Source organism: Rattus norvegicus, chromosome Y (genome assembly GCF_021556685.1).
Source record: "Rattus norvegicus strain SHRSP/BbbUtx chromosome Y, alternate assembly SHRSP_T2T, whole genome shotgun sequence".
Lineage (NCBI taxonomy): Eukaryota > Metazoa > Chordata > Mammalia > Rodentia > Muridae > Rattus > Rattus norvegicus.
Genome location: NC_141555.1, coordinates 32,693,912 through 32,838,090, shown reverse-complemented (window position 1 = coordinate 32,838,090; position 144,179 = coordinate 32,693,912). Strand labels below are relative to the sequence as shown.

Below are 144,179 nucleotides of genomic sequence, written 5' to 3'. Positions count from 1 at the left end.
CCTGATACCCTTCAACAGAGGAAAGGATACAGAAAATATGGTACATCTACACAATGAAATATTACTCCGCTATGAAAAACAATTTCTTTATGAAATTCGAATCAAATGGTTGGAATTAGAAAATATCATCCTGAGTGAGGTAACCTAATCACAAAAAAACACACATGGTATGCACTGATTGATAAGTGGCTATTAGCCCAAATACTTGAATTACCCTAGATGCCTAGACAAATGAAACAGAAGACGGATGATCAAAATGTGAATGCTTCACTTCTTCTTTAAAAGTGGAACAAGAATACACTTTTCAGGAAATAGAGAGGCAAAGATTAAAACAGAGACTGAAGGAACACCCATTTAGAATCTGCCCCACATGTGGCCATACATATTCAGCCATCCAATTAGACAAGATGGATGAAGCAAAGAAGTGCAGGCTGACAGGAGCCGGATGTAGATCTCTCCTGAGAGATACAGCCAGAATACATCAAATACAGATGTGCATGCCAGCAGCAAATCACTGAACTGAGAATAGGACCCCCGTTGAAGGAACTAGAGAAAGAACTGGAAGAGCTTGAAGGGGCTCGAGACCCCATATGTACAACAATGCCAAGCAACCAGAGCTTCCAGGGACTAATCCACTACCTAAAGACCCTGGACTCTGACCTCATAGGTAAAAATGAATATCCTAGTAAGAGCACCAGTGGAAGGGGAAGCCCCGGGTCCTGCTCAGACTAAACCCCCAGTGAACATGATTGTTGGTGGGAGGGCAGAAATGGGGGGAGGATTGGGACCGGAACACCCTTATTTAGGGGAGGGGGGAGGGGGATAAAAAATGAGAGAAAAAAAGAGTAGAATGACTTTTTCCTAAAGTACTTATGTTAATTTGTGATATTCAAAAATGAATTTTGCTTTCTTTTTCCAAATGCCAATACCAATGTACAAAATCCATAGGTAGTGAGAAAGATAATTGTTGCGGTTCTTCAATAATCGTTTCGTTTGGTTATTGGAATTTTAACCATGTGTTTCAAAATTAATCTAAGTATTGTCATTTCGATCAGTAGATGTAGAAGAAACAATGATATAAACCACATCTGCAAGCTATAGAAACTTTTCCAAGCAATTCCAATTGACACTCTTACACAAATACTTTTTATAATAAATGTAGTAAACAAAATACTCCTATACAAATAGTAATATCTTTGGAGTTAAGTTCACATTAAATTCAAACTTTCTCTCTAGATATAGAGTCTTATTAATTAATCTATTATTACTTTGGAAGGAATAAAAGAGAATATGGATATATAGATATGAATTTCATTTCTTCCATGAATGTTTAAACAAGATTCTTCCCTTTTAATATTCCCAGTCTCTTGATTTGTTTCTGGATATCACAGATCCCATAAGGGTTGGATTAAAAAGTGTTCACTATGTCATGATAATAAATTTAGTCTTAGAAATTCCCTATTTGTTGCTACGTATGAATAAGGAATTTTGAATCAGATCAAGCAACTTGAGTCCACAGAGATGTTTTCCTTCTCTAATTATCATTTGCACACATTTGTTCATAATACCATGTCATAGCCAGAGTTTCTATTACTGTTGTGAAATACCAGGACCAAAAGGGAAAACAGGAAAGTTGGGGAAGAAAGTGTTTATTTTAGTTTATATTTTCTTTTTTTAAATTTTATTTAATAGAATTTTACAATCCAGATTTCATCCCTCTCCAAGCCCATACTCTTACTGTTCTACATCCCTTAGCTACTCCCCTCATGCCCATCTTAATGAAGCTGTCTCCCACTGCACCCCTAGTCTACCAGACCTCTCCACTCTCTGGGGACTCAAGTCTCTTGATGGTTAAGTGCATTTTCTGTTGTTGTGTCTAGAACCAACACTCCAGGCTTAGAGGCCTCATACTAGCTTGTGCATGATGCCGCATTGATATCTTAGTGTCTTAAAAAAACACTGGCGTCTTGTTCAGTTAACACTGCTGGTCCTCCTGCAGGGTTTCTCCCCTCCTCAACTTCTTCCACTTTCCCCTAGTTCGACCACAGGGCTTAGAAGCTTCTGTTCATTGCCTGAGTGTAATTGTCTGCATCTGACTCTTTAAGCTGGGTGTTGGGTCTTTCAGAAGGCAGTCATGTCAGGTCCATTTTGTGAACATGACAAAGCATGAATAATAGTGTCAGACCTTGGGGGCCTCTACTTAATCAGGTTCCCAGATATGGCGGCTCACTGGAATTTCTTTTACTCAGGTTCTTCCCCTGTCTTGTCCCTGAAGTTCTTATAGACAGCAGCAAATATGGCTCAGAGTTTTGATTTGTGGATGGCAACCTTATCCCTCACTTGGTGCTCTCTCTTCCTCATGGAGATAGTCTCTACAAGTTCCGTCTACCCACTCCTGGACATTTCACTATGTCCTGATAGTCTCTTACCTCTCAGTTCTCTGGAATATTCTAGAGCCAGTCCCTACCTCCAACATTTTAGCTCCTGAGGTTGCCTGTTTCCATTCATTCTACTGGCCCTCAGGGCTACTGTCCTACTCCTCACCAATACCTGACCATGTTCCCCTCTTTCACTTCCTGTCTCCTTTCTTACCCAGGTCCCTCACTTTTCACTTCTGTCGTTCATTTCTTCTCGATCTCAAGTGGAATTGAGGTTCTTCACTTTGGCACATCACCTTATTAAACTTTTAATTTTCCTTTTATAAAAATTGGATATTTTTGTTTACATTTCAAATATTATTCACTTTCCCAGCTTTCCAGTCATAAGACACCTATCCCTTCCCCCAACAGTTCTTCTATATAGGTATTCCCCCTCACTAACCACTCCCTTTCCCAGCTTTCCAGTCATAAGACACCTATCCCTTCCCCCAACAGTTCTTCTATATAGGTATTCCCCCTCACTAACCACTCCCTTTCCCAGAACCCCTTGACATTCCCCTACACTGGGGGTTCCACCTTTGCTAGGCCTAAGAGCATCTCCTCCCATTGAGGTCCAACAAGGCCATTCTCTGCTACATATGCAGTTGGAGCCATAGTTGTGTCCATGTACAGTCTTTGAATATTGGTTTAGTACCAGAAAGCTATAGGTCATTTGCATTGTGGTTCTTATGGGCTTGAAAGCCCATTCAATCCTGGTAATCCTTTCTCCAAATTTACTAACCTGAGGTTCGTTTGCATTCCAGTGGTTTGCCAAAAACATCTCACTTCTGTAATCGGCATGCTCTACCTGGTTCGCTCAGGAAAGATCCATATCCGTTTCCTGGCAGCATGCACTTCTTAGCATCATCAATCTTATGTAGTTTTGTGGCAGATCTATCTATCTATCTATCTATCTATCTATCTATCTATCTATCTATCTATCTATCTATCTATCTATTTCTACCTCTATGTCTATCTACCTATGTCTATATCTATATGTATATCTATATGTATATCTATATCTATATATGCATATGTATATGTATATGCATATCTATATATGTATATGTATATATTTAGTGGCTATTTACAGCTATGTGGTTATGTGGAATTTTAGGATGGATTCTGTGCAACTAGGTCAAAAATGTAACATCACCAAAGGCAAATGCCAATCAGACTCGCTCCCGTTATTGTGAATCTATTGAAGTTTAAGTCTCTCTGTACATCAACCCAGTCCTCTTCCTGCCCATCCTCCTGATTCTTGTGTTTGGCCAGAAGAAAGAATCATGGTAAAACCTACAAAATCCTTAAATATGGCCTTGGGAACACCAGAAGGTAAATATTATAGAACTGATATCTAATACGACTAGAGATCCGCATTCTATACTCCATGATGTTCTTTGCTTTATTGATGTCTCATAAATTTTGGATAAATTAAGGATTTGGGAGTTTATCATTTGAATTAGGTACACAATATTTACACTTTTATATTCATTCTATAGCAGGGCACGCTTTGTTGCTAATTCATTGCAAACACTGGAATTGCAAAACAGAATTTTTGAATACACAATCAGGAATATATATATATATATATATATATATATATATATATATATATATAGTCTTCTATAAAGGAAAGTACAATACGAAAATGAAATGCAATATTCAATCAATTAAAGGTCTGTAGGGAAAATACTGACCTTTCGGAAACAGAGATAACCTAGTAAATTGAAGTGTATGTTCCTAGATCTTTTCTACTCATGCCAAGTGCTTTACTTACTTTCTCTTTTAGAGCATGTAGCCTCTCTTGAAGCAAAGAGAAGTCTCTAGCTTTACATAGATGGAGTACCTAAAGGTTTCTCCTGTGTCACAGGAGTCATACCGGAAAAGGCACTCTCGAAACTGGTCAATGTAAGGAAAGCTGTTTGCAGGTAGGCCATGACAGTTCTCAGAGACATCATCATTAGTCCCTCCATGAAATATCTCTTGTATCCTGGAGATCCCTAGCTTCTCCTGTGATGTCACAAGTGTTTTCGTGTCTGCAAATGCCTCTCAGGAATGACTTCAGTACCTATAGGGTTTACTAATCGAACTCTAGTTCAGAGGAAATATCAATTAGGGAGTGAGAACAAAGAGAATGAAAATTTCAGAGATGGGGAGTTCGAAGATGGCCTTCTGTCTTGGTATATTAAAAAGGAAGAAATATGTCGACCCTATAAATCTCACAGTCCTTGGTAGGATTTGATTAGGTACATGGGATCAGGAGCTCAGAGCCTGTCAACAGCATCTGGACTTCCCTGCTTCTAGTTGTTCTTGTAAGTCATACAGTTTATATCATTAATAACTTTATTTCAAAGGCCAGGTGTTTGGAAGAACACTGTTCTTTTCCTTAGAGCTCATGGCTTTTATTTTTGGCCCAGAAGAAAAAGGTCCTAAGGAAGAAGTGAAAGACAAGTATGGTGTCCTCACCTCAGAGTAAAATCCTCTATTATTTGGAAAGCTATATTGCAGTTTGTGCCTGATACTGGTATTTGGGAGGAGATGTGTTTCTAGTCCATCATATCATTCTTTTCCCTAGAATTACTCTGACTCCCTTTGCCTGATAGTGACCCTTTAGATTTCTCAGTCAATATGTGTGATTAGCTGGGTGTTTTCTTATTTTTAACTTATTTAATTTTTATTTTATTTTTTAGCAATGGTTTTGCTTTTTTAATTTGATTTTTCCATATTTTCATTTCAAATATTTTTGCCTTTCCCAGTTTCCTGCCCATAAGATCCCTAACCTGTCCGTTTACCTTTCTTGTATAATCCCCCTTACTGCCCTTTGACATTCCCTTATATTGGTAATAAAACCTAGTTTAGACCAAGGGCATGTCCTTCCTTTGGTGCCCAACAAGTCCATTCTCTGCTACATATGCAGCTGTAGCCATAGGTCTATCTATGTACAATCTTTGAATATTCGTATAGTACCAGGGAACTGGTTCGTTGGCATTGTTTTTCTTATCGGATTGAAAGCTCCTTCAGCTCTTGTCATTCTTTCTCAAAATCTACCAATAAGAGATCTGTTTTCAGTTCACTGGTTTGCCACTACCATTCACTTCTGTATTTGACATACTCTAGCTGTGTCTCTCAGGAAAGACTTGTATCTGTTTCTTCTAATCGTGCAATTATAAACTTCATTAATCTTGTCTAGTTTTGGGGGCTGATATGTTTCTCTCTCTCTCTCTCTCTCTCTCTCTCATATATATATATATATATATATATATATATATATATATATATATATATATAGTGTGTGTGTGTGTGTGTGTGTGTGTGTGTGTGTGTGTTACCCACAGCTATGAGGATAGATAGAATTTTAACATGTATTTTGGGAAACAAGGTCAAGAATGTGGAATCCACAAATGACAGTGCCAAATAGAATCTCTCCTGTTCTTATAAACCTAATGAAGCTGAGGTTTCACTGGACCTCAAGGCATTCCTAATCCTGCACATCCTCCTGAATCTTATTTTCGCCTGAAGAAAGAATCATGTTAAAAGGTCCAAACCCCTCAAATCTCTTCCTTGGAACACTGGAAGGTAGGTATTAGAGAACTGATATCTAATGGGACTAGAGAACCACATTCTATAGTTCATGCTGTCCTTTACTTTAATGATGTCTTGTAATTTTTGGATAAAATGAGAATATGGGAGTTTTGAAGAAGGTACACAATATTTACACTTTTATATTTACTCTATAGCTGTGGCCCCTTTTTTGCCTATATCATTGCAAAAAATTGAATTGGAAAACAGCATTTTTGAGTACACATTCAGGAATATATATAAAATGTCCCCTCTCAAGTAATGTAGAAAAAAATTAACACAATATTCATTCAATTGAAGCTCTGTAAGGAAATTACTTGCCTTTGAGAAACAGAGAAAACCTAGGAAATTGAAGTGTATGTACAGGAATGGACCTGGGAATAAAATTATTATCAAGAAGATTCTGCTGCACTCCATGTTCCTAGACCTTTTTTACCCATGCCTGGATCTTGACTAAATTTCTCCATTCATAACAGGTAACCACTAATATAAGAAAGAGAAGAACATAACTTTAGAGAGATGTAGAACGTAAAGTTTTCCAATGTGTTACAGGAGACACTCCTGTGAAGGACACCCTCGAAACTGGTCAATGTAAGGAAAGCTATTTAGCAGGTAGTACATGGCAGTTCTCAGTGACATTATCATTATGCCCTGCCTGAAAAATTCTGGAAAGCCCTAGCTTCTTCTGGGTTGTTCCTACTGTTGTACTGACAGCAACTGCCTCTCAGATATTCCCGCAGTACATCTAGGGTTTAATATTTGGCCTTTAATTCAGAGCAAACAGCCATTTGGGAGGGAGAAGAAAGATGATACAGGGATCAGAGATGGAGAGAAGGAAGCTGGTCTTCTGTATTTTTATAAAAATGAAGAAATACTTGGTCCATTGGAAAGCTTACTGAGTCCTGGTTAGGGCTTGAGTGAGTTTGCTGAAGAGATAGCCGTTATCTGAGCCGTCAACATATGGGAATAAAGAGTTGAGGGACTCCCAGAAACATCTGGACATCCCTGCTTGTTATAGTTCCCGGAAGTCAGAGAGTTTATATCATTAATTTTGTTTTTCTAAAAGCCAGGTTTTGGAAAGTGCCCAGTTGTTTTCCTGAGAGCTTATGGCTTTGACTCTTTTTCCCAGAATAGAAAGGTGCTAAGGAAGAAGGGAAAGATAAGTACTCTGTCCTCAGCTCAGTTTGAATTCCTTCATGATTTGATTTCCTGTACTGCAGTTTGTATCTGAGACTGATATCTTGGAAAGAGAAGTGCTTCAAATTTGGATTTCATCATCTCAGTCTTTCCACCAGTATTATTCTGACTAAAATTCCCTGAAAGGGATTCTTTAGATTTCTTATTCAATAGGTCTGGTGAGGTGCCAATTTTCTTTTCTTTATTTCCTTTGTTTTATTTTTCACAAATTTTATAGCTTTTTTAATTGGATATTCCTATATTTATATTTCAAATGTTATTTTCTTTCCCAGTTTCTTGTCCATAAGATTTCTAACCGATCCCCTTATCCTTATTATAAAACCCCCCTTACTGTGTCTGGACATTCCCTTCAACTAGCAGAAAAAACTAGGGAGAACCAAGGGCATCTCCATCTATTGGTGCCCAACAATGCCATTTTCTGCTACATACGCAGTTGGAGCCATAGGTCTATCCATGTACAATCTGTGAGTATTCCTATAGTACCAGAAAACTGTGGTTCGTTGGCTTTGTTTTTCTTATCAGCCTAAAAGCCCCTTCAGCTCTTGTAATCGTTTCTCAAAATCTACCAACCAGAGACCTGTTTTCAGGTCACTGGTTTGCCACTATCATTCACTTCTGTATTTGACATGCTCTAGCTGTGTCTCTCATGAAAGATCTGTATCCAGTTCCTGGCAGCACTCTCTTCTTAGCTTCAACAATCTTATCTAGGTTTGGTGCCTGATATATCTATATCTATATCTATCTATATCTATATCATATATATGTATATATATGTATATATATGTATATGTATATATATATGCATACATATGTATATATATGTATATGTATATATATGCATACATTAATATTTACTTTTGTTGGCTCCTAAAACTATGAATTTTGATGGAATATTTGCATGGATTCTGCGTAACTGGGTCTAGAATATAGGATCCTTACATGACAATGCCAAATAGACTCCATCCTATTCTTATAACCTATTGAAGTTGAGGTTTCACTGGAACTCAAGCCATTCCTCTCGCTGCCCATCACCCAGAAACTGATGTTTGGCCTGAGAAAGAATCATGTTAAAACATCCAAAACCCTCAAAGCCTTTCCCTGGGAACTCAGGACGTTAGATATTAGAGAACTGTTATCTAATAGAACTTCAGAACCATATTCTATAGTCCATGTTGTCCTTTGCTTTACTGATGTCTAGTAATTTATGGATAAAATAAGGACTTGGGAGTTGATCATTTGAAGTAGGTACACAATATTTCCACTCTTATACTCACTGTATAGCTGGTCCCCATTTGTTGCCAAATTAATTGCAAAAAATGAATTGGAAAAATGAAATTTTTGAGTACACATGCAGAAACCTATATAGTGTCCCCTGTTAATGAATTTACAATTAGAAAATGTAGCACAATATTCAGTCAATTAAAATTCTGTAGGGAAAATACTGGCACCTGGGAAAAAGAGAAAACCTAGGGAATTGAACTTTATGTCAGAGAATTAGACCTGGGAATGAAATTAATCTCCAGAAGAATTTCCTTCCTTCCATATTCTTAGATCTTTTCTACCCTTGGAAAGCCCCTGACTATCTTTCTTCATTCAGATCATATAATCACTAATGAAACAGGGAAAAGACTCTAGCTTTAGAGAGATGTAGCCTGTAGAGGTTTCTACGGTATTACAGGAGACACTCCTGGAAAGGGCACCTCCAAGTCTGGTCAATGTAAGGAAATCTTTTTAGAGGTAGGCTATGGCAATTCTCAGTGACATCATCATTAGTCCCTCCATGAAATATCTCTTGTATCCTGGAGAGCCCTAGCTTCTACTGTGACATTACAAGTGTTGTTTGACAGCAACTGCCTCTCAGATATTCCTTCCATATATCTATGGTTTACTAATTGGCCTCTAATTCAGAGTAAAGAGCCATCTGGGAGGGAGAACAAATAGGATGAAGAGATCAGAGATGGGGAGAAGGAACCTGGCCTTCTGTCTTGGTATAAAAGAAAAGAAGAAATATGTGGTTCTTCGGAAAACACCATGGGAAGATGGCTTTAGTTTTTTTGTTCTCAGGGTGAACCGAGCTCTTGGAGAAGATGCTGAACATCCTTAAGATATTTTCGCATATGGTAAAGTTTCGAGATATCCCTTTTTAGATTTTGATGGTCCTGGGGATTGTATGGCTGATGGTAAATGTTTCCCAGGAAGAGTGCTAGAGTCAGATTGATTTTTAGATGTATAGAAGACATGGAATTTTTCTAATATACTTGGGCTAATGGCACAACGTCTAAATGATATTTTTCGTTGTGGACTTTCCCTCAGACCTTTGGAAATAAAAAAAAAAGCTTTTGTATATTTGAAGTCTAATTTGCACAATGACAAATCACTTTGAGCCTGGAGAACACTTTCTGGAGCCCTACAGAGGGGTGAAGAAATATCCTGAAACCCTAGGGCACACGGTGAACACACCTTTTTGGCAGAAAGAGGAGTTACTTGAGCATCTTTTGACAAGATGGAATGTCCGGCATTGCCTTGTAGGGATTGGCAACTTTCCGCAATTCCTTCGTCAGTTTGGAAAAGTCAAAGGCCCTTTGAACAGATGGAGAAGGTGAGCGACTCACCTGGGGAGTATTGGTAGCTTTTGGTGTCTCTTAGGCAGCAGAAGATGGCACAAGATTCCTTTTGGCAGGAGGGGGAAGATTGAAACTGTCTTCCTTACAGGAGAAGTTTCAAAAGACTCCATCAGAAAGATCAAATCTTAACCCTTTGTTTTTAGAAACTGGATGCCTGTGGTACACTTTGGTAGAGGGAGAAAGTGACTGTTTCTCCCCAGAGTAGACATGTGAAATAAATGTACTTGGGTAGATGGGGATAGTTATAAAGAATGCTGTTCAGATGCAGTAGATCCTAAGACATCCTTCTCAGATGAGGAAGGTCTTAATGTACCATTTATATGTGTGGAAATCCTGACTGTGACGTCGGAATGGGGTTAGGTATGAAACTACCTCTGAAGATGTGACCTCTCCTAGAGGATCATGGACATATTGAGAGATCTGAGAACCTCACGAGCAGATAAGGATGTTTCGAGATATTGTTGTGTAATTGTGGAAGTTCCAGGAAAAATTTCTTCTGCTGGAGAATTGGAAACAGACTTTCATATAAAAGTGTCAGGTTCCCTTGAATGCTTGATAGGCAAAACAGGTTCCAAGGCCCCTTCAGAAGATGAGGTAAAATGCAGAGTCTTTGAGGTATTTGGTAGGTGTTCTGGGTCCACTTGTGGGTATAAAGAAGGCCTGGAACCTCTTTGTGCATATTAGAAAGAGTGTGTAGCTTCTTCTGTAGTTGGGGAAGGTGTCTGATCTTGAGGAGATAAGGAAGTTCCTGCAGCATCCTATGAAGTTTGTGGAGGTCATAAGCATTCTTTTGCAAAAACAGAATCCAAGGCATCCCTTTCCTTAGATGTCGAGGATGGTACAGACACTGGTGTTTGCATATCATGTTCCCCTACTCCACGTTCACATATGGTTGGATCCACAACCTTCTCTACAGACAGAATATGTCCTAGAACATCTTTTGTACATGTGTCACATCCACAAGTTATTTCTAAAGCTGAGGCTATGGGTAGAACTTCTTTTGGAGAAGTTTCTTGTCCCACAGTCTCTTTATGAGATAGAGTACTACTCAGAGAATCCTGCTCAGTTTTGGAAAATTCTAGCATCTCTGATGTATATATGGAAAATTTTGTAGCATCTCCTTTCAGGGCAGAATGACCTAGAGTCGCCTGAGGAGGTTGGGGATGTTTTATCTTCTCTGAACATTGTATAATTATGGAGTCTACATGGATCATTGACATTGTGTTATGAAAATATTGGCTCATTTGGGCCTGATGACAACTCAGGAGGGTCCTTTTCAGTGGAAGAAGGTATTTGAATAATTCTCTGTTGTATAGAAACATTGGAAGTACTGGGGGAGATGTTGAGGGTGGTAGATCACATTTTATATCTGCAGAAGGCACAAGAGTCCCTTGGGTGGACTCAGAATTTTCTAACAAATCTTGAATGGGTGGGGAACTCTCAAGAGTCCCTTCTGAAACTCTTAATGGTCCTTAATCTAATGGTGTACATGCAGAAAATTTTATCTCTGCTTTGGCAATTATGTGTGTTATGAGGTTCACTTGGAGATGTGACTGTATTTTGTTTCCCTTGGACTGTAAGTGATGATTTAAGCTCATATTTTAATAGTGGAAGACTTTGAAGGTCCTCGTGGTTTTATAGGGAAGTTCTGACATCCTCTTTGTCAGCAGAATCAGGTTTCAAACGAATTTAAATGAAGCAGATATCATAAGACACGTTGGTGGAAATGGGGCAGATCTTTGACTGTTTTTGTGAGTGGACATAGCTCTCTGCCCTGCTTTGGAAGCTGGCAAAGGTTTTAAAGTCTTGTGTGGAGATGGGGCAGGACTTAATACATTTGTGGAATATGAGAAATCACTGATACTACCTTTATGATAAGAACTTTTGCAGCCCTCTTTGTCTGATAGGGCATTTTGTACCTCCCCTTGACCAGAGGTGTCTTCACTAACGATTTGGAGGGAAATTTGTCAATATTAGAGACCTGTAGTATAGGGAACGAACATTTGAAACTCCTTTGAAAACTCTGTGGGACAGAGAGCTGCACACCCAGAAGAATGGGCAATACTGGGACCTCAGTGAGGGAAAGACTGCCACATCTTCCCACCTGTGCCCACATCCCTACCACAAGAGGAAACTGCGTAGGGCCTCTGGGCACATGAATATAGGAACAGTCAAGCTGCAGGAGCCCTGCAGTCCAAACTGCACCTGGATCTAAACTGGTCCAAACTACACCCTAATCTCATGTGGGATGGGGAAGTTTTAGACGTCAGAGTGGTTGACACCCATGAGAACTCTGGTCACGTTCCTGACTCAGGAAAAAAAAAAACACCTACCTCCATCTGGTCCTCCTGTGCATAGGGACCTAGCAGCAGAAGGGACAGGATATTTCTGGTTGCAGCTTTCATGGAAAGGTGAAAGTGAGCACAACGATCGCCTTAAGGCCTGAGAAAAGAGGTGAATCCAACTTTTCTGCTGGATGTGACCTGACTGGAGGACTCAGGACATGCAAAGGCAGAACTCCTCTGGGACCAGGCACTATCAGTTTCTAGCTGGTTCCTGAACCTCGCTATTCCCGACCTAGAGCTCCCTGCACCTAGACACTGAGGGAGAGAGAGCTGATCACCCAGGAGTGTGGGCAATACTGAGTGTACAAGGCACAGAGACTGCCACTTCTACCCCCCATTGCCCACATCTCTGGTCTTAGACAAAACTGCATAGTTCCTCTGGACATAGGAATATAGGAGGAATAAAGCTACAGGAGCACCATGTTCCAGACTGTGCCTGGATCTGAACAGAACTGGTCAAAAAGCTCCTTGTACCCAAATCCTGAGCGTGGGGAAACTAGACCTTCAGAGAAGTAGACACTCCTGGGAAACCAGAGGAGACTACTCTCTGCCCAAATTCCTGACTCAAGAGGAAAACACCTTGTACCATCTGTGCACCCTCCCCCCACAGAGGTACCTAGGAGAAGTATGGGAAGTACCATCTGGTTCCTGCCCACAGGGACAGCTGAAAGTCAGTGGACAGGAGCAACTACATGCCTGAGAGCAGAAAACTCTGTTCCCTTAACTGGGAAAAGAAAACAGGAAAACAGGTCTACAGCAGCCCTGACACAGGAGCCTACAGGACAGTCAAGCCACTGTCAGAAAGAGCAAGCAAGCTAACTCCAGAGACAACCTGATGGCCAGAGGAAAGCACAGGAAACAAACAACAGAAATCAAGACTACTTGGGCTCAACAGAACCCAATTCTCCCATCAAATCAAATACTGGATATCTAAACACACCAGAAAAGCAAGATCTAGATTTAAATTCACATTTTATCATGACAATGGAGGGTGTTAAGAAGGTCATAAGTAACTCCCTTAAGAAAATACAGGACAACAGAAAATACAGAAGTAAACAAGTAGAATCCCTGAAAGAGGGAACTCAAAACTACCTGAAAGAACTACTGGAAAAACAGCAAAACAGGAGAAGAAAATAAACAAAGCCATCCAGGAGTTAAAAATGGAAATATAAACAAAAAAGAAAGCACAAGGAAGACAACCCAGGAAATGGAAAACCTAGGAGAGGTACTGGGAGTCATATATGTGAGAATCACCAACAGGATAAAGGAGATAGAAGATATCATCTAAGGAGCAGAATATTCCATAGTAATCATTGAGACAACTGTCAGAGATAATGGAAAATGGAAAAGCAGTGAGCCCAAAACATAAAGGATATCCAGGACACAATGAGAAGATCAAACCTAAGCTTAACAGGTATAGAAGAGAGTGAAGACTGTCAACATCAAGGGACAGTAATATTTTCATCAAAATTATAGAATAAAACTTCCCTAATCTAAATGAAGAGATGCCCATAAACAAACACAAAGCCTACAGAACTCCAAATAGATTGGACCAGAAAAGGAAATCATCCCATCACATAATAGTCAAAACACCAAAATTGAAAAACAAATAAAAATATTAAGAGCAGTACGGGAAAAGGTCTAGTAACATATAAATACAAACCTATCAGAATTAAACCAAAATTCTCACCAGATACTATGAAAGCCAGAAGATCCTGGATAGATGTCATACAGACACTAAGAGAACAAAAATGCCATCCCAGACCACTGTATCCAGCAAAAATATCAATTAACATAGATGGAGACACCAAGATATTCTATGACAAAACAAAATTTACACAATATATTTTACAAATCCAGTCCTACAAAGGACACTAACTGGCAAACCCCAAAACAAGGAGGAAAGTAAAATCATAGATAAAGCAAGAAATTAATCTTTTCACAACAAAATAAAGAGAAGGGAAGCACACAAACATTAACTAACTTCCAATTGTGAAAATAATATAAAGTGACCATCGCTATTCCTTAATATCTCTCAACAACAGTGGACTCAATTCCCCACTAAATATACACAGATTGACACACTGGTTATGTAATGAGGACCCAGCGTTTTGCACTAGAGGAAACACACTTCAGAGACAAAGACAGACACTACCTCAGAGTAAAATGCTGGAAAAAAAACTTTTCAAGCAAATGATCTGAAGAAGCAAGCTGGAGTAGCCATTATAATATTATATAAAATTGACTTTCAACCAAAAGTCATCAAAAAGCATTAGGAAGGACACTTTATATTCATCAAAGGAAAAATCCACCATGATAAACTCGAAATCATAAATATCTATGCTCCAAAAACAATGGAACCTACCTACAGGAAAGAAACCTTACTAAAATTAAAAGAACATATGGCACCGCAAATAATAAAAGTACGAGATTTCAACACCTCATTTTCACCATTGGACAGATCACAGAAAGAGAAATAAACAGAGACATAGACAGAATAACAGAAGGTATAAACCAAATGGACTTAAGAGATATTTAGAGAACATTCTATCCAAACAAAAGGATATAAATTCTTCTCACCACTTCATGGCACTTTCTCCAACATTGATCATATAATCAGTCAAAAAGCAGGCCTCAAAGGATACAGAAATATGGAAATAATTTCATGCACTCTACCAGACTACCATGGGCTAAGGTTGTTCTTCAATAACAATCGTGAAAGTACACCAACATATACATGGAAGTTGAATAATGCTTTACTGAATGATAACTTGGTCAAGGAAAAATTAAAGGAAGAAATTAAAGACTTCTTATAATTCAATGTAAATGAAGGTACATTATACCCAAACTCTTGGAACACAATGAAAGCTGTGCTAAGAGGAAAACCCATAGCTCTGAGTGCCTGCAGAAAGAAACAGGAGAGAGCATACATCAGCAGATTGACAGCATACCTAAAACCTCTAGAACAAAAAGAAGCAAATTCATGCAGGAGAAGTAGAAGGCAGGAAATAATGAAACGCAGTGCTGAAATCAACTAAGTAGAAAAAGAAGTGACTAATCAAGGAATGAAAAGAACCAATACCTGATTCTCTGAGAAAATCAACAGGATACATTAACCCATAGCCAGAATAACCGGATTATACAAAGAGTATGTCCAAATTAACAAAATCAAATAATAAAAAGGGAGACATAACAGCAGAATCAGAGTAAATTAAAAAAAAATCATTGTACTACAAAAACCTAGGTTCAACAAAACTTGAAAATCTGGAGAAAAAGGACTATTTTCTAGACAAATACAAGGTACCAAACCTAAATCAGGAAAAGTACATCATTTGAACAACCCATAATTCCCAAAGGAATACAAGCAATCACCAAAACTCTTCCAACCAAAAAGGGTCCAGGATCAGATGGGTTTATTGCAGATATCCATCCAAAATTCATTAAAAATTTCATAACAATACTGTCCAAACTATTCCATAAAATTGAAACAGATGTAGTACTACCAAATTGCTTTCATGAAGCCACAATTACTCTTATCACTAAAACACAGAAAGACCCAACAAAGAAAGAGAACTTCAGACCAATTTCTCTTATCAATATCGACACAAAAATACTCAATAAAATTCTTACAAACCTAAACCTACAACACATTAAACAATCATCCACTACGATTAAGTAGGATTCATCCCAGGCTTGCAGGGATGCTTTCATATACAGAAAACAAACAACATACTCCACTATATAAGAAACTCAAAGATAAAAACCACATGATCCTTTCATTAGATGCTGAGAAAGATTTTTACAAAATTCAACACCACTTCAGGATAAAAGTCCTGGAAAGTATAGGAATTTAAGTCCCATACCTAAACATATATGGTAAACCCGTAGCTAACATTAAACTAAATGGAGAGAAACTTAAAGCAATCACACTGAAATCAGGGACTAGACAAGGCTGCTCATTCTCTCACAACTTATTCAATATAGTACTAGACATCTTAGCCAGAGCTGTCAGACACTGAAGGAGGTCAAAGGTATATAGATTGGAAAGGATGAAGTCACATAGCACTGTATGTAGATGATATGATAGCATACTTAGTGACCCCAAATGTTCCACAAGAGAATTCCTAAACCTGATAAACAATTTCAGCAAAGTGGCTGGGTATAAAAATAACTCTGTATAAAAGCTAAACAAGCGGAGAAAGAAACTAGGGATATGACACCCTTCACAATGGCCCCAAATAATATAAAATATCTCGGGATGACTTTATCCAAGCAAGAAAAGATATGAGCATATGAGCAGAACCTCAAGTCTCTGCAGAAACTGAAGGAGATTTCAGGAGATGGAAAGTTCTCCCATGTCCATGGACTGGCAGGATTACTACAGTAAAAATGGCCATTGCACCAAAAGCAATCTACAGATTCAATCCAATCCCCATCAAAATTCCAATCCAATTCTTCATAGAATTAGACAGAAAAATTCATAAAATCATCTGGAATAACAAAAAACACATAATAGCTAAAACTGTCCTCAACAATAAAACGACTTCCCTGGGAATCACTATCCCTGAACTCAAGCAGTATTATAGAACAGTAGTGATAAAAACTGTATGGCATTGAGAGAGAATCAGGCAGATTAACCAGTGGAATAGAATTGAAGACCCAGAAATGAATCTATACACCCATGATCACTTAATTTTTGAGAAAGGAGTCAAAACCTTCCAATGGAAAAAAGGACAGCATTTTCAGCAAATAGTGCTTGTTCAACTGGAGGTCAGCATGTAGAAGAAGGCAAATTGATACATTCTTATTGCCCTTTAGAAAGCGTATCTCCAACTGGATCAAGGACCTCCACATCAAACCAGATACACTCAAACTAACAGAAGTAAAAGTGGGGAAGCATCTCGAACACATGGGCACTGGAGAAAATTTCCCTAACAAAACACCAATGGCTCATGTTCTAAGATCAAGAATTGACATCTGCAATCTCATAAATCTGCAAAGCTTCTGTATGGCAGAAGACACTGTTGTTAGGACAAAATGGCAACCAACAGATTGGAAAAATATCTTTACCAATCCTACAACAAATAGAGGGCTAATATCCAAAATATACAAAGAAATCATGAAGTTAGACTAAACGGAGACAATTAACCCTATTGAAAAAATGGGGTTCAGAGCAAAACAAAGAATTCACAGCTGAAGAATTTAGAATGGCAGGGAAACACTTAAAGAAATGTTCAACATCTTTAGATTAACGGGAAATGCAAATCAAAACAACCCTGAAATTCCACCTCACACCACTCAGAATAGCTAAGATGAAATCTCAGGTGATAAAAGGTTCTGGCATGGATCTGGAGAAAGAGGAACACTCCTCCATGGTTGGTTGGATTGAAGAGTGGTCCAACCATTCTGCAAATCAGTCTGTAGGTTCCTCAGAAATTGGACATTGAACTACCTGAGAACCCAGCTATGCCTCTCTTGGGCATATAACCAAAAGATGCACCAACATATGTCAAAGACATATGCTCCAGTATGCTCATAGCAGGCTTATTTATAATAGTCAGAAGCTGGAAAGAACCCAGATGACATCAACAGAGGAATGGATACAGAAAATGTGGGACATATACACAATGGAATATTACTCAGCTATCAAAAACAATAACTTTATGAAATCCATAGGCAAATGGATGGAACTAGAAAATATCCTGAGTGAGGTAACCCAATCACATAAAAACACACATGGTATGCACTAATTGGTACGTGGCTATTAGCCCAAATGCTCGAATTATCCTAGATGCACAGAACACATGAATATCAAGAAGGATTACCAAAATGAGGATTCTTCACTCATTCTTTAAAAGTGTAACAAGAATACACTTGTCAGGGAATAGGGAGGCAAAGTTTAGAACAGAGGCTGAAGGAACACCCATTCAGAGCCTGCCCCACATGTGCCCCATACATATACAGTCACCCAATTAGATAAGATGGATAAAGCAAGGAAATGCAGAATGACAGGGACGGATGTAGATCTCTACTGAGAGGCACAGCCAGAATACTGCAAATACATAGGCGAATGCCAGCAGTAAACTACTGAACTGAGAACAGGACCCCCGTTGAAGGAGTCAGAGAAAGGACTGGAAGAGCTTGAAGGGGCTCGTGACCCCTTATGAACAACAATGCCAACCAACCAGAGCTTCCAGGTACTAAGTCACTACCTAAAGTCTATACATGGACTGACCTAGAGATGGGCTCCAACCTCATAGGTAGCAATGAATATCATAGAAAGAGCACCAATGGAATGGGAAGCACTTGGTCCTGCTAAAACTGAACCCCCAGTGAACGTGATTGTTGTGGGGAAGGCGGCAATGGGGAGGGTGGGGAGGGGAGTACCCATAAAGAATGGGAGGGAGGGATTAGGGGGATGTTTGCCCGGAAATCGTGAAAGGGAACAACATTCGAAATGTAAATAGAAATACTCAAATTAATGAAAAAATTAAACAATTAAAGTATATTATGTACATAGAGAATGTATTATTATATAGGGATGCTTCATAAAGTGACCTTAATTAATTTTGTTAGCTACAACAGATCTGCGAATTAGGTGAGATTAATGGGAGCACATTATGTGATTTGACCTTAGTAAATTTAAATTAAAGTGGCTATTTTGAAAAATACTAAGCATTATTTACATGTACAGGCTCAGCAATGAACATCTATAAATAAAAAAAAAAAAACTATATATCAAGAAAAAAATAATTAAATTCAACTACATATCTGAATATTCACAATTGAAGAAACTCAAATCAATAAGAATCCAATGGCAAATATGTATGATCTTTACACATTATGGAAATGCAAAACAATATTATTTTGAGATTTTTTTCATCCTTTTCAGAAAACTTAGGTTAATAACACATGAGCCAACTTATCTATACTGTGTTATGGAGAGAGGGTAACATTACTATTCTCCTGATGGGAAGGAAACTTCTGTAACAACTTTTGAAATCAGTATGATGTTTCTTCAGGAATATGGAAATGGATACGCCTAATGATATGACTCGAGGACATATGTCCAAATGTTGATTCATCCTAGGTTATAAACCCTTGATTATTTGGAAATATTCAAGTTGTTCATTAACAAATGAAGGGATAAAAAAATGTAGTGTTTTACAGATTGGAAAAAGGAAAGCATGTAATTTTCAGGACAAGGAATGGATATTGTGAAAGTCTTCATAGATGAGGTAATCCAACATCCCCCTTCTCTGGGATATGATGTCTCCACAGGACCAATTGCCTCCCTTCCCATATATGGCTGATGAGGCTGCTGTCTTCTCCATGTGCTCTACAATCTATGTAGCAGAAGCCAGTGACTGACCCAAGTATATTCTAGTTCGTAGTAAATTTCCTGAGCTTCTGAAGGGTAAATGTAATGATTCTGTTGTTCTTCATATTAGGCTCCAATCCCTTTCAGATCCTTCAGGCATTCCCCTAACTCTTCTTTTCTGGCTCTCAGGTTCTGTCAAATGGTCAGGTGATGGCAGAGCCCCTCAGAGGACAGACCTATTACGATCTTAACTGCAAGCACATGTTGAAATCAGGAATAGGGCCAGGATTTACAGTCTGTGGATGAAATTGTTCTTATGGTGGGGTGGTCTCTAAAGGGCCTTTCCTTCAGTCTTTGCTCTGTTTTTGTGTTTGCGTTTTTTGAGGCCTTGGATATTTATAGGATAAAGATTTTGAACTGTGTGGGCAGCACCATTCCTTCACTGGGGGGCATGCCTATCTACAGGAGGCAGTCTCTAGTGGTTCTATCACTTTGCTGCTTGGTATTTCAACTACCATCATCCCATTAGGTTTATCGGAACCTCTTGCATCCCTGGCACCTGGGACTTTCCTGGGAACATCCAAGTTCACCACCCACCACTGATGCTTATTGTCATACATTCCACTTTTTTTCTGGAATTTTCTCTTGTGTCTTTTCATTGTTGCAACTCCCCCCACTTTGTCTATCATTCTCTACCTCTAAATAAGTCCCTCCGTCCCTCTGCCTTCCATGATTATTTTGTTCTCCCTTCTAAATTGGTTACAAGCATCCACAATTTGGCCTTCTAACATGTTACCCTTCATGTGATAAATGCTCTGTATAGTGGGCAATCTGAGCTTCGGGCTAACATCCACTTGTCACTAAGTTCATCCCATGTTATGTCCTTTTTGATCTCTGTTACTTCACTAATTTCCAGCTCCATCCCTTTGCCTACAAAGTTCTTGGTGTCCTCATTTTTAATACCTGAGTAGTGTTCCTTTGTTTAAATATAGCACACTTTCTCTATTTATTCCTCAGTGGAGTGGAGGTAAATCACACTTGTTTCCAGCATTCGACTATTGTATGTAAGGCTGCTGTGAACCTGTTCAACCACAAGTCTTTGTTGTATGTGGATCAAGTTTGTGTATATGTGTTGAAGTGAGTGGTAAAGCCCGGTCTTCAGGTAAAGCTATTTTGCAATTTTCTCTGAACCTCCACATTGATATATAAAGTGGCTATCAGCTACTAATCCCACCAGCAGTGGTGGAGTGATCCACTTTGTCTACATCCTAGCCTACTCTGCTACTGGATCTGTTTTTTATCTTAGCTATTCTGATTCGTGTAATGTAGAACCTTGGTTCATTTTGATTTGCCTTTTTCTGGTAACTATGGATGTTGAACATTTCTTGATGTGTTTCTCAGCTATTTAGATACCTCAGTTGAGAATTCTTGGTTTGGCTCTCTAACCAATTTTAAAACTTTGATATTTGTTTGTCTGGGGCAGTAAGGAAGGGGATATCAATGTAGAGGGGACAACCACTATAAAAGGTGATGGAAGAGGTTAGAGGTGATGGTCAGGAAAGATAAAAACAATTGAAATGCAAATAAATACCCAATTTAATAAAAATGGAAAAAAGGAACCTTCCACTTCTAAAATCTTACTATTAATAAATATAGCTTTTGAGATTTTAAAAAATTCATTTCCTATGGAAATTAAAATTGCATATGCACAAGGAAGGCAAGTGCTCATAACTATGTGAGCTGGTTATCTGGAGCCTGAGAATTATACTTGTTTTCTAGATCTACGTTTTAGAATATTTTAGGAGTGTTTTTTTAAATCATTTCTATAAAATATCTGAGACTGACACTTCTATGTTTAATATGTCCAATTGTTTTCCAAAGATACAGAAAAGTTACTTAATCTTTTCACAAAAATTGTCACATATATTTCAACACTGACTCAATATGAATTAGGGTGGATAGTATAAGATATTATTAACTTATTTTTTCCATATTAAAGCAAATTCTGTACCTAGTTATTTATTAGCTCTTTTTATTTATTTTATTGTATGAAATATCAAAATTTACATTTGCATCCCATTATCATTTACATAAAATATTAATTTCATTGAATGTAATATGGCCCAGATGCAGTGGAAAATGGGAGAAATATGAGGTAGGCTGAGAAGCGTACAGTCTCCTCTTTGTGAAGCTTGGCATTTATCAAAATCAGAAAATTAGAGTGACTGAAAGTCACATGTAAAAACGAAGTAATTACAAATAGTGTATATTTTGTGAAAATGATAAGGAAGCTTCATATTTAAGATTTTTAGTATTTAAAGGGGAAAGTTACTTTAGATTGCTTTTATTGGATGTCTTTCTGAGGAGATTATTAGGTCTTTATAACAAATGCCCAAAGTACGATAAACTGCTATGTTTATTATTTTAAATTAGTAACACCTGGATTAGGCAAATGTTGGAAGAAGTTTCATCCACTATACTCCTTTCTGTTTAGAGATTGGATATGCCAAAATGAAAAGGGTTACCTTCTGTTACTTATTGAATTTTATTTAATTAAATGAGTGTTTTCAAAAAGAAATATTAAAGAATATAACCATAACTGAACAGATTTTTGTCACAGATTATTGTTGTGTTCTCAGTATAGAGTAATTTCATTAGTCATGCAATATTGTTAGTTTATCTGAGTCATTCATCAGATTAAATCATCCAGTAACCTTCAGCATGTTCAAGTCAACACATTCATATGGTAACCTGTACCAAATTTCAACTTTATTTTCTTTTCTGCTCTATTACACTTTGATGCCATTTTTTCTAGTATTTACCATGGATTTATAAATAAACCTGCTTATGTAATCCACTCAGAGTCACTTGTAAATATTCTTCAACAACTTTCCCTCAATATGAAAGTTCAGGTCTTTTACACTTTTTGTTTAAAATCGCATGAAGCACTTCCTTGTATGAGATCTTCTTCTACAACTCTGCTTTCTATTCCAGAAGTGTTCCTCTTATGATTCCTGTCACATAGACAGCTTTCAGTTTTAGGACTGAGTAGAACTAACACATTGTAACAACTTTGTTTTTTCTTGTCTAAAGTTTCAATTGAACAAACTGTTGGTACATAATTTAGTAGGGGAAAAATAGATCATTTTGTGCTTGGGGATTTAGTTTATTGGTAGAGCACTGCCCTAGCAAGCGCAAGGCACTGGGTTCGGTCCCCAGCTCCAAAAAAAAAAAAAAAAAATAAAGATCATTTTACTATCTCATATAATGAGCACTTATAAAATGATTGATGTTGAAAATAGTACTGAAATCAAAGAAGGGGATAGTGATCACATTTGTGACAGAGAAATAATAGTTATCTCTATGAGAGCAATGTTAGTAAAGCTTAAAAGAGAATCATCAGTAATAATTGTCATGATAGCATATGAGGATTTATTAAGACTTAAATATAGTGATAGGATTTGAGGTAGAATGCAGAGCAGGGTGGAAAGTGACTGAAGATTTGAACATGGATAAAGAGTTTGATGTTATGCATTTAAGGAACAAAGACAAAATGATGAAAGAAGTTGACAGATTAATGCAAAGGAGGTTAAGTATTTCATGTCTGTTATCGACCTGTGTGGAAGTGTCAAATAGACATTTTAATTTAAAGATTATGGCTGATAAATCTCCCTTTAGGTATTAAAATGTGATCACAATTCACATTTTAAATTTTATTATTTTAAAATTAAAAGATATTTTTACCATTCAATACTAATTATTTCGTGACTGATTATTTTGAGTACGTGCTTTGTCTACTTATCATCTGTAATCTTTCATCAATGTAACTATCCATGTATGAATGTATGTATGTATCTATATATCTATATATCTTTCTATCACTCTGATCTATCACATATTAAGTCATTTGATATAGTTTCTACCTCACATAGGTCTAATAGTATCCTGAAATTATATCACATGCTGGAAAAGCTAATTAGTTATGTCTCATGCTAAAACATATATACAGTCACATAACTAAAGTAAATATTTGTGATTTTATGAAAAAGATAAAAAATTTGATAGTAAAAAAATTAATGACCCATATTGAATCTATTTTCTGAGCAGTACTTTAAAATGAATCTAAATTAATGAAGCAGCTTTTAAAATTCTTGAGTCCTGTTAAATATATGAGAAAAATTTCATAAAATTAGAAAAGAGAGTGCATTTGTATGTTACATATATATACACATATACACATAAAATATATATATATATGTATATATATATATGTATATATATATATATATATATATATATATATATATATACTCATGTGGCCACATACACATATATACATATACACATATATAAACATGTATACAAAATATAAACATATGTCTTTATGTACACATACAAATATATACAAATATACACATACATACATACATACACACATACATACATGCTTTTATAAAGCAAAATACTTGGTTTTAAAAGAATTTGACTAGGCATGATGTTTATGGTTTAGCCAAGTCAGAGAAAAATGATGTTTTTGCTAAATGGCTCTGTCTGAGGAATCATTTCTCCTGGTTTAACATGATGATGGTTCTACCAATCTGAATTCTATGTATTTGGGGATTGAAATGATGCCCTTTGCTTCTCTAACTCACTCATACACTTTCTACAAAAATAAGTAATCCCTTATCACCACAACTAGATGGCATGTGCCTTTAGCCACACATAATAGGAAAATAAACGGAGGAGCTTCATGTCCTACAATCATTATTTTATAAACTTGCTTGAAATCATAGTTTTGATAATTATCATCTTGACCAAAGGAACCATCAGAAATACACATTCACCTTTTTTTAACTAACTGTACTTTCTTTCATACAAGAGTAAGAATAAGTAACTGCAAATGAGGTGCTTTTAAGAGTTTGCAGTACCATTACAGCTCACAGGTTGTTTTTAAACTTTTTATATTGGAAACATGTTCAAAGGATCTACTCTGTCTTGATTTTTCTCATCTGAGCACATACTGGAATTCCCATTTCAACATTAGCTGCAATAGTTGTAAATGATTGGAATAGTCGCTATCCCTCTGAGGAGAAAATGATGTACAGGACTAATCAGCTACAATAATATGTTTATAGCAGCAAGAAACCTTTCAAACATCTTATATTTTTCAAAGAGAAATCTGGCTATATAGACTATGACAAACAAATAAAGCAAAAGCAACAATGTTTGTGCATCTTGAGTCACTACTAATCTTCAATTCCCTGAGAGAAGCACAGCATAGAACTTCTATCTGTCTAGGCTACTGACAGAAGCCTTGGCTGTTCTACTATGTTGTGCCACTGCTGCTCTTCCCGGTTTGTTATGACAACTCTACAGACCTGAACTACTAGTGTATTCATGAAATGTTTGCTAATGGAACAAGCTGCCTATTCCAACTTGAGAACTGAAATTCTGGGATTTCCTCCGATGAACCTTTCTAAACAGGGCCAGCACCCCCACTGCCCATTGCCCCACATCCTTTCTTTTACCTCTGGTGCCTGGTGGGCTACAAGGGAGGTTAAAGCTTTTAAGAGTCATCAGCTAATATTTATATTTGGAAAAAATATAATTTTAGTTTGAAGAGCTATCAGCTGTGGGCTCTTCTTGGGCTGTAATATCACTCAGGCATGTGAGGTATGCTGAATGAAGGGACCCTCAGGATGCCAAGTTAATATCAAAGGACAGGTATTTTCTGGTCCTGCATATATCAGTGTATATAAAGTTTTTATCAACAGTGGTAAGAAGCAGGAGGTTTGGGGTCTGGAAGGAGAGAGAAGGAATATGTTTACTATGTTTAAAATGCATGGCTTCTCAGCTCTATGAATTCAAAGAGATCTGGGTCATTGAGGGAGTGACATACACACACCAGAGATGCTGAGCACTATACCAAAAATGGTAAAGTGCTATGTTTTGTGCTGTATATATTTTAATACCAAACCAAACCAAAGAAAACAAAAAGCAAATAAAGAATCATGAGTGTGTATAAAGATCTGCTGGAAGAACTTTGTCTGAGGCCCTCAATATTCAACACTAAATAAATAATGTAAAATAAATGATGAACACTCACTCATGGAGCTGGCCACCAAGTAATACTGGCAATACTATTGTGAAACAGCATTGAATCCCATGGCATGTGTTCATTGCACAATATGTGGAAATATTTGCATGCTTTTTTTTCAGTGGGAACCAAGCTCTGGTTACATGTGTTCATGCATTTGTGTGAATCTTCAGCTTCCTGAGGTCCAGGCTCACTGACCATTGATTTCCTGCTGCAAGGACAGCACTGACAGCAGTGAATCATAATAAGCTGTTGTCCAGTGAATGAAGAAGGAAGTTAGGGACTAAATACCAATCAAAGAGTACACTTGGAGGCATCCATGTCTCATATATAGAAGATGAAGGCATTGTCCAGAATCAATAGGATGAAAAGCCTTTGTCCTGTGAAGTCTAGTTTCTCTAGTGTAGGGAATGCCAGAGTGCTGAAGTGTGAGTGGGCAGGCAGTATTTGTAGCAAACTCACAGAAACATGGAAGGGTGGATGGGAGAGAGGGGAACCAGGAAAGTGTATAACATTTGATTTATAAATACTTAAAATATCCCATTAAAAATGAAGAGAGTGGGGGAGAAAGGAAGAGGAGGCTATCCTCAAAGGAATGAAAGAGCTTCTAGATGGTGGTTTAAGTTAGAAGATTCAAGATTCTTTGTTATGTACAAAAGGTAAGGGTCAGCAGACTATAGTGATTTATGTTTTTTTTTAAAAAGTTATTGAAATAATATTTCCATTTTTTATATGAACACACAGTCATTGGAAAGAAAAATAGACAGCTGGTATTGGGTTTATTGGTTCAGGAATCATTGGCATATCTTCCAACATAGCTTAAACCACTCTCAGAAAGATTTTTATGGGATAAGACAGGAATAGAGAGTATTGATTCAGTGTTGGGATACAAGTATCTTCCATGTATTTTCAGTCACATACAAACATCTTTTTAAACTGTGAAAATATAAAATTATTAATTGATTGAATGAAATCATACGGTTTTAATTACTTACATGAAGCAGTTCTGTCTGTGTATATGACTTTCACAATTAGAATAATTTTAGGAGATAAATTCATTTAAGAAATTGTTAAAAGTGCTGTGGTATAGTGGTGGAATACAGCATCTAAAGTCTTACTGTCTGGGATGGAATACTGGCTCTCCATTATCTAATCATAAAGCAAATAAGAATGTAAAGAGACAAGTGCCTCTGAAAAAACACTCACTATAAAATATAAAATGCCCGTATACATTCAAAAGAATACTATAAATATTTTAGATCTTCTAAAAGGACATAAGGATGATCATTTTAGACTGGGTTCATAATGCCATACAATATAGTTTATTTAAAATTTAAAGCTCACACGTGTGAAGTTTTGTTTGGTCAGAACTGTTTTCCAGCTAGCATGCTTTAATTTTCTACCTGACATACTGCTTTAATTCTAACCGATTGATTTTTATTGCAACATTTTATGTTGCCAAATATTTGTCTGCTCTGTGATAGCAACAACAATTTGTGTGCAGGTGTATTTGTCAAACATGTAGAACCAGAATAAATCTGATTCGTCATGGTGAATGGAATTACAATAGGAAAAGTTTACATGATATATTTTGATATTAAGTACATGCATAAAGGAAACTCTGTAGTACATATATTTTTGCAAATATGTTTGTAAATATTTTGAGATAAATATGTAGAAGCATGTTATTTGAGAAAATGAGAATACCCAATTGGTAAAATGCAAGAAAATATAAGATACTTATTCTGAATTGCAAGGGAATGCAAAATCAAAATTAACAAGAGTAATTTAATGGGATGGCTATTCTTTATGCAATATTTCTATGTCACAGAATTATTCCCTTACATTAGTACTGACCAAACTGAATTTTATTTCTTGTATGACAGTTAAAAAATAAGAAATAACACAAACGTTATCCTTTTAAATTATTTTAAAACTTAGTTACCATTAGATACATATCTCCTTTAATTAGGGTAGAATGACTTTTTTCTAAAATGCTTTTGCTAACTTGAGACATTTAAAAATGAATTTTGCTTTCTTTTTCCAAAAGCCAATACCAGTGTACATGAAGAAAGTCCATCAGTAGTGAGAAAGATAATTGCTGTAGTTATTCAATAATGATTTTCTTGGGTAAGTGAAATTTTATCCAAGTGTTTGAGAATTAATCTAACTATTGTCATTTCCATCAGTAGAGGTAGAAGAAACAATGATATAAACAAATGGAATTCCCTGCTACAGTAAACTCATTAAAGGTAAACCATACCTGCAAGCTATAGAAACTTTTCCAAGCAATTCCAATTGAAATTCTTACACAAATTCTTTTTATAATAAATGTAGTAAGCAAAATACTCCCATACAAACAGTAATATCTTTGGAGTAAAGTTCACATTAAATACAAACTTTCACTCTAGATATAGAGTCTTATTAATTAATCTATTATTACTTTGGAAGGAATAAAAGAGAATATGGATTGTGTTGGGTAGCAGGCAGCAATCAGAAGTCTCAACCTCTTTGTGGTAATCTAATAGATATGAATTTCATTTCTTCCATGAATATTTCAACAAGATTCTTCCCTTTTAATATTCCCAGTCTTTTGAATTGTTTCAAGATATCACGGATCCCAAAATTGTTAGATTAAAAAGGGTTCACTGTGTCATGATAATAAACTTAGTCTTAGAAATTCCCTGTTAGTTGCTACCTCTGAATAAGGACGTTTGAATCAGATCATGCAACTTGACTCCACAGAGATGTCATCCTTCTCTAATTAGCATTTGCCCACTTTTGTCCAAAATACCATGTCTTAGCCAGAGTTTTATTGCTGTTATGAAATACCGTGACCAAAAGGGAAAACAGAAAGTTGGGAAAGAAAGTGTTTATTTTAGTTTACATCTTCTTTTTTAAAATTTTATTTAATAGAAATTTACAATCCAGATCTCATCCCTCTCCCAGCCCATACTCTGACTGTTCTACATCCCATACCTACACCCCACATGCCCATCTGAATGATGCTGACTCCCACACTGCCCCCAATCTCCCAGCCCTCTCCACTCTCTGGGAACTCAAGTCTTTTGAATATTAAGTGCATCTTGTGTTGTGTCCAGAACCAGCACTCCAGTCTTAGAGGCCTCATATTAGCTGGTGCATGATGCCTCATTGATGACTCAGTGTCTGAAAAAAAACTGGGGTCCAGCTTAGTTAACACTGCTGGTCTTCCTGCAGGGTTGCTCTCCTCCTCAGCTTCCTCCAGCTTTTCCCCAGTTCGACCACAGGGCTTAGCAGCTTCTGTACATTAGCTGAGTGTAATTATCTGCATCTGATTCTTTCAGCTGCTTGTTGGGTCTTTCAGAAGGCAGTCATAACAGGTCCCTTTTGTGAACATGACAAAGCATGAGTAATAGTGTCAGGGCTTGGGGTCCTTTATTTAATCTGGTTCCCAGATATGGCTGGTCACTGGAATTCCTTTTACTCAGGCTCTTCACTGGTTTTGCCCTGAAGGTCTTTCAGACAGGAACACATATGGGTCAGAGTATTGATTTATGCATGGCAACCTTATCCCTCACTTGATGCTCTCTCTTCCTCATGGAGGTAGTCTCTACAAGTTCCCTCTACCCACTCCAGGACATTTCACTGAGTCCGGATAGTCTCTTACCTCTCAGGTCTCTGGAATATTCTAGAGCCACCACCCACTGCCAACATTTTAGCTCCTGAAGTTGCCTCTTTTCATTCATTCTGCTGACACTCAGGGTTTCAGTCCTACTCCCCACCAATAACTCTGTCCCTCTGTCCCTACTGTCTCCTTTCTCACCCAGGTCCCTCACACTTCCCTCCTGTGGTTCATTTCTTCTCTCTCTCAAGTGGGATTGAGATTCTGCACTTTGGCTGTTCAGCTTGTTAAACTTTTATTTTTCCTTTTAGAAAAATTGGATATTTTTGTTTATGTTTCCAATATTATTCACTTTCCAAGTTTTCCAGTCGTAAGCGTCCTATCCCTTCCCCCACCAGTTCTTCTATAAAGGTGTGCCCCCTCACCAACCACTCCCTTTCCCATCACCCCCTGACATTCCCCTACACTGGGGGTCCAGCTTTGGTAGGCCTAAGAGCTTCTCCTCCCATTGATGTCCAACAAGGCTACATATGCACCTGCAGCCATAGTTCTGTCCATGTACAGTCTTTGAATATTGTTTTAGTACAAGAAAGCTATGGGTAATTGGTATCGTTGTTCTTATGGGATTGAAAGCCCATTCAGTCCTGGTAATCCTTTCTCCAAATTTACTAACAAGAGATTCGTTTACATTCCACTGGTTTGCCAATAACCTTCATTTCTATAATTGGCATGCTCTATCTGTGTCTCTCAGTAAAGATCTATATCGGTTTCCTGGCAGCATGCACTTCTTAGCGTCACCAATCTTATGTAGTTTGTGGCAGATCTATCTATCTATCTATCTATCTATCTATCTATCTATCTATCTATCTATCTATCTACCTATCTCTTTCTATCTCTTTCTATCTCTATCTATCTATCATATATATATATTTATATTTATATATATACATATACATATATACATACACACATTAACACACACACACATATATATATGTACATGCACATATATATATATATATATATATATATATATATATATATATATATAATTTCGTGGCTCCTACAACTATGTGTTAGGTTGGAACTTTAGGATAGATTCTGTGCAACTAGTTCAAAAATGTAGAATCAGCAAAGGCCAATGCCAATCAGACTCCCTCTTGTTATTTTGAACCTATTGAAGTTGAGGTTTCTCTGGACATCAAGCCATTCCTCTTCCTGCCCATCCTCCTGAGTCTTGTGCTTGGCCTGAATAAAGAATCATGGTAAAACCTCCAAAACCCTTAAGTCTGTCCCTGGGAACAGGAAGGTAATTATTATAGAACTGATATCTAATTGGACTAGACATCCACATTCTATAGTCCATGATGTCCTTTGCTTTACTGCTATCTCCTATTTTTGGATAAAATAAGGATTTTGGACTCATTATTTCAAGTAGGTACAAAAAATCTACACTGTTATATTCACTCTATAGATTGGCATGCTTTATTGCTTATTAATTGCAAAAAATGGAATTGTAAAACATAATTTTTGAGTACACATTCAGGAATGACATATATATATATATATATATATATATATATATATATGTATATATGTATATATATATATATATATTCTCCTATAAGAAAAGTAAAATATGAAAATGAAATACAATATTCAGTCAATTAAAGGTCTGTAGGGAAAATACTGGCCTTTGGGAAACAAAGAAAACCTAGGAAATTGAAGTGTATGTCACAGGAACAGACCTGAGTGTAGAATTGTTATCCAGAATAAACTCCTCCACTCCATGTTCCTAGACCTTTTCTACCCATGCCAAGTGCCCGATTAACTTTCTCCATTCAGAGCATGAAACCATTAATGAAGGAAAAAAAGTCACTACGTTTAGAGTGATGGAGTACATAAAGGTTTCCCCTGAGTCACAGGAGAGATACCTGGAAAAGGCACTCCCAAATCTGGACAAGGAAAGGAAAGCTGTTCAGCAGGTAGGCCATGGCAGTTCTCGGAGACATCATCATTAGGCCCTGTCTGGAAAATATCTTGTACCTGGAGATACCTATCTTCTGTGATGTCACAATTGCTGTCGTGACTGCAACTGCCTCTCATATATTCCTTCAGTACCTCTAGGTTTTACTAATTGACTTCTAATTCATAATAAACAGCCATTTGGGAGGGAGAACAAAGAGGATGAAAAGATCAGATATGTGGGGAATGAAGGAAGCTGGCCATCTGTCTTGGTATAAAAAAGGAAGGAATACATGGTCCTCGGTATAGCTCAGTGAGTACCTGGTAGGGATTTCGTGGGAATGCTAAAGAGATAGCCTAGATCTGAGCCTCCAACCTATGGGAATCAGGATATGGGAGCCTCTCAGAAGCATCTGGACTTCCCTGTTTTTATGGTTCCGAAATCTGAGAGTTTATATCATTAATTTCTTTATTCTAAAAGTCAAATGTTGGTAAGGGCACAGTTGTTTTTCTGAGAGCTCATAGCCTTTACTCTTTTTGATAAGAAGAAAAATGTCCTAAGGAAAAAAGGAGAGACAGGTATTTTGTCCTACCTCAGAGTAAACTCCTCCATGTTTTGGATATCTATAGTGCAGTCTGGGAAGCAGCAGTGCTATTAGTTGAGATTTCATCATCTCAGTCTTTCCACTAATATTTCCACTGACTACCACTTTACTTCTCTGTGTCACTAGGTATGATTAACTGTCAGTTTTCTCTTCCTTTATTCGTTTGTTTTTTTTTAATGTTTTAGCAATTTGTATTGCTTTTTTAACTTGATTTTTCTATATTTACATTTAATGTTATTTCGTTTCCCATTTTCTTGCCCATAAGATTCCTACCCGTACCCTTCCCCTTCTTCTCTAACACCACTGACTGTGCCTTCACATTCCCTTGAACTGGGAGACAAACCTAGAGAGGACCAATAGCTTCTGCTTCCATTCGTGATGAACAAGGTCCTCTGCCACATGCAGTTAGAGCAATAGCTCTGTACATGTACATTCATTGAATATTGGTCTAGTACCAGAAAGCTCTGGGTCATTGACATTTTTGTTCTTATGGGATTGAAAGCTCCTTTACCTCTTGAAATCCTTTCTCAAAATTTGCCAACAAGAGGTCTGTTTCAGTTCACTGATTTCCCACTAGCATTAATTTCTGTAGTTGGTATGATCTATCTGTGTCTCTCAGGAAATTATACACATATATATACATAGTATATATATATTATATATATATACACATATATATACATATATATATATATATATACACATATCTATACATATATATACATACATATATATATATATATACATATATATATATATATATATATATATATATGTATATATATATATATATATGGTTGCTGGCAGAAGGCACTTTTTAGCTACATCAATCTCATCTATTTTGGTGGCTGACTTATATATATATATATACTTTTGGTGGATCCTAAACGTATGTGGTTAGGTGGAATTGTAACATGGATTCAGAGCAACTAGGTCAAGAATGTAGACTTCAGAAATGCCAGTGCCAAATAGACTCCCTCAAGTTCTTATGAACCTATTGAAGTTGAGGTTTCACTGGTCCTCAAGCCATCCTTCTTTCTGCCCATCCTCCAGTATCGTATGTTTGGCCTTCAGAGAGAATCACGGTAAAACATCCAACCCTCAATTCTAGCAATAGGAACACAGGAAAGTAGATAGTGTAGTACTGCTATCAAATAGGACTAGAGAATTCTATAGTCATTATGTCATTTGCTTTGCTGAAAATGGAATTGGAAACAGAATTTTTGAGTGCACATACAGGAATATTAATAAAGTCTCATCGTGGAATGTACAATGAGAAAGTGAAATACAATATTCATTCAATTAAGGTCTGTAGGCAAAATATTGTCCTTTGGGATATAGAGAAAACCTGGGATATTGAACTGTATGTCACAGGAATGAACCTGGGAAAAAATATTATCTAGAAGAATCTCCTCCACTCTATGTTGCTAAATCTTTTCTAGCCATGCTCAGCCCCTAACTTTGTCCATTCAGAGCAAGTAACCCCTAATGAAACAAAGAGAAATCTCTACCTTTAGAGAGATGTAGTGTGTAAAGGTTTCCACCCTTAAACAGGAGACTCTCCTGAAAGGTCACCCTCAAATTTGGTCAATGTAAGGAAAGCTGTTTAGCAGGTAGACCATGGCAGTTTTCAGTGACTTCATTAGGCCTCGCTGAAATAACTCTTGTATCCTGGAAAGCCTTAGCTTCTTCTGTGATGTCACAAGTGTCCTGACTGCAACCGCCTCTCAGATATCCTTTGAGGACCTCTAGGGTTCACTAATTGGCCTTTAATGCATTGTATACAGCCATGTGAGAGGGAGAACATAGAGGATGAAGTGATCAGACATGAGGAATATGAAGCTGGCCTTCTGTCTTGGTATGATAAGGGAAGAAATACGTGGTCAATGGGCAATCCCCTTGAGTCTTGGGTAGGGATTGAGTTGATCCATTGAAGAGATAGCCCTGATCTGAGATTTCCACATATGGAATCAGGAGCTGGGGGCCTCTCAGAAGCATCTCAACTTCCATGCTTGTTATTTTTCTTGGTAGTCAGATAGTTTATATAATTCATTTCTTTATCCCAAAATCCACGTGTTGGCAAGGGCACTATAATTTTTCCTGAGAGCTCATAGCTTTAACCATTTTACCAAGAAGGAAAAGGTCCTAAGGAAGAAAGATAAGGCAAGTATTGTGTCCTCAGTACAGAGAAAACTCCTCCATGCATTGAATTCTAATGATGTAGTTTGTGTCTGGCATTGATATCTGGGAGGGACAAGTGCTTCTTGATGAGACTACATCATATCAGTCTTTCCACTAGTATTACTCTGAATACCATTCCCTGACAGTGACCCTTTAAAATTCTGAGTCAATAGTTGTGATTAACTGGAAGATTTCTTTTCTTTTATTTCTTTCATTTTTTTAAAAATTTTTAACAAATTGTATTGCTTTTTTAATTGGAAATTTCTAAATTTACATTTAAAATATTATTTCCTTTCCCAGTTTCCTGACTATAATATCCCTTACCAGTCCCCTTACTCTTTTCATTATAACCTCTCTTACTGCCCCTGGACATTCACTTGAACTGGGAGTCAAACGTAGGCAGTACCAAGGATTCTCCTTCCATTGTAACCCAACAAGGCCATCCTCTACAACATATGCATTGGAGACATAGGTCTGTTCATGTATATTCTTTGAATATTGGTCAACTACCAGAAAGCTCTGTTTCATTGGCATTGTTGTTCTTATGGGGTTGAAAGCACCTTCATCTCTTCTAATCCTTTCTCAAAATCTGCAAACAAGTAGTTCATTTTCAGTTCACTGGTTTGACACTAGGGTTCATGTTGTGGTTTGCCCTGAAGTTATCTGTGGTAGAAGCTAATTCCCCGACCCCAAGGTCAGCTGCATAGTCCTGTACTCAGAATTCAGGTTACTTCACCAGAACTACGACCCCATTGAATTTGTAAAGTATATGTGAGTGGCAGGAACAGGACAGAAGGAAAGTTATCATGGGAAGAGAAGGAAGAATGTGCGGAAGAGAAGTTTGAAGGAAGAGGAAGAGACTAGAGGAAAAAAGAGAGAAAGGAAGATGACAGATTGAGAAGCCATGGTATGTGAATTTAAGATTCTGCTCTGTGTATTTACAGGTCGTTGTTAATGTTCTTAAGGGATGTATGGTACCTGGCTTTGTATGTTTAAGTGGGCTATTATATCTAATCAACTGGATCAAAGATTATTGTGTTGTATGTTTTTTATGTGAGGGTTTGAGTATAGGAAAGTGTGTAATGTCATGAAACACTGCGCAGCAGGAAAGGGATTGTGTTTCTGCCAAGATATCTAGCAGAGAATTGCCGACACTTAGGTTCCAGAGTTAGCAGGGTAGAAGAAAATTTTATTTTTTATTTTTAGATTTTTACATAAAAACATTTCTTGTATATAATATGTTCTAGCTCTGTCTCTCAGAAAATATCTATATCTGGTTTCTGGCAGAATGCACTTATTAGATTCATCAATCTTATTCAGTTTTGGTGATATATATATATATATATATATATATATATATATATTCTCCTTTGTGTGGCTCCTAATGCTACGGGGATAGGTAGAATTTTCACATAGATTCTGTGCAACTAAGTCAAGAATGTAGAATACACAAAGGACAATGCCAAATAAACTCTCTCCTGTACTAATGAACATATTGAGTTGAGGTTTAAATGGACCTCAAGCCCTTCCTCTCCCTGTTTTTACTCCTGTATCTTATTCTTCCTGAAGAATAAATCATGGTAAAATATACACAACACTCAAGTCTGACCATGGGAACACAGTAAGGTAGATAGTGCAGAATTGAATTCAAATGGGACTAGAGAACAAAATTCTATAGTCCATGTTCTCCTCTGATTTACTGATGTCTGGTAATTTTGGGATAAAATAAGGATTTGGGTGTTTATCATTTGAAGTAGGTCCACAATATTTACACTGTTATACTGATTCTATAGCTAGGCCACTTTTGTAGCCAAAATTATTACAGAAAATGGATTTGGAAAACAATCATGTACACAATTAAGACAATGAATTAGGGAAGATCCCAGCAGGCAGTACTCAGTGAACCATTGGATTATAAAGAAAATAAAACAGGAAAATATAAAGGACATGTAGCTGGAAAGGGAATGAATCCAGAGAGAGTAGAACAAAGTTAAGGATTGGTGTGATCAAGGTAAATTGCAAACATGTGTGAAGAATAAATAAAAATTCTAAAATAAGAAAAAAAGTTCTGAAAATATATTGAGGATTTTTATATCCTATGGAAGTCATTTTTCCGTAAAAGTAGAATAGAGTATCCTAACTTTTGTTAAGTTGCAGAAAAGTCAGTGAAAAAACATAGTTACACTGGTTTAGTGCATGCTGTCTGCATTATTGAAATATCAAACTGAGGCTCATTAATCTGTACAGTTAATTTATATCACCTGTTCAAATAAAATAAAATGAAACACTGTGTAATGATCCACAAAACCAAACTGCACACTATAGAAGTAAATGCAAACCAAAAAAATGTCCCGTTCCTAACCGCAACAATTTTACTCTTTGAAACTCTGAATAAATATGAATATAAAGTTTCTAACCTGATACATAGCATATATTATGGTGTCTTTGTGACTTATATGGTAAGATTTTTAGAGTTGCACATTGCCATCAATTATGTCATTCATTTTTAAATTCCTAGGACAACAAAATTTAAAATCCTTGGGCTTTGGTCCTGACAGCCAGGGATTGTACTCTGTACATGATCACTTTATATTAATTAGCTAAACTCTGAAAGGGAATTAGGTGCTTCACAAAATTATATTGTTTCATTGCTATGGTTATGATAAGTGTTTCTTGTGAGAATATATATATATAAATTTCTCATGACAAATTTTGCTTTCTCTTCTGGTGTTTTGTGAGCTATTGATGAGCTTAAACCTAGCTTCCTTACCAACCTAGCACTTACAATAGATTATGTTTCAGTGTTGAACATAGACTCACTAAAGATAGGGAAAACACTGAAAATAGTATGGGCTTTGTTCACTGTTCCAAAATATCGTTTTCTGACTTCTTCTTCATCATCTTCACCACCACCACTATCACCACCACCACCACCACCACCACCACCACCACCATCATCAACATCATCATCACCATCATCATCCAATTTACATGAAATTGAATTTGGAATTTTGTTACACCAAAGATGAAATGAGAAGTATTCTGCTTGAAGAAGAGATACTGATGAACACTAACTGCTCTGCAGTCATTTTAATGTCATAAAGACATTGCCAAAGTTGCTTCAGATGATTGAATGAAATGGTAGCATTCTATACAACAGGGTTTGAGAGTCCCTTAGTAATAGAATTGTCTTTTACAGCAAGGTCTTCATTATCAGACTTTGATTTAACCCATCTACCAACAAAATGAAATTGTCCCAGAAATATTATAGTGCCTCTACAGAAAGAGATTTTATCCACTGATACACATCTACTTCTATTTCTTAATTGTCATGTTGACATGGGCATAGGATACAATATGTTCTGATTTACTTATGGCATTTTAGTATTATTTGGGTTAATTTTGAAAATTTCAAAGGAAAAAACCTATGCCATGATTGTATCCCATACAACTTTTAATTCGATCTTGAAGAGTTTCATGAAAACTGAATGTATATCTTCCATTTAAAAAATTGTAACATCCATCATGTGAAACTCCCACTGAACCTCAGTGGATTGATGTCTCTGGAAGCATTTAAAGACTCTCCTACTGCATTATTGCAACTCTATAGAGGCTTCACTCCCATAGTGGCAGTCCCAGATTGGCTGTAAAAAAATCATTTTCTGTGCCTTGGAAAGGGTTTAAAATTTGTGAAAATGGCGCAGACAGGCCCTAGAAAGTATGTTTTTAAAATTATTTTCTTAAAATTAGACTTATTCATGCAATATATTTGAGTTATGACTTGCCTTCCCTCTATTCCCTCCTTCTTCTATTCCTCTCCTGTCATCTGTATCTACATTCTTCCGACTCTCACTAGAAAACAAACAGTCATCTCAGCGATAAAAATAAAATGCAAGTTAATGAACTGGAGTAGAACAAAACAAGCAGATAGAAAAGAACCAGTACAAGGTACAAGAATCAGGTACAGACACAGGGACCCAGACTTCCAATCACACACTCAGGAATTCCATGGAAACATAAAACCAGGAAAATATATATACACAAAACATACAGAGTAACAATTAATAGATACATAAAGAAATAACATAAGGAAGAAGAAATCATGAAGAAAAAGTCCTGACCCATTATGAGACAAGGAACCTCCAAAGATAAGGTTGAGTTCCCTTAGTGCTTTATACACAGTCTAAACTTAAATTTAATTTTTGTACCCAGTGAGATTCCCTTGGAGAAAATTAAGTTTTCATTTTCAAATGATTACCCATTGGAGATAACTTCTGGTTTAGAGATAATGTGAAGTGCAGGGCTTGGATTCTTTCAAGGGCTAATTAAGAGATAAGGAGATCTGTGAGTTGCTGTCTTCTGAACATCATGCAGTTGTGACACTCAAGAAGTCACAATCTATCTGAACAGACCCTAAATAATATTGACCCTGCCTATGCAAAGTAACTAAGGACAGTGCTGGAGAAAAAAAATGATGTAGCCACTGCTGTCTTACTAGTGGTTAAATGTATAGCTTCACACCCATGTTCACCGAAATGGCTCAGGTTAAATCCAGGGGTTTATGAAACAAATAATAAAGATATGCAAGTGCTATCAGGGTTTAGTCCAAAGAGGGTATGTTGCTTGGGGAGGATGAGGTTGAGAGTGTAGAGGGCTTCCATACATGTGTTGTGCATCTACGGAATTGTCAAAGAATAACTTGCTTTCTTAAAACTTCTAAATGTAACCACCAAGAAAGTTTGGGAGATATTCTCTCAAGTCTGCTCTATTTGTTTTAAAAATTGGGTCTCATTGCATAGCTAAAATTGACCTAAAACTCCCAGTGTTCTGTCACCTGAGTCCCCTGCCCTTATTGGAGGTTTACTATACATGGACAAAATTAAAGGATATATGTAAATCTTCTGTTTATGAAATTTGACTACATAATGCAATATTCTGTTATTTGTTTTTCATTTAACAATATATCTTGAATACATGTACATGGGGAAATTCTTCATGTAACATCAGGCAATTAAGAAATGGTAGTATACTCTTTTGTTTAAATAATAGCCTACCTATGTAATTCAGATTATTTTCAATTTCATTAACTAAAGTTCGTTACTGTAAATCAGCATGAACACTGACTCAGTCACTGTACTCAATGTTGATTATTTACATTGTATTTTGTATAAATTACAAAACACGTTGTTGGAATGATGTCAAGGCTGTTAAGTAATGTAATACTTGTATAAATACTGCCAAATTGCCATCTCAGAAGACTATAATAAATACATTTTGTAATCAATTTTATATGATAGAACCCATAGTATACCATTCAAAATTAATCATGCACATATTTTAAAAACGGTATCAGTCTCTGATTTCTGTCACTTGTTGAATTAGGGTATGGACTGAAGAAACTGAAGGGGAGGGCAGCCTCTATAGGAAGACCAACAGTCTCGAATCATCCCCACCCCTGAGATCTCCCAGACACTAAGCCACCAACCAGGTATCATACACGAGCTGGTCCAAGACCCTGACACATGTATAGCAGAGGACTGCCTGGTCTGGCCTAATCCTGGAGCGACGTGAGCCCCCAGGGACCAGGGATGACTGGCAGGATCTGGGGAGCATCCTCTTGGAGTAGGGGAGGAGGAAGTGGAATGGAATGAGGAACTGTGGAAGAGGACCTGGAGAGGGAGCAATGGCAGGAATGTAAATAAATAAAATAATTTTTATAATACTTTTAGTCATAAATTCAAATGCTCGTTTCTTTTAAGCATCTAAATTGCAATACAATCGTGAAGTTTAGCGTTTTATGCTTACTGAACTGTGTAAGAATTAATCCTTAATTTTCTCTATTCTTATTACTTTGCATCAATTGTGTTTGCCTATGTAGAATGCTTACTATTCATAATTTGTGCAGAAAATACATTCATGATTTTTTTTATTTTAATGATCTGTTATGTGTGAATGTCTGTGTATAAACTTGTGCACATGAACACAGGCACCTGGGGAGACCAGAAGATGTCAGATACCCTGCAGCAGCTTTTACAGCTGGTTGCAAGTGGCTTCATGTGTGTTGGAAACTGAACATGTTTGCTCTAGAGAGTAGTAAGTGCTCTTAACCTCTAAGCTAATACTACAACACTTATTACATAATAAAAACAAACCTATTTATAATTTTCTCATGTATTTCAGGGTATCTTTGAACTTGGGACATCTTGCCTCATTCTAGGTGCTGAGACTACATTCAGGCAATTTCCAGCTTTCTTTCCTTTATCTTAGTAAGATGTGTTAGATCAAATATGTTAATATTATGCAGTAAATCCTCCATATGTTTACTTATAGAACCTTGGCTTAGTGTCTGTTTCATTCCTCTGCAATGACTATATTAATTTTAGAGTTCGCAGTTCTCTCTTTCTTTACACAATTGATCAGATGTGTTTTTCTTTCATATAGAATGAATAAGAGCCTTTTAGTTTTTCTTTGAATAGTTAATGTACTAAGAAAATGTGTTGAAATTCCCATTTTAAGGCCAGTCCAAAACATTATTTCTTTAAAATGTTCCTAGAGTTATGTTTTTCTTTTTCTTCTTCTTCTTATTATTCTCATTAGTCTCATTATTAATATTCTGTGTAAGCTTTTATGTGTTCAAGTCATGTAGTGAATATGGAAATCTTCCAAACATATATGTGTAGGTATCAAATTTAGGTTCTTGGTTTTTCATGGCATAAAATTTTATCTGCTCAGGGACCTCACTAGAACACACTGTAAAACATTAAGGTGACATATAGCTCCAGGCTGGTTTTATATATACAATGTTTCCATCATTTTGTTTTAAAAAATATTTTTGATTATTCTAATATATTTTGTTTTCAATGTCCAGTTGGTAAGTCTAGTGTGCTTATTTTATTATTTAGGAAATAATTTAATCATAATTATTATGCACTTGATACCTAGCTAATATGAAATTATCTTATAAAATTGAATAAATGTAATTAGTTCCCTTCAGCATGAACCTTGGTACATAATATTGTTCATTATTACTATGTATTTGCATAAAACAGAGAATATTTCATTGTCCCAATACTGATGCGACTTTTAATCATTTAAAAGGAGTTAAGATTATATTGTTAAATGATATTTCCATAACATCAAGTAAATAGATTTTTTGCTTCAATTAATTAAACTTGCTACAGCAGGAAAAAATTTAATTTCCTTTGATATGTTAAAATGAAATTTATCTTTACCATTCTCCTGCCTATCAGAAAACCAATATTCATATACAGGAAGATTTGCCAAGCACATGGCAGGATAGCCACAAAGGCAGTGCAGTGGCATGAATAGCTTGGTGATAGCCAACAGCTCTCTAATTTTGCTTAAGTCCTGTTCAGTGAACACGGATGGTACTGGTAGTTTATCCACATATATAAGGTTATTGAAGCTGTGGTTATGGGGGAGAATGTACAGCCCCTTACATACTAAAGCCAGTATCATACCTAACAACAATCATAGCCATGTGTCCTTATATACAGAATTAATTACAGTCTCTGCAGCAAAGATCACAGTAAAAATCCCAGCCAATCATATACCCAAAAGATGCCTCAACATATAAAAGAGACACGTGCTCCACTATGTTCATCGCAGCCTTATTTATAATAGCCAGAAAATGGAAAGAACCCAGATGCCCTTCAACAGAGGAATGGATACAGAAAATGTGGTACATCTACACAATGGAATATTACTCAGCTATCAAAAACAACGAGTTTATGAAATTCGTAGGCAAATGGTTAGAACTGGAAAATATCATCCTGAGTGAGCTAACCCAATCACAGAAAGACATACATGGTGTGCACTCATTGATAAGTGGCTATTAGCCCAAATGCTTGAATTACCCTAGATCCCTAGAACAAACGAAACTCAAGACGGATGATCAAAATGTGAATGCTTCACTCCTTCTTTAAATGAGGAAAAAGAATACCCTTGGCTGGGAAGGGAGAGGCAAAGATTAAAACAGAGACTGAAGGAACACCCCTTCAGAGCTTGCCCCACATGTGGACCATACATATACAGCCACCCAATTGGACAAGATGGATGAAGCAAAGAAGTGCAGACCGACAGGAGCCGGATGTAGATCGCTCCTGAGAGACACAGCCAGAATACAGCAAATACAGAGGCGAATGCCAGCAGCAAACCACTGACCCGAGAATAGGTCCCCCGTTGAAGGAATCAGAGAAAGAACTGGAAGAGCTTGAAGGGGCTCGAGACCCCAAAAGTACAACAATGTCAAGCAACCAGAGCTTCCAGGGACTAAGCCACTACTTAAGTACTATACATGGAATGACCCTGGACTCTGACCCCATAGGTAGCAATGAATAACCTAGTAAGAGCACCAGTGGAAGGGGATGCCCTGGGTCCTGCTAAGACTGAACCCCCAGTGAACTAGACTATGGGGGGAGGGAGGCAATGGGGGGAGGGTTGGGAGGGGGACACTCATAAGGAAGGGGAGGGGGGAGGGGGATGTTTGCCCGGAAACCGGGAAAGGGAAAAACACTTGAAATGTATATAAGAAATACTCAAGTTAATAAAAAATAAAAATAAAAAAATAAAAAAAACAAAAAAAAATAAAATAAAATGGGGGTAAAGGGGGTAAGAAAAAAAATCCCAGCCAATCAAAAAGCAGGAGAGAAACTTCAAATCCAGTCTCAAGGCTCTATTAACAAAATGTCACTTGATTCAAGGCTGAGGAACATTACAGAAGAGGGGGCGAGAAGATTGTAAGAGACTAATTTTACTATGAGATGGTGTCTCAAAGTAACACGAGAAATTACACTCATAACCTCTCACTAACATGATCGACTAAACAACACCTGAGGAAGAGAGGGGATGGGGAAGAATGAAAGTTTAGTTTTCTTTCTTTTTCAACTCCTCCTCCTCCTCCTCCTCCTCCTCCTCCTCCTCCTCCTCCTCCTCCTCCTTCTCCTCTCCCTTTCCCCCTACCCTTCTCCCTCACCCACCTCCTCTTTCCCCTCCCTGATCTCCCTCCCTCTCTCTCTCTCTCTCTCTCTCTCTCTCTCTCTCTCTCTCTCTCTCTCTCTCCTTGTTGGCTATTTCCTACTTACATTTTGAATGTTATTCCCTTCCCTGTTTTTCAGTCCATAAGCCCCTTAACCTTTCCCCCTACCCTTCTATAAGGGGTTCACATTCCCACCCACGCCCTCCCATGCCTCCCCACATTCCCCTACAGTGGGGCTCCAACTTTGGCAGAAACAAGACTTTCTCATTCCATTGTATCCAGCAAGGCCTTCCTTTTCTACATCCATTTGGAACCATGGATCAGTACATGTATAGTGGTTTGGTACCAGGAAGATCTGGTTGGTTAGCATGGTAATTATAATGGGGTTGCAAATCCCTTCAGATCTTTCAATCCTTTCTTTAATTCCAACAACACAGGTCTGGTACTTGATTCACTAGTTTGCCTCTGTATTTGACATATACTGTCTATGTCTCTCAGGAGGTATCAATATCCAGTTATTGTCAGCCTGCACTTCTTAGCTTCATCCATCTTATCTAGTTTTTGTGTCTGAATATGCATGGGCTACATGTGGGACAGGCTCTGAAAAGCAGGTCCTTCAATCTCTGTAATAAACTTTGCCTCCTTATCCCCTCCCATGGGTATTTTGGTTGCCCTTTTAAAGAAGGAGTGAAGCATCTGCATTTGGTCATCCTTCTTGAGTTTCATGTGGTCTGTGTATTGCATGATGGTTAATTCAAGCTTTTTGGATAATATCTACTTATCAATGAATGCATACCAAGTGTGTTTTTCTGTGATTGAGTAACCTCACTCAAGATGATATTTTCTAGTTTATAACATTTGCCTATGAATTTCATGAAGTCATTGTTTTGATAGCTGAGTAATATTCTGTACTGCACATGTACCAATTTTTGTATCCATTCCTCTGTTGAAGTGCATCTGGGTTCTTTCCAGCTTCTGGCTCTTTTAAATAAGTCTTCTATGACCATAGTCGAATATATTTCTCTGTTGTATGTTGGACCAACTTTTGGGTATATGCCCAAGAGAGGTATAGCTGGGTCCTCAGGTCATGGAATGTCCAATTTTCTGTGGAACCTCAAAAGAGTTGTACCAGTCTTCAATCCCACCAACAAAGGTGGAGTCTTCCTCTTTATCCACATCCTCACCAGCATCTCCTTTCACATGAGATTTATATCTTAGCCATTCTGACTGATGTGAGGTGGAATCTCAGATTTGTTTTGATTTTAATTTCCCTGATGACTAAGGATGTTGAACATTTATTTAGTTGTTTTTTGGCCATTTGATAACCTTCAGCTGAGAATGTTTTGTAATTCACTGTACCCCATTTTCTATAGGGAATTTTTGTTTTCTAGTGCCTTACTTCTTAAGTTCTTTGTATATTTTGGATATTACCAGCTACCAGATATAGGATTGGTAAAAATCTTATCCCAATCTGTTGATTATAGATTTGTCCTAATGACAGTATCTTTTGCTGTACAGAAGCTTTGCTGTTTTATGAGGTCCTATTTGTCAATTCTTGATCTTAAATCATAAGTCACTGGTGTTTTGTCCAGGAAATGTTCTCCAGTGCTCATGATTTCAAGACTCTTTGGGACCTTTTCTTCTATTAGTTTGAGTGTATTTGGTTTGATGTGGAGGTCCTTGATTCACTTGAACTTTAGCTTAGTACATGGTCATAAAAATGGGATAATTTCCATTCTTCTACATGCTGACTTCCAATTGAACCACCACTCTTTTTGGAAAATGCTATGTTACTTCTTTGGATGGTTTTATCTACTTTGCCAAATATCAAATGATAGGTGTGTGGGTTTATTTCTGGGTCTTCAATTCTATTCCACTGGTCTATCCATCTGTCTCTTTACCAATACCGTGCAGTAATTATCACTATTGCTCTGTTATACTGCTTGAGTTCAAGGGTGATGATTACACCAGTTCTTTTATTGTGAAGTTCTTTTATTGTTGAGGATAGTTTTAAATATCCTGGCTTTTTCTTATTCCACATGAATTTGCAAATGCTGTTTCTATCTCTATTAAAGAAGTACGTAGGAATTTTGATGGATATTGCATTGAATGTGTACATTGCTTTTGGTAAAATTGTCATCTTTACTATATTAATCCTGTCAAACCATGAGCATGGAAGCTCTTTCTGTCTTCTGAGATTGTCCTCAATTTCCTTCTTCAGATACTTGAACTTCTTATCATACAGATCATTCACTTTCTTGGTTAAATTTACACCAAGATATTTTATATTATTTGGGACTATTGTGAAGTGTGTGATTTCATTTTTTCCTTTCTAAGCCTGTTTATTCATTGAGGAGAGGAAGGCTACTGTTATGTGTGAGTTAATTTTATACCCTGTCACTTTGCTGAAGTTATTTATCAGGTTAAGAAGTTCTCTGGTGGAACTTTTGGGGTCATTTAAGTGTATAATATCATATCATCTGTCAATAGTGATATTTTGATATGTTCCCTTCCAATTTGAATCCCTTTGTCCCCCTTTTGCTGTCTGAATTCTCTGGCTCTGACATGGAGTCCTGTTTTGAATAAGTAGGGAGAGAGTTGGGCAGCCTTGTCTAGTCCCTGATTTAGTGGGATTGCTTCAAGTTTCTTTCCATTTAGTTTGTTGTTAGCTACAGGTTTGCTGTATATTTCTTACACTATGTTTTTATATGAGCCTTCAATTCGTGATTTTTCCAGGACTTTTATCCACAAGGGTTGTTGAATTTTGTCAAATGCTTTCTCACTATCTAATGAAATTACCATGTTCTCCTTATCTTTGAGTTTGTTTACATGTTGGATTACATTTATGAATTATCCTATATTAAACCATCCTTCCATTGCTGGTTTCAAGTCTACTTGATCATGATGGATGATTTTTTTGATGTGTTGTAATATTCAGATTGCAAGAATTTTATTGAGTATTTTATCATCAATATCCATAAGGGAAATTGGTCTGAAGTCCTCTTTCTGTGCTGAGTCTTTTTGTGGGTTAGGTATAAGAGTAATTCTGGATTCATATAAGGAATGTGGTAGTGCGCTGTCTGTTTCAATTTTGTGGAAGAGTTTGGACAGTTTTAGTATGATGTCTTCTAAGAAGGTCTGATAGAATTCTACACTGAACCCATCTCGACCTGGGCTCTGTTTGGTTGGGAGACTTTTAATAACTGCTTCTATTTCTTTAGGAGTTATGGGGTTGTTTAGATAGTTTATTTATTCCGGATTTTCTTTGCTACCTGTTATCTGTCTACTAAATTGTCCATTTCCTCCAGATTTTGCAGTTTTGTTGAATATAGGCTTTTATAGTAGAATCTGATGATTTTTTTTAATTACTTCAGATTCTGTTCTTGTGTCTCCGTTTTCCTTTCTGATTTTGTTAATTTGGGTACAATCACTTTGAACTCTGATTAGTTTGGCTAAGGGTTTATCTATCTTATTGCTTTTCTCAAAGAAAAAGTTCCTGCTTTTGTATCGTCCTTTTCATTTCTACTTTGTTGATTTCAGCTCTGAGTTTGATAATTTCCTGCTTTCTACCCCCCTTGGCTTTACTTAGTTCTTTTTGTTCTAGAGCTTTTACATGTGCTATCAAGCTCCTGACATATTCTCTCTCTTGTTTCTTTTCACAAGCACTCAGAGCTATAAGTTTCCCTCTTAGCTCTTCTTTCAATCTATCACATATGTTTGGGAATGTTGTATCTTCATTATTCATTAAGTTCTAAGAAGTCTTTAATTTCTTTCTTTATTTCTTCCTTAATCATGTTGTCATGGAGTAAAGCATTTTTAAATTTCAGTTTATATGTGGGCTTTCTGTCAATATTGTTATTGTTGAAGACCAGTCTTAGTGTGTGGTGATCTGATAGAATGCCTGGGATTATTTCTATTTCCCTGTATCTGTTAAGGTCTGTTGAAGGACCAATTATGTGGTCAATTTTGAAGAAAGTTCCCTGAGGTTATGAGAAGAATGTATATTCTTATTTTTTAGGATGGAATGTTCTATAAATATCTGTTAAATCCATATGTTTTATAACTTCTATTACTTTCTCCACATCTCTGTTTAATTTCTGTTTCTAGGATCTCTCCAGTGATGAGGGTGGGGTGTTGCAATCTCCTACTATTATCATGTCAGGTGCAATGTGTGCTTTTAGCTTTAGTAAGATTTCTTTTATGAATCCTCAGGATCTCTCATTAATCATTTTTATCGAACAAATCCAAATGTAAATATAACATTCTGGTTCTTGAGTTGATATTCTGGAAATTTAACTGGAAGAGGCAAGGACTCACTCTCTAACTAGAGAGCTACCTATACAAATAAAGAAACTACTAATGAAAAGGAAGTTGCTTTAAAATACTTCAAATTAAAAAATGTAGTCATTTTCTGTGTTGGCTGTGGGAAGGTTGTTTATTTGCTTTTGTTTGTTTGTTTTAATTTAATGTGGAGAAATATTTAAAGTACATCAAAATAAGTGTGAAATGCATCACAATAGAATCCTATGCATTCCAGCATTTTTTTTACAAGAGCAGAGTCCACTGAGAGGTCAAGTATGTACAACACCATTCCTGCTTCATAATTGTCAGAGCTTTAAGTCTAACCCTATCTTCTCTACATTTAGATTTTTATAAATTTTGCTTGATTGGGTCAGATCTAATCTAATAGATCTAATAAGCTCTTATAACTGACTATGTCCCCTGCACTCCTGAGAAAACCATTTATTGTTTTAATTTTTTTTTGTTCTTGTTTTGGGGAGCTGTGTTTTTCATTAAGATCAATAGAAAATTAATCTACTGATCAATTAGTGAATAGAAAGGAAAATTATGTATTATGGAGAAAAATTTCCCAAAATGCAGTGTACACAAGTGTAAAACTAAATGTTTGTGTGTAGACATGCATACATGCTCATGAACCATGTAGCTTACAAGCATTCCACACCCGATCAACTTAAGTGATTTGGGAAATTAACTTATTCACACAGAAGAAAACTCATGGGGAATACATTTTTTTCTTAGCCATGTTTATAAGTGACCAAATGGTGAAGCAGGATGTAAACAAATACTATTATCCTTCATTGTTTTAATTCATGTACAATCTCTACATGCTCTTATTCTATTGTGTTTCTCTGTGTCTCAGTCTCTGCATGAATATATAGGAACACTTGTGTATGTGGCATAAGAGTGTGTGTGTGTGTGTGTTGTGTGTGTGTGTGAGTGTGTGTGTGTGTGTCTTATATTGTATTTATGTTCATAGGTGTAATGTTTATTTATTTATAATTTGGAAATACTGAAACCCACATTTGATTTGTGGACCAACTATGTGCAATCTACTCACGTAGCTCAGACATTTCATTATACAGGTGAATAGAGAGAGAGCCTAAGAGGATGGAGATATCTCCTAAACTACTCTTGTCAGAAAAAAAGTGGTTTATCTTTTGGCAAGAAAACCCAAACTTCCACAAAGACATATACACTCCATAAAACAGAAAAGGACATCTCATGTGAAAGGAAAAGTTATCAGACTGGGAGAAAAATGAGTTTGCCACATTCCAATATTTGAGGGACATGAGACTGATCTTCAGAAGATATAATGGGAAGGGACAGGCAGAATCCCCAAGGTACCAAACTATGCTAAACACTGGAGCTTCTCATTACATGAGAGGTCAGAGATTAATAAGGATGGTAAACATAATGATAAGAACTTTGCAGTCCATATTCAGTCTCCGTATAAGGCTACAATGTGAAAAAGATGAAAAGTAGTCACCACCAAAGTGCTAACAGAGCTACTTTAGCAGTTACATTGTGAATAACAAAGTGTAACTATACAAGTGTGTGTGTGTGTGTGTGTGTGTGTGTGTGTGTCTTATATGGTATTTATGTCCATAGGTAACATGTTTATTTATTAATAATTTGGAAATACTGAAACCCACATTTGATTTTGGAAGCGAAGAATTATATTTGAAAACAAACAAGGCTGTACTGGAACTGAACAATTTTCCATGTAAGTAAGCACACAGCAGGTGCCATATGCAAAAGTGAGCAAAGAAGAAGGAACTGTATACATACTATGTGTACAGAAATACAGGTAGTTTGGTGGAATTCTAAGATGTTTAGATGAAAGAATAGGACGGAATTCTTATCAAGCCAGGCATCATGTTTGCTCTTAGAATACTCACATTCAAGAGTCTGAGGGACGAAATTAGGAATTTCAGGTTAGCCTAGACTACATATGAAGACAACACATATTTTATTATTTTTTATTTATTTAAATCAATATTTTGATTGATAGAATATCATGAACAATATTAAGAAAACAGAAATTTCATGCCTACACAGTGATACTCCTGCTAAGATAACATGTTCAATAAAGAGACAGGAACTATTCAGTTACAAATACCAGCTGTCATATTGAAGGTTGTGACATGAGTGGTATGGTGTTGTTTGCTTGATCCTTCTTCACTTTCAAGGCTCATTTTACACACCTTAAAAAGCTTCTCTGACTACCTCGTTACTGTGCAGACATCGAGATGTGCCTTGCCTTTTCTATGTATTAAAACCAGTAATCATTTATTTATCAAATGATTATTTGATTTTACTTTATCTTCAAAAATAATGAGTCTTGAAGAAATGATACCTTTACTGTGTGAGTTTGAATATTCATCATAGCAATCAGAGAATAATCGGGGCCCAACACACACACAGGGTGGTTGGAGAGACTATAACTGTGGCAACAAGTAAGCATAGTAACGAGTGGGTTGATCTGTTTTTCTGCATAACATTGATAACTAGTTAATGATAAGAATGGGTAAAAAAATGAGATAAAGTAAAGGTTTTCTTTACCTTAATTTGAATGATTGCCTATACAGCATGTGAAACTGAACTCAGACCCATGGGAAAGCTTCTGCCTGAGCTTCATTAGTGCCACAACTACAAGTGTGCACCATCTTTGTAAATATTTGGACACTTGGCTCAATGCTTAGCACACTTTGGAAAATCCCCTGGTGTTAAGAAAGAAAGTATTAGATATGAAAATCTATGATAATAAATCACTTCTAAGCTTTGATTTTTGTGACTACAGAGAAAGACTTTGACTCTGATGTAAGTGAGTGTCTAAAAGTATTAAAAAATTAATATCTTTCATCTGCAAGAATCCTTCTAATGGCTTACTGCTATCTTCCAGGAGATGAGTTTCAATTGTGTCAATTGCTCTTTGTGGCAGGAAAAGGGCTTGTCTGTCAAATACTTTGAGATTCCTGGAGAATGCTTCATCCTGTTCACCCTCATTCTGCTCCCATATCCTTTGCTATCTACATTAGTCCATTTCTACACACTGCCATGTACTTCTTTCTGGCGAACTTATGTATCCTGGAAATTGTTTACACTGTCTCTGTCATACACAATTTATGGAGAGCCTTGTAAGTGAGATCTGAGTAATCTCTCTGGAGGGATGTGTCACACAGATGTTGTTCTTCACAATTTTAGGTATAACAAAGTGCTGCCTATTGGCAGCCATGGCCTTTGGCCACTGTATGGCCCCACTTCACTATTCAACCCAAATGAGTCATGAGGTATGTGTCCATTTGGCATTTTTTTCATGGGGAATAGGTTGCCTTGTAGGGTTGGGACAAAACTACTTGAGACCCAAATCTAACCACCCACAAGGAGTTGATGAATTCTTGCTCATCTTCCATACCACTGTGACATCCATGCTGAACCCCATCACATATACCTTAATGAACCAAGAAGTCAAGGCAGCACTGAGAAGAACTCTGGGTCTGATGAAAGTTCTGATAATAAGAAGGTAATTAAAGATCCCAAAGTGCTTTTTAAAAAGGTGCAAAGTCTGTGAAAACAAAACAAAACAAAATCCCTTTGGTCTTTCTTTCTGTCTTGAAACAAACTTTTAGAAACATAACTTTGTTTTAGTGTGTTCCCTTTGTTCCCCACCATGCTTAATTGCAAACAATTGTAATATATGTTTGCTACTAAATTACTTTAGTAGATTAGTCCAGTACTTAAATGTTTTCATCCGGGCAGCGTTTAAACCACATGCTAATGTCTCAGGGTCCTTGAAAATTCTCTGTACCCATTCTTAGCTATTTGGAAATCTTCCACAAATTGTTTGTAAATGATCTCAACTCATTGTGCTACAATTCCATATTCCTCAGTACATGTAAATTCATTGCATTGGACTGGAACTGCTAAGTAGTTCTCGGGACAGTGAATTGTTAGGCTCTGCTTTGTGTAACATTTGGTCAGTCCCTACTTCAGTTCTGGGCACCCAGGCCCTATGATCTTAGAACAGGAGTAGTCTTTCCCCCACTTTTTGATCTATAGGGCAGTGGTAAAGAATTTCAGCCAGATGTTTCTCAACATAAATATCATAGTTTCAGATAAACACACACATACACACATGCACAGACTCACACACAAACACACACACACGCACACACACACACACACACACACAAACAAGCATGCATGAACACATTATACAAGAATTGATGTGGGTTTACAAGTGACAGAATACAAATAGAAAAGCCGGCTAGTGAAAGATAATTAGATTCAGGTTGCTATTAAACAAGAAAATGAAATAACGTAAAATTAGAATTTGAGTCTTTAGAAATATATTGAAACAAAAATAAAATTCCATTTAAGTGTGCTGAAAATATGGAACACATTAAAAAAATAACCATGACACTAAAACTACAGTATTGTTTTAGGCATGAGTCACCCAACCAGAAAGACAATAATTATATTCTCCTCGGACTCATTGTTCTGAGTGTACTTATAAGCAGTAAGGACCATTCAGGTCAAAATGTTGGTTAAAAAAATGACTGAGATGCTACAAACAAGTCCTAAAATTTTGAAGAGACATACAGTCTTTCCACAGGCATTAAGTAATTCTCCTATTATTTCTATTACTTTAAAAAGAATTACAAAAGAAAATACATTAAAATATTTTAACTATGAAAGGAAAATAATTTAAAATAATTTCATTGCTACATAATTGGGTGTTGTTAAGATGACAGGCATCCTCCTAATGTATAACTGCGATAAGTAAAGCAAAAAACACTTTTTGGTATCTGTGTCAAATACATATAATCTCAACCTATAAGAGAAAAACAACTGGACAAATCCAAATTCAGAGACATTTCAGCAAAGTATTTTTCTTCAAAGGTGTAGTCACATAAGATAAAAATAGTAATGAATTATCACAGAATAGAATAACATAAGATATGTAATAACTAAATGTCAACTGGATTTCTGGATTGGATATGGGCATAGATAGTGTACAGTTCTAGAAACATTGTTATTATGATTTGATCAACCTACAAAATTACTTTTAACATTTTTTTCAATTTTCTAATTTTTTGAGAATTAGTCATTAGATTGATTAAAGTATATAAAATTTAGTAATTAGGTTACGATATAAAACCATACTGTTTCCTATCAATTAAATCTCCTTTTCCTGTATTGTTTAAATTCTGCTTTATTTTTTGTATTGATTCATATTATTAATTTATTTATGTCTCAAATGCTGTCATTTTTCCTGTTTTCCCCCACAGATTCCCTTAACCCAATCACCATCCTTTTCTGATTTCTTCTTTCAAAGAGTCAAAACAACAGGAGTTATAAGGCATTTTCAGTCCCTGAATAGCTGTTCATATGGCCATGCATTTGAAAATCTACAACATTGATAATGCAGACATCAGGAAATATCATTCAAAAATGATCTTCAAATATTAAATAATCTCCACTTATCAGCTAACAACTATCAGCTTTACAAAACAGGAAGAATCCAAGAGGAAAAATATCCTTGTAATGTACGTATAAAATTGATCAGATAAGAAGGAAATCAGAGAGCAACCTTCCTGGATTCAACACAAGAGAGCCTCAGTTCCTGTAGTGTATTCGGTATGAGTTTATAGAGTTTATGGGTTAATACCTGGAAATGAACTCCTACAAAAACCAACAACAAACAGACCACAAACTGATATATTTATAAAAGCCAAACAAATATGTGGAAAGTATTATTTTCAGCTCTATATGAGAATACTAATGTTTAATTGTATATTAATATAATTTTAATTTAATAACTGCATATTTTATTGCAAATTTTTAAATAAATAGATTTTAACTGACTCATGTGATCATTAACCTTAGTGGCTTTGATTGCATTATAGATCAATAAAGTGTTTATTTGACTGTGTTTATCACTATGAATATTCACCAAAATCAAATTATGTGAACCAGGAACTGCTCTTCTGTTTTCATAGTTTTTGTTGTACATATGTTAGAGTTTTATCTGCTTATTCGTGTGTGCAATACATCCATGCCTAGTGTCCAGGAGGTTTAAGAGGGTGTGAGATTCCATGATGCTGAAATTACAGCCACTTGTGAACTGTCACTTGGGAGCTAGGGTTCGGTCCTGAATTCTCTTGAAGAACACATAATGTTATTAATCACCAAATCATTTCTTCATCTTAAGCAAATGCCACTTCTTTGTAAATATAAGTTCCTAAGCTGTCCTGTCTTCACCATAGACCACTGTTTTCTCAAATGTGATAATTTATTAAACACACACCCACCTGCTTCTTACCTTCATATATATTCACACAAACACACATAAAAACAGAAACACACACTCACACACAGAGACACACGCACAAATGCTCTTACCTTCAAGTTTACTTACATACTTACTTACACACACACACACACACACACACACACACACACACACACCTGCTTCTTACCTTCAAGTAGACTTAGTTATTTTCACATTAATTTGTTTATTTATTCACTTTACATGCTGCACCCTGCCCCCCTCCAGTTCACCCCTCTCACAATCCTTTGCCCATCCCTTTCTCTTTAGAGCAGGAGGGGAACCCTCGGGTAGCTCCTCCCCTTGCATATCCAGTCTCTATGATCACATCTGCTGATACTGAGGCCAGACACAGCATCCTAGATGGATTGGGGTGGGGAGCTAGAAGTGATTTCCAGAAAGAGGCAGAGAGCTGGGGTAAGAGATGCCCATTAATCAATGGGTGTTTCCTTAGCTGAGAATCACAGTCTCAGTGATATGGACCTAAAGAAACCATCTGCTGTCGCCAGAGAGCAACCCAAATGGAATGATAAAGAGACACCAACTTTAGACACAAAATTCATTCTGACCACAAGAAATGAAAGGGCTGTGCATAGAGAAGATAGTGAAAAATGATCAACCAATGGTTAGTGCAGATTGAGACCCACCCCATGGATGAGCACCGATCCCTTACACTATTAATATGACTCTGTTATGCTTGCAGACAGCAGTCTAGCATGGCTTCCCTCTGTTAGATTCCACTAAGCTGCTGACTCAGACAGAAGCAGGCATCATCTAGTCAAACCACGGTGGAGCTTGGGGACTCTGATGGAAGAAGAGAATGAAAAGGATTATGGCCTCTAAGGATATAGGCACTCCACAGGCTTTGTCTTCATGCAGGTACCGAACAGCTAGTATTGGGCCTTCCCAAAACATGCTGTCTGTAGATGGGATATTTGTTTTTAAAATTCATTTATTTATTTACTCACTTTACATCCCAAAATGGGTGCTCCATCTTCATGGGATGCCAACACTCATTGTCCGGGGCACTTATAAAAAGACAAAGCTACACATTTGCTACCTATGTCCTGGGAGCTCAGGTTCAGTCTATGTTCACTCTCTGGTTGGTGGTTCAGTCTTTGGCAGACCCCAAGTGTCACTGTGAGTTGACTCTACTGGTCTTGCTGTGGAGTCCCCCATATCATCTGGGCCTTGATTCTTCACCTTATTTTTTAAAGACTCCCCAACCTCCAGCTCTTGTTTGGTGGTGAATCTTTACACTTATTTCTCTCAGCTGTTGGGGGGTGGAGTCACAGAGAGGTCAGTTATGCTAGGATTGTGTCTGCAAGCACGGTAGAGTATCTTTAATAGTGTCAGGTATCGGTGATTGCCCACGGGTAGCGCTCAATCTGAGCTAAACATTGGTTGGAAGTTCCTTCCATGTCTGCTCTATCTATCTTCGTATCTGAAGATCTTGTAGGCTGTGTTCATTTTGATTGAAGGTTTTGTGGGTAGGTTTTTGTCCTTGTCACCTCACTGGGAGTCATACCTGGCTACAGAAGTGGCAAATTAAAGATCTGTATCCCCACTGCTACAGTCCCCCAAATAGACACCCTGTAGCCTCGCCTTTCCCAGGTCTCTGGCACCTCCTAGAGATGTGCACCCCACACTTGTGATTTCCATTCTCTTTTCCATGATTTCCCTATAACTAATTCCTCCAAAGGCCACTCCATTCCCCACCTCCCCTCCCATTCAGTTTCCTCCCACCCTCCACCCTTCTCAATATCTATTATGCTAAATACATTTTAAAGTCAATATTTAGGAAAAAACACTGAGTAAGTGTAAGAAGTATCCCATAAGTAATTGTGGTGGATGTTTAGGGAAGACATGAACATGTTAATTTTTATAGAGGTCAAAATTACTACATATATTGTTAGAAGAGACACTGTCTTCATTACATTCAACATGAAGGAAACCATTTATATATTCTTTTAAGTTATACAAGGGAATCTGTTAAAAGAGTTACACACATCACACAAATTTATTACCTTAAAGCTCCCTTTATTGCAAATATTTACACAATGTAAAGTACAAAGGCTTACACTCATGTGAGTGTACTTTGTTTCAAAGTTAACGTTTAGAAATACAGGTTGATGAGAACAGTCATCTCAGACTCAGAGGGGATAAATACATCAGGGAGTCATGTATTACCTTACCTGTGTTCTTTCCTTTATTCCTGCTGAAGACAAATCTCATTTGCAGCCCCTACTGTGAGAGATGGATTAGAAAATGCCTGAGAGTCTACAACCCAGAAAGAAAAAAGACAACATCTCCAAATAGTACACACAGTCAAAACTTTCTTGTAGATCTTAACACTTGAAACAAAATGCAAAGAGAAAATCCATTTCCTAGGATATTACAATAAACAGGAAAGGGTACCTGTAGGAAGCATTCTCAGGGGATTTTAAACTTCTGTACCTAAGAACGAAACTGCCTCCATTTACGTGAAGATTTGTTTCTTTGGCAAGAAAGTCAGTTTGTCTCTTGACGGTTGTGCTGTCTGTTCAATACTAAGGAAACGGTGATGCTTTATGAATGTGAACAGATAAACATACCAGTTTTCACTTCTTCAAAGAATTTCAAGAAGAACCTGAAAGAGAATGTATAATGTTTTAGAAATGAAATATGTGAATTTAAATTAGCCAGCAAAAATGTGTTGTTAAAAGTTTCTGCCTTCTATTAATAATTTTGACTATTCTTGCTATGAATAAAAAGACGGTTATGTAATGTCTACCAATCCCCAAAGCCTGAAACATTGTGGAAAACTGTCTTATTCCTCCCTAACTTGATGTCTCTCTCATGTTGAAGAGCAAGAAACTTTCTGTACTTGCATGTATTTGCTCTTGGGAGCATGCAAATAAATCTTTCAGTTCCAAGAACAAAGACATGGCCATCCAATGGGACCCATATGAAATAAAATCTTTCTTCCTGACGACAATGAACTTTAGCACACCAGTAACAATGCAGATAGCAATATAATGGAATAATCCTGTAATAATAATAATAATAATAATAATAATAATAATAATAATAATAATAATAATAATAAAATAATAATAATAAAATAATAATAACAACAACAATAATAATGGACTAAACCCCTCAAGGGATCACGGAGTAAGGATAGTAAAAGTTGAGATGTGTTTTTCAGGTGATATTGTATCCAGGAAAGCAAGTTTCAATAGGACAGACTCCTCACACATGAAAATTACTCAACCTGTCAGGGCCTCACAGAGAGAGTTGAGAACCAGAGTGGTCTTTTAGGACAAGAGAAAGATTCGCCAACCTCCTAAAAAGAAAAGGAATCCAGACAGTCTGTGTGAGGATGATTAGCTTATGCATGATAAACACACACACACACACACACACACACACACACACACACACACACACATGCTCTCACACACACACAGATTCACAGAGAAACACAGCAAGAGATATAGACAGTTAGACAAACAGACATACACACAGAGAGACACAGACAGACACAGACAAACACACAGACACAGACACAGACACACACACACACACACACACACACACACACACACTCTTCTCTTGTCTCCTTCCTAGAGTGTCCAGGGGCACAACATGTGTGAAAGGATGAAGTGGGACCAGGAAATAGTCAGTCAGCAGAAGATTTGTCTGCCTGCAAGTGAATTTTGGTTTCTTCCAAGGATTTCAGTGTCACAGCTCTGTTAGAAGGTATTCAGGGACACGCTATGGCTGTGTGCATATATTTTACTCAGGATGAACAAGGGCTAAATAAACCTTGGAGAGGAGGAAGGGGTTTTCGTTTGCATTTACATCAGTTGCAGGTTTAAGGTACCAGTAAGTCCTCATTTGCTATATCTTTATAATCTCTGTCCCCACATCGGTCTCTTGTTCAAGGATCTCAACTTTATCTCCTCAGAAATTGACTCCACTGAATGTGCCCCATCCCCACCCCTGATGTCCTACTTGCTCGATTTCAAAAGATTACAGGTTCGTACTCTGTATCTCTGTCAAATTAAATTCTCAGGAACGTGGCCCTCTAGACACGATGAATTAACGAGTGCTTCCATCGAGTTTTCACATTAAACCGTATCCCCTATTTCTGGCCAGTTCTCTCAGCACCGCGCTATTACTCCATCGTCCCCGCTGACCCTCCACTCCTGTCCTCACTCGCCCTCACTCACTCACAGAACCTGTTCCAGTTTTCCTTTCAGAGAGGTCGATGCTTTTCCCCTCACGGGCCTTCTTCTTTCCTGTGTTCTCTCTGCATTTGTAGATTGTAGATAGAATATGATTTATCTCATAGCCGATACAATGCATAGGTAAACGCCTGCCATGTTTGTGTATCTAGATCTCAGTTCCCTCTTGTGCTGACTTTTTTTAGTTTCATCTATTTCCTCTTAAACTTCATGATATCATGCCTTGATCACTATGCTGTCATTCCTCCACCCCAATGATGTCATGCCCAACCACCATGATGTCATGCTCCACACCCATGATGTCATGCCTTTGCCCCTTGCTAGAATGGTTGCACCTATTCACCAGGTAACATTCTGAATGCTGCCCTGTCACCACACTCCTCCAGTCCCCCACCAATTACAGTCCCTCCTTGTACCCTCTCCCCTTCTCCTCTGAGAGAGTGGAGGGAAACCTATGGGTGTAACCTCTCCTCTTGCACATCAAGTCTCTGCAGGCCTAGACCCATCGTCTCCCACCAGGTCCTGAAAACGCAGCCTGGGTAGGAAAACAGAATACACAGACAGGCGATGGGTTTAGTGAACCCACATAAAGACCATTGTGCTCCTCTGCCTCTCTCAGTCCTTCCCTCAGTTCTTCAGTGAGACTCACTGAGCTCCATCCGAAATTTGGCCATGCATCTGTGCACCGGTGTCAGTCGGCTGCTCGGTGGAGCCCTGCAGAGGACAATAACTCTACCCTCCTGTCTGCAAACACAAGAAAGGACCATAAATAATGTAAGTGTTTGCCGTCTGCCCATAGGATAAGTCTCAAATTCGGCCACTTATCCTTTTGCCATTCCCTCATTTCCTCTTCCATCTCTGTCCCTGTGTCTTTAATAGAAAGTGCAAATTCTTGGTAAATATTTTGGGGGTGGATTTGTGTCCTTATCCTTCCACCTTAGGTCCTCTGTGGCTACGAAAAGTGACCATTTCAGTCTCCGTATCCCCACTGTTATGAGTCTCAGCTAAAGTCACCCTCCTGGATGCAGGGATAGCCTCACGCATCCCAGACTGCAGAAAAATCATACAGATAGCACCCACCCTGGACAGTCACTGATTTCAGTTTATTTCCTTGGCCCTCTGTCCCTCTTGCCCATCTGTCCCAAGAAATGATTCTCAAACCTCATTTCCCTTCCCATACACTCAGCCACCCAATCCTTTTCTTCCACCTGCCTCCTCTCATTATTTTATTCCTCCTTTTGTGTGAAATTCAAGCATTTTTCTTGGGTCTTTATTCATGTTTACCCTATTTGGTTCCATAGATCATAGTGTGTGAATTCTGTACTTTATGGCTAATACCCTCTTTTACATGAGTATGTACATGCTATTTTGGGTCTCAGTTACCTCATTCAGAATAATAATTTCTCATTCCATCTACTTGACCGAATCTTCACAATGTCCATATTTTTCATTAGCTGTGTAGTATAGCATAGTGTAAATGAACCACATTTTCTGTAGCCAGTATTTGTTTGAGGCGCATCTGGCTTATTTCTCTTTTCTGTTCATTATGAAAAAAGCAGTTAGGAACCTTATGGAGCACATGTCCTTGGGGTATGGCAGAGGTCTTTTCAGATATAAGACCAGGTGTAGTATAGCTGTGTCTTTAGGAAGAATATTCCCCATTTTCTCAGAATCTACTGGATAGATATGCAAAGCATTATACGGATTTGCTCTTCCACCAGCAAAAGCAAGTTGTATCCTGATATTTATCTGCTTCATCAAAGGAGTTTCGCCACTGACTATCCCGCTATCTTGGACTCAGGTGATCACATATGAACCTTCTTCAAATTTTAACTGGTCAGTAAATACTAGAGCTTATTACTGATAGCCAGAGGGGAAAGTTGGTACTGGAGGTTTGATGGTGGTGTTAGGTAAAGAGGCAGAAGAGGGTAAGAGGGGAAGGGAGAGGGCTGAAGATAAAGAGGAGGAAGTAATGTTGGAAACAATCCATATGGCCTGGAGAATGCACATTTAGCAAGGGGTTTTATGATTGGGGTATAAGTTATGATAATGTTAGATCTACCCAATACACGTTTATAGATTATAATTATAATAAACAGATTGTGTGTTTTCTTTATAGGCTCATTGGTTTCTGAAATGCCAACAAGCTTTCCTCTACAGTATTTGTGGATCAAATACTCTGTTAATAGATATCTCCCCTTTTAGGGGCTCTAACCATTGATCCATAGTCCAGTAGACACAGCTGTCTCTTCCTCAGTCATGTCTCTTGTATTTTCTGTGGATATCTGTTTCTTCAGTGATCCATGCCCAGTGTTCCTTTTTCTCAAGGTCTTCAATGATCTCACACAGAGGAGTTTCAATTTTCTCAACTCGTTCCATCTAGTTGACCACAACTTCACAATGTCCTTATTTTTCATAGCTGTATAGTATTCCACTTCAAATATTTCCTGTTAACAGTGAACCATTGCGAACAGGCTAAAATTTCCCAAGGAAACTTTAAACATTCATTCTCTAAAGCTAGATCTCTTCATCCCATAATGCTTGGGTTGACTGAATGGCATGGCATGAGCAGATTTTTCTAATGGACATCAAAGCCATTTCCTTCTCCAGTAATGGCTGCCATCCCTCTGTAAGAGATTTTTACCTAGGTTATTTTCGGTGACTGATGTGATTTGAAATTGTGACAACATCTGCTTGCTAGAGTGACAGAGATGTTTGAGGTTGACCATGCTTCCACAGCCAGATGCCCTTCACCAGAGGAATGGATACAGAAAATGGCCTATATTTACACAATGGACTACTACTCAGCTATCAAAATCAATGTGTATGAAATTCATAAGCATAATGGATGGACCTAGAAAATATCATCCTGAGTGAGGTTACCTAATAACAGAAAAACACACAAAGTATGCACTCATTGAAAATTGGATATCAGCCCAAATTCTCTAATTACTTATGATACAATGCCCAGACCACATGAAACTCAAGAAGGAAGACCAAAATGCAAATGTTTCAGTCCTTCCTTTAAAGGGTAAATAAAATATCTATATTAGGGGTAGGGAGGCATTGTTTTTAGGAGACTGAAAGAATGGCCATTCAGAGACTGCTGGACATGTGTCACACACACACACACACACACACACACACACACACACACACACTCACACACACACATATATATGCACCAAAACTATTATGGATAAAATAAGGATTTGAGAGTTTATCATTTGAATTCGCTACAAAATATTTACACTGTTATATTCACTCTATAGCTGGGCCCCCTTTGTTGCCAAATTCATTGCAAAAATGGAATTGTAAAACAGAATTTTTGAGTACACATTAAGGAATATTTATAAAGTCCCCTATCAAGGAATGTACAATAAGAAAGTGAAATACAATATTCATTCAATTAAATATCTGTAGGGAGAATACTGGCCTTTGGGATACAAAGAAAATGTAGAAAATTGAACTATATATCACAGGAATGAACCTGGGAATTAATTATTATCTAGAAGAATTCCTCCACTCCATATTCCTAAATCTTTTCTACCAATGCCAAACCCTGACTACCTTTCTCCATTCATAGCATGTAACCACTAATGAAGCAAAGAGATTTCTCTAGCTTTAGAGAGATGGACTACCTAAAGGTTTCCACTGTGTCACAGGAGACATACCTGGAAAGGGCACTCCAAATCTGGTCAATGTAGGGAAATCTGTTTAGCAGGTGGGACATGGCATGTCTCAGTGACATCATCATTAGGCCCTCCCGTAAGTATCTCTTGTAACCTGGAAGCCTCTAGCTGCTTCTGTGATGTCACAAGTGTTGTCCTGGCTGCAACTGCCTCTCAGATACTCCTGCTGTACCTCTAGGGTTTACTAATTGACCTCTAATTCAGAGTAAATTGCCATAGGGGAGGGAGAAAAAAGAGGATTAAGATATCAGTGATGGGGAAAAAGAAGCTGCCTTTCTGTCTTTGTATAAAAAAAGGAAGAAATATGTGATTCTTGGGATAGCTCAGAGAGTCCTTAGTATTGATTAAGTGGGATATCTGAACAGTTAGCCTTGATGTGAGCCTTCCGCATATGGGAATCAGAAGCTGGGAGCCTCTCATAAGCACCTGGAGTTTCCTGTTCGTATCATTCCTGAAAGTCAGAGAGTTTATAACATTATTTTTTTTCTATTCAAAAACCAAGTGATGGGCAGGGCACAGTTGTTTTCCTGAGAGCTCATAGCCTTTATTCTTTTTGTCAAGAAGAATAAGGTCCAAAGGAAGAAGGGAAAGACAAATATTGAGTCCTCAGCTCAGAGTAAACTCCTCCATGCTTTGGATACCTATAGTGCAGTTTTTGTCTGACACTGATATCTGAGAGAGAGAACTGTTTGTAGTTGAGTCTTCATCATCTCAGTCTTTCCACTAGTATTACTCTATCATTCCATTACAATGACGTTTACATTTCTGAGTCAATAGCTGTGAATACTTCACAGTGTTCTTTAATTTCTTTCATTTTTTTTTATTTTTTAGCAAATTGTATTCCTTTTTTAATTTGGTATATCTATATTTACATTTCAAATCTTATGTCCCTTCCCAATTTCCTTCTCATAAGATCTCTGACCGGTCCCCCTCCTCTTTTATAACCCCCATTATTGTCTGCTTTCAGTTCACTGGTTTGCCACTAGAATGCACTTCTGTATTTGATATGCTCTAGCTGTGTCTCACATGGAAGATCTATGTACAGTTCCTGTCAGCATTCACTTCTTAGCTTCATCAATCTTATCTATTTTGGTGAGATATATATATATATATATATATATATATATATATATATATATATATATATATATATATATATATAATTTCTGCCACAAGTTCGGCATGATCTGAATGGGATTCCATCAGTCTCTGCTCTAAATTCATAGATAGTATTGTTCCACCTTTTAAAAAGGAGTGAAGCATGCACATTTTGTGTGTTCTTTTCTTGAGCTTCCAGTTGTCTGTGTACTGCATCTTGGGTAACTTGAGCTTTTTTGCCAATATTCACTTATGATGATTTCATACCATATGTGTTTTCCTGTAATTGGGTTACCTCAATCAGTGTGATATTTTCTAGTTCATTCCATTTGTCTATAACTTTTTTGAGATCATTGGTTTTCATACCCTAGTAGTACACCATTGTATAGATATACCATATTTTCTGTATTCATCCCTCTGATGAATGCCATTAGGGTTCCTTCTAGCTCCTGGGTATTATAAATAAGGCTGCTATGACCACAGTTGAGGATGTGTCCTTTAAGTATATTGGAGCATCTTTGGATTATATGCCAAGTAGAGTTCTATCTGGATTCTCAGGTAGTGAAATTTCCAATTTTCTGAGGAATCTCCAGACTGATATCCAGAGTGGTTAACCAGTTTGTAATCCCACCAACAAAGAAGGAGCAATCCTCTTTCTTGACATCCTTATAAAGATCTGCTGTCTCCTGAGTTTTTATTTTAGCCATTCTTACATGTGTGAGGAGGAATCTCAGAGTTGTTTTCATTTACATTTCCTTGATGACTAAAAATGATGAACATTTCTTTAGATGGTTGTCAGATATTTGATATTCCTCAGTTGAGAAATCTTTGTTTAGTTCTGGACCATAATTTTAATAGGGTTATTTGTCTCTCTGTAGAGTTACTTCTTGAACTGTTTGTATGTATTAGGTAATAGCCCTCTGTCACATGTAGGATTGGTGATATATATATATATATATATATATATATATATATATATATATATATATATATATATAATCTCAAAGTTGTTCTGTTCCTTGATACCCACTAGCAAGTTGCTCAATAAGGGGTACAACAACAAGGAGTTGGTGAGCAAAGTTCCTCTATTAGGGGCTTTAGCAAGCTGAATGAATCCTCAGGCCTCCATATTTGTTAGGACAGGTATCTATATGGATGTCACACTGTCATTTAGACAGAGTACACCAAAAACATCATATTATTTCCACAGTACAGTATTGAAGCTACTCCATATCACACACATGGCATGCTGAGGTTATTGTTAAACAGAGATGACAGCAATCTCTCCCTCCTCTTGTCAGGAATTTATTCTTCCATAAGGAAAATCAGTGTTTATTTTTATGTTTCAAAGCCTATATAAAGGTCTGATCCTGAAAAAGGGTTTATAAAGTTCATCCTGGTTTTATATGAGAAATTTGGAAAGCCAGATGTATCCCCATAGTATTTGTGACATCTAATAAGCACACAGTGGCTTGTGTTGGCTGAAAGAATAACATAGTGTACAACAAGGTACACGATCAGCCTGCTGTAAAGGTTATTCTTTTTCACAGGTGAAAGGCTATGTATCATAGGATTTGTGTATTACAACAGCAGCTGATGACAAGTTTGAAGAAGCATTCCTGAGGGCTCCAATAGATTTTCAACACAGTGATATGCCATGGCAAGTAGGGCCTAGCAATCACTTGACTTGGAAACATCATATAATGTGATGTTTGACAGCTAGGTTGGATGATTCTGGATTATTGCTAAATTAGCACAAAAGAATGTAAATACAAGAGGCCATTCCAGAGCAATGCAGAGTCATTGTGAGGACCTTCACCCAGAACAAAGAAACTTGATCATGTACTGCAATTAAAGGCACGAGTCAGCACTATCAGGCATCTGAGGACTCTTAAAAATATCTAAGCAACCATACAACTTGTATTTAGACAGATAGTATCTGAATCTGTAACTAACACATCAGTAAACCTAAGAAGCTTATAAAATGTAATTGTAAGGTGTTTGGATGATGTCATAGTTGGTGATTTCATTGTCATGCAAATATGAGGACTTGAGTTTGCATTCCCAACAAGTATGTAAAAACCACCAGTTGCGAAAATAATTTTTTTTTATGATGGCTAAACTCATCTAAGAATGCTGGTTCAAATGAGTTATGAGTTTTCTTTTTATGTTCAAAGAATGTTTATGTTTTAATCATGTGAATGTGTGCATGCATGTACACACACACACACACACACACACACACACACACACACACACAGACCCTCACATGCACATGCATAATCCCATGCACACACACAGGTATTTGTGATGTTTATAGGAGCCAAAACGGATTATTGGAAGTCTTGAGGGTGAATTTACTCTCAGGGTGGGGTAGGAAGGCAGATGAGACCCAGAAGAGAGAACAGAGTGAAAAGAAGAGGAACGTGCAATGGTTTTTGGTTCAAAAAGGCATGGACATACCATCTGGTCAATTGGAATCAAGAGAAGGCCAGATAAAACATAGTAATAGTGTGGAATTATAGATAGAAAATAGATTTTAATGAGATAAAGTGTAAATATCTGGGCATTTCGATTTCTCAAAATGGCTTATCTTAATATAAAATATGTGTGTGTGTGTGTGTGTGTGTGTGTGTGTGTTTTATCAGGGAATAAAATGGACAAAGGCAGGGTAAAAACACCAGAATGGGAGTAAATTATTTTTTACAACAAACTACCTCCTTGTTTTTTGTTTTTGTTTGTTTGTTTGTTTGTTGTTGTTTTTGTTGTTGTTGGTGGTGGTGGTGGTGCTAGTGGTGGTGTGTGTTTGTGTGTGTGTGGGTGTGTGTGCATGCGTGTGTGTGTGTGTGTGTATGTGTGTGTCTTTTAACAGGGAATTAAATGGACAAAGGCAGGGTAAAAATACCATATTGGGATTAAATTATTTTCTACAACAAATTACCTCTTTGTTGTTTTTTGTTTGTTTGTTTCTTTGTTTATTTTTTGTTGATTTTGTAGTTGTTGTTGGTAGTGGTGGTGTTTGTGTGTGTGTGTTCGTGTGTGTGTGTTTTGTGCTATGTCTTCCTATTGTCTCAAAGCTCCAAGGTCACCTTACAGAGATCAGGGTTAGCGTAAAAAGAATCATATGTCCTAGAGGTCCTGTGGACAGTCAGTGTGCCACAATTGCCTCATATAGCCAGGCTCCCACTGTGACATAAAAAGAGGCATAGCTGCTGCTGTGCATTATGCATTAGTCAGACATACTTCCAAGGACAATGCACTCTTACAAGGCTCTTTGGTGATTTCTTGCCTTCCTAACCATCATTTCTCCTGGTGGCCCTGTTGCATACAATCTAGATTACAGTGTTCTAGTACACCAGGAAAGCACCCTTTTGCCTGGTTCTTCCCTGATTTACCAGAAAGCAAGTAGAGGAACTCCACACAAAACTTGCACTCAGGATTCAGCAGCCTTTCCCACCCACTCCCAGCTTTGCATTTTCTCCCCTTAAAGGACTGAAGAAAAGATTCTGTCATCCACAATTGGTAGAAATCAGCTTCGAAAAGTGTCCTAGAAGGTTTCTAGACAGCGAAAATCAAAATATGACAGGAGGTGTGTTCTACAGCTGGCCTCCTTCTCAGCAGACAATCAACAAATATTTCTCCAGGCTCTTCAGTGTCACAGCTCTGTGCCCATGTCTGGGGGGCCCACAGGTGTGTGAGACAAGGGACATAAGTTAGGGATAGGAAGACTGCTACACAGTAAGAAAATCTGTGGGAGAAGTAAGTCATATGGCCAGTAATTCCTTTGTTTTAATTCCCTTCATCTGTTCCCTTTGCATCTGGATTACAGCCTTTCCCAAGTCCTCTCATCCCATTCTCACACTCACATGCTCCTCTTCCATTGCTCCTTATCCTTCACCTTAGAGAAGGGGGATTCCCACATGTGTTCTAACCTGCCATGCTATGCACCCTTTTTTTTAGTTGGGAGACTTTTAATGATTGTATTTCCTTAGGGGCTTTACCTTTATTCAAGTTGTTTACCTGATCTTGATTTAAATTTGAAATTGACTATTTTGTTCTGATTTTCCAATGTTAAGGAGTATATGCTTTTTTTTTTTTTTTTTTTTTTTTTTTTTTTGAGCTGGGGACCGAACCCAGGGCTTTGCGCTTCCTAGGTAAGCGCTCTACCACTGAGCTAAATCCCCAGCCCGAGTATATGCTTTTGAAGTAAAACCTAAGGATTCTTTGAATTATCTCATTGTTCCTCGTTATGTCTTCCTTCATTTTTGTTAGTTAGGAGAATGTTCCTCCACGTTTGAATTAGATTGGCTAAGTTGCTAATTTTCTCAACTCTTGGGACCCTTTTTAATATTACTGTCTTCTTTTTTCTTATTTATTGATTCCAGCCTTGAGTTTGATAACTGCCTTCTGATAACTGCCCCTGTGGCATGTTTGTTTGTTTGTTTGTTTGTTTGTTTTCTTGTAGAGGTCTTCCCTGTGTTTTTAAGTTACTGGTATGTGATCTCTCTGATTGCATTGGAAAGGCCATTTTTGTAGTGATCTTTCCTCTTTGCAATTCTCTCATTGTTTCTCATGAGATTGTGTATGCTACTCCTTCATTTTCACTGAATTTTAGAATGTCTTTAATTTCTGTATGTCCTATCGAGGCCATCAGTCATTCGGTAAAAAGTTGTTTAATTTACATGAGTTTGTAGAGACTTTTCCTTGATTTTTAATGCCAGCTTTAGTCCATGGTGATCTTTTCCTATATCTGTGTTCTCTTAATGTATGTAAGATATCTGCCTAGGCCCTTCTGACTTTTAGACTTTCTGTTAAAAATTAATATAGTTTTGTTAAGTTTGCCTATGTTTGTTACTTGGGCTTTTTTCTTTGTACCGTTTAATATCATTTTTCTGTATATTAAGATTTGATTATTATGTGGACACATTAGTTTGTTTTCTTTTCTTTTAATCCAACATATTTCTTGTTCTGTAAACTTCATGTACATTCATGGACATCTCTTCCATTGGTTTAGGGGAGTTTTCTTCTATTACTTGGTTGAAAATAGTTCCTGGACTTTCAAACTGAGAATCTTCTCCTTGTATTCCTATTGCACTTAGGTTTGTTTGTTTGTTTGTTTGTTTGTTTTCTTTTTTCATAGTGTCCCATATTTCCCGGAGGTTTTATATTTAATATTTATCTTTGCTGATAGATTAATTCCATCTGTCTTATATGCCTGTGATTGCTGCTCCCATCTCTTGTATTCTCTTGTTGATGTTTGCATCTATAGTTTCTGTTCTCTTACGTAGGGTTTCCATCTCCAGGGTTTCTTTATTTTATGTTTTTCTTATTTCTTCTATTTTTCTTTTCAGGCCTTGAACAATCTTATTCATTTTCTTCACCCATTTGATTTTATTTTCCTATATTTATTTACAGGGATTATTCATTACTTCTTTAAAGTTAGCTAGAATCTTCATAAGATTAGATTTAAGGTCATTTTCTGCTGCAGCTGTGATTTAATATTCAACAGGCTGCTTTACTATAGTTAGAACATGGTTATACCAATTGCCCTGGGTGTTATTGACTGTGATCTTATGTTGCCCTTTAGCCCTCTTGGTTTTGCAGTTATTATGGATTTACATGATGATTTCTGAGATTATCATTGTTGGAAAAGTGCTTTTGGATGCCCCACTCCATTGATTCCTGTTTTCTTTCTGACTTCTACTCTGAGTGTCCCAGAGCACAGGTTACTTGCAAAAGTTCAAACCCAGTAGGGGTCTATCCACAGGTTTTTACGGCCTATGCGGCCTCTTGGGTTTTGGGTCCTAAAATTGTTTCTATGTTACCTAGTATAGGTTTTGTTTGGGAACCCAGTTACCACATTAATCTAGAGCAAAGAAGGTGGAAGTTGTTCTCCAGATAATGGACCCTAGGGAATGGGGTGATATTTAAGGTTCCTGAGTGTGCTTTAAGGGGTCTTGTTACACAAGGAATTGGGGCAGGATCTTTCTTGGTTAGTCCTTGTCAGAGCTGGTCTCCATGAAAGCAGTCAGAGTTGTGCATCAGAAAATGGAGTGCAAGATTCAGGGTGTAGTTTACTCCTGCAGAGTGTGCTTTCAGGGGATTTGCTGGCAAGTGCTTGAAGCAGTGTCTTCCTGGTTGTCCATTGTGCCGGTAGGCCTCAGGGAACACAAGCGTCATTTAAGCCTTGAAATGTAGTGCTAAAGACAGAGTCTAAATGCATGAAGCTTAATTGAAACCCAAATACTTTACTGGCATTCTTTAACTTTATTCTTAAGATACCTATAAACTCACACACAGTTTTGTTTATGTCCTGTGTAAGTGAGGACTAATTTGAGGAGTAAGTTTGCTTCCACAGCAGTAACAGATATCTTGGATTGAGAAGAATTAAGCACCAAGTACCTGTGACATGATTGGAGGCACCTACTCTATCCTGGGTCTATACCGATTTCACACAACCTAATATTAATCTATGTGTCTACTTATATGTCTAGGTATCTAGGTATCATGGTAGGTAGATAAACAGACAGAGAAGTATTGATCTGAGATATGCATATATATATACATAGATATACATATATATACATATATAGATATACATATATATGTGTGTGTGTGTTTGTGTGTGTGTGTGTGTGTGTGTGTGTGTGTGCCTGTATGTGTTTGTGCACATATGGGGAGAGGAGAGATTATTTGAGTGACTTACAGGCTCTGGTACAGCTAATCCCACAATGGCTGGCTGTGAAAGTTAAGGTCAAGAATTTTCCAGTTGCTGTGTCACCAAGAATGATGTCTTAAGTTGTCTTCAGTGGTTTTGGCATTCTTTCGAATTAAGATTTAATGCCAGTAATGAAATAAACTTGCTATCAAGACAGACCAAGCAGGATAAGAACAAGCATTTCTTTCTTCCTTGTCCTCCTATAGGCTTCCAATAGAAGGAATTGACCACATTGTAGCAGGATTAAATATCTGGATTCATGGTGTGTTTTTGTATTTTACATATTCAGACTAGAAGTAGATCTTGTCACTTTGAATGAAACCAGAAGTCCTTCAAAGATATGCCAATTATTTTATGGTTTTAGATAATTCCTGTTGCATTCACGTAGGCAACCGAAAATAGCCATCACGAGTCTACTTCTTGTCAACTTGAGACATCATCATATTTTCCTATATTGTGAATAATTTGTAAATGAAAATAATAACCAGATTATAATGGTGCCTTGATAAAATAGAATGATCCTACTTACAAATAGAAATGCATTATATATTTAACCAGGTCATAGTTATACTGAATGTGATATAATTATCAATTCCACAATGTCAAACACGTTATACATTTAGAATAGGTGCAATGGGTTTCATGGCACATTCTTTTAGTATCTCAAATTTGAAATGAATATGAAAATGATTGTATTGTCTTAATTGATATTATATTGCATGATAAATAAATGGAGGAAAGAAAACACAAAAATCTATAGAAACACTTTATTAACAAAATATGAAGGAATTATTGATTTCAATTATTAATCATTTTCTACTCTAGTTATGGTTATATAGACAACCATGTGTAAATACAACCTTAGGTTGTATTTATAAATACCTTCTTCACTACCCTGTTTTATTTTCTTCCCCCAACAGAAGCACCTCATTAGATACCAATCTCCATGCCTGATGGGTTTGCACCCTTTGTCATTCTGCACGAGTTTGACTATTTTCTTTTTACATTGGCTATGAGGACAAACATCTCTCCATCTTTTCCAAGTGCAAGCTGTCTCTCATTTCTACCAACTGGCCTGATAATGTTTCTGGCAGAGAACCCAACTCTTTTCTAGAAACTGAGAAGTTGAAGTTGACCTAGCTGACCGCATGTTCTTGACTCTTGTTAAACTTTCTTGTTTCCCCCAGCATTAGCCAAATAGGATGCATTTTTGTTCTTGTATACTTTTTCTTTAAAACTGAATCTGGTAATTTGCATTTAGAGTTAGTCTTCCTAAAATATTTCCCTCCAAGCCTTGGTCATTCTGAGTGGTCTTTCGATTTTACCCTGTAATATCGTGAAGCCATAGATTTATCTTTTTGAAATTGTAACCAGTTTGAGCAAATTATACATTTCATCATGTACTATGACCCTGATGTGTGTAGGTTTTTTTCAAGGTGCTACCTGAGGCATTCCACAGGGAACCAAGATAAAGAAACTCAACAGAGTGATTGAGGGACCTGTGATACCCTGGTCTACATTTCCTATAGAAATTTTCATGTATTTTGTTACTTTTAGAAGTAATACTGGATCTAAAACCTTCTGTTGAACACATAGTGATGGCCATTTTTACTGCCTCTAACAGACATCAAGATTCTAGGGAGATGTCTCCAAATGACACTTTTCCCAAGTGCATGATTTTGTTGTAACCACCATTTATTGTCTCCTTATATTCATTTATTTGTTTATGTGTTGTCTATCTCTGTCTCTTCTGACCATTCCGTTATTTGTCACTGTGAATTGAGATTTTTTTTATTAAAACTAATAAGCCATTCACTCCTTGGGGATATTATCTTTATTATTTCCTGAAAACCACAAGGAGGTGTGTATGGATTCTTTTAGAATGGCCTTCCTTTAAGGTTAAATGGCTGAGTTCAGGGGAAAAAAAAACACTGGAAATCTGGAAAAGTATGGCAGGGCATCATAAGAACTCCTGGCCATTCTAATTAGTTTCCTTCCATAGATGTGTGCTTAGGTTTATAACAACACATTCCTCTCTCGTTTGCACTTGATTCCTTAAAATTATATCTGTGACAACTTTAAAAATAACCTTCCCACAGGAAATAACAGGAACCAAACCAACATCCCAAGAGTACACAGGGATTGACCTATAACTCTTGTCACATATGTAGCAGAGGATCGACCTGGAAGGAGAGGTCCCTTATCCTGTCAAGGCTCAATGTCCCAGGGTAGGGGAATGTCAGGAAATGGAGGCGGGAGGGAGTAGGTGGGTAGGTGGGTAAGGAGCTCGCTCATAGAATCAGGGGAAGAAGGATGAGATACTTGGTTCCTGGAGGTGAAACAGGGAAATGGAACAACAATTATAATGTAAATAAAAATTAATAAATTATATCAATCTTCCAGTAACCAAGCTTGGAGAGAAAAAACATTAAAAAGATTCTACACATTTTTTAAGATGAGGAAGAACTACATCTCTCTTCTTTCTTTTTAGGATTGGTGAACTCATGCTGTGCATCAGTCAGGCCCAAGTTCCCTTTCCTCTTCTATTCCTGAAGTATCTCCTTGCATACCTATGATTAATCAAATTAATTTCCTTGTGTCCTGAATACCGGAATATGGCCACAGTATGTGCAGTTTCTGCAATTATTTAATACCCCTTAAGGCCACTTGGCATGCCCATGAACTGAGAGAGAAACCTAGGTAGGACCAAGGGCTTCTCCTTCCATTGGTGCACAACAAGGCCATGCTCTGCCACATATGCAGTTGGAGCCATAGGTCTCTCAATGCACATTCTTTGAATATTGGTCTAGTACCAGAAAGATCTAATTCATTGTAATTGTTGTTTTCATGGTGTTGAAAGCACCTTCAGCTCTAGTAATCCTCTCTCAAAATGTTCCAACAAGAGGTCCGTCTTCAGTTCACTGGTTTGCCACTAGCATTCATGTATATAGTTGACCTGCTCTAGCTGTGTCTTTCAGGCAATATCTACACCCGGTTCCTGGCAGAATGCATTTCTTAACTTCATCAATCTTCTCTAGTTTTGGTGGCATGCATATATATATATATATATATATATATATATATATATATACACACACACACACACACACACACACACACACACACACACACACTTTTGTTGTCTCCTAACGCTATGAGGGTACATGGAATATTAACGTGGATTCTGTGCCACTTGGTCAAGAATATAGAATCCACAAATGACAATGCCAAATAGACTACCTATTGTTCTTTTGAACCTATTGAAGTTGAGGTTTCACTGGACCTCAAGCAATTCCTCTCCCAGCACATCCTCCTGAATCTTATATTTGCCCTGAAGAAAGATCATGGTAGAACATCCAAAACCCTCAAGTCTGGCCGTGGGAAGATATTTGAGAACTGATATCTAATGTGACTACAGAACCACGTTAGGTTGTCCATATTGTCCTTTGCTTTACTGATGTCTGATAAATTTTGGATAAAATGAGGATTTGGGAGTTTATCATTTCGAAGAGGTAAACAATATTAATCTGATATTCACTCTATAGCTGGGCATTCTTTGTTGCAAAAATCATTGCAAAATATTGAATTGGAAAACAGAATGTTTGAATACACATTCAGGAATCTATGTAAAGTCCACTATGAAGGAATGTACAGTAAGAAAATGTCATACAATATTCTTTCAATTAAAGGTCTGTTGGGAAAATACTGTCCTTTAAGAAACAGAAAACACCTAGGAAATTGAATTGTATTTCACAGGAATGATCCAATGAATAAAATTATTATCCAGAAGATTCTCCTCCACTCCAAGTTCCTAGATCTTTTCTACCCATGCCAAGTCCCTAACTAACTTTCGCCATTCAGAGCATGTAACCACTAATGATGCAAAGAGAAGTCACTTTCTTTATTGAGATGTAGTATGTAATCTTTTCCATTGTGTCAAAGGACACACTCCTGGAAAGGGCACCCTCTAATCTTGTCAATGTAAGGAAAGCTGTTCTGCAGGAAGGCCATGGCAGTTCTCAGTGACATCACCATTAGGCTTTTCCTGAAAAATCTCTTTATCCAGAAGAGTCTTAGGTTCTTCGGTGATGTCACAGGTGTTGTTGTGACTGCTCTGCCTCTCAGATATTCCTTCAGTACCTCTACGGTTTACTAATTGTCTTCTAATTCAGAGTAAACAGCCATTTGGGAGGTGAACAAAGAAGAAGAAGAGATCAGAGATGGAGAGAATGAAGCTGGCCTTTTGTTTTAGTTTAAAAAATCGACGAAATATGTAGTCCATGGGAACGCTCACTGAATGCTCTCTCAGAATAGTTATGGTTCATTGAAGAGATGGTGTTGATCTCAGCCTTCCACACGTGGGAAGCTGGAGCCTGGATCCACTCAGTAGCATCTAGATTTACTTGCTGGCTATGGTTCCTGGAAATCAGAGATGTTTATATCATTAATATCTATATTCCAAATGTCAGGTACTGGGATGGACAGAGTTGATTTTCTAAGAGCTCATGGATTCTATTCTTTCTGCCCAGAAGGAAAAGTTCCTAAGGAAGATGGAAACAACAAGTATTGTGTCCTCAGCTCAATTTAAACTCCTCCAGGCTTTGGATTCCTAGAGTGCAGTTTGTGTCTGAAACTGATATCTGGGAGAGAAAATTACTTCTAGTTGAGACTTCATTACATCATACTTTCGACTGTATTACTCTGATTATCATTCCCTGACAAGACCATTTAGATTTCTGAGTCAATAAGTGTGATTAGTTGGCACTTTTCTTTTCTTTTATTTCTTTCATTTTTTTTTATTTTTTAGCAAATTTTATTCTTTTCTTATTGAATATTTCTATATTTACATTTCAAATATTATTTCCTTTTTCAATTTCCTGGCCATAAAATCCCTTATCAGTTCCCCTCCCCTTGTTCTATTACCCCACTTACTATACCTTGAAAATCATTTGAACAGGCTGTCAATCCCAGGGAAGACCAATGGCCTCTCCTTCCATTGGTGCCCAATAAGGTCATCCTCTGCTACATACGCTTTTGGAGCCATAGGTCTGTCCATGTACAGTCTTTGAATATTGGTTTGGTAAGAGAAAGCTCTGGTTCATTGGCATTGTTGTTCTTATGGGATTGAAAGCCCCTTCAGCTCTTGTAATCCTTTCTCAAAATCTACCAAAATGAGGTCCGTTTTCAGTTAACTGGTTTGCCACTAGCATTCAATTCTGTATTTGTCATGCTCTAGCTGGGTCACTGTGTAAAGTTCTATACCTGGTTCCTCTCAGTATGCACTTCTAAGCTTAATCATTCTTATCTAATTTTGTTGGATGAAATTATATATATATATATATATATATATATATATATATATATATATATATATATATTCTTGATGGTCCTTACAGCTATGAGGTTATTTGGAAATTTAGCATGAATGAGCAGATCTAGGTCAAGAATTTATAATCCAAAAATTACAGTGTCAAATATACTCCCTCCTGTTCTTATGAACCTATTGAAGTTGATGTTTCCATGGACCTAAAGCCATCCCTCTCCTTGCCCATCTTCCTGAATCTTAGGGTTGGACTGAAAAAAGAATCATGGTAAAATATCCAAAACCCTCAAGTCTGTCCCTGGTAACACAGGAAGGTAGATATTAGAGAACTGATGTCTAATGGGACTACAGAAACACATTCAATAGTTCATGTTGTCCTTTGCTTTCCTGATGTCTGGTAATTTTTGGATAAAATGTGGATTTCGGAGTTTATCACTGAAATGGGAACACAATACTTACACTGTTATAATGACTCTATAACTGGGCCCACTTTTGTTCCAAAACAATTGCAAAATAATGAAATTGGAAAACGGAATTGTTGAGTAAACAATCAGAAATATATATAAAGTTCACTATCAAGGAATGTAAAATTGGAAAATGTAGTAAAATATTCATTCACTTAAAGATCTGTAGGAAAAACACTGGCCATAGGAAACAGAGAAAACCTAGAAAATTGATTTGTATGTCACAGAAATTGACTGGGAATAAAAATATTATCAAGAAGAATCTCTTCCCCTCCATGTTCCTAATTTTTTCTACCAGTAACAAGCCCCTGACTATCTCCATTCAGAATATGTAACCACTAATGAAGCAAAGAGATGTCTCTAGGTTTAGAGAGATGTATGTAAAGGTTTCCACTGTGTCACAGGAGACACTCCTGGAAAGGGCACCCTCTAATCTGGTCAATGTAAGGAAAGCTGTTTAGCAGGTAGGACAAGGCAGTTCTCAGTCACATCACCATTAAGACCTCAACGAAAAATCTCTTGTAACCTGGAGAGTAGTAGATTCTTCTGTGATGTCACAAGTGTTGTCGTGACATTAACTGCCTCTCAGATATTCCTTAAGTACCTCTACCTCTAGGGTTTACTAATTGGCCTATAATTCAAAGTAAACAGCCATTTGTGAGAGAGAAGATCAAGGAGGAGGGATAGGGAGAAGGAAGCTGGCCTTCTGTCTTGGTATAAAAAGAACAAATATGTGCTCCTTGGTAAAGCTCAGTGAGTCCTGCTTAGGGGTTGACTGGGTTCCTCAAAGAGATAGCCTAAATCATAGCCTTCCACATATAGGAATCAGTAGCTGGGAGCCTCTCAAAGTATGTAGACTTCCCTGCCTATTATGGTTCCTGGAAGTTATTGAGTTTATATCATTAATTTCTTTATTCTAAAAGCTAAGTCTTGGGAAGGACAAAGTAGTTTTCCTGAGAGCTCAAGGCTTTTCTTTGTGCCCAGAACAAAAAGGTGCTAAGGATGAAGGCAAAGGCAAGTATTGTGTCCTCAGCTCAGTGTAAACTCCTCCATGCTTTGGATTCCTTTAGTGCAGTTTGTGTCTGAAACTGATATCTGGGAAGGAGAATTGCTTCTAGTTGAGACTTCATCATCTCACTCTTTTCACTACTATTACTCTGAGTAGCATTCCCTAACAGTTACCCTTAAGATTTCTGAGTCAGTAAGTTTTTATTCCTTTTCCTTCCTTTATTTTTTATTTTTTTTCAGGAAATTTTAATGAATTTTTAATCGGATATTTCCATATTTACACTTCAAATGTTATTTCATTTCCCAAGTTCCTTTCCATAGAGCTTAACTAGTATCCTCCCCTTTTTCTATAAACTCCCCTTACTGCCCCTTGTCATTCTCTTTAACTGGGAGTCAAACCCATGGAGTACAATCGGCTTCTCCTTACATTGGTGCCCAACAAGGCCATCCTCTGCCACATATGCAGTTGGATCTTTAGGTCTTTACATGTACAGATTTGAATATTGGTTTGAATGAACCAGAAAGCTCTGGTTCATTGGCATTGTAGTTCTTATGGGATTTGAAATCTCCTTCAGTTCTTGTAAACCTTTCTCAAAATCTACCAGCAGGAGGTCTGGATCAGTGCACTGGTTTGCCACTGGAATTCACTTCTGTATTTGACATGCTCTAGCTATGTCTCTCAGGGAAGATCTAAATCTGTTTCCTGTCAGCATGTACTTCTTAGCTTCATCAATCCTATATTCATATCAATCTTATATTCTTATATTCCTTCAGTATCTGCTGTAAACTCATAGATATTTTTCCCCCTTCTAAAACGGACTGAAGCAAGCATAAGTTGGGTTCCTTTTCTTGACCTTCTAGTGGTCTGTGGATGGTACCATGAGTAATTTGAGCTTTTGGGTCAATACACACGTTTGGTGATTGCATACCATGTGTGTTTTTCTGTGATTTGTTTGCTTCACACAGGATGATATTTTCTTGTTCAATCCATTAGTTTATGTCTTTCTTGTAATCATTGTTTTATAGCTGATTAGTAGTCCATTGTGTAGATGTACCATATTTTCTGTATCCATTTCTCTGATGAATGCCATCTGGGTTCTTTAAAGTCTATGGGTATTTTAAATAAGGTTGCTATGAACATTGTTCTGTATGTGTCTTTTTTTATGTCTTCTTTTCGGTATATGCCCAGGAGTGGTATGGCTTGGACCTCAGTTATTGCAATGTCCAATTTTCTAAGGATCCTGCAGACTGATTTCCAGAATGTTTGAACCAGTTTGTAATCCAACCAACAAAGAAGGAGTGTTCCTCTTTCTTCACATCCTTATCATCATCTTCTGTCTCCTGAGTTTTTTTATTACAGTCATTCTGACTTGTGTGAGGTGGAAACTCAGAGTTGTTTTCATTTACATTTCTATGATGACCATTTCTTTACGTTCTTTTCAGATAATTGATTTCCTTCAGTTGAGAAATCTTTGTTTAGTTCTGGAACATAATTTTAATAGGGTTATTTGTCTCTCTGAAGTCTAAATTTTGAGTTCCTTGTATGTATTGGTTATGGCCTTCTATCAGATGGAGGATTGGTATAGACCTTTCCAAATCTGTTCCTTGCAGTTTTGTCCTAAAAGTGTCCTTTGGCAGGCAGTTTTCTACTACAGTGAAGACCTGTCAGTTAGTAAACTAAAACAAGGACTGGCTCCTTACTGACCTCCCTACGTGTTCTGAACAGTAGATGGGGAAACTAAACAACCATGTTATACCCCTACAAGGCATGCCTATCTATAGTCGTGGATCTAGAGAGACCTATCAGAGATTCTGGGCATCTGTCAAAGAAATGTAGGCTGGTGAAGTTTGCAGTTTTCATCCTGGTTTCTGTATCTACAGGGTATGGTGTTGTGAAGACAAGATACCACATGTGCAGCTGTGAATAAGTCTGAGAAGGCTGACTTCTTGGATTTCTGAAGCATTACTAAGTGATCCAGAGGAAATCAGCACGCCCTGCTCAGCAGAGCTCTGGGAATGCTGACACTCTTGCTTCATGTTTATATTAACCTAGGTCAAAAGATCACCTGTCAGGTATGTTCTTGAATATCCTTCAGTGTGCTAGCATTGGATTGAAATGAAATACTCTTCAGGAGAGGTGTGGGAAACAACTGAACTCTTCCGTTAGAATCAGAGAGATGAGCTGTATTGACCTTCAATTGACTGTGTATGCTTCTGGTCTTTGGCTTTGACTATGCAGATCTATTGTCTCATACATCATTGTTCATGTGGCCAAGTTGCGGGGAAAGTGCGACACACAATTCTTTCCCATTTTCACATCCTCCATTCTAGGGTAATAGATTTTAGAAAAGCCCTTCCCATTTTATATAGTAGACCAACTGACCTAACTTTTCTTCAATACGCTCTTCTCTATTATCTGTATACCGTGTTTGTGTTTGTGTTTGTGTGTGTGTGTGTGTGTGTGTGTGTGTGTGTGTGTTTCAGTTTGTGCGCATAAATGGTTAGTTTGTATGCAAGTTTAGAGAAGGATTCTATGTAAGAAATCTCTAAACTGTGGATGGGGCAGCATCCAAATGTTCTCCCACATCATGATCTTCTAGAAAGAGTAGCATAATCTGCAAAAAATAATACAGTTGAAAGTAAAACTTGGAGGAAATGCCCTGGGATGGCTACATTATCACTGTTGACTGTGACATTTTTCTCTTGGCTTCTGTGGCCAGACATGAAGGCTCTGAAGCAAAGTTGCATCCTGTTGATCTGTGAATAAGATGAAGGAGGCTATCAACTGGGTCACATGAAGTATATGAAAAGCGTGACAGCAGCAGCTCTCTGCTCCCAGACCCCGTGAGAGAGAGACCCAACCGCCTGGTCAGGTGGGCACTCCTGAGGCTGCAGAGCAGAAGAGACCACCAGCGCTCACCCCTGCCCACATCCCTGGCCCAAGAGGAAACTGTATAAGGCCTCTGGGCTCCCGTGGAGGAGGGCCCAGGAGCGGCAGGACCCCTGCCTGAGACACCCCGGAACCTGAAGGAAACAGACCTCATAAACAGTTCTCTGCACCCAAATCCCGTGGGAGGGAGAGCTAAACCTTCAGAGAGGCAGACAAGCCTGGGAAACCAGAAGAGACCGCTCTCTGCACACACATCTTGGACGCCAGAGGAAAAAGCCAAAGACCATCTGGAACCCTGGTGCACTGAAGCTCCCAGAAGGGGCGGCACATGTCTTCCTGGTTGCTGCCGCTGCAGAGAGCCCATGGGCAGCACCCCATGAGCGAACTTGAGCCTCTGGACCACAGGTAAGACCAAATTTTCTGCTTCAAGAAAGCTGCCTGGTGAACTCAAGACACAGGCCCACAGGAACAGCTGAAGACCTGTAGAGAGGAAAAACTACACGCCCAAAAGCAGAACATTCTGTCCCCATAACTGACTGAAAGAGAGGAAAACAGGTCTACAGCACTCCTGACACACAGGCTTATAGGACAGTCTAGCTACTGTCGGAAATAGTAGAACAAAGTAACACTAGAGATAATCTGATGGCGTGAGGCAAGTGCAGGAACCCAAGGAACAGAAACCAAGACTACATGGCACCATCGGAGCCCAATTCTCCCATCAAAACAAACATGGAATATCCAAACAAATCAGAAAAGCAAGATCTAGTTTCAAAATCATTTTTGATCATGATGCTGGAGGACTTCAAGAAGGATGTGAAGAACTCCCTTAGAGAACAAGTAGAAGCCTACAGAGAGGAATCGCAAAAATGCCTGAAAGAATTCCAGGAAAACATAAATAAACAAGTAGAAGCCCATAGAGAGGAGACACAAAAATCCCTGAAAGAATTCCAGGAAAACATAAATAAACAAGTAGAAGCCCATAGAGAGGAGACACAAAAATCCCTGAAAGAATTCCAGGAAAACACAATCAAACAGTTGAAGGAATTAAAAATGGAAATAGAAGCCATCAAGAAAGAACACATGGAAACAGCCCTGGATATAGAAAACCAAAAGAGGAGACAAGGAGCTGTAGATACAAGCTTCACCAACAGAATACAAGAGATGGAAGAGAGAATCTCAGGAGCAGAAGATTCCATAGAAATCATTGACTCAACTGTCAAAGATAATGTAAAGCGGAAAAAGCTACTGGTCCAAATCATACAGGAAATCCAGGACTCAATGAGAAGATCAAACCTAAGGATAATAGGTATAGAAGAGAGTGAAGACTCCCAGCTCAAAGGAACAGTAAATATCTTCAACAAAATCATAGAAGAAAACTTCCCTAACCTAAAAAAAGAGATACCCATAGACATTCAAGAAGCCTACAGAACTCCAAATAGATTGGACCAGAAAAGAAACACCTCCCGTCACATAATTGTCAAAACACCAAACGCACAAAATAAAGAAAGAATATTAAAAGCAGTAAGGGAAAAAGGTCAAGTAACATATAAAGGGAGACCTATCAGAATCACACTAGACTTCTCGCCAGAAACTATGAAGGCCAGAAGATCCTGGACTGATGTCATACAGACCCTAAGAGAACACAAATGCCAGCCCAGGTTACTGTATCCAGCAAAACTCTCAATTAACATTGATGGAGAAACCAAGATATTCCATGACAAAACCAAATTTACACAATATCTTTCTACAAATCCAGCACTACAAAGTATAATAAATGGTAAAGCCCAACATAAGGAGGCAAGCTATACCCTAGAAGAAGCAAGAAACTAATCGTCTTGGCAACAAAACAAAGAGAATGAAAGCACACAAACATAACCTCACATCCAAATATGAATATAAAGGGAAACAATAATCACTATTCCTTAACATCTCTCAGTATCAATGGCCTCAACTCCCCAATAAAAAGACATAGATTAACAAACTGGATACGCAATGAGGACACTGCATTCTGCTGCCTACAGGAAACACACCTCAGACACAAAGACAGACACTACCTCAGAGTGAAAGGCTGGAAAACAACTTTCCAAGCAAATGGTCAGAAGTAGCAAGCTGGAGTTGCCATTCTAATATCAAATAAAATCAATTTCCAACTAAAAGTCATCAAAAAAGATAAGGAAGGACACTTCATATTCATCAAAGGATAAATCCACCAAGATGAACTCTCAATCCTAAATATCTATGCCCCAAATACAAGGGCACCTACTTATGTAAAATAACCCTTATTAAGCTCAAAACACACATTGCACCTCACACAATAATAGTAGGAGATTTCAGCGCTCCACTCTCATCAATGGACAGATCATGGAAACAGAAATTAAACAGTGATGTCGACAGACTAAGAGAAGTCATGAGCCAAATGGACTTAACGGATATTTATAGAACATTCTATCCTAAAGCAAAAGGATATACCTTCTTCTCAGCACCTCATGGTACTTTCTCCAAAATTGACCATATAATTGGTCAAAAAACGGGCCTCAACAGGTACAGAAAGATAGAAATAATCCCATGCGTGCTATCAGACCACCACGGCCTAAAACTGGTCTTCAATAACAATCGAAAAATGCCCACATATACTTGGAAATTGAACAATGCTCTACTCAATGATAACCTGGTCAAGGAAGAAATAAAGAAAGAAATTAAAACCTTTTAAAAATTAATGAAAATGAAGGTACAACATACCCAAATTATGGGACACAATGAAAGCTGTGCTAAGAGGAAAACTCATAGCACTGAGTTTCTGCAGAAAGAAACAGGAAAGAGCATATGTCAGCAGCTTGACAGCACACTCAAAAGCTCTAGAACAAAAAGAAGCAAATACACCCAGGAGGAGTAGAAGGCAGGAAATAATCAAACTCAGAGCTGAAATCAACCAAGTAGAAACAAAAAGGACCATAGAAAGAATCAACAAAACCAAAAGCTGGTTCTTTGAGAAAATCAACATAATAGATAAACCCTTAGTCAGACTAACGAGAGGACACAGAGAGTGTGTCCAAATTAACAAAATCAGAAATGAAAAGGGAGACATAACTACAGATTCAGAGGAAATTCAAAAAATCATCAGATCTTACTTTAAAAACCTATATTCAACAAAACTTGAAAATCTTCAGGAAATGGACAATTTCCTAGACAGATACCAGGTATCGAAGTTAAATCAGGAACAGATAAACCAGTTAAACAACCCAATAACTCCTAAGGCAATAGAAGCAGCCATTAAAGGTCTCCCAACCAAAAAGATTCCAGGTCAAGACAGGTTTAGTGCAGAATTCTATCAAATCTTCATAGAAGACCTCATACCAATATTATCCAAACTATTCCACAAAATTGAAACAGATGGAGCTCTACCAAATCCTTCTACGAAGCCACAATTACTCTTATACCTAAACCACACAAAGACACAACAAAAAGAGAGAACTTCAGACCAATTTCCCTTATGAATATCGACGCAAAATACTCAATAAAATTCTGGCAAACCGAATTCAAGAGCACATCAAAACAATGATCCACCATGATCAAGTAGGCTTCATCCCAGGCATGCAGGGATGGATTAATATACGGAAAACCATCAAGGTGATCCATTATATAAACTAACTGAAAGAACAGAACCACATGATCATTTCATTAGATGCTGAGAAACCATTTGACAAAATTTAACACCCCTTCATGATAAAAGTCCTGGAAAGAATAGGAATTCCAGGCCCATACCTAAACATAGTAAAAGCCATATACAGCAAACCAGTTGCTAACATTAAACTAAATGGAGAGAAACTTGAAGCAATCCCACTAAAATCAGGGACTAGACAAGGCTGCCCACTCTCTCCCTACTTATTCCATATAGTTCTTGAAGTTCTAGCCAGAGCAATCAGACAACAAAAGGAGATCAAGGGGATACAGATCGGAAAAGAAGAGGTCAAAATATCACTATTTGCAGATGACATGATAGTATATTTAAGTGATCCCAAAAGTTCCACCAGAGAACTACTAAAGCAGATAAACAACTTCCGCAAAGAGGCTGGGTATAAAATTTACTCAAATAAATCAGTTGACTTCCTCTATACAAAAGAGAAAGAAGCCGAGGAAGAAATTAGGGAAACGACACCATTCATAATAGACCCAAATAATATAAAGTACCTCGGTGTGACTTTAATCAAGCAAGTAAAAGATCTGTACAATAAGAACTTCAAGACACTGAGGAAAGAAATTGAAGAAGACATCAGAAGATGGAAAGATCTCCCATGCTCATGGATTGGCAGGATTAATATAGTAAAAATGGCCATTTTACCAAAAGCAATCTACAGATTCAATTCAATCCCCATTAAAATACTAATCAAATTCTTCAAAGAGTTAGACAGAACAATTTGCAAATTCATCTGGCATAACAAAAAACCCAGGATAGCTAAAGCTATCCTCAACAATAAAAGGAATTTAGGGGGAATCACTATCCCTGAACTCAAGCAGTATTACAGAGCAATAGTGATAAAAACTGCATGGTATTGCTACAGAGACAGACAGATAGACCAATGGAATAGAATTGAAGACCCAGAAATGAACCCACACACCTATGGTCACTTGATTTTTGACAAAGGAGCCAAAACCATCCAATGGAAAAAAGATAGCATTTTCAGCAAATGGTGCTGGTTCAACTGGAGGGCAATATGTAGAAGAATGCAGATCGATCCATCCTTATCACCCTGTACAAAGCTTAAGTCCAAGTGGATCAAGGACCTCCACATCAAACCAGACACACTCAAACTAATAGAAGAAAAACTAGGGAAGCATCTGGAACACATAGGCACTGGAAAAAATTTCCTGAACAAAACTCCAATGGCTTATGCTCTAAGATCAAGAATCGACAAATGGGATCTCATAAAACTGCAAAGCTTCTGTAAGGCAAAGGACACTGTGGTTAGGACAAAACGGCAACCAACAGATTGGGAAAAGATCTTTACCAATCCTACAACAGATAGAGGCCTTATATCCAAAATATACAAAGAACTCAAGAAGTTAGACCGCAGGGAAACAAATAACCCTATTAAAAAATGGGGATCAGAGCTAAACAAAGAATTCACAGCTGAGGAATGCCAAATGACTGAGAAACACCTAAAGAAATGTTCAACATCTTTAGTCATAAGGGAAATGCAAATCAAAACAACCCTGAGATTTCACCTCACACCAGTGAGTATGGCTAAGATCAAAAACTCAGGTGACAGCAGATGCTGGCGAGGATGTGGAGAAAGAGGAACACTCCTCCATTGTTGGTGGGATTGCAGACTGGTAAAACCATTCTGGAAATCAGTCTGGAGGTTCCTCAGAAATTTGGACATTGTACTGCCTGAGGATCCAGGTATTCCTCTCTTGGGCATATACCCAAAAGATGCCTCAACATATGAAAGAGACACGTGCTCCACTAAGTTCATCGCAGCCTTATTTATAATAGCCAGAAAATGGAAAGAACCCAGATGCCCTTCAACAGAGGAATGGATACAGAAAATGTGGTACATCTACACAATGGAATATTACTCAGCTATCAAAAACAATGAGTTTATGAAATTCGTAGGCAAATGGTTGGAACTGGAAAATATCATCCTGAGGGAGCTAACCCAATCACAGAAAGACACACATGGTATGCACTCATTGATAAGTGGCTATTAGCCCAAATGCTTGAATAACCTAGATCCCTAGAACAAAGGAAACTCAAGAAGGATGTTCAAAATATGAATGCTTCACTCCTTCTTTAAATGAGGAAAAAGAATACCCTTGGCAGGGAAGGGAGAGGCAAAGATTAAAACAGAGACTGAAGGAATACCCATTCAGAGCCTGCCCCACATGTGGCCCACACATATACAGCCACCCAACTAGACAAGATGGATGAAGCAAAGAAGTGCAGACCGACAGGAGCTGGATGTAGATCACTTCTGAGAGACAGAGCCAGAATACAGCAAATACAGAGGCAAATGCCAGCAGCATACCACTGAACTGAGAATAGGTCCCCTATTGAAGGAATCAGAGAAAGAACTGGAAGAGCTTGAAGGGGCTCGAGACCACAAAAGTACAAGAATCTTAAGCAACCAGACCTTCCAGGGACTAAGCCACTACCTAAAGACTATACATGGACTGACCCTGGACTCTGACCTCATAGGTAGCAATGAATATCCTAGTAAGAGCACCAGTGGAAGGGGAAGCCCTGGGTCCTGCTAAGACTGAACCCCCAGTGAACTAGACTATGGGGGGCGGCAATGGGGGAGGTTTGGTAGGGGAACACCCATAAGGAAGGGGAGGGGGGAGCGGGATGTTTGCCCGGAAACCGGGAAAGGGAATAACACTTGAAATGTATATAAGAAATACTCAAGTTAATAAAAAAAAAAGCGTGACAAGAGAGTATCAGGCCATTGTGACACTGTCCTCCCATTAGAAACATGGAAGTGTTGACAATCACAGGTTGTGGTATCATGTCTGAAATTTGACACCCAGCTAGGCAAAGGTTAACCTGTCAGTTAGCTTCCTGAGTACCATCCACAAGACAAGGGTAGGCTCAGATGATGGAATGTTGAAGATAGCTGCTATTCATTGTGAGCTACTTTTCAGGGTAAGTGGAAGACCATTTATCCTCTTGTGACATTGGAGATCAGAGTAATGAATGGGGACAGAGAGGACAAATCTGTGTTTTTTTTTTTTTTTTGTTTTGTTTTCTGGACAACCATAACTACATTTTCTAGGCTAAGGATTTGCACATGGAAGTCTAGTGTCTCACATTGGTATATACCAATCTTGTATGATCTCAATAGCACAAGTGGTTCCAGGCTTCTTTTTTAGTTACTGGGATTTACAGGCAGTCATTTATGTCTTGTCTCCTAGATTCACAAATTATTTTCTGGCTTCATATACACAAGGCATATTTTTACACTCTGTCTCTTTGTGTATGTGTCTTTCTCTGTCTTTCAGTCTCATCTCTCTTTCTCCTTCTGTCTGCCTCTCTTTCCTGTTTTTCAGCTTTCCTACAACAATCTTTACTAATGATAATATATTTCATTTCAGTTCATGCACTTTATTCTCTCATAAACTCCAGTGTGATCTAAAATTGCTGTCTATTGCAGAACCACAATTAAAAATATAACTGTTGTCCAAATCTACTAGACTAGAATTTTAACCACTGAGAAGATGTAGAATATCAACAGCTCCCAACAAGCCTAGGATCATGTATGGAAGGAAAATTTTCAGAGATAAAAGAAATGCATGCCAGGATGACCATGGCTTCTCTTTAGAGGGACTACCAGCATCTGGAGAAAGGTAACATGGGGCTTTAATAAACATGCATCGTGTAACAATACCTAGTCTCTTCCCTTATGTTACACGTCCCTGTCTGTATTTTCCTAATGGCTGTTGTATATAAATGTAGTAGTTACTGCCTTTCAGGAGTATAGACGTTGTCACATGTGGCCCCCAAATGAAGAATTTGATTTTTCTTCCCTGGCTGAAGCTCCTTGCCAATGATCTACAACAACATTTCCCCCTATGACTTCTGCTTTGTTTTGTGTGTGAGTTTCTGTGTGTGTGTGTGTGTGTGTGTGTGTGTGTGTGTATCTGTCTGTCTGTCTGTCTTTCTGTCTTTGTCTCTGTCAGTCTGTTTCTTCCAGATGATACCTCTCTATACTTCAGTTTCACTTCTTAATTGCTCATTCCAAGATTGACCCATCATGCTTTCTCTTAGTGTTTGCTTTTGATGACTCAAATTACACATATGTTAATCAGTGCACCTGTAGCCACAACTGTGTACCATTGATCACATCATAACCACCCTCACGGCTAAGAAAAGCTATTTTTGAGCCTCTGAGGGAAGTTTTTATAAGAATTTAAAACTTTTCTGTATTTTTTACTCCCCTATCCAAACTGTTGTAGTTTGTGGATCTTCCCCAAGTCTTTGCTTAATTGTATTTATCTATGTTCCTGGCCTACTGGGAAGACATCATCCCAACCTTCCAATATTACTAATCAGGAGGAATAGATGAAGAAATTGGAGAAATTGGTCATTTATCTACAGAAGATGTCCCTGAGATGGATTAACTGTGTCGAATCATCGCATCACTGACAAGCATTCTGAACTATGTTCTCAGTTTATTTTCTTCTTTGTCATTTTGAGTGTGCTACCTAAGGTGGTGAGGACCATTTGTGGGCTGTGTTTGAGAATTGACTCTTCACTATTCATGCATGAAGGTGGTAAAAAATACAATAGATCAGTGATATCTCTGGGTTAGAAGGATAGTGATAGAATGTCTTCCTTTGTGTCTCAGGCAAAGATCCTTGAAAGGGCAACTTGGCTTGTTGATTTGGAGAAGAGTTAGTTAATGGGTAGGTATGTGCTGTTGAAGGGGACTCTCTTCTGGATACTCTAGTGTATGCTGGAATTTCCATGGTATTCTCTGTGATGTCACTAGTGTTATGGAAACAGAAACTGCCCTTGTGGTATTTAGTTAGTACTTATTGGTTTACGCACACAAATATTTTTGAGGATGATCAAGCTATTTACAGAGAAAACAGAAAGCATGGAGAGACAAAAGAAAGAGAAAGAAAAAATTAAAATACTTTCTTTTTACAGAAATGGAAAGAATAATTATCTTGTGGTAAATGGCGACTTAGGGCACTTGGCTGGTTCTGAGGAGCTTCCTAGAGGAGGTGCTCTTGGCTCTGGCCTTGTAGGAGTACGACTTATGATCTGAGGGCTCTGGATTCCTAATGAAGAGAACCAGTTTCAGGAATATCTGATCATTTTTTGGCAGAGAACCAGGAATTGTCAAGCATGCAGCTGGTCTACTATGAGTTTCTTACTTTCATTCTGAATGAGCAAGAATTCCAAGAAGAGCCACAGGAATAAAAATTTTGACTCTCAGTGTAGAGTATTGAATTTTATCTTCAGAGGTATCCTGGACATGCCATTGGAATTTTATGACAAGGGCTTCTACCCTTGACATGCATCAATATCTCTGACTCTTTGTCTTGGACATACATGATTAAGGATTGGGGGTCCTAAACACTAATGACTCCAGGACTTACCTGCATCCCATCAGATATGTACTGAAAATGTCCTCCATTTCTTCATGTCTTGGCCAGATTTTGTTGTTAAGGGCCAGGGGGACTGCAGAAGGAAGTGAGGCATATGTCTATCGATCATGGTTGGGAGAAAGAAAATAGCTAATAGATCCAGCTTGACTAGAGCTTTCCTCCTCTTTCAGTGCTTCCACGTGTCTGTTGACTTCTCCTTTTGTCATGCTTTATTGGGGGATTTGCATTTTTTCTCCTGTGTCTGGGCTACTACTATGCATGTTCCCTTGTTTTTATCTACAGGGTCTCCGGGTAAGGCATCATCCCAACCTTCCAGCATCAGTGAGCAAGTGCAACAGATTAAGAAGTTGGAGAAATTGACTAAGGAGCTCCAGAAGATGACATGTGAGTTGGAAAATTCTCGTGCATAGGTAACCATTGCACCAACAGCATTTGAAGAGAAGTACTCATTGTATGCACTTCTTTGTAGATAGTCCTGACCCCTGTGTGATAACCTCAGTTTTCTCAGACCACAGGAAAATGCAACTGTAATGTCCTCATGTACAAATTAATTTTCTTATGTTCCTCTCAGAATCACGACATAAAGAAAGGATAGTAGTGTGATAGGAAGCTATTTTATTTCTCAGAAATGCAGAAGCAGTGGTTTGAATAACTGTCTTGGGTTACGGAAAGTAATGTGTGAGCTCTCATCATGGATTTTAATAGACAGAGAATGTATTTTCTGTCCTCAGACACACAGAAAGTTGGTAAGCTACAGAAGCATAGTAACTTAAACTTAGATAAGTAAACTTTTATTTTTTTTATTTAAAGTTTTATTTTATTTGTTTTCAATGAGTATCTGTAACTCTCAGACACAACAGAAGTGGAAGTTTAATGCCATTATACATGGTTTTATGCAACTATGATTTTGCTGGTAGTTGAACTCAGGACCTATGGAAAAACAGTTAGGGCTCTTAAATGCTGAATCATCTCACCAGTCTAAATTACTTTTGACGATGATGGTGATGGTGATGATGATGATGATGATGATGATGATGATGATGATGATGATTACCATTATTATTATTATACTTAAACTCTAAAGGGATCAAGATTTCCCCTCCTCCAAAGCTCTTTCCCCTCTCCTGTCTCAAGATACCCTACAATAAAGAAGATACCATCACAGCTTCCCATCCTCCCCAGCACTGAAGAAAGAAAAGTTTTACTTTGTCATGGTTATTGACATATTCTTGTTGACTGGGCTCAGAGCTTCAGATCTGATGGAGGGAGACTATGGAAATGGAATCTCCTTTGGAGGAATCTGCTTACCTTGTAGGAATGGGGAAACAGAGAGCAAAAGTAAGATGTTGTTCCACGACTTCATCCCTTGCTAAGAAAAAGTGTCCTTTTCACAGCTTGGGAACTGGGTAAGCAGTCTAAGCAAGCATGGCTAACAAGCCAAACCAGATGGGTAAACATTTGTCCATTGGATACGAAGGGGGAGCATTTAATTGACTATGCTGACTGTATCTCCTGTCCACTGTGTTCTAATCCCATGCAAGGAAAGTTCGGTGGATTTTGTCTGTCCTGTGTCAGAACAATAGTGTTTTCCATTCTGAATGCTTTTTCTTCACTGATATGAACCTTGAGAGAACAGTGGGAGCCACGGAAAGCCACAGCCAACAACATTCTACTTTCTAGAATATCAAGGCCTTCTCATAAGAAACACTTTCTTGTAGTTGTGAATTCAGCAGGGAGGAAAATTACAACCAACCTCTGATCAAGCAGCATAAAAATTAGCATGAGATAAAGAAAGACTTAAAAATGAGTCAGATCTCTGATACATAACAATAAGTGGACCCTGGCACTGTCACAAATAACATTAAGGTTATTTTGTTGAGCAAGAGTTACTCTCCTGGAGTCCTCAGATGTTCATATGTGGTTGAAAATCTGTCACGGAAGACTGTATTGATATCATACTCTAATCCAGAGAGACCATACAAAAAAGTATATTATTCCTTCTGGAGTATTGGTTGAAATTAATTCACATCACACATTTGTATGTGAGGCTTAAATTAATGTTCTACATAGACAAAAGCATTATCTCCATCCTTGCCTTTGTAATTTGTTTTGTTTTGTTTTGTTTTTTTTAATTTTGAAAAGGGCTTAGTATTCTTCAGTTAAACAATTGAACTGAAGTGACTGTTCCTCAGACTGTATACATAGAGAACATCTGAGTAGTAGTTGACATTTTTAGTCGGGGCGTCTCCCCATGGATCTGTTTGTGCCTGAATAAGCATGCATAGACTTATTTCAGTTAAGGGAATCATGTAGTATACAAAAAATTAGAGGATCCATCTGCTGTAAATATTTTCTTTTACTCAGGTGAAGGAAGGTTTATCAAAGCCTGTGTATCAAAGGTTGTAGATATTACACCATCCATAGGAGATAATATATCAAGAAAGATTCTGCAGGGATACAGAGATTGACCTAAATATCCCCACACAATTCTAAGCCAGAACGGACAAGATATCACTTCACGTGGAAATTTAAAATAATCTGATGCTATGGTATGTGGAGTGTTTTAAAGAAAAACCACCTAAAAAGCATATGCATATATAGCAGATGCTATTCAAAAATATCCAGAGGCAGTTTGGAACCTACATTTAGCACAAAGAGATTGAATCCCCACTTCACAGATACTGAATAGAACCACTGAGTATTAAGAAATCTATATTAGAAATCACTTGCCTATCACATGTCTGTATAACTAGGTAGTCACAGCAAACATGACATTCTGAAAGCATAACTTGAACTTGTCAGCAATGGAGGGAGTGCATGTAGTGAATGAGGTTTGGGCATGAAACTCAAAAGTCGAAAATAATACTGAGATTTGAGTTTTGAGGACAATCAATACTTAATGACTTTTGGGACAAAATTTGAATCTAAAGACTCCAAAAATTATTTATCAATCAGCTCTGAATCCCTATGGAGATTGGTGGATATTATGAATTTAGTCTGTGCCCCAGAGGTATAGGTAAATGGTGTAATTTGAAGTGATTAGGTATGCTAAAGAGGCATACAAAACTGAGGAGGCCATGTATCATTGAATAAGTGTGCTTCTCCAAAACGTAGCATGATTTTTTGTGGAGTGACCTAGACACTATACACACACGCGCATGCACACACATAAACACACAGATACACACATACACACATACACACAAACACACACAAACACACACACACACACACACACACACACAAAACCCACAAATAATTGACTTCCTCTGTGCTGTGTGTGGCATGCTGGAATTATCCAAGATATGAAGAGTATTCTCCACAAGTAAGTTAAACCCAAACTCAATGAAAAATTTAGAATTCCTCCTCCTTTCTTGAGAAAGCATTCTGTGCATGAGTAATGCTTACATTTTAAAGTTTAAGAGGGATGACTTGAAAACAGTAACTACTTAATCCACGTTGAAACAGCATTTCAGAGATGTGTAGTGATTTAATTTTGATTTTATGAAACTGCAATTGCTCAGGTCTCATGATTGCAGTATTGAACCACGTCATTCCTAAACATAACTGTAGGGTCAGTAAGAGTTTGGAGATTTCTTCAAGTTGAAAAACCTCAGAAATCGTATTAGCAACAACTTAATTCAAAAATGGAGAAACTTGTGCTTGGGTAAGGTCCTAAGACTGAGCAGCTGGTTCAAAGCCAAGGACAAACATTGCATGTAACCAAGGACTGCTGGGTACAGAACCTGTTACTAAAATGGAGAAAGCTAAAGTCTTCAGGAAATATGGATAAGGAAGACTTGAAATGGTAGAAATATATGCTATATATTTAGTGGTACACACTGAGAGGATGAATTTTTGAAATGTTTATCTCCTTAGGAGTGTAAACATTTGAGCTAAGTAAATGCTGTAGCCTAGGTACGAAAGGGAAGTGAGTTTCCATTCAGACACTGGAATTACCTTCATGCTGAACATGAACATGGGAGGGTTTCAAAGAAATGTTGAAGCACATCAAGAGCTTCTGAGCATCCAGGAGGAGTCTGAGAGGATTAATTTTTTCTTGTTATGAGGGATTTTCTAGTTTATTGTTGGAAATCCATCAAGAGAAGTTCAAAGTCTAGAAACCAAATTCTATACAAGTCTCATATTAGCTTTGGAAGACTGTGACCTGTAAAGGCCTCAAAAAGGCATAGCTAGATTCACCTGTTAAAATGTATTACAATTGGTGACTGACTGCCTTTCCACTATGTTCCCAAGGCCAGCCGCAAGGTACGACTGTGGTGCTAAACCTTCAGCTGGAGAATTCTGCTTAGCTTAATTACTGTGTTTTGTTTTTGGTTTGAGTTGTGTTTGCTTCAGGTATTAGTACTGTTGGTTTGGTTGGAAGTTTTGTTATTCATTCTTAATAAATTTTTGTTCTTTTGGTGAATTTGCAGTTTTGATAACATCATGCACATTGGGTTATGATTGTATCATTAAACCCTTTTTGAAATAAAATTAATATATATTTTTCAGAATAAAATGTGTTTTTCAACTCATAAGAAACAAGTTTTTTCTTGTGTCGTGTTGCACCCTGTAATCCCAGAAACCATATGTAGAGATAGATGACTAAAATTTGCAGGGTCTTGGGATTCACAATTGTTCCCAGTAAGCCAGAGGTACACATGCGGATTGGCCTTTCGATGTGTCTAGTGTGGCCTAATCTGTATACCAATTTTATGATGGAAAAGGTATCCATACTCTATCCTTGTGGTCATATATTTAGCTACTCCTAAAACATAGTACTTTAGGAATGATCTCATAGAACAAATTAATGAGAAAATCAACAGTATTTGTCTAATGACTACCAGAAAATGAAAACATTCACCAATGTATTGGAAATTAAACTCCGGAATATCTGACGTATTCTGTCTCTGCTTTATTGAGATATAGTCTCAGTGCGAACCACATAGAAGAGATAATGAATTCCATGTTCTTAAAAATCTTTTTTATACTTAGTTTTTATGTTGTTGGCCTTGAATATGTATTTGGTGCCTATTTTGGATAGTTGTTTGGTTCAGATTATTATCATTACCATTATTATTGCTATTATTTCTTTTTTTATTAACTTGAGTATTTCTTATATACATTTCTTTTTTTTTAAAGATTTATTTTATTTATTATATATAAGTACACTGTAGCTGTCTTCAGATACACCAGAAGAGGGCATCGGATCTCTTTACAGATGGTTGTGAGCCACCATGTGGTTGCTGGGAATTGAACTCATGACCTCTGGAAGAACAGTCGGGTGTTCTTAACCACTGAGCCATCTCTAAAGCCCTCTTATATACATTTCGAGTGTTATTCCCTTTCCCGGTTTCCAGGTAACATCCCCTTCCTTTCTCCCCTTCTTTATGGGTGTTCCCGTCCCCACCCTCCCCCCCTTGTCGCCCTCCCCCCAACAATCTAGTTCACTGGGGGTTCAGTCTTAGCAGGACACAGGGCTTCTTCTTCCTGTGGTGCTCTTACTAGGATATTCATTGCTACCTATGAGGTCAGAGTCCAGGGTCAGTCCATGTATAGTCTTTAGGTAGTGGCTTAGTCCCTGGAAGCTCTGGTTGATTGGCATTGTTGTATATATGGAGTCTCGAGCCCCTTCAAGCTCTTCCAGTTCTTTCTCTGATTCCTTCAACGGGGGTCCTAATCTCAATTTAGTGGTTTTCTGCTGGCATAGGCCTATGTGTTTGCCGTATTCTGGCTGTGTCTCTCAAGAGAGATCTACATCCGGCTCCTGTTGGCCTGAAATGCTTTGCTTCGTCCATCTTGTCTAATTGGATGGCTGTATATGCATTGGCCACATGTGGGGGAAGCTCTGAATGGGTGTTCCTTCTGTGTCTGTTTAATCATTGCCTCTATTCCCTGCCAAGGGTATTCTTGTTCCCCTTTTAAAGAAGGAGTGAAACATTCACATTCTGATAATCCGTTTGAGTTTCATTTGTTCTAGTCATCTAGGGTAATTCAAGCATTTGGGCTAATAGCCACTTATCAATGAGTGCATACCATGTGTGTTTTTCTGTGATTGGGTTACCTCACTCACGAAGATATTTTCCAGTTCCTACCATTTGCCTACGAATTTCATAAGGTCATTGTTTTTGATAGCTGAGTAATATTCCATTGTGTAGATGTACCCCCTTTTCTGTGTCCATTCCTCTGTTGAAGGGCATCTGGATCCTTTCCAGCTTCTGGCTATTATAAATAAGGCCGCGATGAACTTAGTGGAGCACGTCTCTTTTTTATATGTTGGGGCATTTTTGGGTATATGCCCAAGAGAGGTATAGCTGGATCCTCAGGCAGTACAGTGTCCAATTTTCTGAGGAAATCCAGACTGATTTCCAGAATGATTGTTCATGTCTGCAATCCAACCAAAAATGGATGAGTGTTCCACTCTCTTCGGATCCTTGCCAACATCTGCTGTCACCTGAGTTTTTGATCTTAGCCATTCTCACTGGTGTGAGGTGAAATCTCAGGGTTGTTTTGATTTGCATTTCCCTTATGACTAAAGATGTTGAACATTTCTTTAGGTGTTTCTCAGCCATTCGGCATTCCCCAGCTGTAAATTCTTTGTTTAGCTCCGAACCCCATTTTTTTAATAGGATTATTTGTCTCCCTGCGGTCTAACTTCTTGAGTTCTTTGTATATTTTGGATATATGGCCTCTCTCTGTTGTAGGATTGGTAAAGATCTTTTCCCAATCTGTTGGTTGCCGTTTTGTCCTAACCACAGTGTCCTTTGCCTTACAGAAGCTTTGCAGCTTTATGAGATCCCATGTGTCGATTCTTGATCTTAGAGCATAAGCCATTGGTGTTTTGTTCAGGAAATTTTTTTCCAGTGCCCATGTATTCGAGATTCTTCCCCACTTCTTCTTCTGTTAGTTTGAGTGTATCTGGTTTGATGTGGAGTCCTTGATCCACTTGGACTTAAGCTTTGTATAGGGTGATAAGCATGGATCGCTCTGCATTCTTCTACATGTTGACCTGCAGTTGAACCAGCACCATTTGCTGAAAATGCTATCTTTTTTCCATTGGATGGTTTTGGCTCATTTGTCAAAAATCAAGTGCCCATAAGTGTGTGGGTTCATTTCTGTGTCTTCAGTTCTGTTCCATTGGTCTATCTGTCTGTCTCTGTACCAATAGCATGCAGTTGTTATCACTATAGCTCTGTTATACTGCTTGAGTTCAGGGATAGTGATTAAACCTAAAGTCCTTTTATTGTTGAGAATAATTTTAACTATTCTTGGATTTTTGTTATTCCAGATGAATTTTCAAATTGTTCTGTCTAACTCTTTGAAGAAATGGATTGGTATTTTGATGGGGATTGCATTGAATCTGTAGATTGCTTTTTTAAAATGGCCATTTTTACTATATTAATCCAGCCAATCCATGAGCATGGGAGATCTTTCCAACTTCTGAGGTCTTCTTCAATTACTTTCTTCAGTGTCTTGAAGTTCTTATTGTACAGATCTTTTACTTGCTTGGTTAAAGTCACATCAAGGTACTTTATATTATTTGGGTCTATTATGAAGGGTGTCGTTTCCCTAATTTCTTTCTCAGCTTGTTTCTCTTTTGTGTAGAGGAATGCTACTGATTTATTTGAGTTAATTTTTATACCCAGCCAATTTGCTGAAGTTGTTTATCAGCTTTAGTAGTTCTCTCTTGGAACTTTTCAGATCACTTAAATATACTATCATATCATCTGCAAATAGTGATATTTTGACTTCTTCTTTTCCCATCTGTATCCTCTTGACCTCCTTTTGTTGTCTGATTGCTCTGGCTAGAACTTCAAGAACTATATTGAATAAAAAGTGAGAGAGTGGGCAGCCTTGTCTAGTCCCTGATCATAGTGGAATTGCTTCAAGTTTCTCTCCATTTAATTTAATGTTAGCAACTGGTTTGCTGTATATGGCTTTTACTATGTTTAGGTATGGGCCTTGAATTCCTATTCTTTCCAGGACTTTTATCATGAAGGGGTGTTGAATTTTGTCAAATGCTTTTTCAGCATCTAATGAAATGATCATGTGGTTTTGTTCCTTTAGTTTGTTTATATAATGGATCACGTTGACGGTTTTCCGTATATTAAACCATCCCTGCATGCCTGGGATGAAGCCTACTTGATCATGGTGGATGATTGTTTTGATGTGCTCTTGGATTCAGTTTGCCAGAATTTTATTGAGTATTTTTGCGTCAATATTCATAAGGGAAATTGGTCTGAAGTTCTCTTTCTTTGTTGGGTCTTTGTGTGGTTTAGGTATAAGAGTAATTGTGGTTTCATAGAAGGAATTCGGTAGTGATCCATCTGTTTCAATTTTGTGGAATAGTTTGGGTAATATTGTTATGAGGTCTTCTATGAAGGTTTGATAGAATTCTGCACTAAACCCATCTGGACCTGGGCTCTTTTTGGTTGGGAGACCTTTAATGACTGCTTCTATTTCCCTAGGAGTTATGGGGTTGTTTAACTGTTTATCTCTTCCTGATTTAACTTTGGTACCTGGTATCTGTCTAGGAAATTGTCCATTTCCTGTAGATTTTCAAGTTTTGTTGAATATAGGCTTTTATAGTAAGATCTGATGATTTTTTGAATTTCCTCTGAATCTGTAGTTATGTCTCCGATTTCGTTTCTGATTTTGTTAATTTGGACATATTCTCTGTGTCCTCTCGTTAGTCTGGCTAAGGGTTTATCTTTCTTGGTGATTTTCTCAAAGAACCAACTTTGGTTCTGTTGATTCTTTCTATGGTCCTTTTCGTTTCTACTTGGTTGATTTCAGCTCTGAGTTTGATTATTTCCTGACTTCTACTCCTCCTGTGTGTATTTGCTTCTTTTTGTTCTAGAGCTTTTAGGTGTGCTGTCAAGCTGCTGACATATGCTCTTTCCTGTTTCTTTCTGCAGGCACTCAGCCCTATGAGTTTTCCTCTTAGCACAGCTTTCATTGTGTCCCATACGTTTGGGTATGTTGTACCTTCATTTTCATTAAATTCTAAAAAGTCTTTAATTTCTTTCTTTATTTCTTCCTTCACCAGGTTATCATTGAGTAGAGCATTGTTCACTTTCCAAGTATATGTGGGCATTCTTCCCTTATTGTTATTGAAGACCAATTTTAGTCCATGGTGGTCTGATAGCAGGCATGGGATTATTTCTATTTTTCTGTTCCTGTTGAGGCCCGTTTTTTGACCAACTATATGGTCAATTTTGGAGAAAGTAACATGAGGAGCTGAGAAGAAGTTATATCCTTTTGCTTTGGGGTAGAATGTTCTATAAATATCTGTTAAGTCCATTTGTCTCATGAATTCTCTTAGTCTGTCTACGTCTCTATTTAATTTATCTTTCCGTGATGTGTCCATTGATGAGAGTGGGATGGTGAAGTCTCCTACTATTATTGTGTGAGGGGCAATGTGTATTTTGAGCTTTGGTAAGGTTTCGTTTACGTATGTAGGTGCCCTTGTATCTGGGGCATACATATTTAGGATTGAGAGTTCATCTTAGTGGATTTTTCCTTTGATGAATATGAAGTGTCCTTCCTTATCTATTTTGATGACTTTTAGTTGAAAATTGATTTTATTTGATATTAGAATGGCTACTCCAGCTTACTTCTTCTGACCATTTGCTTGGAAAGTTGTTTTCCAGCCTTTCACTCTGAGGTAGTGTCTGTCTTTTTCTCTGAAGTGTGTTTCCTGTAGGCAGCAGAATGCAGGGGCCTCGTTGCGTATCCAGTTTGTTAATCTATGTCTTTTTATTGGGGAGTTGAGGTCACTGATGTTGAGAGATATTAAGGAATAGTGATTATTGCTTCCTGTTATATTCATATTTGTATGTGAGGATATGTTTGTGTGCTTTTCTTCTCTTTGTTTTATTGCCAAGTGGATTAGTTTCTTGTTTCTTCTAAGGTATAGCTTGCCTCTTTATGTTAGGCTTTACCATTTATTATCCTTTGTAGTGCTGGATTTGTAGAAAGATATTGTGCAAATTTGGTTTTGTCATGGAATATCTTGGTTTCTCCATCTATGTTAATTGAGAGTTTTGCTGGATACAGTAACCTGGGCTGGCATTTGTATACTCTTATTGTCCATATGACATCTGTCCAGGATCTTCTGGCTTTCATAGTTTCTGGCGAGAAGTCTGGTGTGATTTTGATAGGTCTGCCTTTATATGTTACTTGACCTTTTTCCCTTACTGCTTTTAATATTATTTCTTTATTTTGTGCGTTTGGTTTTTTGAGTATGATGTGACGGGACGTGTTTCTTTTCTGGTCCAATCTATTTGGAGTTCTGTAGGATTCTTGTATGCCTATGGCAATATCTTTTTTTAGGTTAGGGAAGTTTTCTTCTATGATTTTGTTGAAGATATTTACTGGTCTTTTGATCTGGGAGTCTTTACTCTCTTCTATACCTATTAACCTTAGGTTTGATCCTCTCATTGGGTCCTGGATTTCCTGTATGTTTTGGACCAGTAGCTTTTTCTGCTTTACATTATCTTTTTTGAGTTGAGTCAATGATTTCTATGGAATCTTCTGCTCCTGAGATTCTCTCTTCCATCTCTTGTATTCTGTTGATGAAGCGCGTATCTACAGCTCCTTGTCTCTTCTTTTGGTTTTCTATGTCCAGGGTTGTTTCTATGTCTATGTTCCATGTGTTCTTTCTTAATTGCTTCTATTTCCATTTTTAATTCCTTCAACTGTTTGATTGTGTTTTCCTGCAATTCTTTCAGGGATTTTTGTGCTACCTCTCTGTAGGCTTCTACTTGTTCTCTAAGGGAGTTCTTCACGTCTTTCTTGAAGTCCTCCATCATAATGATGAAATATGATTTTGAAACTAGATCTTGCTTTTCTGGTGTGTTTGGATATTCCATGTTTGCTTTGGTGTGAGAATTTGGCTCCGATGATGCCATGTAGTATTTGTTTCTGTTGCCTGGGTTCCTGTGCTTGCCTCTCGCCATCAGATTATCTCTAGTGTTACTTTGTTCTGCTAATTTCTGACAGTGGCTAGACTGTCCTATAAGCCCATGTGTCAGGAGTGCTGTAGACCTGTTTTCCTATTCTCTTTTAGCCAGTTATGGGGACAGAGTGTTCTGCTTTCGGGCGTGTAGTTATTCCTATCTATAGTCCTTCAGCTGTTCCTGTGGGTCTGTGTCTGGTGTTCACCAGGCACGTCACTTGCAGCAGAAAAGTTGGTCTTACCTGTGGTTCCGAGGCTCAAGTTTGCTCGTGGAGTGCTGCCTACGAACTCTCTGCAGTGGCAGCAACCAGGAAGATCTGCGCCGCCTTTTCTGGGTGCCTCCGTGAACCAAGGTTCCAGATGGCACTTGGTGTTTTCCTCTGGTGTCAAGATGTGTGCAGAATGCAGTCTCTTCTGGTTTCCCAGGTGTGTCTGCCTCTCAGTAGGTCTAGCTCTCCCTCCCATGGGATTTGCGTGCAGAGAACTGTTTATCCGGTCTCTCCCTTCAGGCACAGGGGTCCTGTCGCTCCTGGCCCTAACCCACGGGAATCCAGAGTCAGTATACAGTTTCCTCTTGGGCCAGGGATGTGGCCAGGGGTGGGCAGTGTTGGTGGTCTCTTCCACTCTGCAGCCTCAGGAGGGCTCACCTGACCAGGCGGTGAGGTCTCTCTCCCATGAGGTTTGGGAGCAGAGAGCGCTATTATTTCTTTTATACATAATTTTTCATTTGATGTAAGTGCTATGCACCACATACATGCAATTACCCCAGAATCCAGTCAAGGTTAGTGAATTCCACTTGGAACTGGGTTATCCTTTTGGTCCTATGTTAAGGAAATTTGAAAAAATGGATGAGCTATCTCTCCAGAACCTGCCCATGACTTTTGTCCTTCCTTTTGTACTGCATTAGTTGAACTTGAACAAACTCATTCAAAGAAAGAAGGTTTGTGAGAACTACAGAAATACATAAATGGCCCCTCCACTCCCATCCTCTCCCCTCCCCTTTCTCCCCCCCACCTCTCCTCTCCCTTCCTCTCCTCTCTCCTCCTTTCCATTTCCCTTCCTTCTACAAAAAAAAAAGAAATGCATATAAGGAATAGGAATGCTTATTGTCTAAACTGCCAGTCATCCATGAGGGCATTAGTAGATGCACAATCATACCTTAGCATCGCTTATTGCAAGGGTTGGAGCAGAACTGTCAATCTCATCCTGTGTTATGATGTAGATTAGACTCATCAGATTAAATTAAGAATTGAAAAAAATCTCCTGGGGTTGAAAGTGGTAAGGAAATCATGCTTATGTATCAAATGCAGTGCTAAGAGCAGGATTCAATCTAGTCTGGGGGGATGCATCCTTCAGCACAGTCAACAGATCTTTGGAGAATGATTCAGTTCAAAACTGGGTATGGAGAAGGATTGTTGATATTGTTTTAGAAGACATCCCAACATTTAAAAAGTGTTTCTTTCAGATCAGTGAATGATTTTTGTAAAATAACTCATGGAATGAACTTTTGAGACCAACCATCAGCCTGAGAATTAATGTGTGAAAGAATAAATTCTGTGTCTTTCCAGACTGTTGCTTTCAAAGCAACAGCCAAACGTGTCCATCCTATGAATGATACATAGATATATACACATTATAGCAGTATGGGTACTGAGTTTCTTCAGGTTCATGAATGAGGTATTCAGCAGTTGACCTGGCTCAGAAATTAAGGAAATTTGTGCCAACTCTTGAGACCTGAGTTCCTTCCCCATGAGCCCCATGATTGAAGAAAAGAACAAATTTCAGACAACTTGTCTCAGATTTTTTGTAGTTGTGGTTTCCTGGTCTTGATCTACAGAAGGAAGGGAATCTAGTTTTCCAATTCTTGTTTATCCTATAATAATTCTTTCCAGTGCACTCATGCAAATATATTACTGTGGATTTCATTGATAGGTTACTTTTGCTATTTGAATTCTGTTGCCAAGAACTCTAGGAAATAAGAAGCACTGTATCAAAGCATCATATGAAAATCATGCTAAGGGAATGTGGCCATTGGTAATTTGTAACTGAGCTGAAACACTTACTAGACACAAACTGCTGTAAAAGGTCTTCTCTAGATTCCAGGTGTAGAAGCCGCTGTTCCCTAACAGAGAGTAGAGGATGAATCTCTTTGTACAGAGAAAAGGGATTTATCACAATGATCACAGTCTGTGGTCCACATAATTTAACAATGGATGGATATTTGTAAAGTCCAAGAATCCAGTAGTTGATAAGTCCACAAGCCTGGATGTCTCATCTGTTCATTATTATATGATTAAATCCTCAGTAAGCAGGTTCTATGGTATGTGAGGGTTTGGTAGGAATGTGAGTGTAAGCTAGAAAAAGTAAAAGTTTCTTTCTTCCATGTTTTCTATGGTCTTCAATTATAATGCATTGTTCAGAATACATTGAGATTACCATTTTTCAATAGAACGTTCCTTGCAGGGAAACTGCAGCCTCACAACATGGCTCAGGAGTATGGGAACTGCAAGACCCAGTCTGGGAAGATGTTCCTATTCATTGAGCCCACCTACCAGTATTGCAAAAATACCCAAGAAATTCTCAATCAACTCCCTTTGAAACATGGTCTTCTGGGATTTGTAGACATCACAGCCACTAACAATACCAACTCAATTCAAGATTACTTATAACAGCTCACTGGAGTGAAAATAGTTCCTAGGTCTTTAAGCTAATCAAAGATTTCATAGGCATACTCAGTGAACTAGTCTCCCTCCATCAGAATTGGGAGCTGATGACGTGGCTAAAGCAGATTGGAGCTCTGCTGTTATGAAAAGGATGGCAGTAAATCCCATGCTGACAGCTGTCATCCAGGCATGTGAAGGCCAGTGCACCTGAGAGTTTATGTGCATCATGGAGGAGGACAGTACTTTTTGTGACTTGGATTTTCAAAAAATTGACTTTTATTCTATTCCTCAGTGCTTAAATATAATGCTGTTTGCATGAAACCATGGGGTAGGGAAACTTAACATCACACAGGATTGATTCTCCATACTTTATGTGCTCACATGTCTCTACCTCTAAGCCCATGTTGAACAATCCAGTGCATCTATATCTCCAGTGAATCAATTACCGTTTTTCTACCATGCTTTTCTGCTGAAGTCATTTTGCAGAAGTCCACTTCCTAGTGAATATTAAAACAATGGATATTCTGAAGTTGTGTATGATCCACACACAGGCCTTTCCCACTTCAGCATTTCCAACTTTCAAATGGTGTTCTCAACCTTTCCCTCCACAAGCACAAAAGTCCGCAGTGGTATGAGGATGCTGTTTGAAAAATCAGATGAAGAGTTTTACCATAGTTGTTCCTCACTGTAGCAATATTAATGTAGATGGAAGAGCATATGATAAATTCAGCTCTGTTCACAAACTGGTTAATTGCCAAGAAAATCCCAAACAGTTGTGAGTTGATTCTAGTCAGAGTCCCAGAAAAGTCAAATATGAAATGCAAAATTTCAGAGCTCTTCAAAGACTGTCTATGAAAGAATTTGCTTGCAAAACACTGTCCTAAAATATTTATTCCATTCAGACTTTTATATTTTGCTTTGATGTTTATTAATAATGCAACTGCAGGTCTCTTCTCTGGTCACCAGTGCGAAGGATTCATTCCTAAAAAAGATGTATCTGCAGATGACTAAAAATATAAAAATAAGAATAGATCTTGATTAAAGTTCTGAGTTAAAGATGCAACATCCTATCACAAAGATCATATTAGAATTAGATTTGACATATATGTGTATATATTTTTATTTTTAGTGTCTTCTTGAATCTGTTCGCACGGATTTTATTGAGAATATGTGTGTATCGGTGTAAATTAGTATGTAATACTCAGTCTTCCTCTCTTTCTGTCAGTTGTCAGTAATGGAGTAGAAACACTTTTTTTTATTTTTATCAAAGTTAATAAAGATTTATTATAGGTACAGGGACAGAAGATAAAATATGGATTGGGTTTATCTATGTAATTTTTCAATAATAAGTATATCCCAAAATATGGATTTTACCTTTGAGCAAACCTTTTGTATAGTCCTTAAGGAATGAGATGTGAATGTCTCTGTTGGAAACATGAACATATTATATTATAAACATTATATGTATACAATAATCTATTCCTTTGTTTACATTTCAAATGTCATTTCCCCAATTGGCCTTTCTTTCTTGAATCACACAAGCCATTTTGATCCTCTTAGTTTCTAAGGTGGTGCTCCCCCATCTACATACCCACTTCCACTTTAGTCCTCTACCATCCCCCTTCTCTGGGATATGGCATCTCCACAGGACCAATTGACTCCCTTCCCAGAAATGGAAGATGAGGCAGTAGTCTTCTCCATATGCTCTACAATCTATGTAGCAGAAGCCATCTACTGGCACAAATATACACTTGTTTGTGCTAAATTTCCTGAGACTCTGAAGGGTAAACTTTATTGATAGTGTTGTTCTTCATATTGGGTTCCAATCCCCTTCAGATCCTTCAGGCAATCCACTAGCCATGCTTTTCTGGCTCTAAGTTTCTGTCAAATGGTTATGTGTATGTGAATCTGTCACCATCCGGTAATGGCAGAGCCCCTCAGATGACAGACATATTAGGGTCTCATCTGCAAGCACATCTTGATATCAGGAGTCATCTGAGGATTTGGAGTCTGTGGATGAAATTGTTCTTCTAGTCTGGTGGTCTCTGGATTGCCTTTCCTTCAGTCTCTGCTCCTTTTTTGTCTTTGCATTTTTTTTTCATTTTGGACATTTATAAGTTAAAGATTTTGAAATGTGTGGGCATCACCTTCTCTTCACAGGTGGGCATGTCTAGCTACAGGAGGTAGTCTCTTGTGGTTCTATCTCTTTGCTGCTTACTATTTCAACTACCATAGTCCCAGTAAATTTATGGAATCCTCTTGCATCCCTGGCATCTGTGACTTTCCTGGAAATGCCCAAGTTCAACACCCACCACTGATGCTTATTGTTATTTATTCCAATGTTCCTTTAGATTTCTCTTTTGTCTTTATATTGTTTCTACACTCCCCATTTTGTCCACCCTTCCTACTTCTAGCAAAGTCCCTCCATTCCTCTCTCTTTTATTATCATTTTGCTCTCAATTCTAAGTCGGTTGCAAGAATCCGCAGTATGGCCTTCTAACATTTTACCTTCCATGTGATAAATGATTTGTGTATTGGGTATACTGATCTTTTTGGCTAACATTCACTTCTCACTAAGTACATCCCATGTTATGTCCTTTTCGATCTCTGTTACTTCACTAATTTCCAGCTCCATCTCTTTGCCTACAAAGTTCTTGGTTTCCTCATTTTTAATACCTGAGTAGTATTTCTTTGTTTAAATATAGCACACTTTCTGTATTTATTCCTAAGTTGAGTTGACGTATATCATGACTGTTTGCAGCATTTGACTTATATAAGTAAGGCTGCCCTGAACATGTTCAACCACTTGTCACTGTTATATGTGGATCATATTTGAGTATTTGCATTGAAGTGATTGGTAAAGCCGGGTCTTCAGGCAATGCTATTTGCAATATTCTCTGAACCTCCACATTGATATCCAAAGTGGCTATACATATACCAATCCCACCAGCAGTGGAGGAGTGTTCCTTTTTCTCTACATCATAGCCTAGTCTGCTACTGCATTAGTTTTTTGTCTTAGTCACACTGATTGGTGTAATGTAAGACTCTCAAGTTCATTTCAGTTTGTATTTTTCTGATAACTAAGGATTTCGAAGATTTCTTGATATGTTTCTCAGCTACTGAGATACCTCAGTTGAGAATTCTTGTTTTAGCTTGCTAACCCAGTTTAAAAGTTGGATACTTTGTTGTGTGGGAGTTTACCTTTCTGAATTATTTCTATATTTATTATTATGGCACTTTACCAGATATAGGGTTGGTTAAAATCTTTTCCAAATGTGTAGATTTCTGTTTTATCCTATTGGCAGTGATCTTTGCGTTAACAAAAATTTTAAGATTGTTGAAATTTCATATATTGACTGGTGATCTAGAAGCCTGAACCTTTGGTATTTTGTTCTGTAAACTTTCTCCTGGCAAATGTGTTTTAGGCACTTTCTGACATTTTCCCTTCTGTTGGTTTCTGCATATATGGTTTTATATAGATTTCCTTGATACACTTGGACGCGAACTTGTAAGAAAGAGAAAGAAATGGATCAATTGGCACTCAGCTATAGCCAGACCAACAGTTAGGTAGCATCATTTCTTAAAATGCTTTCTGTTATGTACAACATACTTAGTCATCAGGTAAATGCACATCAAAACAACCCTGAGATTCCACATCACATCAGTCAGAATGGCTAAGATCAAAAACTCAGGTGATAGGAGATGCTGGAGAGGATGTGGAGAAAGAGGAACATTCCTCCATTGTTGTTGGGATTGCAAACTAGTACAACCTCTTTGAAAATCTGTCCTGAGTTTCCTCAGAAAATGGACATTGCACTGCCTGAGGACCCAGCTATACCTCCCCTGGGCATATACCCAAAAGATGATCCAACATACAACAAACATACATGTTACACTTTGTTCATATCAGCCTTATTCATAATATTCAGAAGCTGTAAAGAACCCAGATGCCCTTCATCAGAGGAATGGATACTGAAAATGACATATATTTACACAAAGTACTACTACTCAGCTATCAAAAACAATGAGTACATGAAATTCATAGTAAAATAGATGGACCTAGAAAATAATCATCTGGTGTGATCTTTCCCAATCACAGAAAACACACAAAGTATGGATTAATTGATAGGTCGATATTAGCCCAAATGCTCAAATTTCCTAACATACAATGCACCGAACACATGAAACCCAAGGAGGGCCAAAATGCAGATGATTCACTCCTTCCTTATATTTAGAGTAACTAAAATATAAATAATAGGTGTAGGTAGGCATTGTTTTAAGGAGACTGAAGGAATGGCCATTCAGAGTTTGCTGGACATGTTCCCCCATATATATACACCCAAACTTGAAAAGATTGATGAAGCTAAGCAGTGCATGCTGGCAGGAACTGTATATAGATCCCTCCAGAGAGACACAGCTAGAGCATGTGAAACACAGAGACAAATGTCAGCAGCAAATCACTGAACTAAGCATAGGACCACCTTTGGAGGAATTAAAGGAAGGACTGAAGAGGCTAAGGGACTTACAACCTCAAAGAAAATACTGCCAGCCAACTAGATCTTTCAGGTACTAAATCACAACCCAACTCCATATGTAGCAGTGAATAGCCTTGTTGGGGCACCATTGTGACGCTCTTGGTCCTAATAAGATTGGACCCTTCATGTAGGGGAAAGTACGGTCGGGTGCTTTAAGGATAGGAATAGATGTGGAGGGTACAACCACATTATAGAAGGGGAGATGGAGAGGTTCGGGCTGATGGCCTGGAACCACAGAAAAAAATAAAATATGAAATGTAAATAGTAAATACCAAATTTAATAAAAATGGGAAAAATTGTAATCTTAAACGTCAAAAATTTTACTCTTAAATAAATATAGCTTTTGAGATTTTAAAACATTTATTTCCTATGGAGATGAATATTGTTTATACACATGGAATACAAGTGCGCAGCACTATATTAGCTAGTTATATGGAGCCTCAGAAATGAACTCTGATGTTCTAGAAATATCTTTCAGTATAATTTTAAAAAGTTTTAGAATTATTTCAACATTTATCTGATACTTCTTTATTATGTCCAATTGCTGTTAAAAAGATACAGAAAAGTACTTATTCTTTTTACAAACGTTGTTACACATATTCCAGCACTGACTCAATATGAATTAGGGGGGATATTATAAGGTATTATTAACCTACTGTCTTCCTGTAAAAGTAAATTCTGTAAGCAATTATTTATTGGATCTTGATTTTTTTATTGTATGAAATATCAAAATCTACATTGACATGCCATTATCATTATCATTTCGATTGTAATATGGACCACATGTAGTGCACCGTAGGAGAAATGTAAGGATTGATGTAAATCGTACTGTCTCCTCTTTGTTAAGCTTGGTATGTATCAAAATCAGAAAGGTAAAGTGACTCATATTGACATGTAAAAATGATGTAATTACATATGGTGTCCTCTGCGGTGAAAATGATAAGCAAGCTTAGTATTTAAGATTTTAAATATTTAATGGAATCAAAGTTATGTTAGATTGCTTTTAATGGTAATCTTCTGAGGAGATAATTGGGCCTTAGTAACCAATGCCCACAAATATGATACACTCCTCTGCTTATTATTTTAAATTAATAATACCTGGAGTAGGCAAATGCTGTATGAAGTTTCATCCACTATACCCCTGTTTAGAGATTGGATATGTCAGAGATGAAAAGGGTTATCTTCGGTTCTTTATTGAATTTTATTTAATTAAATGAATGTTTTCAAAAAGAAATATTAAAGAATATACCCATACATGAACAGATTTTTGTCAAAGGTTATTGTTAATGATTTCACACTGTGTAATTTCGCTATAGGGTCATGCAATATTGTTAATGTATCTGAGGCATTCATCCCATTAAATCGACCAATAATCTTCAGCATGTTCAAATTACCAACATCCATATTGAAACCTGTACCAACTTTTAACTTCATTTCCTTTTCTGCTCTTTTACAATTTGATGCCATTTTTCTAGTATTTACCATGTATTTATAAATTAACCTGTTTCTGTAACCCACTCAGAATCACTTGTGTATATTCTTCAACAACTTTCACTCAATATGAAAGTTCAGGTCTTTTACACTTTTTGTTTACAATTGAATGAAGCACTTCCCTGCACAAGGTCTTCTTCTACAACTCTGGGTTCTCTTCCAGAAGTGTTCTTCCTATGATTCCTTTCACATACCCAGGTTTCTGTTTTAGGTCTGAGTAGAACTAGAACTTTGTAACAACTTTGTTTTTCTTGTCTAAAGTTTCAATGGAAAAAAAAACTCTTGGTACATAATTTATTAGGGGAAAAATAGATCATTTTATTTTCTCAAATAAAGAGAAACTATAAAATGGTTGATGTTGAAAATGGTACTTGAAAGAGAGAAGGGGATAGTGATCGCATTGGTGACAGAGAAATAATAGTTATCTGTAAGAGAACAATGGTAGTAAAGATAAAAAATGATGGATCATGATTAATTTTCATGAGAGCACATGAGGAATTGTTAGAGACTTAAACATTGTGATAGGATTTGAGATAGAATGCAGAGCAGGGTAAAAAGTAACGAAGATTTTAACTTGGAGACAAAGTTTGATGTTTTCCATTTAAGTAACAAAGACAAGATGATGGGATAATTTAACAGATTAATGTAAAGGAAGTTAAGTATTTAATGTATCTTAATCACCTGAGAGGATATTTCAAATAGACATTATATTTTAAATATTATGGCAGATAAATCTCCCTTTAGGTATTAAAATATGAACGTAATTCACATTTAAAATTTTGCTTCATATAGGAAGATATTTTCACATTTTAATACTAGTTATTTCATGATCGATGATTCTGAGTATGTGATATTTGTCTACTTTTCATCTGTGATCTTTCATCTTTGTAACTATGTATGCATGTATGTATATATGTATGTATGTATCTAGTTATCTATCTATCTATCTATCTATCTATCTATCTATCTATCTATCTATTGCTCTGATCTATCACATATAGCAATCCATTTGTTTTATTTTCTACCTTACATAGGTCTAGAATCCTGAAATTATATCACATGCTGGAAAAACTAATGAGATATGTCACATGCTAAAACATATGTACAGTGACATTACTAAATTAAGTCTTAGTGTTTTTATCAAATAGATAAGGAAATTTGATAGTATAATAATTAATCACCTACATTGAATCTATTTTCTGAACAGTGATTTTAAAATGAATCAAATTTATAGAGTAGGTTTTAAAATTCTTGAGTGCTAATGTATTTAGCAATAAAGTTTCATAAAATTAGAAAATAGAGTTCATTTTTATGTTACATATTTATATGTATATACATGTACATACACACATACACACAAATATATCTATATATATATACATATATATATATATATACATATTTTAACTGTGTCAACATACACATATATATGTATATACACATACACACATGTATATGACATATACATATGTCCTGATGTACACATACATATATAGACATATATACACATATACATATATCCATACATGCTTTTTCAAAGTAAAGACCTTGCTTTTAGAAGAATTTGCCTAGGCATGACATATATGGTTTAGCCAAAGAAGAGAAAAATGTTGTTATTTCTAAATGACTCTGTGTGAGTAATCATTTTTTTTGTTTAACATGATGATTGTTTAGCGATCTGACTTCCATGTACTTGGGGATTGATATGATGTCCTTTGCTTCTCTAATTCACTCATACACTTACTCCAGAAATAAGTGATTCCTTATTATGTTTCCAGTACAAATCTAGAAAATAGACTTATAAAAATATATTTGTTGTTTCTGCTTTCCTTCAATGGCTTCACCATCTAGTGAATATATAATCAAATATCATTGTTTATTAAATATATAATCTGCACAAACAATTTTCTTCCTATATATATCATTTTGATCCTCCAAAAATTCATGTAGTTATCAGTCCACTTCTTTTTTTAAATACTAGAAACAACAGTGTGAAAAATTCCTCTTTAAAATAAGATATAATGAAGTTAAAATTCAAGTTCCCATAATATATTGCTCCAAGTCATTTTTAAAAATGTATTATACTTGATGCCTTAAGTCACCAAGTTCAATAAATTGTAAATATTTTGTTAGTAAAATATAAAACAAAATAAAATCTAAGGAAATATATTAATAAGATACAATTACAAATTGTTTATCCACTCACATATTCCCTTCTATATCTTTACATTTAATATAGAACTAGAGGATTGGGGATTTAGCTCAGTGGTAGAGTGCTTGCCTAGCAAGCACAAGGCCCTGGGTTTGGTTCTCACCTCTGGAATAAAAAAAAATAGAATGAGAAAATAATTAAAACCCCTAACACAACTTCCTACAACCCTGGGATCAATGTTTGGAAATGGAATTTTCGAGATGAAAAGTGAAAAAAAAAGTGAAAGTATGTGACCCTGCTAGTAGATGCTTGAAAAAACATGTATACTTAGGTTGATGTTCTACAATATAAACCTGACTTATCCCTACAACTAGATGGTGTGTGCTTTTGGCCAAACAGAACAGGAAAATTAACAGATGAGCTCCATGTCTTACACACTTTTTTTTGTAAATTTGCTTGAAATCATAGTTTTGATAATTATCATCTTAACCAAAGACAGCATTAGGCTTACATACTCACAAGCGCCTTGTTTTCACCTTTTGTTAACTAACTGTATTTTATTTCATACAAGAGTAAGAATAAGTAACTGCTATTGAGGTGGTTTTAAGGGTTTGTAGTACCATTACAGCTCATAAGTTGTAAGTGTTTTTAAACTTTTTTATAGGAAACATGGTCAAAGCATGTACTCTGTCTTAATTTTTCTCATCTGATCACATATTGGATTACCCATTTCAACATTAGCTGCAATAGCTGTAAATGATTGGAATGATCTCTATCCCACTGAGGAGAAAATCATGTACAGAATTACTCAGCTACAGTAATATATTTGTAGCATCAGCAAAAGTTTCAAATAACTTATATTTTTCAAGGAAAAGTTGACTATACAGACTATGGCAAACACTTAAAGCAGCAGCAGCAATGTTTCTGACTCTTGAGTCTCTGCTGATCTTCAATTCCCTGAGAGCGGCACAGCATATAACTTCTCTCTTTCCAGGTTACTGACAGAAGCCTGGTTGTTTCTAGTATGTTGTGCAACTGCTGTTATTTCCTGTTTGTTATGACAACTCTACAAAACTGGACTACTAGTGTATTCATGAAATACTTTCTATTGGAACAGACTGCCTCTGCTAAACTGTGAACTGATATTCTGCTTTCCAGACAACACAGATGGGAGTTGCTCCAGTGAACCTTTCTTTCTTTTTTTTTCTTTTTTCTTCTTCTTTGGAGCTGGGGACCGAACCCAGGGCCTTGTGCTCGCTAGGCAAGTGCTCTACTGCTGAGCTAAATCCCCAACCCCTCCAGTGAACCTTTCTAAGCAGGGCCACCAGCACACCCATCAAAGCCCCCCATTCTTTCTTTTGCCTTGTGTGGGTGGAGGGCTAAAAAGGAGGGTAAAGCTTTTAAGAGTTATCATCAAACATAGATATGTGGAAAAAAATAAAGTATAATTTGAAGAGTTATCAGCTGTGGGCTTTCCTTGGAGTGGAATATTACTCAGGCATTTGATGTATGCTGCATGGCAGGACCCTGAGGATACCAAGTTACTACAAAATGGCTGGGATTCTCTGGTTCTGTATGTATCAGTGAATATAAAATTATCATAAGTAGTGGCAAGAAACAGGAGGTTTGAGGTCTGGTGGAGGGAGAACAAAGATGGTTCCTGTGTGCAAAATCCATGGCATCTCAGCTTCATAAATTCAAATAAAGCTGGGTTAGAGAGGGAGTGACAGACACACACCAGACATGCTGTGCACTATACCAATAATAGCAAAGAGCTAACTTTTCTGCTGTATATATTTTGATTTCAAACCAAACCAAAGAAAACAAACAAACAAACAAACAAAAAAATAACAAATAACTATGAGTGTGAATAAAGATTCACTGGAAGAACTTTGTCGGAGGCTCTCAATATTCAACACTAAATAAATAATCTAAAATCAATGATGACCCACTCACTCATGGAGCTGGGCACAAAGTAAACTTGGCGATAATATTTTGAAACTGCATTGAATCCCATGGTAAGTGTTCATTGTGCAATATGTTGAAAATATTTGCACGGTATTTTTTTTCAGTCGGTACAAGTTTTTAGTCATTTGTGTGAACATTCAGCTTCCTGAGGTCCAGGCTCTCTAACCATTGTATTCCTGCTGCAAGGACAGCACTGACAGCAGTGAATCATAATGAGCTCTTGTCCAGTTACAGAAGAAGGAATTGAGGGACTAAACTACAAGTCAAAGAGTTCACAGGTAGGGATCCATGGCTCCAGCCACATATATAGAAGAGGATGGCATTGTCTGGCATCAATAGGAGGAAATGCCTTGTCCTATAAAGTCTGGTTTTTCTAGTGTAGGGGATGCCAGAATGTTGAGGTGTGAATATGCAGGCAGGATTGGTAGCAATCTCAAAGAAGCAGGGGGGGTGGTGGTGGATGGAAGAGACGGGAACCAGAAAAGGGTATAAAATTTGAAATGTAAATACATAAAATATTCAATTAAAAAAGTAGGAAATGAGGTAGAAAGTTACAGGAGGCTTAACTCAAAAGAGTGAGAGAGCTTCTAGATGCTGGTATAAGATTAAAGCATTTTAGTTATGTATGAAAGGCAAGGGTCAGGAGACTATAGCATTTTATGTTTTTCAAGAAAAATCATTGAAATAATAGTTCCATTTCTTATATGAACACAGAAATTTTGCAGCCATCTTTGTTTGATGGGGCCTGTTGTACCTCCCCTTGATCAGAGGGGTCTTCTCCAACAAATTTTGGAGGAGAATTGGAAATATTGGAGAACTGTAAGATAGGGAATGAACATTTGAAACTCCTTTGGAAACTCTGTGGGACAGAAAGCTGATCACACAGAAGACTGGGCAATACTGAGACCTCAGGGAAGGAGAGACTGCCAATTCTGCCCACCTGGGCCCACATCCCTTGCCACAGACGAAACTGCAGAGTATGTCTGAACACATGAATATAGGAGCAGTCAAGCTGCAGGATTCCTGCAGTCCAAACTGCACCTGGATCTGAATTGGTCCAAAAAGCATTCTACACCCAAATCTCTTGTGGGGTGGGGAAGACTTATACCATCAGAGGGGCAGAAACCCCTGAAAACTCTTTTCACATTCCCGACTCAAGAAAAAAACGCCTAGTTCCATCTGGGCCTCCTGTTCATAGGGACTTAGGAACAGTAGGGGCAGGACATTTCTGATTGCGGCTCTCATAGAAACCTGAAAGTCAACCGGAGGAGCGACATCAGACCTGAGACCAGAGGTGAATCAAACTTTTCTGCTCTAAGTGACCTGACTGGTGGACTCAGGACAAGCAAAGGCAGAAATCCTCTGGGACCAGGAACTTCCGGTTTCTAGCTGGCTCCTGAACCTCGTGATCCCAGCCCAGAGTTCCCTGCTCTTAAATGCAGAGACAGAATGCTGATCACCCAGGAGTGTGGACAATACTGAGCCTACAAGAAACTGAGACTTCCAGGTCTGCGCACCGTTATACACATCTCTGGCCCAAGACAAAACAGCATAGTGCTTCTGGCCCAGGAATATAGTGGAGTAAAACTGCAGGACCACCATGTTCCAGACTGTGCCTGGATCCGAATTGACCTGATCAAACAGCTCCCAGCACCCAAAAGCTGATGGTGGGGGGAATAGAACACTCCTGGGAAACCAGAGGAGACAATTCTCTGCCCAGATTCCTGACTCAACAGGAAAAAACCTTGTGCAATCTGTGCATCCCCCCCTCCCACAGAGGAACATAGGAGACGTAGGTGCAGGTCCTTCTGATTCCTACCCACAGGGACAGCTGAAAGCCAGTGGACAGGAAAACTATCCACCTGAAAGGAGAAAACTCTGTTCCCATAACAGGGATCTACATACATAAAAGACACCTTACTAAATCTCAAAGCACACACTGCACCGAACACAATAAGAGTAGGAGATTTCAACTCCCCACTCTCATCAATGGACAGGTCATGGAAAACAGAAACTAAACAGAGATGTAGATAGACTAAGAGATGTCATGAACCAAATGGACTTAACAGATAATTATAGAAGATTCTATCCTAAATCAAATGGATATACATTCTTCTCACCACCTCATGGCACTTTCTCCAAAATTGGCCATATAATTGGTCATAAAACAGGCCTCAACAGATACAGAAAGATAGAAATAATCCCATGCATCATATCAGTCGACCACGGGATAAAGCTGGTCTTCAATGACAATAAGGGAAGAACGCCCACATATACGTGGAAGTTAAACAATGCTCTACTCAGTGATAACCTGGTAAAGGAAAAAAAATAAAGAAATTACAGACTTCTTAGAATTTAATGAAAATGAAGGTACAGCGTACCCAAATTTATGGGACACAATGAAACCTGTTCTAAGGGGAAAACTCATAGTGCTGAGTGCCTGCAGAAAGAAACAGGAAAGAGAATATGTTAGCATCTTGACAGCACAGCTAAAAAGTCTAGAACAAAAAGAAGGAAATACACCCAGGAAGAGTAAAAGGCAAGAAATGATCAAACTCAGAGCTGAAATCAACCAAGTAGAATCAACGATAATCATAGAAAGAATCAACAGAACCAAAGGTTGGTTCTTTGAAAAATCAACAAGATAGATAAACCCTTAGCCAGACTAACGAGAGGACACAGAGAGTGTGTCCAAATTAACAAAGTCAGAAATGAAAAGGGAGACATAACTACAAAATCAGAGGAAATAAAAAAAAAAACATCAGATCTTACTACAAAAGCCTATATTCAACAAAATTTAAAAATCTGTAGGAAATGGACAATTTCCTAGACAGATATCAGGTGCCAAAATTAAATCAGGAACAGATAAACCTTTTAAACATCCCCATAACTCCTAAAGAAATAGAGGCAGTCATTAAAGGTCTCCCAAATGAAAAAAGTCTGGGTCGAGATGTTTTTAGTGCAGAATTTCTTATTCATAATATCCAGAAGCTGGAAAGAACCCAAATGCCCTTCAACGTAGGAATGAATGCAGAAATGTGGTACGTCTACCCAAAGGAATATTACTCAACTATCAAGAGCAATGACTTTATGAAGTTCATAAGCAAATGGATGGAATGGAAAATATCATCCTGAGTGAGGTAAACCAATGACAGAAAAACACATAAGGTATGCACTCATTGATGAGTGGCTATTAGTCCACCTTGTCGAATTACCCTAGATGCACAGAACACATGAAACTTAAGACAGATGATCAAAATGTGAATGCTTCAGTCCTTCTTTAAAAGGGGAACAAGAATGCCCTTGGGAGTTAATAGGGAGGCAAAGATTAGAACAGAGGTAGTAGGAATGCCCATTCAGAGCCTGAGCCACATGTGGCCCATACATATTCAGCCACCAAATTAGATACGTGGATGAAGTAAAGAGCTGCTTGCCGACAGGAGTCAGATGTAGATATCTCCTGAGAGACACAGCCAGAATACAGCAAATACATAGGCAAATGCCAGGAGCAAACCACTGAAGGAATCAGAGAAAGGACTGGAAGGGGCTCTGGACCTCATTTGAACAACAATGCCAACCAACCAGAGCTTCCAGGGACTAAGCCACTACCCAAAGACTATACATGGTCTGACCTGGGCTCCAACCACATAGGTAGCAATGAATATCCTAGTAAGAGCACCAGTGGAAGGGTAGCCCTTGGTCCTGCAAAGGCTGAACCCCCAGTGTACTTGATTGTTGGAGGGAGGGCTGTAATGTGGGGAGGATGAGGAAGGGAACACCCAAAGAAGGGGACAGGGTAGGGTTAGGGGGATGTTGGTCTGGAAACCGGGAAGGGGAATAACAGTCGAAATGTAAATAAGAAATACTCAAGTTAAAGAATGTAATCAGATAAACCCATACCGATTTTCACTTCTTCATAATTTCAAGAAGAACCTGAAAGAGAATATATAATATTCCAGACGCAAAAACAGGAATTTAAATTAGCCAGCATAAATATGTTTTTAAAATTTTCTTTTTTCTGTTATTTAATAATTCTGAGTATTCCTCTATAAATGATAAGACGGTTGTGTAATGTCTACCGATCCCGAAAGCCTGAAACACTGTGAAAAACTGTATTTCTCCCTATGTGGGTCTTTGGTCAGCATCCATTTCATTGCCCATCTAAATTCTCTGTTTCTCAAGTAGATCAGAGGACTACGTGAGGATGTCACTCTCATGTAGAGGACCAAGGAACTTTCCGTACTTTCATTTATTTGCTCTTGTGAGCATGTAAATAAAACTTTCAGTTCCAACAACAAAACATGGCCGTCCAATGGGATCCCCGTGAAAAAAAATCTTTCTTTCTGCCATCAGTGAACTTTAGCACACTGGTAACAACACAGACAATAATATAAAGGAATAATCCTGGAATAATAATAATAATAATAATAATAATAATAATAATAATGCCCTCGAGGTATCACAGACTAAGGAAAGTAAATGTTGAGCCCTGTTTTTCAAGGGATATTATATCCATGAAATCAAATTACCTAACACATAATAATCACTCACCCTGTCACGGCTTCAAGAGTGAGTTGAGAACCAGAGTGGCCTTTTCTTAGGAAAAGAGAAAGATCCATCAACCTTCCAAAAAGAAAACCAATCCAGACAGTCTGTGTGAGGATGGTTAGCTTATACATGACTAACACACACACACACACACACACACACACACACACACACACCACGCACACAACATGCGCACACACACAGATGCACACCGACACACAAGCACACAGACACAAAAAGAAACACACACTCAGACACACACACACAAACACATCTCTGATCTCTGTTTCTTAGAGTGTCCAGGTGCACACCAGGTGTGAAAGGATGAAGTGGGCCCAGGAAACTGTCAGTCAGCAGAATCTTGGTCTGCCTGCAAGTGAGTTAGGGGTTCCTCCAAGGAATTCAGTGTCACAGTTCTTTTCGAAGGTATTAGGTGATTTGCGGTGTGCATATATCTTACTCAGGGTGAAAAAGGGCTACACAAACCTTGGAGACCAGGACGTGGTTTTCGGGTGCATTTACATTGATGGAGACCTCCTTTGGTTGACCTTCTTTAATCTCTGTCCCAGCCTCAGTCTGTGGTTCAGGGATCTCCGTTTGACCTCCTCAGAAATCGACTCCACTGAATGTGCCCCATCCCCACCCGTGAGGTCTTGCTTGCTCGAGTTCAAAGGATTTCAGTTTCGGACTCTACTTTCTCCATCAGATTAAATCCTCAGGAAGGTCGCCCTCTAGATGCCATGAATTAACCAGTCCATCGACTTTCTGCATTAACCCGTATGTCCCCTAATTCTGGCCGGTTCTCTCTGCACTGAGCTATCTCTCCGTCATCCCCACCGACCCTCTGCTCCTGTCCTCAGTCGCCCTCAAACACTCACAGAATCTGTTCCAGATTTCCTTTCAGAGAGGTCGATGCTTTCCCCCTCACGGGCGTTCTTGTTTCCTATGTCCTCTCTGCATTTGTAGATTGTAGATGGAATGAGATTTATCGCACAGCTGATACCATGCATAGGTAAACGCCAGCCATGTTTGTGTCTCTAGGTCTCAGTTCCCTCTCGAGCTGTTTTTTTTTTTTTTTTTTTACAGTTTCATATATTTTCTCTTAAGCTTCATGATGTCATGCCCCATGCAATGATGTCAATTCTAGACCCCATTATGTGATGTCCCCGCCCTAATGATGTCATGCCCCACCCCAATGATGTCATGCCCCACCCCAATGATGTCACACCCTGATCCTGTTAGGTCATGTTCCCGGTACCCTCCTTGCCAGAATGATTGTATCTATTTATCAGGTAACATTCTGAATGCTGACCTGGCACCACACTCCTTCAGTCTCCCACCATTTACAGTCCCTCCTTCTAACCTCTCCCCTTCTTCTCTGAGAGAATGGAGGACCCCTCTGGGTACACCCTCTCCCCTGGCACATCAAGTCTCTGCAGGACTAGATTCATCGTCTCCTACCAGCTCTTGAAAACGCAGCCCGGGTAGGAGAACAGGATCCACAGACAGGCGACGGGTTAGTGACCCCACGTGAAGACCATTGTGCAACTCTGCCTCTCTCAGTCCTTCCCTCAGCTTTTCAGTGAGACTCACTGAGCTCCATCTGATATCAAGCCCTGTGCCTCTGCTTCTGTGTCAGTCGGCTGCTTGGTGGAGCGTTGCAGAGGACAATAACGCTACCCTCCCATCTGCAACACAAGAAAGGACCGTGAATAATGTCAGTTTTGCTGATTGCCCAGGGGAAAAGTCTCACATCCTGCCACTTATCCTTTGGCCATTCCCTCATTTCCTGTTCCATCTCTGTCCCTGTGTTTCTTATAGAGGGGGCAATTTCTGGGTCAAAATTTTGGGGGTGGGTTTGGGTACTTATCCATCCAACTTGGGTCCTCTGTGGCTACTGAAAGTGGCCATTTAAGAATCTGTATCCCCACTGTATCAAGTCTCAGCTAAAGTCACCGTCAAGGAAGCCAGGGTAGCCTCACAAATCACAGATTGCTGGCAAATCATACAGATAGTACCCACCCTGGACAGTCACTGAATCAGTTTATTCACTTGGCCCTCTGCCCCTCTTGCCCGTCTCTACCAAGAAATGATCCTCAAACCCCATTTCCCTTCCCATCCCCTCAGCCACTCAATTCTTTCCTTCCATCTGCCTCCTGTCATTATTTTATTCATTATTCTGAGTGAAATTCAAGCATTTCCTTAGGTCTTTCTTCATGCTTAGCCTCTTTGGTTCCATAGATCATAGTGTGTGAATTCTGTACTTTATGGCTAATACCCTCTTTTAAGTGAATGTGTACATGTTATTTTGGGTCTCAGTTACCTCATTCAGGACAATACTTTCTCATTCCATCTACTTGACTTTATCTTCTCAATATCCTTATTTTTCATATGTGTGTAGTATACCATTGTGTAAATGAACCACATTATCTGTAGCCATTATTTGTTTTAGGGGTATCTGGCTTATTTCTATTTTCTGTTCACTATGAAGAAATCCACTAGGAAAATGATGGAGTACATGTCCTTGCGGTATGGCAAAGGTCTTTTCAGATATAAGGCCAGGTGTAGTATAACTGGGTCTTTAGGAAGAATATTCCCATTTTCTCAGAATCCACTGGACACATATGCTAAACATATACGGATTTGCTCTTCCCCCAGCAAATTCTATTTGTATCCTGATATTTATCTGCTTCCTCAAAAGAGGTTTCCCCCGGACAAGGCCTCTATCATAGACTCAGGTAATCGCATATTAACCTTCTTCCCATTTTACATGGTCAGTAAATGCTAGAGCCTATTACTGATAGCCAGAGGGGAAAGTTGGTACTGGAGGTTTGACTGTCGTGATATGTAGAGATGCAGAAGAGAGTAAGAGGAGAAGCGAGAAGGCTGAAGAAAAAGAGGAGGAAGTAATGATGGAAAAATCCATATGGCCTGGAGAAAGCACATGTAGCAAGGGGTTTTATGGTTTGGGAATAAGTTATAATAACGTTAGATCTACCCAATACACATTTATAGATTATAATTATAATAACCAGATTGTGTGTTTTCTTTATGGGCTCATTAGGTTTGGAAATTCCAACTAGCTTTCCTCAACAGTATTTCTGGATCAAATTTTCTGTTAATAGAGATCTCCTCTTGTATGGGCTCTAACCATTGCTCCATAGTCCAGTAGACACAGCTGTTTTTTTCCTCAGTCATGTCTCTTGTATTTTCTATGGACATCTGTGTCTTCAGTGTTCCAGGCCCAGTGTTCATTTTTCTCAAGATCTTCAATGATCTCACCAAGAGGAGTTTCAGTTTTCTCAACTCGTTCCACCTAGTTGACCGCAGCTTCACAATGTCCTTATTTTTCATAGGTGCATAGTATACCATTCCAAATATTTCCTGATAACAGTGAACCATGGTGAGCAGGGTAAATTTTCCCAAGGAAACTTAAAACATTCAATCTCTAAATCTACATCTCCTAATCCCATGATGCTTGGGTTGACTGAATGGCCATGGCATGAGCAGATTGTTCTAAGGGACATCAAAGCCATTTCCTTCTCCAGTAATGGCTGCCATCCCTCTGTCAGAGATTTTTCCCCTGGTAATTTTCGGTGACTGATGTGATTTAGAAATTGTGAAAACATCTGCATGCTGGAAAGCCAGAGATGTTTCAGGTTGACCTTTCTTCCACAGCCAGGTGACCTTCACCAGAGGAATGGATAGAGAAATGACCTATATTCACACAATGGACTACTACTCAGCTATCAAAAACAATGAGTGCATGAAATTCATAGGGAAGTGGATAGAACTAGAAAATATCATCCTGAATGAGGTTACCCAATCACAGAAAAACACACAAAGTTTGCACTCATTGATAATTGGATATCAGCCCAAATTCTCTAATTAACTATGATACAATGCACAGACCACATGAAACTCAAGACAGAGGACCAAAATTCAGATGTTTCAGTCCTTCCTTAAAATGGTAAATAAAATATCCATAAGAGGGGTAGGGAGGCATTGTTTTTCAGAGACTGAAGGAATGGCCATTCAGAGTCTGCTGGACATGTGGCGCGCACACACACACACACACACACACACACACACACACACACACACACACACACACACATATATATATATATATATATATATATATATATATGCACCAAAACTATTTTGAATAAGAATTTGGGAGTTTATCATTTGAAGTCGGTACAAAATATTTACACTGTTATATTGACTTTGTAGCTGGGCCAACTGTGTTGACAAAATCATTGCAATAAATGGAATTATAAAACAGAATTTTTGAGTACACATTAAGGAATATTTATAAAGTCCCCTATCAAGGAATGTACAATAAGAATGTGAAATACAATATTCATTCAATTAAATATTTGTAGGGAGAATACTGGCCTTTGGGAAACAGAGAAAACTTAGAAAATTGAACTATATATTCACAGGAATGAACTTGGGAATTAATTATTATCTAGAAGAATCTCCTCCAATCCATATTTCTAAATCTTTTCTACCCATGCCAAACCCTGACTACCTTTCTCCATTCAGAACATGTAACCATTAATGAAGCAAGAGATTTCTCTAGCTTTAAAGAGATGGAGTATGTAAAGGTTTCCACTGTGTCACAGGAGACATACCTGGAAAGGGCACTCCAAATCTGATCAGTGTAAGGAAAACTGTTTAGGTATTAGGCCATGGCAGGTCTCAGTGACATCATCATTAGTCCCTCCCTGAAATATCTCTTGTAACCTGGAAGTCCCTGTCTTCTTCTGTGATGTCACAAGTGTTGTCGTGCCTGCAACTGCCTCTCAGATATTCCTGCAGTACCTCTGGGGTATACTAATTGGCCTCTAATTCAAATAAACAGGGAGGAAGAATAAAGAGGATGAAGATATCAGTGATGGGGAAAAGAATGCTGGACTTCTGTCTTGGTATAACCAAAAAGGAAGAAATATGTGATACTTGGGATAGCACAAAGAGACCTTAGTAGTGATTGAGTGGGATCTCTGAAGAGATAGCCTTGATTTGACACTACCACATATGGGAATAAGGAGCTTGGAGCCTCTCAGAAACATATGGACTTCCCTGTTGTTTGGTTCCTGTAAGTCAGAGAATTTATATCATTAATTCTTTATTCCAAAAGCCAAGTGTTCAGCAGGGCATAGTTGTTTCCTGAGAGCTCATGGCCTTTCTTCTTTTGGTCAAGAAGAAAAAGGAAATAAGGAAGAAGGGAAAGACAAGTGTTGTGTCATCCCCTCAAAGTAAACTCCTCCATTCTTTGGATTCATATAGTGCAGTTTGTGTCTGGCACCGTTATCTGGGAGAGAGAAGTGATTCTAGTTGAGATTTCATTATCTCGGGCATTCCACTAGTATTACTTTTTCTATCATTCCCTGAAAATGACCTTTAGATTTCTGAGTCAATAGCTGTTATTACATGGCAGTTATCTTCTCTTTTATTTCTTTCATTTTTTAATTTTAAGCAAATTTTATTCATTTTTTCTAATTGGATATTTTATATGTACATTTCAAATCTTATTTCCCTTCCCAATTTCTTGACCATAAGATCCCAAACTGGCACCCCGCCTCTTCTACAACCCCCATTACTGTCCGTTTTCAGTTCACTGATTTGCCACTAGAATGCACTTCTGTATTTGATATGCTCTAGCTGTGTCTCACATGGAAGATCTATATACAGTTCCTGTCAGCATGCACTTCTAAGCTTCATCAATCTTATCTATTTTGGTGACTGATGTATATGTATTTCTGCCACATGTACGGCATAATCTGAATGGGATTCCGTCAGTCTCTCCTCTAAATTCATAGATAGCATTGTTCCACCTTTTAAAAAGGAGTGAAGCATGAACATTTTGTGTGTTCTTTTCTTGAGCTTCCAGTTGTCTGTGGACTGCATCTTGGGTAACTTGAGCTTTTTTGCCAATATTCACTTTCGATGGTTTCATACCATATGTGTTTTTCTGTAATTTGTTACCTCAATCAGTGTGATATTTTCTAGTTCATTCCATTTGTCTATGTTTTTTTTGAGATCATTGGTTTTGATACCCTAGTAGTACACCATTTTGTAGATGTACCATATTTTCTGTATCCATTCCTCTGATGAATTCCATAAGGGTTTCTTCTAGCTCCTGGGTATTATAAATAAGGCAGCTATGAACATATTTGAGGATATGACTTTTTTGTATGTTGGAGCATCTTTTGGTTATATACCCAGGAGAGGTATATCTGGGTCCTCAAGTAATGAAATTTCCAATTTTCTGAAGAATCTTCAGACTGATTTAAAGAGTGGTTTAACCAGTTCGTTATGCCACCAACAAAGATGGAGCTTTCCTCTCACTTGACATTCTTATCAACATCTGTTCTCTCCAGAGTTTTTATTTTAGCCATTCTTACATGTGTGAGGTAGAATCTCAGGGTTGTTTTCATTTACATTTCCTTGATGACTAAATATGATCAACATTTATTTAGATGCTTCTCAGATATTTGATATTCCTCAGTTGAGAAATCTTTACTTAGTTCTGTACCACAATTTTAATAGGGTTATTTGTCTCTCTTAAGCGTAATTTCTTGAGTTCTTTGTATGTACTAGGTAATAGCCCTCTGTCAGATGTAGGATTGGTGTAGACCTTTTCCCAATCTGTTTCCTTCTGTTTTGTCCTAATGACAGTGTCTTTGGCAGACAGTTTTCTACTATATTGAAGAAATATCAATTAGTGAAACAGAAGAGGGACTGGTTCCTTCCTGACTTCTGTACGTGTCCTGAACAGTAATTGGGGGAACTAAACAACCATGTTCTATTCCTATAAGGCATGTCTATCTACACTCGTAGGTCTAGAGAGACTTAGCAGTGATCCTGGGCATATGCACATCAACTTTATGCTGACATAGTTTGTAGTTTTCATCCTGGCTTCTGTAACTACAGCCAAAGATGTTCTGAAGACAAATTACACCCAGTACAGATGTGGATATGCTTGAGGAGACTGTCTCCTTGGTTTTCTGAAGCATAGCTAAGGTAGACATAGGAAAACAGAACTCCCTGATCAACTGATCTCTGGGAATGCTGACATTCTGGCTTCATCTCCTTATATGTTCTTGAATATCCTTTGGTGTTCTAGCATTGGACTGCAATGAAATACTATGCTGGAGAGGTGTGGGAAACACCTGAACTCTTCCATTAGAGATCAGCAAGATGAGCTGTATTTGCATTCAATTGATTGTGTACGTTTCTTGTCTTTGTTTGACAATGCAGTTCTGATGTCTCCTACTTCATTTTTCATGTGTCCAAGTTGTGGGAAAGCATACCTCACAATTGCTTCCCATCCTCCATCCTAGTGTCTTAGATTTTAGTGTAACCCTTCATATTTTATATTATCGATACACTATCCTAACTTTTTTTAACATACACATCTCTATTATCCCTGCACACTGTGTGTGTCTGTTTGTGTCTGTGTGTGTCTGTGTGTATCTGTGTACCTTTTGTGTCTATGTGTGTGTGTTTGTGTCCTTACATGGTTAGTTTGTATGCAATTTACAGAAACCATTTTCACTGAAAGAATTCTCTGTAAAAAATCTATAAACTGTGGATGGGGCATAATCCAAATGGTCTCCCACAATGTGGCCTTCTAGAAAGATTAGCATTATCTGTAATTAAAGAATACGCTTGACAAGTAAGGGCAGGCTGACAGGAACTGGATGTAGATTTCACCTGAGAGAAACAGCCAGAATACAGCAAATACATAGGGGAATGCCAGCAGCAAACCATTGAACTGAGAACGGGACCCCCGTTGAAGGAAACAGAGACAGGACTGGAAGTACTTGAAGGGGCTTGAGAACCCATATGAACAACAATGCCAAGGAACTAGAGGTTCCAGGGACTAAGCCACTCCCTAAAGATTATACATGGACTGATCGTGGGCTCCAACCTCATAGGGAACAATGAATAGCCTACTAGGAGCACCAGTGGAAGGGCAATCCCTTAGTCCTGCTAACATTGAATCCCCAGTGAACGTGATTTTTGGGGCAAGGGCGGTAATGGGGGGAGAATGGGGATGGAAACAACCATATAAAATTGGCTTAGGGGTTAGAGAGTGGGGTTAGGGAGATGTTGGCCCAGAAACCGGGAAAGGCAATAACAATTGAAATGTAAATAAGAAATACTCAAGTTAATAAAGAAAAAAAAGAATATGCTTCAAAGCAAAACTTGGAGGAAATACCCTGACATGTCTAAATTATAGCTGTGAACTGTGACATTGTTTTCGTGGCTTCTGTAGTCAGACATGTGGCCTTTGAAGCCAAGCTGCATCCTGTGGATCTGTAAATAATCTGAGAGAGACTTTCAACTCGGACACATAAAGCATGTGAAATGCATGAAAAGACAGGTGCAGCCATTGTGACACTGCCATCCCAATGGATAAATGGAACTGTTGACAATCACAGAGTGGGATTCTCATGTCTGAAGTTTGACACCCAGCTAGGATTATGTAACCTGTCAGTTCAGTTCCTGAGTACCATCCAAAGGCCAAGGGTAGGCTCAGATGAAGTACTGATGAAGATAGGTGCTGTTCCTTGTGAGCTGCATGTGAGGGTATGTGGAAGACCACTCAGCCTCTTGTGACATGGGAGATCAGAGTAATGAGAAACAGACAAAGGGGACAATTCTGTGTTTTGTTTTGTTTTGTTTTTGGGGGGGCCACCATAACTACGTTTTCCAGGCTAAGGATTTGCTCATGGAAATGTAGTGTCTCACATTGGTAAAGGCCAAGCTGTATGAAGCCTCAATATCAAAACTGTGTCCAAGGTTCTTTCTTAGTTACTGGGATTTACAGGTAGTCCTTCAAACCTTGTCTTCTAGATTCACAAATTCTTTTCTGGTTTCATGTACATAAGGCATATTCTTTCATTCTCTGTGTGTGTGTGTGTCTCTCTGCGTCTCTGTCATATTTTTTCCTCTATCCTAGAACAGTCTTTACTAATGATAACATATTTCTTGCCAGTTTAAGCACTTCCTTATCTTATAAACCCTAGTGTGATCTGAACTAGGTGTCCTCTGGAGAACCACAATTAGAAATAGAGTTGACATCCAACTCTACTAGACTAGTACTTAAACACCTGTGAAGATGCAGAATATTCAACAACTCCCAACAAGCTTAGGGCCCAATAAGCATGTATGGAAGGTAAATTTTCAGAGATCCAAGAAGTGCATGGCAGGCTGACCATGGGCTTGCTTCTCTTTGCTGGGACTGCCAGGATCATGACAAAAGTTACATGGGGCTCTAATAAACATGTATAGTTTAATAATACCTAGACTCTACACTTACTTTACCATTCCCTGTCTGTAGGTTTCTAGTGGATGCTGTCCATAAATGTAGTAGTGACACCCTTTCAGGAGTATAGACGTTGTCACATGTGGCACCCAACAGAAGAATTTGACTTTTCTTCCCTGGTTGAAGCTCCTTATCATTGATCTACATATTTGTCCCCATGACTGATGCTTTGTTTTGGTGTGTGTGTGTGTGTGTGTGTGTGTGTGTGTGTGTGTGTGTGTGTGTGTCTGTCTGTCTGTCTGTCTGTCTGTCTTTGTCTCTGTCTGTCTCTTTCCTTCATATAATAACTCTCCATAGTATAGCATGACTTCTTAATTGCTCATTCCAGGTTGACCCACCATGCTTTCTCTGACTGTTTTTGAGGTCTCAAATTGCACCTATGTTAACCAATGCACCTGCAGCCTGACCTGTGAACTGCTGCTCACATCATAAACAGCCCCATGTCTAAAACATGTTATTTTTGAGGCTCTGAACAATGTTTTTGTCCAAATTTACACAATTATTCCTAGTTTTTTACTCCCCCACCCAAACTGTACTACTCTGTGGATCTTTCCAAAGTCTTTGGTTACTTGTATTTATCTATGTGCCAACGCTACAAAGAAGGCATAATCCCAACTCTCCAGCATCATCCTGACCTAAGTTCTCAACTTCCTTTCTTCCTTGTCATTTTCAGCCTGCAACATAAGGTGGGGAAGACAAATTCTGGGCTTTGATTGAAAATGTAGGCTTCAATATCTGTACATGATGGTGGGAAAGAATTCAATAAATCAGTCATATCTCCATTTTAGAAGGGAGAGTATTGGAAAAATCTTCGCTTGTGTCTCAGGCAAAGGTACTTGAAAGGGCAACTTGGCTTGTTGATTTGGAGAAGATCTAGTTAATGGGTAGTTATGTGATGTTGAAGGGGACACTCCTCTGGATACACTATTGTATACCTGAAATTCCGTGGTATTCTCTGTGATATCACTAGTGTTATGGAAACAGAAGCTGCCCTTGTGGTATTTAGTTAGTGCATATTGGTTTACACACAGACATGTTTTTTAGGATTATCAAGTTATTTACAGGGAAAACAGAATGCATGGTGAGATGAGAGAGAGACAAAAAATTAGGACTTCTTTCTTGTTATAAAAGTGCAAAATAAATAATCTGGTGTAAAGCAGAGAGAGTAAGCCCTGAGCCACTGCTGGGGAGCTTCCTCGAGAAGCTGTGCTTGGGTCAGACCTCTTAGGAGCAGGACTTATGGTCTGAAACCTCTAGATTCTAAAAGAAGGGACCAAGCGTCAAGAATATCTGATGAATGTTGGGCAGACCACCAGTAATTGACAAGCATGCTGTTGGTTTGCTATGAGTTCCTTATTTTCACTCCGAATGAGAAAGATATCCAATAGGAGCCACATAGATAAAGCTTCGCCACTCAGGGTAGAGTATTGGACTTCATCTTCACAGGATTCCTGTACATGTCATTGACATGTTGTGATAATAAGAGAGAGATACTGCCCTGGACATGTATCAAAATCTCAGACTCATTTTTCTTGAACATACATGTTTAGGGCTTTGTGGTCCTAAGCAGTATGGACTACAGAACTTACCTGCATATGTCTAGGAATCATGGTTGTAGGTAGGAGAGTAGCTAATAGGTCCATCTTGAAAAGAGCTTTCTTACTCTTTCAGTGCTTCAAAGTGTCTGTAGAGTTCCCCTTTCCTCATGCTTTGTTGGGGGACAAAGCATGGTCTCTCCTGTGACTGGGCCATTAATATGCATGTTCCCTTGTGTTTATCTACAGGGTTTGCTGGGATGGCATCATGCCAACCTTCCACCATCAGTGAGAAAGTACAGCACATTAAGAAGTTGGAGAAACTGACTATTGAGCTCAAGAAGAAAACCTGTGAGTTGGGTAACTTCCAGGAATACTGACCCATTGCATCCACAGAATTTCAACAGAAGATAGTCATTACATTCAGTCATTTGTTGACCGTCTTGACCCCTCTGTGTTAACCCCAGTATTCTCACATCAGAAGCAACTGCAACGCCAGCATCCTTATGCACAAACTCATTTTTCTGATGCACCTCTCAAAAGCAGAACTTGAAGGTAGGATAGGAGTGTAATGGGAAGCTATTTCATTTCCAGAAAAGAAGAAGGTGTGTTTGAATAACAGTGGAGATATGGCAAGCAATGTGTGAGCTCTCATCCTGGATTTTAATAGAAAAAGAATGGATTTTCTGTCCTCAGAGGAACACAGAAAGCTGGTAAGCTACAGAAGCATAGTAACTTAGACTTAGATAAGAAAACTTTTGATTTTTATTTATTTTAAAGATTTAATTTATTTTATTTTTAAGAGTATACTTTACTTGTCAGACACACCAGAAGAGGGCATCAGATGACATTATAGATGATTGTATGCCATGATGTGTACACTTGGAATTGAACTCATGACCTTTGGAAAAAACAGGCAGTACTCTTAATTGCTGAATAATCTTCCCAGCCTAAACTATTTCTCCTTCCTCTTCTTCTTCTTCTTCTTCTTCTTCTTCTTCTTCTTCTTCTTCTTCTTCTTCTTCTTCTTCTTCTTCTTCTTCTTCTTCTCCTCCTCCTCCTCCTCCTCCTCCTCCTCCTCCCCCTCCTCTTTCTTCTTCTTCTTCTTCTTCTTCTTCTTCTTCTTCTTATTATTATTATTATTATTATTATTATTATTATTAAGAAACCCTAAGTAGATCAAAATTATCCCTCCACCAGTGCTCTTCCCCTTCCTGATTCAAGAACTTACAATAAGGAAAGTCACAATAATATCTGCCCCTCCACCTCAGCACTAAATAAAGAAAAATTTTACTTTTTCTTAGCTATGGAAATTTTCTTGTTGACTGGGCTCATAGCTTCAGACTTGAAGTCAGGCATACTATGGACAATGTAGATCCTTTTGGAAGAAGCTGCTACATTGGAGGAACTGGGTAACAGTGAGCAATTGTAAGATGTTTGTCCACCACCTGATGCCTTGCTGAGAAAAAAGTCTCCTCTTCTCAGCCTGAAAACTGGGCAAGCTGGGTAAACAGGCATAGCTAACAAGCCAGTCCAGTTTATACAAGGTATAAAGGGAGAGCATTTCATTGACTAAGTTGAATATAAACACTGTCCACTATTTTCTTATCACATGAAAGGAAACTTTGGTGGATTTTGTCTATCCTCGGGTCCACAAAGATCACTTCTCACTATCATTGCCATTTCTTCCCTGGTAGGACCCTTAAGAGAACTGAGAGAGTCAGAGAAAGACACAGACAACAATAATCTACATTGTAGAGATCAAGGCCATCTCATAAGAAACACTTCCTCGTGGCTGTGAATTCAGCAGAGGGAAATTGCAACCAACGCTTGATAATGCAGCTGATATCTGGTATACAGACTCATTGACTAACTGTTCTATTGGAGAAAGGAAGCATCAAAAGTTAGCATGAGACCAAAAAAAAATACTAAAATGAGTCAGAACTCTGATACATTTAGTAAGTATTCCCAGTGTGGGTCACAAATAACATGAAGGATATATGTTTGAGCTAGAGTTACTCTGTTGGAGTCCTCACATTCCATATGTACTTGAAAATCTGTCACAGCAAACTATATTGATATCATATGCTAGTCCGAGAGACCATATCCAAAAGTATATAATTCCTTCTGAAATACAGTGTTGAAAATACTGCACATCACACATTTGTATGTAAGGCTAAAATTAATGTTCTACCTAGATAAAAGCATTCTCTCAATCCTTATCTAAGTAACTTGTTTTTATTTTTCCGTTTGGAAAATGGCTGAGTATTCTTCAGTTCCAAACATGAACTGAAGTGACACTTCCTCAGACTGTACACATAGTGGACATCTGAGTAGTAATTGACATTTTTAGCCAGTTGGGTCTCCCCAACGGTCTTTTAGGCATGAATAAGCATGTATAGCCATATTTTAGCCAAGGGATTCATGTAGTAGCCTAAATATTACAGGATTCCTCTGTTGCAAATAATTTTCTTTTACACAGGTGATGGAAGGTGTATCAAAGGCTGAGTATCAAACGTTGTAGATATTACACCATCTGTAGATGATAATATACCAAGGAGAATCCCTTAGGATTACACTGATTGATCTAGATACTCCCACATGATTCTAATACAGAACAAGAAATCACTTGGCTTGGAAACTTACAATAATATAGTGCTGCGGAGCTATGTGGAGTGTTAATAGATAATGAGAAACCACCTAAAAAGCACAGGCATATGTACAAGATGCTATTCAAAAATTATCCAGAGGCAGTTTGGCAACCTACATTCAGCACAAAATGATTGATTCTTCACTTCATAGATTCTGATCAGGTAAATTGAATATTGAGAAAGCTATATGAGAACTCACTTGGTTATCACATGACTGTACAACTAGGTAGTCTCAACAGACATGTCAATCAGGAAGCATAGCCTGAACTTGCCAACAATGGATGAAGTGCATTTAGCTGATGAGGTCTGACCATGAAACTCAAATTTCCAAAATACCAGGTAGGTTTGAATTTGCAGAACAATAAATACTTAATGAGTTTTGGGGCAAAATTCTATTCTAAAGACTCCAAAAATTATTTATCAACCAGCTCTTAATCCCTATGGAGAGATTAATTGTAGAAAAAATGCATTTAATCTGTACCCCAGAGGTATAAATAATTGGTGCAATTTGAAGTGATTTGATATGTTAAAGAAACATGCAAAACAAAGGAGTTCAGGCTATCCTTGAACAGATTTGCTTCTAAAGCATGTACCACGAGTTACTGTGGAATGACCTAGACACATACATGCACATATCCTACAATTAATTGATTTGTTCTGTGCTGTGTGTGGTATGCCAGACTAATCCAAGGTAGGAAGTATATAATGCACAAGTATTTTAAACCCAATATCAATGAAAAGAAATCAGAATTCCTCTTGTGAATGCCATCCTAGATGAGTTAATCCAGATCAAATGGAAAAATGAGTTATATATTCACTTTAATCTAAATGTTAATTCTCTAAACTGTGTATCTGTATGATCAGTTTTGTGTAAGTGTCTAGTAGGAACCAGACCGTCCTTATTTTGAGAAGTGCAAGTGTACTTATGTATTGCTGAAAGACACAGTCAGGAACAGGAATATCAAATGTGAAGAGACAGGGAAAAGAGCAACAAGGAAGGGAATGTAGTACATACAGTTAAATTGAGAGACATTTGAGGCATTGAATGGAAAACTAATGGAGTAGAAAATTTTTTTTTAAATTTTTATCAAGTAATTAAACATTTGCTATAGTTACAAGGGCAGAAGATAAAATATTGGATGGGTTTATCTATGTGAAATTCAAATAATAAGTAAGTCACAACAATTTTGGATTTCAATTTTAGTAAACCTATGTTACAAATATTGACTGTAGTCATTAAGGGGAGAGATTTTAACATCTCTGTTGGAAACATACATATCTTATATTATAAACATTGCAAGTGTAAAATAATCTATGTATTTGTTTACATTTCAAAGACATTTCCCAAACTCTTCTTTCTTTATTGAATCCTCCAAGCCTTTCCGATTCTCTTTGTTTCTATGATGGTGCTCCTCCATCTACATGGCCACTTCCACTTTACCCATCTAACATCCTCCATCTCTGGGTTATGATGTTTCCACAAAACCAATTGCCTTCCTTTCCAGAGATGGCAGATGAGGCAGTTGTCTTCTCCCTATGCTTTACTGTCTACATAGCAGTAACCATGTACTGGCCAAGTATACTCTTGTTGGTAAATTTCGTGAGACTCTGAAAGGTAAACTTAATTGATACTGTTGTTTTTCATATTGGTTTCCAATCCCTTTAAGATCCTTTAGGCATTCGACTAACTCATCTTATGTGGCTGTCATTTTCTTTCAAATGTTTAGCTGTATCACCATCTGTCTCAGTCAGGTGATGGCAGAGCCCCTCAGAGACATATTAGGGTCTAATCTGCAAGCACATCTTGACATCAGGAATAGTGCGAGGATTTACGGTCTGTGGATGAAATGATTCTTATGGTGTGGTGGTCTCTGGAGGGCCTTTCTTCATTCTCTGCTCTTTTTTTTTCATTTTTTAAGCCTTGGATATTTATACGTTAAAATTTTGAGCTGCGTGGCAGCACCATCCCTTCAACAGGGTCATGTTTAGCTACAAGGGGCAGTCTGCAGTCGTTCTATCTCTTTGCTGCTTTGTATTTCAACTAACATCATCCCAGTAGGTGTATGGGAGCATTTTGGATTCTTGAAATCGGGTATTCCCTGGGAATACCCAAGTTCACCACCCATCATTGATGATTATTGTTATTTATTCCACTTTTCCTCTGGATTTCTCTCTTCTGTCTTTTCATTGTTGCTGCTCCCCCGACTTTGTCTATCCTTCTGTACCTGTAGCTAGGTCCCATTTTCCCTCCTCCTTCTAAGTTTGTTGCAAGCATCCACAATTGGTTTTCTTTCATGTTACCATGCATGTGATGAAGGATTTTAATTGTGGGTATTCTGTACTTTGTGGCTAACATCCAAATGTCCCTAAGTACATCCGATGATAGGACCTTTTCAATCTTTGTTAATTCACTATTTTCCAGTTCCATCTCTTTGCCTACAGTGTTCTTGGTCTCCTCATTTTTAATACCTGAGTAGTGTTCTTTGTTTAATTATAGCACACTTTCTCTATTTACTCCTCATGGAGATGATACTAGAGAGGGGTGAAGAAATTCCCTGAAACCCTGGGAAGACGAGGAACATGCCTTTTTGGTATAAAAAGGAGTTACTTGATCATCTTGGGACAATATGGAATGGCCAGCATGCCCTTGTAAGGAATGGCAACTTTCCACAATTCCTTGGTCATTTTTTGGAAAATTCCAGGTTCCTTTGGACAGATGGAGAAGGTGTGGGTCTCACCTGAGGAATAGTTGTAGCTTTTGTTGTCTCTTTGGCAGCAGAAGATGGCACAAGGTCTCTTTTTGCAGAAGGGAGAAGGTTGAAACTGTCTTCCTTTGAGGAGAAATTTCTCAAGACTGTATCAGAATAATCAAATCATAAGACTTTGTTTCTAGAAACTGGGTGCCTGTGGTCTACTGTGGTGGAGGGAGAATGTCGACTATTTCTCCCCAGAGTGGAAATTTAAATAAATCTACTTGGGTAGATGGGGACAGTTGTAAAGCATGCTGATCAGATGCAGTAGATACTAAGACATCCTTCTCAGATGAGGAAGGTCTTATTGTACAGTGTATATGTGTGGAAATCCTGAATGCAACATCATAATGGGGGGAAGGTATTAGAACTACCTCTGAAGATGTGACCTCTCCTAGAGCATCCTAGACAAATGTTAGAGGTCTGAGAGACTCATGAGCATATAAGGATGTTTCTAGATATTGTTGTGTAATTGTGGAAATTCCAAAAAAAAATTCTTAGGCTGGAGAAGTGAAAACAGACTTTTGAATAGAAGTGTCAGGTTTCCTAGGTTGCTTGATAGGCAAAACAGGTTCCAAGACCCCTTCAGAAGATATAGTAAAATCCAAAGCCTTTGAGGTATTTGGCAGATGTTCTGGGTCTGCTTGTGGGTATAAAGAAGGACTCAAAACCATTTGTGCATATTTGGAAGAGTGTGTAGCATCTTCTGTAGTTGGGGAAAATGGTTGATCTTGAGGAGATAAAGAAGCTCCTATAGCCTACTGTGAAGTTTGCTGAGGTCATATGCATTCTTTTGCACAAATGGGATCCAAGGAATCTCTTTCCTCAGATAACGAGGATGCTACAGACACTGGTGTTTGCATATCATGTTCCCCCACCCCTCATTCACATATGGTTGTATCCATAACCTTCTCTACAGATGGAATATGTCCAAGAACATCTTTTGTACATGTGTCACATCCATAAGCCATCTCTAAAGATGTGGCTGTGGGTAGGACTACTTTTGTAGATGTTTCTTGTCCCACAGTCCCTTTATGAGATAGAGTACTACTCAGAGAATCCTGCTCAGTTTTGGGAAATTCTAGCATCTCTGATGTATATGTGGAAAATTTTGGAGCCTCTCCTTTCAGGACAGAACAACCTAGAGTCCCCTGAAGGGGAAAGGGATGTTTTATCTTCTCTGGAAATTGTACAAATATGGAGCCTGCATGGCTCATTGACTGTTTCTTGTGATAAACTTAGTTGTTTTGGTGCTTATGACAAGTCAGGGGGTCCTTTTGTGTGATAGAGGATATTTGAGTAACTTCTGATGTATAGGGACATAGGAACCACTGGGGGAGATGGTGAGGGTGCAAGATCACAATATTTATGTGCAGAAGGCTCAAGAGTCACTGGTTAGATTCAGAATTTTCTACCACATCTTGCATGGGTGTGGAACTCTCAAGAACCCCTTCTGAAACTGTAAATGGTCCTTAATCTATTGGTGTACAGGAAGAAAGTTTTGTCTTACTTGGGCTGGTATGTGTGTTATGAGATTCAGTTTGCGGAATTTTGATTGTATTTTGTCCCCTTTGAACATAGTGATGATTTAAGCCCATTTTTAATAGTGGAGGACTTTGAAGGCCCTTTTGGTTTGATATGGAAGTTCTGAAAACCCCTTTGTCAGCAGAAACAGTTTTCAAACTCATTTTACCCAAAGCAGATTGCATAAGGCACTTTGTTGGAGAGTGGGGACATCTTTGAGTTTCTTTGTGAGTGGACATAGCTCTGTGCCCTGCTAAGACCATCAGAGGGGCAGAAACCCCTGAGATCTCTGCTCACATTATGACTCAAGAAAAAAAAAACTAGCTCCATCTGGGCCTCCTGTGTTAGGTACCTAGGAGCAGTAGGGGAAGGACATTTCTGGTTGCAGCCCTCATGGTAAGGTGAAAGTCAGCACAAAAGTCAGTCAGGCCTGAGACAAGAGGTGAATTCAACATTTCTGCTCGAGGTGAGCTGACTGGTGGACTCAGGACACGCAAAGGCAGAACTCCTCTGGGATCAGGCATTTCCAGTTTTTAGCTGGCTCTTGAATGTAGGCACAGAGACTGCTACTTCTGCCCAGCATTGCCCAGGTCTCTGGCCCAAGACAAAACTGCATAGTGCTTCTGGACACAGGAATATAGGAAGAGTAAAGCTACTGGAGCACCATGTTCCAGACAGTGCCTGAATCTGAACAGAACTGGTCAAACAGCTCCCTGTACCCAAATCCTGAAGTTGGGGCAACTAGACTTCAGAGAAGCAGACACTCCTGGGAAACCAGAGGAGACTACTCTCTGCCCAAAATCCTGACTCAAGAGGAAAACATCTTGTGCCATCTGTTCCCCCTCCCCCAACAGAGGGACCTAGGAGAAGTACGGGAATTTCGCTCTGGTTCTAGCCCACAGGGACAGATGAAAGTTAGTGGAAAGGAGCAATTACATGCCTAGATCAGAATACACTGTCCCTGTTCTCATAACTGGGTACAAGAAAACAGGAAAACAGGTCTACAGCAGTATGGACACATGAGCCTACAAGACAGTCAAGCCACTGTCAGAAAAAACAAGCCAGTCTAACTCCAGAGACAACCTGATGGCTAGAGGCAAGCACAGAATCACAAGCAACAGAAATCAAGACTACTTGGAGTCATCAGAACCCCATTCTCCCAACAAAACACACACTGGATATCTAAACACACCAGAAAAGGAAGATCTAGTTTTAAATTCACATTTTATCATGACGAAAGAGGATGTTAGGAAGGTCATAAATAACTCCCTTAAGAAAATACAGGACAACAGAAAATACAGACGTAAACAAGTAGAATCCCATAAAGAGAGACACAAAACTACCTTAAAGAACTACGGGAAGAACAGCAAAACATGAAAAGGAAATGAACAAAACCATCCAGGAATTAAAAATGGAAATAGAAACAATTAAGGAAGCACAAAGGAAGACAACCCTGGAAATGAAAAACCTAGTAAAGAGACCAGGAGTCATAGATGTGAGAATCACCAACAGGATAAAAGATATAGAAGACATAATCTAAGGAGCAGAAGTTTGCATAGAAATTATTGACACAACTGTCAAATATAATGTAAAACTGAAAAGCACCTAGCCCAAAACATACAGGAAATCCAGGACACAATGAGAAGATCAATCCTAAGCTTAACAGATATAGAAGAGGGTGAAGACTGCCAAATCTAGGGACAGTAATATCTTCAACAAAAGTATAGAATAAAACTTTTATAATCTAAAGAAAGAGATGCCCATAAACATATTCAAAGCCTACAGAACTCCAAATAGATTGGACCAGAAAAGGAGATCCTCCCATCACATAATAATCAAAACACCAAATGTGAAAAACAAATAAAAATATTAAAAGCAGTAAGGGAAAAGGTCAAGTAACATATAAAGGCAAACGTATCAGAATTACACCAGAATTCTCAAAAGAGACTATGAAAGCCAAAAGATCCTGGACAGATGTCATACAGACATTAAGGTAACAAGAATGCCAGCCCACACTACTGTATCAAGCAAAACTCTCTACTAACGTTGATGGAGAAACCAAGATATTCCATGATTAAACCAAATTTACACAATATCTTTCTACATATCCAGTCATACAAAGGACATTAGCTGGAAAACCCCAACATAAGGAGGCAAGTAAAATCATAGATAAAGCAAGAAATTAATCTTTTCACAACAAAACAAAGTGAAGAGAAGCACACAAACATAAACTAACCTCCAGTTATGAAAATAAGACAAAGTTATCATCACTATTCCTTAAGATCTCTCAATATCAATGGACTCAATTCCCCACAAAAAAAACACAGACTGACACTCTCGATATGTAATGAGGACCCCACGTTTTGCACTACAGGAAACTCATTTCAGAAACAAAGATAGACACTACCACAGACTAAAAGGCTTGTTAAAATCTTTTCAAGCAAATGATCTGAAGAAGCAAGTGGGAGTAGCCATTCTAATATCATATAAAATCCACTTTCATCCAAAAGTCATCACAAATCATAAGGAAGGACACTTCATAATCATCAAAGGAAAAATCCACCAAAATGAACTTGAAATTATAAATATCTATGCTCCAAATACAGGGGTACCTACATACAAAAAAGAAACCTTACTAAAGCTCAAAGAAAATATTGCACCTCAAACAATAATAGCAGTAGATTTCAACTCCCTATTCTCATCATTAGACAGATAACAGAAACAGAAATTAAAAAGAGTCATAGACAGACTAACAGAAGATATAAACCAAATGGACTTAACAGATATTTAGAGAACATTCTATCCTAAAACAAAAGGATATACCTCCTTCTCACCATCTCTTGGCACATTCTCCAACATTGATCATACAATCAGTCAAAAAGCAGTCAACAAATGACACAGAAAGATAGAAATAATCCAAGGCATCTTTCACACCACCATGGGCTAAGGCTGTACTTCAATAACAATTAGGAAAGAACACCCACATATACATGGAAGTTGAACAATGCTCTACTCAATGATAACTTGGTCAAGGAAAAAATTAAAGAGTTCTTAGAATTCAATGAAAATGAAGGTACAACATACCCAAAACTCTTGGAACACAATGAAAGCTGTGCTAAGACAAAAACTCATAGCTCTGAGTGCCTGCAGAAAGAAATAGGAGAGAGCATACATCAGCAGCTTGAGAGCAAACCTAAATCATATAGAACAAAAAGAAGCAAATAACTGCAGGACTAGTAGTAGGCAGGAAATAATCAAACTCAGAGCTGAATTCTACCAAGAAGAAAAAAGGGACTATACAAAGAATCAACACAACCAATACCTGGTTCTGTGAGAAAATCAACAAGATACATTAACCCATAGCCAGACTCACCAGTGGATACAGAGAGTGTGTAAAATTAACAAAATCAAATATTAAAAAGTAAGACAAGGGGGTTGGGGATTTAGCTCAGTGGTAGAACACTTGCCTAGGATGCGCAAGGCCCTGGGTTCGTTCCCCAGCTTCGGAAAAAAAGGAAAAAAAAGGGAGACAAAACAGCAGAATCAGAGGAAATTAAAAGAAATCATTGTATAACAAAAACCTATGTTCAACAAAACTTGAAGATCTGGAGAAAGCGGACAATTTTCTAGACAAATACAAGAGACAAAAACTAAATCAGGAAATGTTAAACCATTTAAAAAACCCATAACTCCCAAAGTTATACAAGCAATCATCAAAACTCTCCCAACCAAAAAGAGTCCAGGAACAGATGGGCTTAGTGCATATATCCATCCAAATTCATTGAAAATTTCAAAACAATACTGTCCAAACCATTCCATAAAATTGAAACAGATGGAGTACTACCAAGTTGCTTTAATGAAGCCACAATTACTCTTATAACTAAAACACAGAAAGAGCCAACAAAGAAAGAAAATTTCAGACCAATATCCCTTATCAATATCGGCACAAAAATACTCAATGAAATTCTTGCAAACCTAGTCCTACAACACATTAAACAATCATCCATTATGATTAAGTAGGAATCATCCCAGGCTTGCAGGGATGCTTTAATGTACAGAAAACCAACAACGTAATCCACTATATTAACAAACTCAAAGATGAAAACCACATGATCCTTTCATTAGATGCTGGGAAAAAATTTGACAAAATTCAACATCACTTCATAATAAAAGTCCTGGAAAGTACAGGAATTTAAGGCCCACACCTAAACATATACAGCAAATACGTAGCTAACATTAAACTAAGTGGAAAGAAACTTAAAGCAATCACAGTGTAATCAGGGAATGGACAAGGCTACCCACTCTCACAAAACTTATTCAATATAGTTCTAGACATCTTAGCCACAGCAATCAGACACTGAAGGAAGTCAAAGGGATATAGTTTGGAAAGGAAGAAGTCAAAATAACAGTGTATGTAGATGATATGATAGTATACTTAGTGACACCAAAGGTTTCACAAGAGTAGTACTAAGCCTGATATACAATTTCAGCAAAGTGGCTGGGTATAAAAATAACTGTGCACAAAACCTAAACAAGCGGAGAAAGAAACTAGGGATATGACACCCTTCACAATAGCCCCAAATAATATAAAATATCTCGGGGTGACTTTATCCAAGCAAGTAAAAAATATGAGCATTTGAGTAGAACCTCAAGTCTCTGAAGAAACTGAAGGAGATTTCAGAAGATGGAAAGATCTCCAATTTCCATGGACTGCCAGGATTAATATAGTAGAAACGGCCATTGCACCAAGAGCAACCTACAGATTCATTCCAACCCCATCAAAATTCAAATCCAATTCTTCATAGAGTTAGACAGAACAATTCATAAATTCATTTTGAATAACAAAAAACACATAATAGCTAAAACTGTCCCCAACAATAAAAGGACTTTCCTAGGAATCACAATTACTGTACTTAAGAAGTATTACAGAGCAACGGTGATAAAAAAAAAAAAAAAAAAAAAAAAACAACTGTATGATATTGAGACAGAATCAGCAAATAAACCAGTGGAATAGAACTGAAGACCCAGAAATGAACCCATACACCCTTGGTCACTTAATTTTTGAGAAAGGAGACAAAACCATACAATGGGAAAAAAAGAGCATTTTCAGCAAATGGTGGTGGTTCAACTGGAGGTCAGCATGTAGAAGAAGGCAAATTCATCCATTCTTACTGCCCTGTAGAAAGCTGAAGTACAACTGGATCAAGGACCTCCACATCAAACCAGGTAAACGCATACTAACAAAAGAAAAAGTGGGAAAGCATCTAGAACACATGGCCAGTGGAGAAAATTTCCTTAACAAAACAGGAATGGCTCATGCTCTAAGATCAAGAATCAACAAATGCTAACTCACAAAACTCCAGAGCTTCTGTATGGCAGAGGACACTGTTGTTAGGACAAAGTGGCAACCAACAGATTGGGAAAAGATCTTTACCAATCCTAAAACAGATAGAGGGCCAATATCCAAAATATACAAAGAAATCATGAAGGTAGACTACAGGGAGACAAATAACCATATTGAAAAATGGGGTTCAGAGCCAAACAAAGAATTCACAATCGAATGGCAGTGAAACACTTAAAGAACTGTTCAACATCTATAGTCATAAGGGAAATGCAAACCAAAACAACCTTGAGATTTCACCTCACACCAATCAGAAAGGCTAAGATCAAAAACTCATGTGACAGCAAAAATCAGGCCACATGCTGGTGAGGATGTGGAGAAAAAGGAACACCCCTCCATTGTTGGTTGGATTGCAGACTGGTACAACCATTCTTAAAATCAGTCTTGATGTTCCTCAGAAAATTGGACATAGAGTTATCTGAAGTCCCAGCTACTCCTCTCTTGGGCATATACCCAAAAGATGCCCCAACATATAACAAAGACACATGCTCCACTATGTTCATAGCAGCCTCATTTATTATAGCCAGAAGGTGGAAAGAGCCTAGAAGCTTTTCAACAGAGGAATGGATACAGGAAATATGGCATATCTACACAATTTAGTGTCATTAAGAGATACTAAGTTAATAACGATGGAGAAAAGAAAACTTTACTGGCTCTTTATATGACATGGATCATATCTATAAGACACAAAATACCTTATTCATCAGAAATAAAGTAATGGAATTAAATATGCTATATATTTGAATAAATGCTTAAAATAATGGCACAGTAATTATCAAAAATTACATGAAAAATACTAAATACTAAACTCACAAATCGTTGGTGAAGTACAAATACAAATGACAGTGAAATTATTTGTGATTCAATAGTACCACCGAAAGAATATGTCGTTGATGGAATCTGTCTATTTCAGTTATAACTCCATAAATGTCTTGACCTTCTCACTGTTCACAATATCCATGTTACAAAATTGGAAAAATAAATTATATAGGCACTAGACCTTTATTTAATCATCAAATAGCAAAATTTTATCATTGGCATGGATATTGATGAAACTAGACATCATTTTGCAAGTTGAAAATTCAGAAGTATGAAGACAATTATCTAAATCTTATGAAAGTGGGCAACTGCTGTTTGTTTGAATTTGAAGCTTCTTCTATAGAAGGAAAGTCAGATGTCATGTTATAAACATTGACAGTTTTCACATGGCTCACATGGTCACAGAGAGGATCCTACTACTCCTGTTTTGCTAAATGGCCATGTTGTCAAACTGCGTTCCAATTCTCATTGTTTTTGTCCATACATTACTGCTTTTATGGGCTGTGGTCAGAGAAATGTATAGGTGTACTGGGCAGCAATTACTGTAGATCTGTGTAACTGGTATAAGTGCTAAGACCGTGAGAAGAAGAAAGCTGAGCATAAGGCTGGGGAAACATTGCAGAAAAGGAGAAGACAGAACTTGAGGAGAGAGGATGTAATCATGACATCTAGTTATGACACAGTTATTGGAATTATGGACTCACTGCATCTACAGTAGAATGCACAAGTCTTGTACACAATTAAGACAATGAATTAGGGAAGATCCCAGCAGGCAGTACTCAGTGAACCAATGGATTATAAAGAAAATAAAACAGGAAAATATAAAGAACATGAAGCTAGAAAGGGAATTTATCCAGAGAGAGTAGAACCAAGTTAATGATCGGTGTGATCAAGGTACATTATATACATGTGTGAATAATAAATCAAAATTACAAAATAAGAAAACAGTTCTGAAAATATATTATGGATTTTTATATCCTATGTAAGTCATTTTTCCCTAAAAGTAGAATAGAGTATCCTAACTTGTAGTAAATTGCAAAAAAGTCAGTGTAAGAAGGTAGTTACATTAGTCAGTGCATGCTGTCTCCATTATGGATATATCAAACTGAGGCTCATTAATCTGTACAGTTACCTTATATCACCTGTTCAAATAAAATAAAGTGAAAAACTGTGTAATGATCCACCAAAATCAAACGGCACACTGGAGATATAAATGCAAACCGAAAAATGGCCTTTCTTAAACTCAACCATTTCACTTTTTGAAACTCTGAATACATTTAAACATAAAAGTTCTAACCTGATGCCCAGCATATATTATGGTGTCTTTGTGACTTATATGGTAAGACTTTTAGGGTTGTGCATTGCCATCAAATATGTCATTAATATTTAAAATCCTAGGACATCAAGATCTAAAATCCATGGGCTTTGGTCCTGACAGCGAGGAATTGAACTCTGTACATGATCACTTTATATTAATAAACTAAACTCTGAAAGGCAATTTGCTGCCTCACAAAATTAAATTGATTCATTGCTATGGTTATGATAAGGATTTCTTGTGAGAATGTATATAAATTTCTCATGACAAATTTTGCTTTCTTTTCTGGTGTTTTGTGGGCTATAGATGAGCTTAAACCTCTCTTCCCAACATAGCACTTACAATAGATTATTTCTCACTGTCGATGCTAGACACACTAAAGAAAGGAAAAACACTGAAAATAGTATGTGCTTTGTTATCTGTCCGAAAAGATCATTTTTGACCTCTTCTTCATCATCTTCACCACTACCACCACCACCACCACTACCACCACCACCACCAATACCACCACCACCACCACCACCATCATCAACATCATAATCATCTTCATCATCTAATTTACATGACATTGAATTTGCAATTTTGATTCACCAAAGAATGAAATGAGAAGTATTCTGCTTGAAGAAGATCTATTGATGAACACTAGGCCCTGTACAGTCATTTTAATGTTATAAAGTCATTGCCAAAGTTGCTTCAGATGATTTATTGAAATGCCCTATACAACGGGGTTTGAGAGTCCCTTAGTGAGATAATGGTCTTTTACAGCAAGGCCTTCATTATCAGACTTTGATTTAACCCATCTACCAACGAAGTGAAATTGTCCCAGAAATAGAATAGTGCCTTTCCATAAACAGCTTTTATCCACTAATACGCATCTACTTCTATTTCTTAATTGTCATGTTGATATGGGCTTAGGATGTATTAATGATATTTTAGTATTATTTGGTTTAATTTTGAACATTACAAAGGAACACACCTATGCCATGATTGTATCCCATACAACTATTAATTTGACCTTGAAGAGTTTCATGAAAACTGAAGTATCGAAAATGTATATGTTCCAATTCAACATTTGTAACATCCATCATGTGAAACTCCCAATGAATATCAGTGGATTGATGTCTCTGAAAGCATTTAAAGAATCTCCTACTACATTATTACAACTCTACAGAAGCTTCACTCCCATAGTGGCAGTTCCGGATTGGCTCTAAACAAATAATTTTCTGTGCCTTGGAAATGGTTTAAATATTTTAATTAACTTTTGATATGAAACTAGTTAGAACTTTGTGAAAAGGGAGCAGACAGGTCCTAGAAAGTATGTTTTTAAAATTCTTTTCTTAAAATTAGACTTTTTCATGCAATATATTTGAATTATGATTTCCCTTCCCTCTATTCCCCCACTTCTTCTATTCCCCTCCTGTCGTCTGTATCTACATTCTTCTGACTCTTACTAGAAAACAAACAGTCATCTAAGGGATAAAAATAAAATGAAAATTAATGAGCTGGAGTAGAACAAAACAAGCAGATAGAAAAGAACCAATACAAGGTACAAGAATCAGGTACAGACAGAGAGACCCAGAGTTCCATTCACACACTCAGGAATTCCATGGAATCATAAAACCAGGAAAAATATATACACAAAACAAACAGGGTAAAGATTAATAAATAAATAAGCAAATAACAAAAAGAAAAAGACAATCTGAAGAAAAAGTCCTGACCCATTATGAAACTAGGATACTCAAAAGATGATGTTCAGGTCCTTTAGTGCGTTATATGCAGTCTACCCTTAAATTAGTTTATGTAACCAGTGAGATTCCCTTGGAGAAAACTAAGTTTTCATTTTCAAATGATTATCCATTGGAGATAACTTCCAGTTTAGAGATAAAGTGATATTCAGGGCTTGGCCTCTTTCAAGGGCTAATTAATAGGTAAGGAGATCTGTGAGATGCTGTCCTTTGAGCATGATACATTTGTGCCACTCAGGAACTCACAATAGTTACATCTATCTGAACAGACTCTATATAATATTGATCCTGCCTATTCAAAGGAACTAAGCACAGTGCTGGAGAATAGAAATTGATGTTGCCACGGGATTCTTACCAGTGGTTACGTGTATAGCTTCATGCTCATGTTCACAGAAGAGGCTCAGGTTAAATCCAGGTGGTCATGAAGCAAAAAGATAAAATACATGCACGAGCTAAGGGGATTTGTTCTAAAAGTTATGTTGGTTGGGGCAGATAGGAGATTGGGAGTGTAGAGGGCTTCCATACATGTGCTGTCATGTATGGAATTGTCAAAGAATAACTTGGTTTCTTAAAACTTCCAAATGTAAACACTAAGTAGAGTTTGGCAGACATTCTTTCAAATCTGATCTATTTGTTTTTTAAAATCGGGTGTCATTGTGGAGCTCAAA

At 37.8% G+C, this 144,179-nt stretch overlaps 1 long non-coding RNA gene across 1 annotated transcript; it reads left to right on the top strand.

Annotated features, from left to right (window-relative positions):
• The first annotated feature begins 27,632 nt into the window (after positions 1-27,632).
• LOC147998006 (uncharacterized) lies at positions 27,633-88,635 on the top strand. Its single transcript, XR_015647305.1, has 7 exons — positions 27,633-27,713; positions 52,530-52,787; positions 54,273-54,448; positions 58,421-58,575; positions 59,523-59,602; positions 77,986-78,177; positions 88,391-88,635. It is a non-coding gene; the product is annotated as an uncharacterized LOC147998006 (long non-coding RNA).
• Positions 88,636-144,179: the final 55,544 nt, after the last annotated feature.